The sequence below is a fragment of the Haliotis rubra genome, unplaced genomic scaffold (genome assembly GCF_003918875.1).
Source record: "Haliotis rubra isolate DU_JTF1 unplaced genomic scaffold, ASM391887v1 Scf132, whole genome shotgun sequence".
NCBI classification, from domain to species: Eukaryota; Metazoa; Mollusca; class Gastropoda; order Lepetellida; family Haliotidae; genus Haliotis; species Haliotis rubra.
The window spans coordinates 1579365-1686018 of record NW_025765248.1 but is presented as its reverse complement, the minus strand read 5'-3'; the positions used below and the strand labels follow the sequence as shown (position 1 = coordinate 1686018).

Here is a 106654-nt window from a genome sequence, read left to right as displayed (position 1 = left end):
GTACCGTCTGGATCCTATTACTAGGTACAGTCAGTCTGATCCTATTATTAAGTACAGTCTGGATCATATCTGCTGATCATGTGTTCCTCTCTGAGTATGTTTCTTAGCTCGTGGATGTCACTTGCTGCAACCATCACTATGTGCGTAACGACCATAAGCGTAGACGCTTTGTGATATAACTGGAATACACTTTAAAGCTGTCTTGCATCAAAGCACTAGTCCACCAAAACATGTACATCATTTAAACCTTCGTGAAGATAAGAAATAGAATTCATTTTCAGCGATCTATGTTTGTCGTAAGAGGCAACGAAAGGGATCGGTGGTCAGACTGGCTGACTTGGTTGACACATGTCATCATGACATCAATCAATCGGGGCTGCCTGACCTCGAGTCTAATAATTACAGACCCCGTTGTACAGCTGGAATAGTATTGGATGTGACGTTAAACAACACACAAACACACTTCCAGTACGCAAAGGTCTTACAATGCATACGTATAAAAGTCTGGAACTCAGCACCGAACTGCATGAAGCTAACATCTTCATCTCTGATAGAACTTCATTGCTGATTTCTTAAAACGCCACGTTCACCATAGTCATTTGCACTGTCTGAACCAACACACCACACAAAAACCTACGTCATAAAATTGGGTGGATCAAAAACCATGATAAAACTGGGTCAGAGTTACCTATTTTGTATTTACATATATGAGCTTTGTTGTATCTAGGTCAGGGTGTCCTCCTTAGTTCAACGGTCTTTCCACGTCCCTTCATCCCAATCTCTTGTTATTAGTCGTGAATGTGGAAGGGGAAATAGTACATCTCATTAACCGGCACATTACAATGACTTGAGACGTTAATGTGTAATTTACTCTGAAAGACATGTCAACACATTCCCACCATCTGATGTGAATCACCAGCCTGACCGAATTATACTTGGTGATCTCACCCCTTGAAACAAGCGGCATATAATTGTACTACTCGCCTAACTACAGCTTCCATCTTCAAATATAAAAATACTTGATAGATACACATGATAAAATATTAAAACGAATGTGAAACAGCAGCCATTTCGCCACCTTCTCCTAGTTGAAATTCATCACTGGGACTTGATAGCATATTCTAATAAATAAGTATGTTATTAATAACTATTATTCTACTAACCGTTTAAGTAAAAAAAATGAAATTGAAAACTCCATCATTAAACAAGGACAGTTGGATTTATTTCGCTTATTTAATATGAAAAAAAATCTTACCTTTTACTATCAAGCGTTTTATATCTGTATTTGCTACTAGTCTTATCTTGGTCCATATTTGAAGAATTGTTTTATTCATTGAAATGACTTTAATACTAAGCATGACAGTGTTCCTCTGATCTTCCATGCAGCTTGTAGAATAGCTGTAAATAATAATGTTCATAAATAAATCCCCAGTTTGTTTACAAATCAATAATCTATTATCTATCGATGCATCAACCACGAAGTGGGAGGGGAAAGGCGGGGCTTATTTCGACTCCTCCCTTCTCTGACCGACTGAGGCTATGGATGTACAAATCTGTATGATTGCCATTGTAGAACTATATGACAGCTGGTACTATGTATGGATAATGTATGCAAATAGCACGTCGTCGTGCGTAATGTCATGTGATTGATGACGGCAATACTGTCGGTATAAATATCGAGTATGGGCTAAAAAATATAAAACCTGTAACAGCATCACTCCTTGTAAAAATCACAAGACCATGATGGAATCCGTGTTTCTTCGCGCCTGGTCAACCCATGTCGATGATGGTTTTGTGTCGTTGTTCGTCACGTGTATTCTGTTTGTCATGACTGTTTGCCTCCTGGTATATTGGCACCGAGAGTCTCTGGCGTGCCTCTCCCCACGGGATGGCAAATCTCTACCCCCGGGGAATAATGGCCTGCCGTTTCTTGGCGAGACCCATCTGCTTGCTTCACAGAAGGTTCGTCTGAATATTGACGTTTTTAACAGGTTTTGATAAATATAAATGTAAATATTATATGGAATATTATATGGAATATATTGAATATTTAATTTATTTTTTTTCATCTTAAATTAATTGAATAAGTTAAATTTATGATGAGTTTACCGTTAAATGGAACTTACATGGATTGACAAAAATCCCAAACTGGTTACATCTTTAAGGCACTTCTAAACCTATTGAGGCGTTCAAAGTTGATTCTATCTTTTCTTACGAAACGTACGAACTGGTACAATTTTAAACAGAATCCTATCAAATCGACAGGCTTCGGACTTGATATGGCGATGATCAATAATGTATACAGTTCTACTGGTAGCCTTGTGGAAAAGTGTTCGGTCACCCAGTCCAAAAGCGGGTTCGACTTTCCACATGGATATAATAGGGCCCGTAAGTAGGTCACGGCACTTCGCGAGACCTTAGTACTCCCGTACACAGCGTACACTTGGTCCGGTCTAGTAAAGTCATATTTGGAACCAGAACTGGTTCTTGAATATACGCTTTTAACCGGAAATATGGTATCGGAATTAAACTGAGCCCAGTCTCGCATATCGCAAGTTTGCGCGCAAAGGGAGCCGGGAACCAGCTTAGTACCGGAAGTCCCTATATGTTAAACCAGCTCTCTCTTTTTCTGGTCGGGAAGATAACAATAATTTCAATAGATACTTTCAATCACGTTCACTCAATAATGTTCAACTGCAAAGACTTGATTCTCTAGAATTTTGTGTAGTCGGATTTATTCTATCTTTACAGGATGATTTCTTCCGTATACGTCGCACGCAGTTTGGCGCCATTTTCCGCACGCACCTGTTCGGGTGTCCGGCTGTGCGGGTGACTGGTGAGGCAAACATTAAACAGCTGATACAGATGGAGGGTCGTCAGGTGAGGTCCTTCTACCCCGTGTCGGTCCGACGTCTCCTCGGTGATAGCGCCATTGCAACCACGTCTGGACCACATCATCGTGAACGGAAGCGCCACCTCACTCAATATCTGTCCCGCGACTTCTTCCAAAACCACGTACCACTATTCTCAAAGGTTGTCAACGAGCACCTTATGAAATGGGACAAACAGGAAGTGATAGATATGTACCCAGCATGCAAAGCTCTCTCGGCGGAAGTTGCGTCACGGTTCCTGCTCGACATGGACTTATCGCCGGCTCAGCTTGACGAGATCAGAAGTCTGTTGTCGGAGTTTACAGACAATTTGTTCTGTTTTCCTGTGTATTTCCCAGGCACAAGCTATTATAAGGTAATCCACGGTCATTCTGCAATGTTTGAGGGCATGGGTCTTCTGATTATCGACCTTGTTCGTCAGTTGTTTTTAGTTCTTGTTTGTTGTTTTACGCCGCGCTCAGCAATATTCCAGCTATATAACGGCGGTCTGTAAATAATCGAGTCTGGACCACACAATCCAGTGATCAACAGCATGAGCATCGATCAATTTGGATACGATGACATGTGTCAACCAAGTCAGCGAGCCTGACCTGCCAATCCCACTAGTCGCCTCGGGTTGCTGAAGACCAATTCTAACCCGCACCATCATGAGGCTTTATTGCACACAAAAGTGTCAAACGTCCATGTCACTGCGTATCAACTTAATGTTAGAGGCAAAAACCGAAATGATACAGGTCTCCAGATGTCACGCACAATCATAGTTTTACGGTTCTCAACCCAGTACAGCGAATAACGGTGCATTCGGGTAACAAGTGCCCCAGCTCTGTTATTGAAGTATATACGGTCTCATCAACAAATCGTTATATGTATTTCAAATATTGGATGTTTTCTAGTCACTAAGTAGCAGCAATGTATTTGAGTTATTGCCTTTCTATTTTAGGCCTACAACGCGAAGAAAAGACTGTTGACAATTATGGAAGAGATCTCCAAAACTGAGAGCACATGCAACAAACAGACATCTGTGCTTGCAGAGACGTTGCAGCCCACCTCAGACCTGCACGGATCCCAGACCCCACTGCAGATGCTGGAAACACTCTTTGAACTGCTGTTTGTCGGAGCCGACAACAATGGCTCGGGGATGTTCGCCATCATCAACCTTCTTGCCAGGCACCCTGAGGTTGTCAACAAGATACACGTGGAACTTGAGGAGGCGGGGCTGGTGGGTGGAACTGGTGGAGACCACGCCCCTGAAGATATCACTTTGGAGCAGGTGCGCGGTCTGCCCTACATTCGGGCAGTGCTGAAGGAGTCTATGAGATTAATGCCCCCTGTTGGCGGTTTCTACAGAACTGTCACGGAAGCCTTCACAATCAATGTGAGTGTTCCACTATATTACAGTGTTTCAAAAGCCCGAAATACCATAATAAAATTATCATTGCATGGAAAGTTTAAGTAACTAACACATATTTAAATAATATGCACGGTGTTCCAGATAACTTGATCAATGAAAAAGGGTCTTTTCCCCCATAAATGTGTAACAGGGTTCTTATAAAGCGGAGGCGGTTGGGTAATCTAATAGTTAAAGCGTCCGCTCGTCCCAATGAAGACCCGGGTTCGATTCCCCACGTAGGTACAATGTGTCATGCCAATTTCTTATGTCACCCGCCGTGATACTGCTGGAACATTGCTAAAAGCGGCGTAAAACCATACTGCCATATTAAAATCCTTTTAGTGTTAAAACAACGATGGTAGTGTTCAAGTCCCGGATATTTGTAGTGGTATCTATATTCGTTTCTTCTTTTTCAAGTTTACTGATGACCAAGAGCTTTGTGGCCAAGGGCTTTCCTCCCACGTCAAACTGGCACTCACTCACTCACTCACTCACTCACTCACTCACTCACCCACTCACTCACTCACTTACCCTCCCATCCACCCACTCACTCACTCGGTTGTCTGATGTGTTCCAACCACAACGTGATATACGATAGCCCCTTACATACATTCGTGTTAAATATAGCTTTAAGGCAGTCACCCCCTTTCATTCGGTCACCGTCACAAGTGACCCGAGGAGTGTCGACTCAACCCGGTGTACTCCAATCTGACCCGAGGTGTTCCGACATGACCCGATATGACCTAGTGTGACCCGCTCCGACCTGACATTGCCTCATATCACCTGTCACCTCAACCTTTGTGCTCCTGGGTGGTCCCGGCCAGAGCATCCGCTACTTCAAATGGTTATAGATCAGCATTTCTACTCTGACATGCTCCTCAGCGTAGCCTGACACCATAACCTAGAGAGGGACGCGGGTTTGGAAAATACAGCACCCAGTATACAGAGTCCCGTGTACTTTGCTGTAGCAGTAAAGTTGATTGACCAGTTTAGGAAGGTGCTTGTTGGTACAGTGCACTCTGGTTATACTGCCCCTGGTTATAATGCCACCCTGGATATAATGCCATGTTTTCTCCTGGACAAACGGTGGCATTATAACCAGAGTATACTGTATATAAGTCCACAGACCACTGTGAAGATTTTGAACACGAACACATCTCAACTGGATAATTCTCTAGCCATGTTGGAAAAGGAAGTCATTTTGCGATTTTGAATTTCGCATTTATTAATCGTGCAGTTTTGTTGAAACTCTGAATGAATTAACCACTGGGTTTGTTCTTATGTGTCAGTCCCATAACCATATCTATTTCTCTTTGGGCGGGTATTTTCTGCATCACTTGTAGTAGACAAAAAAAAAGAAAGTAAGCTCTTGTGACTTAAATAGAACTTGCCTAGGCTGGTATTTTGCCCAAACTTGATCCCACTTACAACACACGTAAGTGGATTGACGTTTGTTGTGATGCGCAAGTCTTCGTTTCTTCTGTATTACATATTTTCATGAAATCCTTTTCCTATTCGGCTATAACTATGATGTTATGAACAGGTTGGCAGATCAGGCAGTTGGCCATACACCTAGAGATTGAGTGAATGAATATTATTTTACGCCGCAATATTCCAGCTAGATCAGGCATCCTGTAAATAATCGAAGTTCTGCAAGGCAAACTAGTATCAACATAATGAGCGAAGATTCACGCTGTTAACGGTTCTTTGACACACCCTGACCTGTAAAATAAATGTTGGTGACGCTACGACTGTGTAGGTCTTTGAATTACGATTGCTTTACATTACCAGCATAGCCATCCGATCTCCGATTGTTCGGGTATCCAAGTGGCTAAAGCGTTCGCTTGTCACGCCGAAGAACAGGGTTCGATTCTGCATATGGTAGAATGTGTGGTCCCCAAATCCCCCCTAACGCCCGTGATATTGTTTTTCACCATACTCACTCAGTCACTCACTCACTCCACTTTAGTCCCAACATAGGTACGAAGAATCCTGGATAGCATCTGTAACTTTGACGTATATATTATACATATGTATATGAAATCGTTCTCTTCCTTGTTTCAGAACTTCTACATCCCAAAAGGCTGGCGAGTCATAGCTGGGATCAGAGAAACCCATGAGAACGACCCTGCTATCACTGACCCTCTGAGCTTCGACCCCGACCGTTGGCTCAATAGAGATACCAAGCCTGCATTCCTGGCCTTCGGGGGTGGCTCCCCGGGTCTGTCCGGGAAAAGAATACGCCGACATCTTGCTACGGGTGTTCATCATTAATCTGATGAGGACGTGGAATGTTGACATTGTAAAGGACTCTAGCATCACCATGTTTCCTAGTGTCAAACCCAAGGATAAAATGATTGTGAGCGTGACACGTAGGTAGCTGTTCCATGGAGTTAACACTGGCCAGAATACCGTAATGCAATCTTAGGAGCATCGTAAACTTACGCAAAACATAATGCTACGACTATTGCAAGGCCTCCTAATAGCTAGTATTTAGAAAACTATAGAAAAGCTTATCTTAGCTCTGTCCAACTCACAAAGTTAAGTCAACCATTGTGTTCAGACCTTTACATTACTCTACGCTTAGTGTTTCAGCTTACGTAAAGCAATTTTTGTGCCACGTATGTCGTAAAGAAACGCCAATGTCAACGTTACGATGTTTTCATTGTTGTAAAGTTACGCAAATCTTTACCCAGCGACAATCGTAAATTTACGACATAGTGCTACTACGACTGTCCTAAACGGCTGCACAAGTGCATGTATTTCTACCGCTGCACATATATTTGTTCGAGCATGAGACCGATCCACAAAGCGTTCGTAAGGTTACGACCTATCGCAGCTATTTACTTTACCATTGGCTTACGAATGGCATAGAGCTACGAACGTTTTGTGGATAGGGCCCCAGAGCTCTGAACATTGCGAGCCCGATCCAGTGATCCACAAGGGCAATATTAGTAGTAGTTCATTGTAGATACCATAACGCTAGGTCCATTAGTTAGAGCTTTAGGGTGAAACTCTGCATGGTCAGTTATGGCCATGGAAAACTGGACCCACTGCCCCAATGTGATACTTCATTTAAGACCCACATGCTATAGATGTCTTCAGTTAGATCAACTCACGGACTTTTATATCATCTGTGTGATGTAATTTCTGTTTTTCTGTGATATCCGCTCAGCGGAAATGTGCCATATTTTTACCTTTTGTCTGATAATTGTTATTTAAGCCGTTGAAAACGTTATTGTATTGTCCATGTGTTTGTAAACGTGACAAACATCATTCGTTATTTCAATAAAACACTTCTAATTAAGAGTTTTAAGTTGAGTATTTTGAGAGTGAATGAGTGTTATTTTAAGCCGCAGACAGATAATACCAAATCTATCTCTGCGATATGTTATGAGATGTAAAGCAAAATACAAAGATTGAGCCAGACAACCCAGAAATTGATGGCATTAGCGATGGTCGGAAGCGCCGAGGCGAAGTCACGCGATCCAGCTAAGTGCTTAGCCTTATTACAGGATCGGGGTGGGGGTGGTAGCCTAATGGTTAAAGCGTTGGCTCGTCACGCCGAAGACCCGGGTTCGAATCCCCACATGGGTACAATGTGTGAAGCCCATTTCTGGTGTCCCCCGCCGTGATGTTGCTGGAATATTGCTAAAAGCGGCGTAAAACCAAACTCAGCCAGTCAGTCAGTCAGTAATTACAGAAGCTATCAAAACGTTACTGGTCTCAATCCAGTCAAAGGAAAGGTCTAAAACACAAATATGATACTGTATCAACTGCGTCACCATTAAGAAAGGTATGATACTTCTTGGATAACAACTTCTTCATTATAAACTCTGTCAAAAAAGAAACGCAACCCCTGTATTTTAGAGATTTTGATCTGAAGTTTTAGGACGACACGGCATTTTTATTATTTAAGACAGAAGTCTGAAATTTGGCAGAATAATAACCCAGATGGGCATGTTTAAAATTGTTATTTCAAAAGTCATCTCACAGACACCAGTTTGTCACCAGGGGGGCGTCTTTCTCAGTATCTCGTATGAGCACCACTCCTCCTGCAGTGCAACGGCGAGCTGTTGCAGCGTCTGTGGCGGCGGCTGACGTTGACGTACGCGTCGATCCAGAGTATCCCACAGGTGTTCAATAGGGTTGAGGTCTGGTGATTTAGAGGGCCATGGCAAGACATTGACGTTGGAATTCTGCAGAAAGTTCATTGTTGCACGTGCTGTATGAGGCCGGGCGTTGTCCCGTTGAAAAATCTGTGTCTGTTGGTCAATAATCGGGAGAAGGTGAAGCTTTAACACGTGGTTGGTGTAACGTTGGGCTGTCAGGTTCCCTGGAACGATCACCAAGTCTGATTTCTGGTTGTATTCGGTCGTGACGTTGCAAAAGAAAACGTGATTCATCAGAAAACCAGATGCGCCTCCAGCTTTGTAAAGTCCGTATCCTTACGTTGTTGCACCACCTGAGTCGTCGGCGTCGATGTAGGGGGCGTAGTACAGGTCCAACAACTGGTCTACAGGCACGTAAACCCGCTTCTTTCAGACGGTTCCTAATCGTTTGAGCTGACACTCTCCTCAAACCTGGTATTTGTGTGGCAGTCACGGTTGGTAGGGCATGCCGATTACGCAGGTGATGGACCCGGATGTACCGATCTTGAAGGGGGGTCGTGATTCTTGGCCTTCCACTTCTCGGGCGATCGTTGGTCAAATTGAAGTTGTTGTAGCGGCTCCAAAGTCGGGATATCGTTGTTTTGTGAACATTTAGGTGCCGTGCAACAGTTCCAAAACTTTCTCCGGCTTTGAACACGACCAATGGCGATATTTCGGTCGGCAGCACTCAATCGTGGCATTTTTAACACAGCTTTTCGGCGACAAATGAATGAATATAATACGAAAGCACATGGGCTTTATACACCTCTACATTAACTGCCATTTCATGATTTGTATGTGGTTTTTGTGCGAAGTCACCATGAGGGTTATTTCATGCGTTGTGACGGAATAAGCAATAAAATACACTTATGCGTACAAATGCAGTTGTTTGGATGGTAATCTTCATTAATTACGTGTATAATTTCAATACATTCGAATAAAATTTAGTTTGGAAGCAATAACTTCATTCAAACGAATTTTCATATCTGGAGGACAGGGGTTGCGTTTCTTTTGACAGAGTTTATTATGATGCGACGTTCCGGTAAAGACACTCTTGCTTGTTGTTTCATTTTAAGGTACTATTCAGCATGTGAGTTCGATTTTTGCGGGGCATTTTAATTTCATAGGACATGACTTTTTAAAACCCAATGAAAGAATGTTTTTGGACATACACCAGGTTGCTCCCATGCGAATATACGTCAATCCATATCATTCTTGCACGCTGCAAATTAGAACATAATGCTCATCTCTTTTAACAATTTCAGAGCACTTGTTACATTGGACCGTATTTCTCAACATCAACTCCGATTGTGATCTTTATATATTTTGTTCAAATCAGGAATATATATTTAAAATCCAGCGTTTGGTATTTCAGAAATAAAATAGTTTTAATCTTCGGGAAAACACACCGTAATATTGAGATGCTTGTTGTGCATAGAAGGTCGTGGAATCGTGTGTAAAATCCCTCCCTTATATGTTTCCAAGCACCAAGCATCACGCCTTTAAAATGGAAGGCCGGCGATTCCTATTCTAGGAATTGGACATGATTAACCTTTTTCAGCATTGCAAGAGGGCAAAGACCCATTAAATATAGGGCCCAGCGTTTCACAGATTATTTTTGGGCAATTTCCATTGTGTAACCTATAGCAAAGTGAGCGTGTGAGTTAATTAGCTTTACGCCGCTTTTAGCAATATTCCAGCAATATCACGGCGGGAAACACCAGAAATGGGCTTCACACATTGTACTAATGTAGGGAATCGAACATGTGTCTTCAGCGTGACGAGCGAACGCTTTAACCGCTAGGCTACCCCATCCCCCCCTATGTGAGTGAGTGAGTGAGTGAGCGTTTTTTATACCGCAACTATACCAGTCTGACTGACTGACTGAGTTTGGTTTTACGCCGCTTTTAGCAATATTCCAGCAATATCACGGCGGGGGACACCAGAAATGGGCTTCACACATTGTACCATGTATGGATTCGAACCCGGGTCTTCGGCGTGACGAGCCAACGCTTTAACCACTAGACTACCCCACTGCCCCAACTATACTAGGAATATAACGGGGTGGGATACTACAAGTGATCTCCACAGACAAAGCCAGTACGGGTCGAATCCGGCTCTTCCTCATGGCGAGCGAACGCTTTAACCACTAGGGTAAACCACCGTCCCGCTATGGGAACGGGGTGGGATGTTAGGCAAGCGTATATATCACGAAATGAAGATTCATGAAGGGAATCGAACCTGGCGAAGGTGATCACCTTTACCGCCGGGCCAACTACCTCATTAGAAAACATTTTCCAAATCACATAATGAGTCACATAGAGCGTCCGCCCGGAGAGCGGAAGGTCGCGGGTTCGATCCCCGACCGCGTCATACCAAAAGACGTTAAAATATGGTACTTGTTTGTCCCTGCCTGGCGCTCGGTATTAATGGGTACAACAAGGACTGGTCGGCTCGGAGTCAGTATAATGTGTCTGAGTGGGGTATTCTTGCTTAACTGTGGCATGGTATCTCAGTGGGCTAGCACTATAAAACCAGCTTAAGTCTGGGCTAGTACAAGCAGCCGCACATACACATACACACGCATGCACGTCGTCATATGAGCGAAATATTCTCAAGCACGACGTTAAACCCAATTTCACCTCACCTCACATAATGAGTCACCAGCACAGGACAATGACCCAATCCACTGATGACCCTCTCTTGCACCAACCGGTACAGACACAGCCATGTTTCCCTGTAAATTACAGTGTTGGGCGTTGTCGTGGACAGTGTGTGTGTTTGAAGAGGTAAATATTTTGGTGGTCTACATATTACAGAGGGTTGAACATAAATCCTTGACAGGTAACGGATCTAAACTGTTAAGGTGTTTATCGCGTGATCAAGAGTGTTACGTCATCGCCTGCACGTGCTGCTGGGTTAGACTGTATGCAGTGCGGTGCACACTGCAGATGTCGCAGGGCAATATTCGCATATACAGCCCGTGTCGCTCGACCGTCACTGAACTGACACGTGTTTTGGGTAAGTGTCAGTGCCATCGGTGGTGCAGTCGGTTGAGGTGCCTGTAAATAATAGTTGGAAACATGCAAATCAGTTATTGAGAGTATGAGCGATGATCCTTGTATTCCGGATCCAGTGGGGTCCATACTATCCCGGCAGCCATAACGCTTATTGGCATGACAGGAAGGGGATCAAACTACCGACCTTCCATTCTAGTGGCGACGCACTGTCCACTAGACCAAGGAATCGGCCACCATGGACACCACACCAACATCATGGTAGACTGAGTGTTGATGGTGTCATGGCATTCTAATGGAATCCGTCCCTGCGTTGTCTCTGGGCTGGGCTGGGCTCTGTCCACTAGACAACGGAAGCGGACACATCACAATGGAAACCATCATGAAAGACAGAGATATCATGTTGTGGCGATATTCTACAGGAATCCATCGCTTCTTCTTCTCCAGTTTGAGAATTCCCTACATTAATGCAATTATTTATTTCTGATGGCCCAGCTTTGTTGTTACTGGGATGTTACTAAAACCGGCGTAATCCACTAGTTCAAGTCTTATGTATGTATCGCGGTCTGTCAGTTTGTAAATTTTAGCAAAGTTCTTCTTTGTTATAAAATGATGGTTTGTTGTTCGAAGGTTGTTGTTAACATTATCGAGCCTGGACCAGACAGTCCAGTGACTGACAATATATGATATGATATGCATCAACCACACAATGACGTCTCGATAAGCATGGGATGCAGAAGACCAGTTTTAGCACGGTTGCTCACTTTGTTTAGCAAAGAGGTGAAAGATAGTTACCAGTGTATATGGTGTAACCCTGCTTTTAGCAATACTCGGCAATATCACGGGGACACCAGAAATGGGCTTCACACACATTATAGTATCCACGTGGGGAATCGAACCCGGGTCTTGACGTGCAGTGGTGAAAGAGAAGGAACAACGTAATTTCCTTGTTCACTCATCAAACTGGTAGGCCGTTAAATGTCCAGAGGGGCGTATGATACTCTTCAGTGATTTCCCGCAAGTAATCGCCACCATCACAGATAAAATTACAACAGACAGAACATCCGGGCTGTAAGCCAGAAGCCACACACAATAATTGCCTCAAGCATCCAGTTGTGCGGCGAATTGATGAGCTTTGATAACTGTTTAAAAACAAACACTTCCGATATCGCTGGCAGAATCACAAAGGAACTCACAGACGTCCAAATATACATCATACAACTCAGATTAAATGTCTAGACATGGGCCTCTCGAGTAACGCATGCGCAGTTTCAAAAATAATGACAGGTTTTGGCAGACATGTCTCTTTTGCCGTTAAACTTTCAAACCTGTAATCGTATTTCTTCGGCTGTTCTGTTTTAACATGGCCTACGTCTTCTGTGCATGTAATGTCAAGGTCACGTCAAAGGGTCAAGGTTGTGTGGCTGACGTTTTAACCTTATCCATGCTGTATTCGTGATGAAGGATGGAATACATGATCTTTAACAGGTGCGTGAAAACATCCCGTAAGGTGCTGCTGCTATCATACGACAATTCAAAGTTCGCGGGAAATGAAGGACGCAGTCGTTTCCGCCCTAGAGCATCGTAATCAGGGCATTTAAACAACGCATCGGTCACATGATAATTCGGTCCATTTGTCCAATCTTTGTTTTAAGAATTTGATATACTACTGCGGGTTATCCAGTACAATGCGCAGCAAAACTGCTGCAATTTTTCAGTTCTTCCTGTCCGGCCTTGTCTGTCTCACAGTACCAGAACCGCATTTTTCTCCTAGCCCTTTCTGCGATGCATAAGACCTAAATGAAGGAAGCGTAGATTTCCTCAGGTCTGTATCTCCCTTCTCGCTGGGGCTCCTTTTCAATTTAAAAGGAAATGTTGTGCCCCATCAAAAGAGACTAAACGATAGTCTACATCCACTGCTAAAGGTTTACTTTTGGGTAATTACTAAAAGAATGAATGAATGAATAAAATAATGAATATTGCTTTTAGCAATATTCCAGCAATATCACGACAGGGGACACCAGAAATGGGCTTCACACATTGTACCCATGTGGGGATTCGAACTCGGGTCTTCGGCGTGATGAGCAAACGCTTTAACCACTGGGCTACCCCACCGCCCCTAATTAATAAAATAACTCAAAGCGGTTAGACAAAGCCCTGAAGAACCGGGTTAGAATTAATCTTCAGAAACCCATCCTTGTTGCAAGATGCGACTAACGGTATCGGGTGGTCAGACTTTTTGATATAAGTCATCGCATCCAAATTGGGTAGATCAGTAATAGTTAAACACACAACTGTTTGTTAAATACCAGTTTTATCCTATGAGCAAATAGATTTACATTTTTAAAGACAACATCCGACAAGCAATATATTGAGAAAGGTTACAAATATCAAGGTCACAGGCCGCCGTGTATAGTTAGTGGGGGTATGGAAATCATGGCCGTTGTGAACGATCTCTATTTAAACTCAAATTATATATTTTTGTTGAAAATGAAAAATATACTGTTATTTATACATTCGTTAGTTAAGACATGAATACTGTATACAATACTTAAATACTGTAAACAATCAATGAAAAAAGGAAAGAGGAATTGAAGAGTGAATGAGTTACGTTTTACGCCGCTTTTAGCAATATTCCAGCAATATCACGACAGGGGACACCAGAAATGGGCTTCACACATTGTACCCATGTGGGGAATCGAACTTCAAACCTGTAATCGTATTTCTTCGGCGTGATGAGCAGACGCTTTAACCACTGGGCTACCCCACCGCCCCTAATTAATAAAATAACCCAAAGCGGTTAGACAAAGCCCTGAAGAACCGGGTTAGAATTAATCTTCAGAAACCCATCCTTGTTGCAAGATGCGACTAACGGGATCGGGTGGTCAGACTTTTTGATATAAGTCATCGCATCCAAATTGCGTAGATCAGTAATAGTTAAACACACAACTGTTTGAAATACCAGTTTTATCCTATGAGCAAATAGATTTACATTTTTAAAGACAACATCCGACAAGCAATATATTGAGAAAGGTTACAAATATCAAGGTCACAGGCCGCCCTGTATAGTTAGTGGGGACATGGAAATCATGGCCGTTGTGAACGATCTCTATTTAAACTCAAATTATATATTTTTGTTGAAAATGAAAAATATACTGTTATTTATACATTCGTTAGTTTAGACATGAATACTGTATACAATACTTAAATACTGTAAACAATCAATGAAAAAAGGAAAGAGGAATTGAAGAGTGAATGAGTTACGTTTTACGCCGCTTTTAGCAATATTCCAGCAATATCACGACGGGGGGACACCAGAAATGGGCTTCACACATATAACCCATGTGTGGAATCGAACCTGGGCATTCGGCGTGACGCTTTAACAACCAGACTACCCCACTGCCCCTAGAGGAATGGAAGAAAATGCACCAGCGCGTATTCCAGTTCTATGTTCACTTAATTAGGGGGAGGCGGGGTATAGCCTGGTGTTCGGTCAACACTTCGAAGATCGGTTTTCGATCCCCACATTGGCTCCAGCGTATAAAGACAATTTCTGGTCAGCGCGAGATACCGTTGAATAGTGCTTAAGCGGCGTGACACTCAGTTCCCTCACTCACTCACCTAACTAGATTAGTTGTTTTCATCCTAAACATAAAGACACAGCAAGAAAAAAATGGAACCTGGAATCCGAATAGTGAAGCTCCTGTTGGTGAAAAAATAAAGATGAAAAAAAAGAAAAGTGAAGTGAAGGTATTAACAATTCGGGGGCTGAACCAAGAATCAATAATCAGGGCGAAACTATGATTTGAACCTCCATCATTGGATCCTGTCAGGAGAGGGGCCACAACTCTGCAATCCAATGCGAACTTGAGCTTCCGAGTAGAAGCCATTATCCTGGACGATGACCGCCATCTAACGCTTCGTACACGTATGTGGGGCGGTGGGGGTAGCCAAGTGGTTAAAGCGTTAGCTCGTCACACCGAAGACTCGGGTTCGATGCCCCGCAATGTATAATGTTTGAAGCCCATCTCTGGCGTCCCACTCCGTAATACTGCTGGAATATTGCATATGCCGGCGTAAAACCCAACTCGTATGTAAGTGTGACGTCGTTTTTAGACATATTGTAGCATTATCAAAATGTAGACAATACGAATACCGGTTTAAAACTGCGCACATGTGGAACGGAACTTGGGTCTTTGGTGGGACGAGTAAACGCCTTAACCGCGGGGCTACCCTATATCGCCCTTCTACGCACCTATGGCTGAAGCGTTATTGTATCAACTCGCTGAATCTCGTGAGATCTCGCAAGAACACACAGAGGTCGTTCACTTGTTTTCCAATCCAAGTCGTGATGTGTTTGCAATAACAGCACAGATAAAGGTCACTCAAGCACGCACGTTGAATAACATTACAGATTTGTTTTTGATAGCGCCGCTGATTGGTTACAGATGATCACGTGGTTTGTATTACGCTGTTGCACTATGGGCAATTCTTGGATGATCTGGGTACACGTGAAGCATTGGAATAAACTAAAACGAACCATTAAATAGTAGTACATAAAACAGACCCCAGGAGCACATATCGTAAATCATAGGTATAGATATCCTGTTATAGAACTAGTGTCCAACGAGGTTTTTGTACATTGTTCTAGTCTGCTGCATTGTTCTGGCAGCGGCCTGTTAATAATCGAGTCTCGACCAGACAATCCAGTGATCAACAACATAAGCATCGATCTACACAATTGGGATACGATTACGTGTGTCAACCAAGTCAGCGAGCCTGACCACCCACAGGCAAACTGTAGCGCAAACAGGGTTGCGCAACACTCGCATATACGAAGACTGGTCATTTTCTCTTTGTTGCGCAACCCTGTTTGCGCTACAGTTTGCCTGTGGACCACCCAATCCCGTTAGTCTCCTCTAACGACAATCATGGGTTGTTGAAGATCAGTTCCAACCTGGATCTTTGCTAAAAGAGGCCAAACAGGCTGGTATTTGCGTTGTAAACGCGTTTTCTTGCATAAATGTGATAATATGCGTTATTATGATAGTGCTTTTCAACTTTTACTAGACATTTTTGCAATCTAATTCGGAGGGCGTTGGGTAGCAAAGTGGTTAAAGCGTTCGCTGGTCACGCCGAAAACCCGGGTTCGATTCCCACCATGGGTAAAATGTGTGGTATCCCCCCGCCGTGATGAACTCACTTATTTACCAAGATATTGCTGGAATGGCGCTAATCAATCCCATTCGTAACTTGTACGATATATAGTGTGGATGGTGTGTATTGGCCTTGTCGAGCCTGGACCAGAGAAACCGCTGGTTGATAGAATGATCGTTCAATGCATTCGAGTAACCTTCACACGCCGAACAATCCATCTCTCCATTAATCATGGCTCACATGATATACCATCATCACCAGTGTAACAGCATCTCAGTTACACGCACAATACACCATTATGATTTCATTCGACCAAACATTCCCTTTGGCATTTGTTCTCACTTTAAAACAAGCAAAAGTACGCATCCGCCAAGCCCTCACACTCACACACACACACACACACACACACACACACACACACACACACACACACACACACACACACACACACACACACACACACACATGACGCACGCACGCACGCACGCACACACCATCAACAACACCAACAAATACGGACACCAACACCAGCACCACCAACAGCAACACTTCCAACATCAAGCAACAGCACCAACCCAGATCCCGGCTCGCTTGCCCTTGAACCCTGGAACTCGTTATCTGTCTTGCCTAGGTACACTTGAGGTTAACCCCAGGTGCACAGCCATATGCCATTACATGCACTACCGATGAAAAACTTACACCCCTCGTGTTACGACGAACGGAAAAAAGCAAAGTAGCTCTTGACATTTAGAACCTGTTTTTCATTCAGTAAAACCGTCATGCAATATCCTATATGGTGAATATGATCTTTAATGCCACTCCACTGCTCACGTCGGGTGGAGTAATTAGAGCATAAATGTCAGTCACATGATCCTCACACGAGACTGTACGTGACGTCATGTTACACGCGAGACATTTCACAACGAGGCTGCAAGTAGCCTGCTAATGCAAGTTATATTACAGAACATTTCATTCCTCTTGGTCACTTTCGGTAATAGTTCCGGTTGCTCTATCAAAGGTTACCGTTCTTGTGTCGTCTTTGACGTGGGTATATTATCAAGTGATATACTAACACGCTTTTTGTAACACAAAAGGAAAGATGACGTACGCCATATACACAATGCACCGAATTAGCATCCGTGAAATAGGACAGGAATTGAACTGTTATTGCGTCTACAAAATTAATCTTTGTTGATGACGCACGCATTGGTTAATTAGTACACACCAGAAAACACAGGAGAATGTATCTACGTGCCAAATGCATGTAGATGTGATTGCTACTTTCAAAAATACACGACGCGACTGCATGTGAAAAACATGTTCTCCTGTCTGGGATTAAAATTGAACTCACGTTCGTGCTAAACACATAAATTTAAGTCTTCATTCTCTAATGTGGCCACCGAATCAAACAATGGCTCCTAACCAAACCTTCCGAGTGGGCGTGTAACTAACAGTTATTTAGACACATTTTATCAATATTGAAACATCTTAAAATGTTGTTTCAAATAATACGAAAACTTCGCACTAGGTGGCGCTGTGGTGAGTGAGACCAGGTGAGAGAATGGCGGGCCGGTAAGGCAATGTTTGTTCATGCAGCAACCTTTATTGGACTGTAACACATTAGGCAATTGAAAATAAACTTGTTACATCGTGGGGTAATTCCCTGTCTGGGTCTATGTGCCATTAATCAGCACATGGGTTGGTGGCGGCACCGAGGTCTGAACTATCATCAACAGGGGTCGTATGTCAACAAATACAGTGGTTCAGTTCTAGGCGCAAGGAAAGCCAGCTGCTGGGAAGATCTGTCCATGCTTGTATTCTCCGTTTTTATTTATGCGAATAGTTTTTAGGTGAAAATCTTGAAATAAGCCATTGTTTGCAGTTTTGTACTCAACCAAGTGTGGTCATGTAATGGGAATGCTCTACTTCAACTGGACTACTGAAAGAGACACATAACAGGGTTGCGGGCATCGAACCCGGCGTTACGAGACGACGATTTATCTACTGAACTTCCCCATCACACTGCAGTTCAGATACTACTTTCACAATGGCTGAATTGAATTATTTCTCCTCTCAGAATAAAAAAAAAGTAGTGACTGTTTGGTTTGTTGGTTTGTTGATCAACGGCGAACTCAGTAATATTCCAGCTATATGGCGGCGGTGCAGCGACTAGGGTGTCCTCCTAAAAATGAAATTATTGTCTTCAGAATGGTTTCGACTTTGGAACCATCCGCCAGTGATATTGCTGTTGGACACAACTGGTCATGTCACTCGACAATTTAATTGTTACATCAGTTAGAGGAAATGGGTTGCATCTTCGGCAAGTAGACGCACTGTCAGTCTGTTGGGCTGTCCGTTTTTGTTTTGTTTTGTTTTTTGTTTTGTTTGTTTGTTTTTTTTTTGTTTTGTTTTTTGTTGTTGTTGTTTTTTGTGGGGGCTTTTTTATCTTTTCAAACTCAGACCCTCCCTCAATTTTCATTCCGATGTGAAATAAAAATAAGTTTCCGTATCTCAGTTTCCTGGACGCTGTGCAAATTTATGCCCCAATAAGACAACAGACGACAATTGCACATAAAGAGACAACTTTACCATTCTTCACCTGTGTTTATTAAGAAATTGTTCTGAAGTAATGTACCTCGAAGTTAAGACTGGTCTCAGTTTGTTAAGCGAAGGCTTGCGCACGCTTTCGACGGCGTTATTAGTCTACCTGAGAGCTCCTCGGACTGACCTACAAAATGTAAAACAACAACACCTTGAAACATGGCTGTCACAACCCAGTTCGTAATAAACTAGCGGACAAAAAACGTTATCACCGACTTCACTTGACCAAAAAATACAAACAAAGACGTTTGTGAGATTGGTCTCTGTCCACAAATGCCGCGCCATACCATGACGCTTCCTCCATCGAACGGATGCACATCTTGAACGCAGTTTGGCGCAAGTCGCTTTCCTCTACGTCGAACTCTGCCATCTTTTCTGAACCGACTAAACCAACTTTCATCTGTAAAGAACACTCTCTCCCAGTCACGTCGCTTCCACCGATGTACAGTTTGTGACCATTCCAGCCTGCGTTGACGGTGTAGACGGGTCACAGCCATTCCACTGAAGGGACGGTATTCTCGTATACCAGCCATACCAAGTCGTGGAAGGACTGTTCGTCTGCTGAAGGCGTGTCCTAGTGCTGTCGCCGTCACGAATCTGTTCCAGAGGTGGATCTGCCGGATGTAGCGGTCTTGGCCGGTGTCGTGACTCGTGGTCTTCCTGATCTTGGGCAATCTTGGGTCTGGCCTGATTGCTGGTAGCGGTTTATCAGTTTGCTGATAGTGGCCTGGTTGCTGTTGAAGGTTCATGCCAGGGGACGTTGTGAAGCCTCCATATTGGCCACATCGATCGTGCTGTCTCGTTGCGCTTGCGTAAGTCTTGGCATATTCAAAGTGAGTTGGTATTTTGGGTTGTTTTTATTTGCTTTTTGGGGTTTTTTTTGTTTTGTTTTTGCTTACTGTTTGCCTGCTGTGTCCAACATCGGTATTTATACCACTATCATGCACGTGAGTTTGAATCAACGTTTTTCACGTTTTGAAAAATGCAAGATTCGAAGGAAGTTTTCGGACAGCTAAGTTGTTGTCGTGTTATCGGGACCGTGTTGCGTTTTGGCGAATGTTTTCTGCATGGGTTGATTGGGTTCACACCCGTACCAGCGTTTTTATATTAAACAATTACTTTAAAGTAATAAATTTCTTTTGCCCGGTAGTTTATATGATAGCTGTTCTGGAACTATGGATGGCCATACGACAACGATTGTGCTGAGAAAACCTACTGTAATTTCTATTTGAATGTTCCTGAGGTGTCCAAGTAGAGCAATATGTTTATGGTATTGTCTCATAAATCCTCAGCCGTGGGTGCCATAACTTACAACGGTGCTTTTATAGGCACGTTGTCTACATGCGACGATATTCAAACGCCCATGGTTCCTTTACATACAGGCGGCTGTGTAGCCTAGTGGTTAAAGCATTCGCTCATCCCGCTTTAGACCTGGGTTCGATTCCCCACATGAGTACAATGTTTGAAGCCCGTGTCTGGAGTGATATTGTTGGCATATTGCTAAAAGTGGCGAACATAAAACTCACTTACTCCACACAGTTATCTAGGCGCTACAATAGTCGTATTTCTATGTTAGGGTACAAGTGTGACCACGGCCAATACAGCCGACTTCGTAATGTTAATTCCGTGTAAATGAATAATATCGGATGATTACGTTCTGTGCGACCCGGCAATCTTGGTAAGTGAGTGAGTTTAGTTTTACGCCGCTTTTAGCAATATCACAGCAATATCACAGCGGGGCATACCGGAAATGGGCTTCACACATTGTACCCATGTGGAGAATCGAACCCAGGACTTCGGCGTGACGAGCAAACGCTTTAACCACTAGGCTGGTGCTAGGACAGTCGTCTTGCTATGTGAAAGGTGTTACATCCATTTTGGCGTTAAGATCGCTTTGTGGAACCGGACCGTGGTCACACATTGTTACCATCTGATCCTCATTGGAGTCGGCTGTTACGGGGTACCGTTTTATTCTTCAAGTGTTGCTCCAGGGGCAAGACGCTGAATACAGACAGGTATTCAGTCTCAACATTTCGCACAAGCATCTGGAAACGTGCAAAGAACATGGTTCTTTTTTCAATCAACAAAAACAAATCTAAAAAGTAAGTGGTATTATTCTCCGTGTAATATATATTTACTTTCTTTCAGAGGAAGCCATTTCTCGCTGACGTCACCAACTCCACCTCAAAGACCCTTTCAAGAGACCAGGTAGGAAAATAGACAAGTTACAACACATCCAGTGCGAAACCTTTCACTTGTTATCGAGAACTAAGAGGCAGATTTCAGGAAAAGGTTCCGTGATTGGCAAACACCATTGTCTACGTCGACTTGTTCTGTTTTTAGCGTTGTGTTTGTATACATAACGTCTTGGTTTATTGTGTTAGACTGAAGGGACACGACAGGGCCCTGTGTATGTCTGTTTTGGGAACATAGGTCTGGACCTATCCGCAAATGCTGAGCGACCGGGCGGTTATTTCCGGGTTTGTGTGGACGTAATGGGTGTAGCGGAGCACCACTTCCCTATCGAATCAAGCTCATTTCCGGTGGAACTATTCTAGAGCGCATGCCCCTGACCATATCAACATTTCCTCACGACTACTTCACACAGACAATAGCGATCGGTGTCACACACTCACCTGATCGGTCATCTTGGGTTATATGTATGTTACAGAAAGAGAAAGAATACTGAATACAATCAAATTTGAACACCTGTGGGTCGCTCGATTATTTCCCTTGCTGAAGGAAGGTCAGGGACAACAGGGGCATGTCATCACCTGATCGTGTCCAGTAGAACCGCTTTAGAATTGATCTTTTTTGAACAGCAACTCATGCTTGTCGTAATAGGCGACTGATGGGATCTGTGGTATATGTCAGTGTGTTGGTTGTCATCGCACTCGAATTGTGTAGATCTCTGCTTTTGATATCAATCACTAGATTGTCTGGTCCAGACCAGATTATTATTTTTTATTAATGACGGCCGCCATATCACTGGAATATTGTTGAGTGCGGCGGTTAAACAACAAACACACCTGGCAGTGTTTATTATGTTCCGTCTCGTGATCGCCAGACGTACACAGGTGTCTGACACTATTAGAAACAGTTGTCGTCCAAGTAACATGTGCACCAGGAGCATGTTATGTTCATTATGAGCATGTCTCATCGTCAGAAAGTGCACAAAGAAAATATACAGTGAAAACGTGTTTCTTGACAATTTAACATGAGTCATGGAAATCTGGTGTGAATTTGTCAACTTTGGAATACCCACTTGCAGTCAATGATGTTCTTCACAGGCGTCTGTTTTTGAACTTTGCCTGCATTGTGAATATGTGTCATTGGTACTACCATTTTCTCGGACAGCACGAAACCCCGACTGTATTAAAGCAGGATCCGTTTGTACAAAGACTCTTCCATGCAGGGAAGCTTGGTTACTCCCGATTCGTTGGACCCGTGAAGATCCGGGTTAGAATTGATCTTCAGTAACCCATGCTTGTAAGAGGCGGCTAACGGGGTCACTGACTCGACAAGAGTCCCCCTTTAAGAAGACAATCACAGGTATGACAAACAACTTAAAGGAAACAGGTGGATCTTGGAAGTTCACAATACCGTACAAGCATACGTCCATCCTTTCGCCGGGAACTAGGAATTTGATAGCACTGCAAAAATATTGTTGAACATTGGCCAGAACATAGACAAGTTTTACCTGTGTTTCGCAAATGTATTGCCAACCAACATTCTTTTGTGACCATACTTTTGTATTCGCTTGGCAGCCATACAAGAAAATATTGATGTAAGGGAACAGTGGTTTATAAGGGGAGGGGCGGAGATTTTTCTACCATGAGTGTGCAAAAGTAGTGACCCTCCCACACTATTATTTTTTCACGATCTTTCGCGAAATAGTGAAGGGCAGTATTTAACATAACATTTTCTCTCTTGTAAGCAAATATATTGTATTGTCTGTATATTTAGACAATTTGATTAAATTATGTTGCATGAATAGTGATAGGAACTGCTGCATTGAAAACAAAATGTTTTGTATTCTACTCATTGTTGTTGAGGTAAACAACATTTGCGTGACCTTTTTTTTATTGTTTTGCATGTAAAGAACCGGCACAAGAAACGTCACCAACTGAACAAGGGAAACCACAAATGCACAATTAACTCTCTTGGTTTATTGTTGAGAGCGAACGTTTTACCTTTAAGAAAAAATATCGTATATTTCTTTAAGGTTTCAGGTTTGGAAGCTGGACCTTATTTTACACCAACGTTAGATTTGTGTCCACATTGTTAGCAAGCGTGTAGCGACGGTTGGGGTAGAGTTAATTTGTTCAATGTAAGCATTACGATTGTTAGCCGTATATATTCGCCGCGCATGTCTATGGATGCGACTAATTCCAACCGCAGTAAAGCAATGAGCTCTCCGCGCGTGGATGTTTTCTATGAACCACACTTATCGTCATGAAACGAGCAAATATCGCGGCTTGTGCGGCCCTCAGAAGGGTACACTTATGCTTGTAGTGACACTGGCGGTCTAGTGTTTTGTGTACAGAGCACGTCTAACGCTGTCGCAGTCTTTTGATGGGAGGCACCATGGATGTGACAATTCCCCCAGGGGACACTGATGTTTGTACAAACTAATGTGTTGGGGGGTCAGGACGTGGGGGTGATATTTATCCGGGTATGCTGTTAATCGGGTACACTCGCAAAATTTCAAGACGTGCTATTTCGTTCAATGTTCTACAAAAACAACCCGATTTGCATTACAAGTACACGTGTTTTTGAAAACAGCTATCTAGGAACATGAGGTTTGAGTAAATAATGGAATGATTGGTGAGTTGAAGACCAAGATCAATCCCACAAGTTTTTCTAATAATTGTTGTGGTTAAAGTGTAATTTGCAATAATTAAACCGTTCTTCGTGATAAAAAGTCCGTTATTGCCTTACACCTACAGAGTGAGTGAGTGAGTATGGTTTTACGCCGCTTTTAGCAATATTCCAGCAATATCACGGCGGGGGACACCGGAAATGGGCTTCACACATTGTGCCCATGTGGGAAATCGAACCCGGGTCATCGGCGTGACGAGCGAACGCTTTAATCACTAGGCTACCCCACCGCCCCTTACACCTACAGAGAGATTCAGGTCTAAACCGGGGTAAGAAATGGTCGTCAGTAACGTTTACTGGTCATTTAAGTGAGTGAGTGAGTGAGTGAAGACCTATTCTATCCCGGCATCTTCAAGGGTCGGTCATTTAAGAGGTGAGTTAGTGAGTGGGTATAGTGAGTAATATTCCAGCAATATCATGGCGTGAGACACCAGAAATTGGCTTCACAGATTGTACCCATATGGGAAATCGAACCTGGGTCTTCGGCGCGATGAGCTAACACTTCAACCACAAGGTTACCCATACCGCCAGTGGGCGACTTAACGAATCGTGTGTTAATGGTACTTGGTGGAAGTTGTGTCAACGTACATTACGGCATGAATCGTTTCTCATAATATCAATCACGGGGTTGTCCGGATTATCTATAGCCCACATACATATATACTCTCCCAAAAAAGAAACGCATATAGGAATTTCAACTGTATTTTTATGTTTATTTTGAAACATCTTGTAGGCTTTATGAGTCAAAAATGAAATATAGCGAAATTGCACACTGGGAATGCAGACTGATCTGTCTTTGGCACCAACTCGAGGAAAGTCAGTTTGAGTGTCACATGGAGACGTGTGGTGGCGCTGAAGTCAATACCTCGTGTGACCACCGTGGGCATCCAGAACTGCACGGCATCGCCTCGGCATCGAACGAATAAGTCTCAGAATCTCGTGTTGCCCAATCGCAGCCCACTCTGCCTGTAGTGCCTGTGCGAGTTGCTGAAGTGTCTGGGGCTGAGGGTTACGGCGTCGCACCCGTCTGTCCAGGGCATCCCACAGATGTTCGATCGGGTTTAAGTCCGGTGATCTTGAGGGCCAGGGGAGCACATTGATGTTGTGGTTCTGGAGGAAGTCTCTAGTGTGACGTGCTGTGTGGGGCCTGGCATTGAAACAACTCCCTCTCGCGATCAATGATTGGAAGGAGGTGTGGGCGTAGGATTTCGTCACAGTACCGTTGAGCTGTCAGGTTGCCCTGGATCATCACCAAATCACTTCTCCTACGGCAGGTGATCGCTCCCCACATCATAACACCGCCCCGGCCGAATCTGTCCACCTGGGGAACGCAAGCGTCGGAGAAACGTTCACGTCGACGTCTGTACACCCGCATTCTTCCATCGCGTCGTTCCAATAGAAATCGTGATTCATCACTGAACCAGATTCTACGCCAATTCGGTAGGTTCCAGGCCTGAACGTTGGTGCACCATTGAACTCGATGTCGACGATGTTGTTGTCGAAGCACAGGGCCAAAATAAGGTCTTCTGGCACGTAAACCAGCCTCTCTCAACCTGTTCCTGACGGTCTGTGCAGAAAGCCTCCTCAATCCGGGTATTTGTCCAGCGGTACTGGTCGCCGTAGCTGTTCGATGACGCAGGTGATGTACCCGGATGTAGCGATCCTGCGCCGCAGTGGTCCTCGAGGTCGCCCACTACGAGGGGCATCTGCTACCGCATTCTGCCGGCGATATCTCTCCCAGAGCCGTGAAATGGTGCTTTGGTGAACATTCATGCGTCGGGCAACTGCACGTTGAGACTGGCCAGCTTCAAGCAAACCAATGGCGATATGACGGTTGGCTTCACTTAGACGTGGCATTTTGCGTTCGTCAACAATATTCCAAATACAGTGAATAATCGACAGACAGCGATCAACCTTTTATACCCATCATTGAGACTATCTGATCCCCAATTTTCACGTGCATTGCATGTGAATTGTGTATTCTGTGACACTACACGCCGAAATTGAAAATCATGCTGTTAAATACGGGTATTTTACGGATGGTGCGTTTTGTTGTGATGTTTCAAAACATAAACACCATAGGACTCATAAACAGAGCAAAACCTTTTGTAAAATGAATCACGTTTTAATTCATTGCTACATGAAATTGCTATTTTCATGATGCGTTTCTTTTTTGGGAGAGTATATCAATCACGGGGTTGTCCGGATTATCCCACATATATATGGAATATTGATGTGAGCGGCAATAATTATTATTATAGGGTATTTATATAGCGCACATATCCAGGCAACTAGTGCATGCTCAAGGCGCTGGTATTTTTTCCCTCGCTCATTGGATGTCAATCTCAACGGCACATGGTATTATCAATCTCATCTCCCTGGGGAGTATACAACTCTTGCAGCCACTAGGCGCACCAAGTTATTGTGGCTTTCTCGTCCTAACGGTCACCCGGTCACAGGTGGGCTCCATCCCGACACCTCAACCTCGCTGGATCACTAGCCTGGCGCCTTAGCCAGCTCGCCCACCGCGCCCCTCAAATAAACAATAAACGCAATCCCACAAATTTCGATAATAATATTTTAACTATTTCAATATATTGTTTGTCTTTAGTGTGGACTTTACTCCCAAATTACATACCTGCCAACCCTCACGCCTTTGGCTTGAGACTCACGCTTTGATTACTAATGTCACGCTCTCACGACAAAACTGATAAATCTCACTCTGGTCCCGTCCGGGGCCTGCCGCCCTTGGAGCCCGACATCTTTTTGGTCTCTTGGAGTTGGGGTGTGTATTTAATTTTATGTCGCTTTTAGCAATATTCCAGCAATATCCCGGCGGGGACAACAGAAATGGGCTTCACACATTGTACCCTTGTGGGGAATAGAACCTGGGACTTCGGCGTAACGGGCGAACGCTTTAACCACTAGGTTACCCCGCCGCCCCTTTGGTGTTTGAATCTCTGAGAATATAACTCAAATACTGTCCAATGCGTCCTAAAACACCGTTCGCTGACTCACTTCAGATATTGACTTTGGTCGCCCTGTGTTCCAGGACGCTAGATGTTGCAGGAGATGGAGTGGAGGCAGGTGTAGACGATGTAGTTACCACCATCAGCGGTCCACTGTATATGATCATCAGGGTGCCTGTGCCCCCGCATCAGAAGACATCGAGATGCCCAGGCTGAGACAAGACTCTCGTCTGCGCTTGAGCTCGGCAAGGTCAGGCTGACCACGTGATCAAAACACTCGGCACGAGATCACCTCTGCTTCCCGCGCTCGCTGGTCGTATCTACCTCATCACGTGACAATGATGTACCGTTTGTGAAAAATCAAACGCACACCTCCCGTGCAGCGAGTAAAAAAACACGAAACCAGAACAGACCAATAGAATGGAGCCCGGCCTTTAAGTCCGCTCTATATAAACCACACGCCTGCAATTGTAGTCACACTGTACAGTGACCCAAGTGACGTAGTGTTACCTTATGGAGAAACCTGGAGAAAGTCACTGACGATGAAGTGTTCACTCGGTTTGGATTACCTGAAGACTCTAGTATGTGTGTACGTGGTGTTGTCGGTGGTAGACTGTCGTCGAGGACGGCGGGCGAAGCGTGGCAATGGCAAGTGCGGTGGGGACTCCCTAGCCGAGTACAACCTCTCCTTCTTCGGAGACTGGGCAAAAGAAGCGTTTCCCAGAATGTACCCCAAGTACAGACCCCACGCGCAGTGGTCCAAACTGTATGGTAAGTCCCGTTAGTTTGATGTATAACGATATCCTTGCAACTAGGTGAGGTGAGGTGAAATTGGGTTTTACGTCGTGCTTGAGAATATTTCGCTCATATGACGACGTGCATGCGTGTGTATGTGTATGTGCGGCTGCTTGTACTAGCCCAGACTGAAGCTGGTTTTATAGTGCTAGCCCACTGAGATAACATGCCGCAGTGAAGCATGAATACCCGCTCAGACACATTATACTGACTCCGAGCCGACCAGTCCTTGTTGTACCCATTAATGCCGAGCGCCAGGCAGGGACCAACAAGTACCATATTTTAACGTCTTTTGGTATGACGCGGTCGGGGATCGAACACGCGACCTTCCGCTCTCCGGGCGGACGCTCTAACCACTACACCACGGAGGCGGTCTGTCCTTGCAACTAGGGCTGACTATCGATACAGATCATAGAGATTGGCAATCGTTAACTAAATATCGATCGATTATCGGTTCCGAACACCAGGCTATCACGTTGTGCTGATTTGACTGGTAATTAGTGTTTTTGCTTTTAATAAAAAGCTGAATCAAAGCTTGCACTGACGTGTGATGCAAACCATGCGATATGCACATAGGGCTCAGGGTGGTATACTCCCCAGGAAGCTGGGAATGCCGATCGGGCGGGTACTGATCCGGTGACTTGGGAATAATGTAGCTCTTATGATTCTGCTTTAACGCGTGGATTTGTTGCTGAAAATATGCAAACTAACAGGAGTAGAAGTAGTAGTAGTAGTAGTAGTAGTAGTAGTAGTAGTAGTAGTAGTAGTAGATATATTGAGTGGATACATTGCATCTCAAACTCTTCAAGATGCAGATGAAGAAGGGTTGAATTAATTTCGATTCATTTTGCAGAAGAAGGCAAACTAAGGATATTACAGAATCAGTGAAATTCTTGTTGAGGTTGTCTGAACGCTGTGACTGATGTTCAGCTGAGACGCTTTGTCTGTGTAATAAGGAGAATCGTCAACTGGCATATTTCCTTCACTAATTCATTAAATAGTGTAATCGAAATTCAAATGATGGTGCCCACAACATGCTTAAGTTGATAATCACTAAATGGAACTTAAGGGGCGCATAAAATAAAACTGATAAAGTGACACTGTTGCTAAATGCCATTCAAAACCTCACTCACTGAAAGAGTCGGCAGTGTTAAAGGGGCACAGGGATCCGGTTATTTGGCTTTGTCAAAAGGAGCTCATGTGCCAGGATAACAGGGCTCTTGTCAGTTGGCAGTGTTAAAGAGCCAGAACTCCAGTCAGTCAGCAGTGTCAAAAGGAGGATGGGGATGGGGTGGCAGTGTTAAAAGAGGAATACGGTTCCGAGTCAGTCGACGGTGTTAAAGAGGAATACGGTTCCGAGTCAGTCGACGGTGTTAAAGGGGAATACGGTTCCGAGTCAGTCGATGGTGTTAAAGGGGAATACCGTTCCGAGTCAGTCGGCGGTGTTAAAGAGGAATACGGACCCTAATCATTCGACGGTGTTATATGTGAATACGGTTCCTAGTCAGTCGGCGGTGTTAAAGGGGAATACGGTTCCGAGTCAGTCGATGGTGTTAAAGGGGAATACCGTTCCGAGTCAGTCGACGGTGTTAAAGAGGAATACGGACCCTAATCATTCGACGGTGTTATATGTGAATACGGTTCCTAGTCAGTCGGCGGTGTTAAAGGGGAATACGGTTCCTAGTCATTCGGTGGTGGTAAAGGGGAATACGGACCCTAGTCAGTCGACGGTGTTATATGTGAATACGGTTCCTAGTCATTCGGCGATGTTAAAGGGGAATACGGACCCTACCTAGTCAGTCGGCGGTGTTAGAGGGGCCGGAGTTCCGATGTTAGGGAATACAGCTTCAAGTCGGCGGTGTTACAGGCCTAGATCGGCTGTGTTAAACGGGCCGGAGTTCCAGTCACAAGTGATTTCAAAGGAGAGGGCTCCAGGCAGTTGCCAGTGATAAAGGGAGAGGGCTCCAATCACTCAGCAGTGTTAATGGGGGTCATATGGGGTGGGTATATCCAAGCACTTTGCGGTACCAAGACACCAGACCATGGCCTCCAGCGTCGTGTAATCATGCACTGCATAACACATGCGAGGGTCGCTCAACACCATCTCCCGACAGACAGCTTCGGATCACAACGTTCACCTTCAGACATGTCGGCGGCAGATCTCCGCGCACCTGTGATAATCGCTGTAAAGAGTATAGACAAGAGGCGCAACTCGGTACAGAACCCAGTTGCACCAAACAGCGTTATTTCACACTTGGATCTCATTTGTCTGGGGCTGGTGACTGAGATGGGCAAAACTGCAGTGTTGTCTGAGGGCGACATGTCTCCTGGCGCAACCTGCATCATGTGATGCACCCACCACCAAACGTGAAATAACGCGTTTACGTTAAACAGCAACGCGTTATAAATTCAAAATGCACAGACTGAGTCTGCAAAGGACATTCTGCTAATGCTTAAGAGGCCCTGGGTGCCATGCATAATGAATTTATTTGTGAAAAAAATAAAATAAATAAGCTTTCGTCCTCTTTTTTTTTATTTTAGCTATCATAAGAGAAGACCGTGTGTATAAGTATTCAGTATTGATAAAATGCAGATTTTAAATACTTTTTTCCAGTCGGTAGTGTTCCATCAAAACTGGCTGCACGTGACTCCGCTACACGTGATTCACAAACTGACGGTAGTCTGACGATCAAGTGCGAACTCGGCACAGCATCATAGCTATTTTGAACAACACACAGTTGTACGCCCACTTACCTGGAAATCACAGAAAAAATGTTTAAATTTCAAGAATTCCATTTTTTCATCGGATCCAGCCGCTTTTAGCGCTGTTTCAATTTCAATGTTTTGTTGAAGTGAAGGTGCACCGAAAACCTCACGTATGTTGATGCTGGTTTAGCAAATCAGCATACGAGTCAGACAATGAGAGGCTGTATAAGGCCCGTCTATGCACTCCATGTGAAGGGCAATGAACGCTCTAAGTGTTTGCAAACAGTCCTTTTTTCATCATCTGTGTGTGCATGTTACCTGCATGCAGTTGACCCATTGCACCCCAAACATTTATGGCCGCCTCTCCTTGTCCCCTCAACCGAAGGTCGTTCCATCTTGCCGCGAAATTTGGTGTCGCTGATATTATTGTCGTATTCACGTAGGGTTCAGTACGCCCGTTTGCCTGCAATTTATCACGCGCAATGTCACAATTATTCCACACGGATTTAGGTGTTTGTGACACCGGCCTTAAAATGCACTGTCGACATATTGACATCCCTTAAAAATGTACTGTCGCCAGTATGCCACCGGGGCGGTGTGATAGCCAAGTGGGTAAAGGCGTTGGCTTGTCACGCCGAAGGCTCGCGTTCGATTCCCGACATGGGTACAATGTGTGAAGCCCATTTCTGGTGTCTCCCGCCGTGATATTGCTGGAATATTGCTAAAAAGAGGTATAAAACCACATTCACTCACTCACTCATTATGACACCTCTTTTGAAAGTGCAAGGTGGCATAATGACACCTGCCTGAAAAGTCCACTGTCGACATAATGCCGCCTCTCTTGCCAGTTCACTGGTTACATGACACCTACCTACAAGTGCTCAGTCGACAAAGTGATACTTCTCATGAAGTGCACCGTCATAGTGATGCCTGTTTTAAGAGCACTCTTGAAGGCAACGTCTGTTTTGCACCGTCAGCGGAATGATACCCTCAGTAGATACATACCGTCGATATCATCATCCCCAAAATAGTAATTCCTTGAAACGCAGGCTGTCGATTCGAGTTACAGACACACATCCGCCAGAATTCCCAATTTGCAATTTGTCCCCATCGTCGTATCAGCCAATCAAGTGTTGGTTGGTTGGTTGGTTTTGTCGTTTAACGCCGCACTCAGCAATATTCCAGCTATATGGCGGCGGTCTGTAAATAATCGAATCTGGACCAGACAATCCAGTGATCAACAGCATGAACATCGATCTACACGAATCAAATGTTCGGGCTGGGCGACTTTGTTGAATGCGTATATTTGTACCTTTGTGATGCTCATGGCATCAGTCACTTGTTTTTGTGACGTGACTCGATTGTTTGGTCGCCGTATCACAATATTGCTGAATCCGACGTTAAACAGGGACGAAAGTTTAAAGGCACACTGTCGATCACAGCTTAACAAACTTACCGTCGCATTCTTATTGGAATGACTGCATCATGACTGCGGTGTTTAGGACGCTTTGGACATTTCTTGTGTTATAATCGAGCTTCCAACCCCAAGGGGGAGATGGGGTAGCCTAGTGGTTAAAGCGTTCGCTCGTCACGCAGAAGGACCGGCTTCGATCCCAACATGGGTACAATGTGTGAAGCCCATGTCTGGTGTCCCCCGCCGTGATATTGCTGGAATATTGCTAAAAGCGGTGTAAAACTAAACTCACTCGAATCACAATTAGCCTCAAATATGTTTCTTGGTTTGTCAGCACTATGAATTTCACCAACGTCTGAGAACAACAACATTACTTCGGGCTTTCCTCCCACATTAAACAGTCACGCCGGATATAATTGGAATATTTAAAAGCTGCGTTAAAACACAACTCACTCATCCACTGTCGACTAAAAGCATGAAACATTAAAGGTATTCTCCTAGTGCATTATGACAAATAAAGGGCATTGATACGTCAGTGTGTTCGCATACTAACACGTGTCCATGCCTTCAGTCGAAACCTAACCAGGTACCTGATAGGGTGACGATTCGTCACATCACTCCAATCAGTGTTTAAATACACTATTTACAGAGCCCATGAAAACGGAGTTTACGGTATATAGAAAGCCTAGCATAGTATGCGCAAACTCAATTTTTAAAAGAAGTCAGTTTAACAATGTCTGAGTCGGCTAAAAATGTCCGTACACCTGTAAATCACTTTTAGCGCATGTGCGAGATACGTGCCGTCGAGGACGCTAGGGGGATTATCCGGTGCCTCTTCCCGCCCTGCCAACGTCAGTGTCAACATTACTCGCCAGAGACCCACTGGCAACATAAGTATTATAATAAGTGTTTAGGGGAATGTCATTCATAGGTGCACCGCCTCGTGTTAATACCAAGGCAGCCAATGAAACTGCGCGATGCGGGATTACCTGGGCGTGAGGTCCACGGTGCACCTGTACATATGATGCATAAAATAATAATAATAATAATAATAACAACGTCAAAAATGATCATGCAAGGGTTCATATGATTCTTTAAGGAAGTCATCATCGGATAATAATCAACAACAAACGCGATAATAATTATAGACGTTTTCGAATTAATGTGCAGTGACTGATAAAGTCTTGTGGCTATACCATGGTTTAAGCAAACACATTATCCATTAAGTCTTCCCATCGCTACCATTAACCAATTAATGACATATTGTATTTCTAGTATGGTATACTATTCAACAGAAGTGAAAGAACGCCCGATCCTTCATACCGCTATAGTTAATCTGTTATGCCATATAAAAGCGTGTGTTCTGTAACATTATTTGAGTAGTATATATCCTTGCGATTAGCTGATTCGGCGACAAGCGGATTCGGGTGGTCAGGCTCGCAGACTTGGTTAACACATGTCATCGTATCCCAACTGCTATCGATGCCCACGCTGTTGATCACTGGATTGTCTGGTCCAGACTCGATTATTTACAGACCGCCGCAATGTAGCTGGAATATTGCTGAGTGCGGCGTTAAGCAACAAACACACCAATGTATACCCGTAGCACACATTCCTTGGTAACTGGTATATTTTCAAATATGTCTGTACTTAATTCATAATCATATATGTCCTTCTTAAAATACGTTTAGCTTCATGTCCAGCAGGCAATGTTTTCCACGCCAGGACTCGGTGACCGTGAGCCCATGATCCTCCCCGTAAAGTCCACCCAGTGAGTGTCCGAACGGTAAACACGTTCACAGCCTGCAAATAGCAGCCTTACATTTTTCTGTCTGTTTTTAGACTGACTTGAGTCTATTTCTGTTAAAGGTTGTAAAGGTATTAATCCGCGTGTAATCCGCATCGCGCCGAAGTACCTGCATGTAATCTTCCGCGTGGTAGTGTTACCCGCCTGGTCTGTTTGTCGCTCTCGTGTACGCGGGAGGTAGACACTGTCGCCCACTCAAATAAACCATAAGGTCCTCTTTCATAATTCCTTTCATTTCGACAATGTTTGAACGTTTTTGTGAATAGCCATGATGTCGCCTAGCAACACTGGTTTAGACAGTGAGTCATGAGACATCAGATTCAAGTTTATTGTATCTTTCCTACATTGTCATGTCATTCTTGTTTGGTTAATGAATCACACAGATCTCTTATTCAAGATAGACAACTTTATGGTTTATCAAGACTGTTTGATCTCATTGTTAGCTGTCCACAGAGGGTACGGTGAATGAGTTGGGGTTACGCGTTGTACCTTCTGGGAAAGAAACCCGGACCTTAGGTATGACAGGCGAACGATTTACCACGGAGCCACCTTATTGCTGATGACGTCAAAAACATAGACAGTATAGTATTAAACGTCCAATGGCCTCTTTCACAAAGCGATTTTAGCGTAACGACTGTCGTAACTCCTGGACTTGTCGTTACGATGGTCGAATTCCAGAGCTTGGTCCATTTTCACAGCAAGTCCCTTTGGTTTAATCAAATTGGTGCTGCACCGGCCGGCCGGTCCAAGGCGTCAACATTCCCTTTGTATTATTATCCCCCTTTGTCGCACCAGGAACCGCTGATCGTGGGTTAATTTCATATTATTATTGCATATTGCCTTTAGTTTGTCCGCACCGTGTTCACTGAATTAACTACGTGGCACGCGTCACTAAGGCCTTTCCTCCGACTTTTATTCAAAACGTTTGATACCGTTTAGACGTTTTTTCTTCAAAACGACGTAAAATCAAACTCACAAACGCATCAAGGGGGCAACGCTAACAGCCTTCCCTGTGATTTCCAGCCTCATTTTATTGTATCCCAGTGATGTAAATGAAATATATTGTCAAAATGGCGTTAATCAAGACACCTTCGCCATCGCAACATCAAAGGTAAAATAAGTGGACTTGTGTCGTGTCGATCCTCTACCGCACAAGGGGCGGTGGGGTAGCTTAGTGGTTAAAGCTTCCGTTCGTCACGCCGAAGACCAGGCTACGATTCCCAACTTGGGTACAAAGTGTGAAGCCCATTACTGGTGTCCCCCGCCGTGATATTGCTGGAATATTGCTACAAGCGGCGTAAAACCCAACTCACTCACTCTTCAACACAAACCTGTAAAACAAGCGTAAAACACAATGTCTCACAGCTAATGTTCCACTTCCCGACCACAGAGATTTCAGCTGTCAAAATTCGCGCAAGTATGCTACCTGAGACACCTAAAACTGTGCTTTGGCCAAGTAAAAATAAAACGATGATAGTCCTCTTTGACAAGCAGACTTGAAGGCCTCAGTTCTGAACCAGTTCCCAGTGTTTACAAGTGGATATATATAAGACCTGTATAAAACTGACTAAGACTGTTACCATGGTAAACATGTCTGATTTGTTCATCAGGACTAGCCACAAACTAGTTAAATAAACCTTCTCCTAGTCCACATGACTAGTCTTGATTAAAAGTGTTTCTAAGGCCGAAAAACTCACAACAACACCCGGGTCGGCGGGGTAGCCTTGTGGTTAAAGCGTTGGCTCGTCACGCCGAAGACCCGGGTTCGATTCCCCACATGGGCACAATGTGTGAAGCCCATTTCTGGTGTCCCCCGTCGTGATATTGCTGGAATATTGCTAAAAGCGGCGTAAAACTAAACTCAGTCAGTCAGTCACAACAACACCCGATACACTCATGAGCACGCTGATCTGGGAATTCTCTATACACAAAATGGCTTACGTTATGGTGAAAATGTGTTTGTCATTGACGTCAATCCAACGAATTATAATTTCTGATGAAGTGATAGAATAATACACACATCAAATAAGTTCATTTACCTCTATCGAAGCCAGATAAGCAAACATTCATGATTCGTGTATTTTCGTATTTGCTCAATCAGCGAAACCCAATTCCTCGTTGGTGGATGAGAGTACTGGAGGACACTTCAAGGTCACAGCCACACGTGTCGTCGTTTAAACCTGCTGAGGTCTGCATTAGGCCACATCAACGTCATTATCTCCACCAGGGTCATGAGCCACATTATTAAGAGCTTTTTAGAACTGTTGTAGAAACTATAAAAAGCAGAGGCCATGTCCGGTGTGGGGGAGATTAGTATTGTAATCCCAGTGCCATTCGTCAAGATCTGACTGGTTGCGCTGTTTTTGTAGTTTTGCAGTTTTCTCGAAACTCATAACGCCCTTTTAAAAACAAACATTTGGGCTCAGGATGGTGAAAATGATAGGTGCATATCAGCTGATTTGTCCTGATCTGGCCTATTTCCTTTTCATACATTATGACAGTTTATATTGTAATCACAGAAGCTTGTACAACAATACAACGCGACGGATGTCATCTGCGGTTGGGGCTATTTTAAGACTGTTCTTTCCTGTCCGGAAACAAATCAAAACAGAAATATTGTTCTTCCACGTGCAGCTCGTTTTTGTGTTTGTGTCTGAACTAAGTATATGACCTTATTTGACCTCTAAGGTCAAACGGAGTCCTTTGTAACACGAGATGTAGGGTTATGTTGCGCAGCGCCTTCTAACAATGAAACCAGTTTGCATCCTTGATGAATCACTAGGGACTGAATGGTCGGATATTCTCGACAGCCGCTCCGCTGCCCGCGGTTTTTACACTCACGTGATTGTGGTTAAGAAAACGTGAGTGTGTAATCATTTCTTACCGGTGTGAGCGTTCTGTTCGCGATTTGCTTATCTGTACTAACAACACGCGACCAGGTGCCGGGGTACATTTGTGTGCAGGACATTATATAACAAAAATGGTTATATGAACAATATGGTACATTTACCGTAAATTGTTCACGTTAAACCTTAGTGGCTTAAAGGCACAATGTCACACCACATTTCTCTAAAAATAAATAATGCATTTCTCTTAATATTACTAACTATCAGCCCTCAGGGAAGCTACCATATAATTTATTAAAAAACAATTTACGTATTTAGATTACAATATTAAATTAAAAAGTTCGAATGAATTAATGCAACGTTGCGTTAAATCGACTCTCGCGCCATCGACCGGTCGAACATTATTTCAAGGTAGGTAGATAAGGTTTTAGGGCGACAACGTTATTTATCTTTTTTTTAATTATTATTTCAAGCGAATCCCATTGAGTTATGTCCCTTGGGGCGCTCTTTACGAATATCCTATGCATAACTTGTGATTGAAACCAGTTCGGCAAACACCGACAACACCGCGTGCGACAGTTTTCAATGTACGGAGCAACCGTTTACATTCCATATATGGCAAGTTTTCTCTGTTTTGAAGCTGTTCGCCTCGTAGTTTCAATTATCGATTTCAGGCAAGTCGTAAGGGATAACAAGTCCTTTATTGCATCAGTAGGAAGCTAAAGTAAGTGTATATGCCCCAATATATATAATATAGGCCAAAATTGTCGAAAATGTGTGACATTGTGCCTTTAACCGTTATCCTGGCATAATGATGTATTTGATACTTGTCTTAAACTGTGTCATGTATGAGTGTTTACGGTATAGTATGTGTGACAATAGTGTTTTATGTTTGGAAGCAATATTAGTATCAATGCAATGGTGGTTTGTTTATTGTCTAACGCCTTTCTTAGCAATATTCCTGAAAAAGTACACTGGTCCGTAAACCAAATCTGGACCAGACAATCTAGTGACTGAAATCGCGATTATATAAATGAATTAAGTCACCGAGTCTGACTATTCAATCCCGTTACAAGTCAAAACATTGATTACATAACATTCTCGTTTCCTGCTGACTGGGTTCCGTTCAGCCTATTGCGCAACTTAGTACAATAACCTGTCCATAATTTTGGTTTGGACTGGGTTTTTTTCGTGAAGTTGTTTTGTTTAAAAACAACAACAAGAAATCAAATTATTTCAAACACGCACCTTCTAATCCTTGCAAACACGTCGTGCAGCGTGCTCTGACAAACGGCGTGGTAATCTCAAAACGAGGCTCGGCCGCAAGAAAAGTTTGGCGGTCTTGTACGACCTTGATATTATATCAGATCACATTGTACGTTACAAAAATACTCTTAATAAGCGCAAAGAACACATAACAGGTGTAACTAGTCAGCAAGATGAATTGTGAATCACTGTAAGACCTCTTCAAACAGAGGCAGTCTGTGACGTCTTAGTTAACATCATGCTGCCTAAACCTCGTCATAAAATATAGAAGTACGATTTTTTTAAAAGTTTAATGTTAAGTTCATTTGTAAATACCATTTTCTCATGAAACAAGGAATTGGAATTTCGTGTAACCATAGTTGCTAGTAGTGTCTCTTTTCACTTTCACACGAGAAACTTCGCATCGGCTGAAAAGTAGTCTTTGTCTGAATTGGTTCATGAGACTCATGTTTCGGTTTGTAGCGATGTAATCCATACGATGTAATCACTATATTGTCCCCGCCGTGATATTGCCGGAATATTGCTAAAAACGGCGTAAAACCATACTCAGTCAGTCAGTCAGTCAGTCACTATATTGTGGTGCCTTGATGCGTCAGGCAAAAGGTCAAGGTCACCAGATATAAAAAAAAACATAAGAAAACGTAGCAGCATCTATTTGTATTCAAGGCTAAGTTTGGCTTAATTGGTGCCATCTATAGAGTGTATTATGTGGACCCAGATGCTACAACCTACTTGACCCCGCGAAAGAACATCGTTCATTTAGTTACGTTTCACATTGCCTCACAACCCGTGAAGGTCCGGGGTAGAATATTGATCTTCAGTAACCCATGCTTGTCGTAAGAGGCGACTAACGGGATCGGGTGGCCAGGCTCGCTGACTCGGTTGACACATGTCATCGGTTCCCAATTGCGCAGATCGATGATCATGCTGTTGATCACTGGGGTGTCTGGTCCAGACTCGATTATTTACAGACCGCCGCGATATAGCTGGAATATTGCTGAGTGCGGCGTAAAACTAAACTCACTCACTCACTCACATTGCCTCAAAGATCTCACTAGGGTACCAGAATAGACGATAGCTCAGTAGATAACACTATGGTGACACTACGGTGGCAATATAGACAATGCTGTCGTGACACTACAGATATTGTGGCAGTTTAGTCAACACTGATGGTGTCACGACACACAACACTTCGGTGATACTAAACAAACACTTCGGTAGCTCTTAAGATAACACTATTATGACACTACAGATAACACTATGGTGGCAGCGTAGTCAACACTTATAGTATAACGCCGGCACTACACATGACACTACGGTGGCACTGTAGATAACAATAGGGTGACGCTATATACCGTGGCACTATTGTAGCAATACACATTGCGGTGGCACTAGAGACAACACTACGGAGGTAGCGTAAACACAACTATAGCTAAATGCCACCCAAAGAAGACAACTACAGCTACAACTACAACTACGGTAACATACTATACAGCGTGAGTGCAGCGGAACTGTAAAACTTTTATTAATCAATTGACCGCCTCCGTGGTGTAGTTGTTAGAGCGTCCGCCCGGAGCGGAAGGTCCCGGGTTTGATCCCCGACCGCGTCATACCAAAAGACGTTAAAATATGGTACTTGTTGGTCCCTGCCTGCGCTCGGCATTAATGGGTACAACAAAGACTGGTCGGCTCAGAGTCAGTATAATGTGTCTGAGTGGGGTATTCATGCTTCACTGCGGCATGGTATCTCAGTGGGCTAGCACTATTAAACCAGCTTCAATCTGGGCTAGTACAAGCAGCCACACATACACATACACACGCATGCACGTCGTCATATGAGCGAAATATTCTCAAGCACGACGTTAAACCCAATTTCACCTCACCTCTATTAATCAATTAAATGTTCTTACTATTTACATAAGGGGCGGTGCGGTAGCCTTGTGGTTAAGGTGTTCGCTCGTTACGCCGAAGACCCGGGTTCGATTCCCCAATTGGGCACAATGTGTGAAGGCCATTTCTGGTGTCCCCCGCCGTGATATTGCTGGAATATTGCTAAAAGCGGCGTAAAACTACACTGACTCACTCACTCTCACAACATAAAACAATGTCCCACTCCAACAACAAATCTGATAACCGGAAACCTACGCATGTGTTCACAAACGACATGGGTTTCTTCGATGCTGGAGAGATGTGTTATGCTGTGATGTGACATGCGACCTCAGTCAGTGGGACTGTTGCCACTACTCGATTGTCGATGGTAATAAGATATTCGATTTCTCACTGTATTTATCGGCAGTCCCATCAATCAGGCAACACTGACAGTTCCTATAATAGATGCTACTATTTGATGTTCTCACCTTGGGCTGACCCCACTTTGTTGACGACAAACTGTCCTTTAGCCGCTTCTTGTTGGCTTGTCCACTCAGCTGGTCAAGCAAAACGATCGCCGATCATCTGTGCGAAACTGAGTTTCTGACAAAGGAGGAAACTTATATTCATGAAAACATATTTTTTTAAGTTTCGAAAACACAAAATCTAAACAACTTGTCCATTGGGCGTGAATATTTTTTTTACTCAAAACTCTTGTTTTTTAGTTTGCAATTCAATGAAATTGTGTCTACATGTATCCTGACATAAGTCAACCTATGTAACGTAATTCAGCGAAGATATAGCGTTATTGGGATACCTCGACTATGGCTAACGAATTTCCTTTGTTCAAAACATGGGACGCGTGTCTACAAGTATCACGACGCACAATTGAACTTATTTTAACTTAATTCGGGTAATTCATAGCGTTATTAAAATATCTCTCCCATGGGAAAAACATTTAGCAGAACGCTCCTGATTCTGTTGATATGAAGAACGAACAGAAACCGTTATTTCAGTTACACGATTTCTTTCCACCATAGTAAGGGGTGCATGATCACATTGGGTATGTGGGTCAGAGTGTGCGTGTATGTGTTGCCTATGTGGACATTAGGGCTTCATCAACTCCCTGAACTGAAAATATGTACAGAAAAAGACAATTATTGAATTATCTTCATAACATTTGTAAAAAAGGAACATATATTCTCTACATTTACCAAAACTATAGTAATTTAGTCAGGCTAATCATAATAGTGAGAGGTGAGTTCTAGTTTTAGCAATATTCCAGCAATATCAAGGCTGGTGACAAAAGAAAATGACCATGAGTAGAATCGAAACCGGGTCTTCGGCATGACGAGCAAACGCTTTTATCACTGCGCTACCCAACCGCCCCTATAGTATTGCATGAGTTGCATGTATTTATATGACAGACTGGGCTTCTGGGTGTAAGCTGGTGGTAGGAAATGGTCAGATTTCTGCTTTAATTAATGAACTTGAGAGAACTCCCATCTGCTTCAGACATGTCTGTCTCTCTGGCCAAGTGGTCCTATGCTCACACAGTGCACAGGCAACCAGTAGCGCAAATAGGGTTGCGCAACAAAGAGAAAATGACCGGTCTTCCTATGTGTTCGCGCGCATAGAGGAAGACTTGTCCTTTTCTCTTTGTTGCGCAACCCTATTTGCGCCACAGTTTGCCTGTGCTCAGTGACATCGGCCGGCTAGTCCACGACCCTTCCACATACTGCAGTCTGGCGTGATTTTACGGAGATACGATACCCTAGTTCTTTGATATCTATTCATTACGGAGAGCAGTTGGTTACCACCACCGATGATTCTGAGATGAATTACGGTTCCCCCCGTGCCCGTGGTACTCTTTGAACACATATATGGAAGATCTAGCGGTAACTCTGAACTAACAATCCAACAATGCAGACCCACTAAGCTCGGTATCGGTGTTAAGTATGATATAAGACGCTTCAAATCGCACCTGCTTTGATGTCTGCAGCCACGTGCATCCAACAATGGCGGAGCATGACAGCTGCCGAGATACCAAAGCAAGGACGAGCAGTTAATGTCGCAAGTCAAACCCAGAGTAAACACACCCGGTTATGGGAAAAGTTCAGCGTTTGCAATGTCTTTGAATGCAAACGAGAACTGGATAGTTTTCTAAACAGTAAATAACGCTGGCTGACCCGGGTGCAGGGAGACATGTAGTCTGGATGATTTGGCATGCATGACAAGGGGTAGTTTTGAAGAGTCCTTTGTGAGGAAGTCGTGTGAGGTTTATTGCCACCTTATAACAGTATTTCAGAAACTCCCAGGTTGCATTTTTATGTTGGAAAAATGAGAAGCCTTAGATGGTGCAAGCTTTGTAAACCCCCGAGACCGAGTATTTACTCCAGAGCCAAAGTTCAGAGTCTAGCTGAATCTGACATTAGTTTCCAGCACCTGAAGGTAAGGCGGGGGTCCGTTTGCCTCCGATAACAAGAAAGGCACAATCACCGTTGTCTCGATCTGCCTTATGACGTGTATGTAAAGTTCAAAATATATGTTAGTCTGACTTTTTTTTACAAAAAACGGTTAACCAAACGCACCCGAAACATTAATATGGACTGGACATAAGCACCAGGACCAGCTTAGATATTCTCTGTTACTTTGTAGTACTTAACAAACCATAGTGCTAATTCCACGTATACAAGATGGTATTCGAAAAGAACATATTTCAGAGTTGTCAGCATTAGGTCAAAGGTCCTACAATGTTTTGTCGCCATTTTATAAAGTCACAATCTGTACTCATGAGAGGAGTCGAACCCTTGTCTCTTGCACTTACGAGTGGAGGCATCACCCACTAGACTAACAATAACCAATACTGTGTTAACATCCAAGCAATCTGGTTGAGCTTGTCTCCTCTACATGGCCTCCATATGTAGAATCAAGAAAGTTCAGTTCTTCTCGATGTGAGTGAATCATACCCCAATGTCAAGGCCAAGCTTACGAAATTGAGCCAATGCGTGATCGTGTCAGGGAAAGTAGGTACATCAAAAACAGACAGGTGGCGCAAACCCAGAAACTGATAATGTTTCCCCCACAACTGGTGCTCTGACATTTCCGAAAGATCGACTAGCGGACGCGAATGTTGCACAACACTTGTCCTAGACACCGTTTGCTCTCTGCTCCATATACCTGCATCCTGACCCTGTGTTTTCCAACAAACGTACATATGCTAGAACGCGCTCAATCTGCCTGATACATATCGTCTACAGACACCACCTGGGACCAGTTGTTGGGGAAATATCGCAGGAAGATTGATCTTTTACCAACGTCTGCTTGAAAGAGGTCATATCAACATGGCTACCCCAGGTGCATGGCGGGACGTCTGGGTCGGCGTGTTCGTTAGGATAAACCGGTATAGCATTGTGCTGTTGAACTGTCATCGCAGTACACTATACATTGTTACATCTGGTCGAGAGACTGGGAATCGAGATAATGGGAAAACATCCCCCAATTAACAATATTTGTGAAGATATTCAACACGTGCGCAGCCTCGTTCCTGTGTATGTAACACAACGCATAACAGATTTACACCCAATCAGCTGCATTTCAGACCTGCCCAAACAACATCTGATCGTCATCTTACAACAGTTGATGGTATTTTTCTTCTCTCTATAACACGCCCACCGAGATCTTCCCTTAGGTTGGAATACTGACCAAGTGAGGATGGAAAGGAAACGGCAACACCACGACCACAGTATTACAACAACACAGCAATATCTCATCACTGTAGCTGACAACACAGCAATATTTCATCACTGTAGCTGACAACACAGCAATATCTCATCACTGTAGCTGACAACACGGCAATATCACATCACTGTAGCTGACAACACAGCAATATCTCATCACTGTAGCTGACAACACAGCAATATCTCATCACTGTAGCTGACAACACATCAATATCTCATCACTGTAGCTGACAACACGGCAATATCTCATCACTGTAGCTGACAACACAGCAATATCTCATCACTGTAGCTGACAACACAGCAATATCTCATCACTGTAGCTGACAACACAGCAATATCTCATCACTGTAGCTGACAACACAGCAATATCTCATCACTGTAGCTGACAACACAGCAATATCTCATCACTGTAGCTGACAACACAGCAATATCTCATCACTGTAGCTGACAACACAGCAATATCTCATCACTGTAGCTGACAACACAGCAATATCAGTAGCTGACAACACAGCAATATCTCATCACTGTAGCTGACAACACAGCAATATCTCATCACTGTAGCTGACAACACAGCAATATCTCATCACTGTAGCTGACAACACAGCAATATCTCATCACTGTAGCTGACAACACAGCAATATCTCATCACTGTAGCTGACAACACAGCAATATCTCATCACTGTAGCTGACAACACAGCAATATCTCATCACTGTAGCTGACAACACAGCAATATCTCATCACTGTAGCTGACAACACATCAATGTCTCATCACTGTGGCTGACACAGTAGCTGACAACACAGCAATATCTCATCACTGTAGCTGACAACACAGCAATATCTCATCACTGTAGCTGACAACACAGCAATATCTCATCACTGTAGCTGACAACACAGCAATATCTCATCACTGTAGCTGACAACACAGCAATATCTCATCACTGTAGCTGACAACACAGCAATATCTCATCACTGTAGCTGACAACACAGCAATATCTCATCACTGTAGCTGACAACACAGCAATATCTCATCACTGTAGCTGACAACACAGCAATATCTCATCACTGTAGCTGACAACACAGCAATATCTCATCACTGTAGCTGACAACACAGCAATATCTCATCACTGTAGCTGACAACACAGCAATATCTCATCACTGTAGCTGACAACATGACAATATCATCATCACTGTAGCTGATCAACACAGCAATATCTCATCACTGTAGCTGACAACACAGCAATATCTCATCACTGTAGCTGACAAAACAGCAATATCTCATCACTGTAGCTGACAACACAGCAATATCTCATCACTGTAGCCGACAAACAGCAATATCTCATCACTGTAGCTGACAACACAGCAATATCTCATCACAGTAGCTGACAACACAGCAATATCTCATCACTGTAGCTGACAACACAGCAATATCTCATCACTTTAGCTGACAACATAGCAATATCTCATCACTTTAGCTGACAACACAGCAATATCTCATCACTGTAGCTGACAACACAGGAGTATAGGAGTACACATCAACCACGAAAAAACAACACAATATCAAATCACGTTAGCAACCCCACGACAATTACAACAGCAATATCTCATCCATGTTGTTTACAACACAGGACTATCACATCAAACGAGGCAACATCATGAAATAACAACACAGAAATATCACATCACATGAACAACACATCGACAATAACAACACAGAAATATCACATCACTTGAACAACACATCAACGATAACAACACAGAAATATCACATCACTTGAAAAACATATCGACAATAACAACACAGAAATATCACATCACTTGAACAACACATCGACAATAACAACACTGACATATCACATCACTTGAACAACACATCGACAATAACAACACAGCAATATCACATCACTTAAACAACACATCGACAATAACAACACAGAAATATCACATCACTTAAACAACACATCGACAATAACAACACAGAAATATCTCATCACTTGAACAACACATCGACAATAACAACACAGAAATATCACATCACATGAACAACACATCGACAATAACAACACAGAAATATCACATCACTTGAACAACACATCGACAATAACAACACAGAAATATCACATCACTTGAACAACACATCGACAATAACAACACAGAAATATCACATCACTTGAACAACACATCGACAATAACAACACAGAAATATCACATCACTTGAACAACACATCGACAATAACAACACAGAAATATCACATCACTTAAACAACACATCGACAATAACAACACAGAAATATCACATCACTTGAACAACACATCGACAATAACAACACAGAAATATCACATCACTTGAACAACACATCGACAATAACAACACAGAAATATCACATCACTTGAACAACACATCGACAATAACAACACAGAAATATCACATCACTTGAACAACACATCGACAATAACAACACAGCAATATCACATCACTTGAACAACACATCGACAATAACAACACAGAAATATCACATATCTTTAGCTAAAAACATGGCAATAACACATCAACCATTGATCGGTGTTATTTAATAGCAATAAAGAAAGGCAATAAAGAAAGAGAGGCATCATGACTGGGATCTATAGAATAATCGTCCAAGACAATGTAGCAATTGGCATCATTTGTGCAAGATTTGCAATTTTACTGTAAAAACAGGGATATAGCTGCTGCTTCACGGGGTGTCTGGCCTTGAGTACAGACATGGGGTAGCGTATATTCTGGTATTGGGGATATTAACTAGTCTTGAAATATTTAATCAACGACACAAAAGCCTGTGGTAGAGACTTGTTGATTTCACTCTAAGCACTTTTCAAAAATACACTTCTCGCAGAAGTAGTATCATGGCCCGTCTCTGGAAAACTAGGAGGTCATTGTTATATGCAGTCTAAACACTCAAACCTGGAACTAATCTCACGAGAGACATTTAGATGTGTACATTTCTCAATGTGTAAACAGGCGTTTACTGAGCATGACAACGCTGACGTGAGGTCCGCTGTTAATCATATTCTGTACTTTCTGCTAAATAAGGGGGAATATATAGGACAACATATGACAGGCAGACATACACGTAGAACGGATGCTGTTCTGATACCGCGGGCGGTGGGTTGGTTTTGTGGTTGAAGCGGTGGCTTGTCACGCCCAGGGCGCAGGTTCGAGTCCTCCAATGCAACATAAAAGCCCATTCCCGTGCAATAAACGAAAAAGCTACTAGAAAGTCTCGCTTGCTGGAAAGAAATTTTTGTTTACGTATTATACTAATTCTTAGAACTATTTTTTCAGGTTTGACTCATGGGCGGACGTATAAGATGTGGTCTGCGGGTGAGCTGGCTTCCCATGCAGTTAAGAAATTTGTTGAAGAAAGAAGCACGTTGTTACTGGACAGGCAGGTGCAAGGATACAATGACACGTTCGATATATTCACCGCTGCGCCACTCCGAGGTGGGGTGGGGCGGACATCGTCAAGAATCTTCGCTGATGGTAAACATTCAAAGGTATAACATCACTATGAACCATGCAATCTTCTGTACAGAGCGACAGTAACACTACACAATCTTAACTCCCATACTGTAACATAGACACATAACAGCCTTCGAAATTCACGTTAGGCAGTTAGCATGACTACTTTTTGTGTGGCCTAAGTGTTGACTTAAATCCTGTTATCAAGCCTCATGTAAGAATGTCGAGTTTTGATTGGTTCACGTGACTCTGATAAAATACCTTGTTGGTTCATGCAGGAAGCTGGAGTACTGTAAGTTCCCCATGATCCTCATTGAGGTGGCCCAGCCTTAGTTGCTGGTGCTACATAACTCGTGTTTTAATAGTATTAAATTTTCTATAATAATTGACGTATGTGTTGAGTAATATAGTTTGATAACTGAAATTGTTCGTTTCACCTAAACGGTGATTCTTAATTACTTTTTCACTGTCCTTTGATGCCAGACATATAGTCTTTTTACCCTGTTCTCATTGCGATGTGGCTGCAATATTGCCGATGCGATGTGAAATTTTAACTCACTCATTCACTAATTCTTGCTAAGGACAAGTGAAAAATCCGATGATGGTACTCTTTGACGAGAGATTTTGAGTGCTATATTTGATGCAATTTTGATGTATTTTAAGACACCGGGTCCCAGTCCACAAAGCGTTCGTAGCGTTACGACCTGTCGTAACTCTGTAGTTTATCGTAGGCTTACGAATGTCGTAGCGCAACGAACATTTTGTGGATTGGGACCCAGTGAACTAAGTCTATAACGAACGAACTTATAACGAACTAACGGATAAAACGAATTGTTGGTCCCAGCTATTTGCTGTGTATTTTGGTCGAAACGGTTATAACGCACTGCGGATATAGCGAACTAAACTCGGTACCTTTGAGTTCGTGATAACCGTAGTTTAGTGCTGTGAACAATTTTGTGTTGTTTAAGCAGGATTAGCTACAAACTCTAAGGACTGGTGAAACATTGTTTACAGTTATCCTCTGGATAGCTCCAAAGGCTGTATGGCATCCGTGTGGATGCACAATCCAGCTAATGCTCTTCCGGAGCGTGAAGATCCGGGTTAGAATTGATCATCAGCAACCCATGCTTGTCGTAAGAGGCGACTAACGGGATCGGGTGGTCAGGCTCGCTGGCTTGGTTGACACATGCCATCGGTTCCCAATTACGTAGATCGATGCTCATGCTATTGAACACTGGATTGTCTGGTCCAGACTCGATTATTTACAGACCACTGCCATATAGCCGGAATATTGCTGAGTGCGGCGTAAAACTAAACACACTCACTCACTAATGCTCTTCCGTTGTAATAATAACCATCGTTGTCGCTACAAGATTATTGCATACCTATAGCCACGAGCGAGCGTTAGTGCCAGCCTACTGAGATACCATCCCTGAGGTTTAACGTAATAGACGTAGTATCAGACATAGTATACTTTCCTTGAGCCAGTCCTTGAGTGCCAGCCAGGGTAACAACAAGTACAGCCTTTTAACCACTGTAATATGAGGTACACACCTCCTTCATCTGCTGCATGAAAGCTAGCAAGCAGAAAGTAGTATGTCTCACAGTCCCTGAACCACATTATTTCCCCGACTGCTTAGACCTTTCTGCAATGCAAAAGCCCTAAATGAAGCAAGTCTAGATTCCCAGCTGACTGGGCCTCCTTTTCAATTTAAAATAAAAATACTGTATATTCAGAGACTATGCGTTAGTCTAAACAGTATATTCTTACTCCTTCATCAGCTGCATAAAGGTTAGGATGCAGAGAGATATAGAAGTACATTTGGAAAAAAGGTTGAAAGACAAAGTGACGAAGGTGGACACTTCTCGTGGGATGACAGTAGCTAATTGGCGCTTTTAAACATTTTCCCATTTATGTGTATCACTTCTAAACGCCATCCAAAGATGTTTGAGTAGCACCGTTTGACTCGTGCTCTATGCATATTACAGATATCCTTCCTGGTGAAGATCATCCCGAGTCCTGACTGGTTTGTCGGCGTGGATGGACTCGATCTGTGCCGCAATGGCCGCTGGAGGAGGAAGGTGTACGCCCATCTCCGCCCAATGGACGCCGGAACTGACAAAGGTCTCACCTACACGTCCCCAAACTGGCCCTCACACCCGCCACAGAGGATATTCGAGATTACACCCAGCTACCCCGACCACCCAGCTAGTTCCTTCTTCTACCCTGACAGGAATAGGCTACCCCGGATAGCTCATGCGATTCTGGAGAAGGTCACGGAATACCAGCAACAAGGCCGGGCCACGGATGTTAAGTACAACTCCATGCCTAGTATGGTTGTTGAGAGGCAGCCACATGAACTGTCCCACAAATCCTGGGCGCCGAAAGAGGCGGGCGCAGAGGAGATCGCCATCAACACCAAGATCGATCAGGCTCTGAAGGAGAAGTTAGAGAAAGATATCCAGAACAGGCTGAAGACATCACCAAGGCGTACCTTCTTCCTTCAGAGGATGGTGAGAAAGGGAGGACATGTCCTGGCTGATCAGAGCTCGGAAGAAGTTGATGAAGAGGTTGATGAACAGGGGCCTCACGTTGGAACAAGGCATGGAGATACTGAGGTGAAGGCTGAGGAGTCTTATCTCACAAGGAGAGATCCATATGTCGATGTCTCAACGACGTCGGAAACTCCACCAACACCAGCTGAAACAACTACGCAGACGTACCGTCTAGTTGGTAATGTTAATTCACTGACAAGGGAGCATGGGCTTGAGACGGTAAGAAACACAATGGAAGAGGAAGAGGACAACGACTCTGAAGAAGCTGCTAAGTCTGAACTGATGCTGCAGCCGACGTATCTGATGTCGAAAGGGTCAGACGAAGGAGGAGATGATGTCAGCGTTGAACAAGACAGTCAGAAAATGGGCAGTGTAATAGGTGAAGAATCTGAAGAACCTAATAGTGACACACAAGACGCCAGTGCCCAGATCCATGAGAAAAGACATCAGTATTATACCGGAAGTCCGATAGAGCAAAATTCAGATCGGGGTCACTCTTACAATATTGATCAAGATGTTGATGAAAGGTCGACAGCGAGACCTATTGTTTATGATCATACCATCGATACGCAGGTTGAAGAAGACGTTGATAAAGACGAGGACGTTGTCCCGGACTACGCCGCAGCATACTCGGCCGGAAGGGTTAAGGCGGGCGCCACACAGGGTTACCGGGACGACAAACACATCGAAGACGTGGACGTCATCCAGAGCAGTCAAACTGAAAAACCCTACAGGCAACAACGTCCATACACTCGGACACCACTAGTTAACAGGCAGGTGGACAGCGACGTTGACAACAACTCTCCTACCTATGTCCGTGGCGGCGCCAATGACGTCGAGAAAGATACGTGGGGTGAAAGTCGTGGTGACAACGTCGAGAAAGAGACGGACCAGAGCAAGGCTTTAGAAACACTGGGCATCTTCCGGCCAAACTCTCCATTGAGGGGCAGGAAAACAGATGGTGAGTCTATCTCATCCAATGTATTTGTCAAATATTTTGTCATATTCAATATAACTCTGCCTTACAATGTCATGTATGTCGGTATAGCTTGGGATAATATCAATGTAATCAAAAGTAGATGTTTTACTTCGATACAAATGAATGCACCCGTGAAGGTCCGGGTTAGAACTGGTCCTCAGTAACCCATGCTTGTCGTAAGAGGCGACTAACGGGATCAGGTAGTCAGGCTCGCTCACTTGGTTGACACATGTATCCAAATTGCGTAGATCGATGTTCATGCTGTTGATCACCGGATTGTATGGTCCAGATTCGATTATTTACAGATCGCCAACATATAACAGTAATATTGTTGAGTGCGGCGTTAAAGAACCAACAAAATCGAAAAAAATAAACAGAAAAATCGATTCAGTGCCTCTCTGCCTGAAGATCTATGGACATGTCGCGTAACCATGGTAATTCAACCAAAAACACAACTGCCTTCATATTCGTATCTCTGTCACAAGGACAGTTCCAAAATGAAAATAAATAAAACAACATAAAAGCAATAAATTAATACAAATGAAACTTATGTTATCCAGGTTTTTATGTTAAAGGTCCTCAGTATGACTAAAGCCAGTTATATAACGATAGACTTAGCTATTTGCAAACTGAACACGCTAAACGCACTAATCACTACACCAACATTGAGTGAGGTGTATCATACCATATTGACAGGGAATTGTGATGTCCTCATGATATTCCTCAGAGGGGAGGTAGCAGCTTCAAGGTACAAGTGTACAGATCTGAGTTCGATTCCAAATACACGTATTGGTACAGTGAAGTCGATCCTCTGTATGACTTGAATATGGAGTTAAACCTTACTGAATGAATGTTATAATCATGTGTTTTTATCTTTCAGAACAATTAGACTGTTTGGTCACTGAATGGTCACCTTGGAGCTCGTGCAGTTTAACCTGTGGGTTTGGCGTTAGTACAAGGACGCGTCAGGTGACACAGCACGCTCGCAATGGCGGCTTGAACTGTCCAAGGCTTAGCGTTGAAAAAATATGTGGCAGCATGAGAACGTGTAAATGGAACTATTTCAACAGCTTGTTCAACAAGAACCGAGGCCTACGTCGACGGCGGAGAAGAAGGAGACACCATCGTGGCTGAAGACACGTAAGCAAGATCTGAACGAGAGCTGGTTATGATTACCATGGAAACCGTAGTTTCCATCTTTGGTATGCGCGACGTCGTGTTCAGCGTTGTTGACGTAACAAACGTGTCAAAGTTCACAGGAACACTGAGACATCTGAAGGAGCGAGGAAGCTGATGCGGTGCCGGAGCGACATCCGCATGTAGAATAGAAGCATTCTGTTTCACATCACAAGACAAGCCATCTTCATTTTCACCGGAAGACGAGGAAGTTCACTTCCGGTTGTTGTACTTCCGGTTGCTTCTTGGAAACACGTGTCATCCCCACTGAGGCGATTAAGATATTTGAAGCACAAATGAAAGTCAGAAAAACATACCCAGATTTCTTTGAACGATATTTGAACTCTATAGACTGATGTACAGCCAAAAGGCAACGTAAAGGCATAAAGTATATGTACTTTCTAAATAGACATGAAGCTCTTCGTCAAGAAAGGTCATGTGATACACCAAACGCCACATTATCGTTGATATCCTTAAGGAATATTAGATCACGTTGTACATAGTTCCAACTATACATGCTACCGATAATACGTGTATTTTAATCTAGACCGATTCGGTGGTTCAGACGATGTTGATAAATTCAGAAACACTGAAGTTCACAAGCTTGGCAAAACACTGATTATCTGGTTTCATTGAGGTTACGCCATAGATTGTTTTTATAGTTTTGTAGAAAAAAATACAATGAAAAGCACCGTAAATGCCAAATATGACATGAGGCGAAGGTCCGTCCAACGTTACCCTCTGTGAGGGATTAATCGTGCATCGGTCGGTTGCTACAGGAATGTACTGTGCGAGGCATCTAGAAGCGTTTAACGCTATACCTATCCATCACACCATGGACCTAGAGGTAGACGTGTGAGCCACCGAGCGACAGTGGTAGATTATATAGTATGTATATATGGCATAGAACATAGAGAAAAAGCACTTTGTTTTGTACATATTGGGTGAATCAATCTTTTGCATAATTTTTGTACAATTTTCATACTTGAATAAAAGACTTCTTGTTACCGCTTACACGACTGGTGTGTTTTACTGGAATGGTGTTAAATGGGTTCAACGCCCCCTTAATTGGGATTTCAGGGATTTCAGTGGGAGGCAAACATTTTTTGAGGCAGGTAGATGACGACTATGACTAAAGTTGGCATGCCAAGGATCAATATCAGTGTGAATCTTGGGTTCGAACGTACGATGAGTGGTTCAGGACAAATGTTGATAGTGTGTTGTGAAAATGACCGATATGTACCAGTGTCTGTTTAAACATGGTGCAGGGAAAGTTTTGGCACATGGTTTAGAGGCAGTTGTTGGACATGGTACATGATCTGTTGGAGGACATGGAACATGGTCTGTTGTAAGACATGGTACATGGTCTGCTGTTGGACATGGTACACGGTCTGTTTGAGGACATGCCACAGGGCCTGTTGGAGGACATGGTGCAGGGTCTATTGTAGGACATAGTACATGGTCTGTTGGAGGACATGGCCCAGGGCCTGTTGGAGAACATGGTACAGGGTCTGTTGTAGGACATGGAACAGGGTCTGTTGTAGGACATGGTACATGGTCTGCTGTTGGACATGGTAGATGGTCTGCTGTTGGACATGGTACATGATCTGTTGTAGGACATGGTACATGGTCTGCTGTTGGACATGGTACATGGTCTGTTTGAGGACAGGACACAGGGCCTGTTGGAGAACATGGTACAGGGTCTGTTGTAGGACATAGTACATGATCTGTTGGAGGACATGGCTCAGGGACTATTGGAGAACATGGTACATGGTCTGTTGGAGGACATGGTACATGGTCTGTTGTAGGACATGGTACATGGTCTGTTGTAGGACATGGTACATGGTCTGTTGTAGGACATGGTACATGGTCTGTTGTAGGACATGGAACATGGTCTGTTGTAGGACATGGTACATGGTCTGTTGTAGGACATGGTACATGGTCTGTTGGAGGACATGGTACATGGTCTGTTGGAGGACACATGATGGTCTGTTGTCTGTTGGACATGGTACATGGTCTGTTGGAGGACATGGTACATGGTCTGTTGTAGGACATGGCACATGATCTGTTGGAGGACATGGAACATGGTCTGTTGTAGGGCATGGTACATGGTCTGTTGGAGGACATGGAACATGGTCTGTTGTAGGACATGGTACATGATCTGTTGGAGGACATGGAACATGGTCTGTTGTAGGACATGGTACATGGTCTGTTGGAGGACATGGTACATGGTCTGTTGTAGGGACATGGTACATGGTCTGTTGGAGGACATGGAACATGGTCTGTTGTAGGACATGGTACATGGTCTGTTGTAGGACATGGTACATGGTCTGTTGGAGGACATGGTACATGGTCTGTTGTAGGACATGGTACATGATCTGTTGGAGGACATGGAACATGGTCTGTTGGAGGACATGGCACATGGTCTGTTGTAGGGCATGGTACATGATCTGTTGGAGGACATGGAACATGGTCTGTTGTAGGAAATGGTACGTGGTCTGTTGTAGGGCATGGTACATGATCTGTTGGAGGACATGGAACATGGTCTGTTGTAGGACATGGTACATAAACTGTTGTAGGGCATGGTACATGGTACATGGTCTGTTGGAAGACATGGTACATGGTCTGTTGTAGGACATGGTACATGATCTGTTGGAGGACATGGAACATGGTCTGTTGTAGGAAATGGTACGTGGTCTGTTGTAGGGCATGGTACATCATCTGTTGGAGGACATGGAACATGGTCTGTTGTAGGACCAAGTACAGAGTCTTTTGTTTTATTTGTTTGTTGTTTAAAGCAGCAGTCAGCAATATTCCAGCTATAAATCCAGCTGCAAATCGAGGTTAAGACAAGCATAATCAACAGCATGAGCAACGAACTACGCAATGGGATACGATGACATGTGTCAACCAAGTCAGCGAGCCTGACCAACCGATCCCGTTAGTCGCCTCTTGAGACAAGCTTTGGTTGTTGAAGACAATTCTAACACGGATCTTCCGGGTGTAAGACATGGTGCAGAATCGTTTGTATAATATTGAACAGTGTCCTTTGTGGTACATGGTACAAGGTCTGTTGTAGGACATGGTACAGGGCCTGCTGTAGAACATGGAACAGTGCGCCTTATGGCTTGAAGGTGTAGGGTCTGCTTTACGGCATAGTAAATGGTAAGACATGGGGCAGTGTTTCTTATAAGATATGATACAGTGTATGTTGTAGAATATGGTGCATGACTGTTCCAGGACAGGATACAGAAACACTCAAAGCAAATGGTACAAGAACTGTTGCAAGATATGACTCAGAAATCATCAGAGGCTGCCAAATTACATGATACATGCCGCCGTGTAATATGATACGTATTTGTACAATGTCTGCTGTAGTGTTATTGGTCACGGTTGTTTGACGTTTAAAGCCTCGCTCGGCAAAAGTTCAGCTGTATGACCGCTGTCTGAAAATATCGAGTTGGACCAGACAATCCAGTGACTGACATCACGAGCATCGATTTTGCGCAATTGGGACACAATGGCATGCATCGGTTTGCATTATGACATACTGCAAGACGTCTTTGCTTTGTGGTGTGTTATTATTTAATGTTTTAATCCAATTATGCTGAAGATAATGCCGCATGACCAATACCGGCATAATCCAAATATTCTCAGACGATATCCAGACTCGTTGCCGTTTTCACACCATTCTTCCTGAAGGAGGAAGCAATGTCATGCTGCCATCAGGCTAAATCTACCATCACACTGGATGTATAAAATCTGCTAACTGATTACAACCAAACCCAGAACACAGTTTGGAACATTCTCGCATGACACGAATTGTTCACAGGTCATTCACAATGCACCCAGAATAGAAACTTTACAAATCCACTTAGAGTATGTAAATATTACAGGTAGGAAATAGTATTTTAAAAGCTTTTCAGCTGTTACAAGGTTGAGTACTTGTCACTGGTTGGTATAACCGAAATGTTAACTATTTCCCGACCCAACGGACCTGCCGTTGTGGGTGTCGTCGCTGTTTGTGTAGACAACGTGTTGTTGTGGAGGAAGCCGCACATGTAACATTTCACAGACGCCATGGGCGTTTAGTGTAAAACTGTTTTCCACATAGCTACTTCACAACAAAACGAGTCCGCTACCCTCCAACCTCCTGTGCCTAGTTGTGCGCAGTCACTGGAAGATGGCTCGAGATTTGTTTGTGGATCTCACTACAGAAAGGGCAGAAAGTGACCTTTCGAAACAGCGTATAGGGTCCCCCTTTAATCTCCGGCTTGAAAACACGACTTGAAAGTGGCGACCACGTGTACAGTGGCGACATACTGGTATGAACAGGATGCGTAATATAACCTGTTGCCAGGTTCAGACAATGAAGCAATTATTTCTATACGTGTAATTACTTATTTCACCCTCAGAGAAAAAGGTCCGTGTTGAAGCTCCTTGATGTCGGAGCATTTGGTGAATAATTCATGTGTTGTCTCTGCGATACGGTTTGTTGTCTGATGTATCTTAAACTGCGGTGCGTAGTTGCAGATGTTTGGAGTAATCAGCGTGAGTTTTACGCCGCTTTAAGCAATATTCTAGCAATATCACAGTGGGGGACACCAGAAATGGGCTTCACACATTGTACACATTTGACGAAATGAACCCGGGTTTTCGGCGTGACGAGCGAACGATTAAACCACAAGGCTACCCTCATCCCCAAAACTCCCCCATAGGTTTCTGATGTGTTCATGGGAGACGTAGAGATGTGAAGTAGGAAATATTAGGGCAGTGGCAGTATAGTTTTTTGTTGAAAAGATTTGTTTACTTTGAACGTAGAACATCTTCTAGAGTGCTATGTTCCGTAAGACATGAACTTTATTGGTGTTGTTAATTCCTACCTTGAAGAAATGCACCTATTCCAAGAGTTGTTGAGTAATTAAAAGATCCGTATATCACTATCACAAAATCATTGCTAATCAGCGCACGGGTTTGAGGCTGCTAAACAAAGGATCATTACCGGGGTGACTGTGGATTCGAACCGGCAATGAGCAAGTTCTTGTACGGCCAAGGGACACTACTCTGCATGGCGCGGTTTGCAGCGCCACAGATAACGCTCCCTACTGTAAGATAGCACAGGATGTTCCTGTGTTGTTTGTTGGTTTGTTGTTTTACGTCGCACTCAGCAATGTTCCAGCTATATGGCGGCGGTCTGTAAATAATCGAGTCTGGACCAGACACTCCAGTTATCAACAACATGAGCATCGATCTACGCAACTGGGATACGATGACATGTGTCACCCCTACGATCCCGTTAGTACAAGCATTGGTTGCTGAAGACCAATTCTAACCTGGATCTTCACAGGCACCTTCGTGTATAAAATGTACAGTCTCTACACGTACAATAAGGAGTTAATGATGGCTTTAATGTGAGTTAGTGAGGCGGCTTTTATAAGCACTTCGGTATATCAGAGCATGTCAGTCAAGAAACAAGAGAGACCTATGTGGCACAGGTGGAAAGGGTTAATCACTTCAGAAGAACAGGCCAAAAATAATCGCGAATCCAGGACCCTTTCCTAACTCTCACCAAACGAAATATCCTAACGGTGACATATTATCATATCGCAGCAGGAAAACCAGAGTGTTCTATGTCCACTTTTGGTGAACATTGAGTTAGGAAGTTCAGGGTATGTTTACAGCCTATTCTATCTCCAGGCAAAATTTCACCGTGACATATAGCATAGAAAGTGGTTTTACATTCATTAATATGTTTTATCTCCATAAAATAGCACAAATTGCTAGTTCCAGAGTATTCTAAGTGGTTCTCGAACCAATCAGCAAATCCAGTTTGATCACGTGACATGGAGATTATTATCATTATCGACAATATACAAATGGAACATCTGAACATTGCCTATATCTATAATTTATTTAATGTAATTCGTACGCTGTGAAACTAAAACAAGTTAAAACAACAAAAATACAACCTGATTACGGGAGAAATAAGCATATAACAATCGTGCAATAACGATTCAGCTGCATTTCTGATACAACACTTCGGTACTCAAAAAAAGTACAAATATATTTGGCCGAGTGTTCTATCTCCAAGCGTTTTTCTTTAATTTCTTAGCTTTAACACACTTTTGGTTATTTCTAAGTCTTTTTGATAAAACACGTGTGTGCACACTTCCAAAGAATTTGATTGAATAGTTTTGAAAATATTGTTGTTGTAAACTTCAAGATCGATTTTCTCGAAAATAAGTTTTTAGGACACAGAACTCTCTGTTTTTCAGAACATATCCCTCCGTACGAAGACTTCAGGACATATCAGAACTTGCTTCATGTGGTGAGGTGTGCAGAGACTTGCTTCACTCTGTGGTGAGGTGTGCAGAGACTTGCTAGACAGAGACTTGCTTCATATCCCTCCATGTGGTGAGGTGTGCAGAATATGTGGTGAGGTGTGCAGAGACTTGCTCTGTGGTGAGGTGTGCAGAGACTTGCTTCATGTGGTGAGACTTGTGTGGTGAGGTGTGCAGAGACTTGCTTCATGTTGCTTCATGTGTGAGGTGTGCAGAGTGCTTCATGTGGTGAGGTGTGCAGAGACTTGCTTCATGTGGTGAGGTGTGCAGAGCTTCATGTGGTGAGGTGTGCAGAGACTTGCTTCATGTGGTGAGGTGTGCAGAGACTTGCTTCATGTGGTGAGGTGTGCAGAGACTTGCTTCATGCCGGACGTTGTGCTGACGTTTTAATCTGCTGGAGAAAACGTTACATTTATAACTTGGAAAGAGAATGAAAAGACTGACATTTTCCAACAGTTCCAAGGATGGAAATACTGATTGTTCCAATTGAAATCTACCCGTGAAGATCCGGGTCTTCAGTAACCCATGCTTGTTTTAAGAGGCGACTAACGGGATCGGGTCGTCAGGCTCGCTGACTTGGTTGACACGTCATTGTATCCCAATTGCGTAGATTGATGCTCATGATGATCACTGGATTGTCTGGTCCAGGCCCTATTATTTACAGACCACCGCCATATATAGGTTGGCATATTGGAGTGCAGCGTAAAGCAAAATCCAATTGGATTGACGTTTATATTGTTCAGGCTTTAAAAGTGTTTCGGGGACTTTATGCAGTAAGATATCACTTGGCATTTTAACATAGAGGTCTTTTCGGATCCTCCCATGTCAATACCCGTAAGAATCGGTCCTCAGCAACACAAGCCTGTCGTAGGAGGAGACTAACGGATTGGGTGGTCATGCTCGTTGACTTTCATGTGCATGTCATCTTATCCCACCTGTATAGATCGATACCCATGGTGCTGATTACTGGATTGTCTGCTCTGCAACATTCGTCACCACTCGCCCCTTTCCGTAACCAGCTATTCGGCTTGTCCCGGAATAACACGAGTTGGTCACAAATGGCTCTGCAAGTATCCTCGAAGATCCGGGTTAGAATTGGTCTTATACAATACTTGTCATATGAGGCGACTAAAGTTGACACATCATATCTAGGGCTGCCCAATATAACCGGTTTACCGGTATATACCGGTTCAGACATGAAAACGATACGTATTGCGATACGTTGATCGAAAACCGGTATTTTGACATGCATTCGGAAAACTTAGTAATACTCGAAAATCTTCGAATATTTCCGTTTTTTACACCGGAAGCCATGCGTGTGTTGTAAAATGGTGACCCCCAACAACGAACAATTTATTGTGGTGCCAAATACTAGGGCAAAGGCATCGGTAAGGCCGCATTTTGGGTTGAAAACGTTCACGGTAGATGGAACTATTGGTAAGAGGAACGCGGTACGTAAAATATGCAATGGTAAAGTAGTTTTTATTAAAGCTTAATCAGGCATAGTGATTTTGCTTTATAAATCAAGCATTAACGTCCTGCAATATATTGCAATACATATCGCAATACATGCTTTCGCATCGCAATATGAAAATTCTTTGCAATACACACACACCCCACCCCACCCCTTAATCATATCCCAACTCTGTAGATCGATATTCATGTTGTTTATCACTGGATTGTCTTGTCCAGACTCGATTATTTACTGACCACCCTCATAGAGATTGGATGTTGCCGAGTGCAGTGTTAAACAAACCAACAATACAGTCAGATGTTTGTTTTATTGGATGTGATATCATCAGTTTGTGCACAAAGCATCATACATAGATATTACATATGTAATATACAAAATAATATACAGCATTTATTTACAGAATTCCTAATATAGCAGGTGCATATTAACAATGTTCACCACAACATGCCCATTGTGCATGTGCTTGCTTCATCAGCTGGTGTTAAACAGCTGTTCATCTGCTATAAACACTGTATTCAAACAGTGACCATCCACTTCATCAACTGGTGTAATACCACAACATGCCTGACCCTTGTGACAAAAGGTAGCAAGATTATTGTTTGAACATGTAAACTAATATCTGTAGCAGCAATGTCTAGTTCTCACCTGCACATCACAGCAAAAGATAGACCATGACTTATTTATTGCAATCTTAATCAGAGCAGCTCTTGAGGATTTATTACCAGACGAAATGGTTGCAAGCAGTGGTATATAAAGCTCTGGTCACTAGACCACTTAAAGCACAATAAGTCACAATAAGTGATACTTAAAGAACTTATGTCACAGCCAGTACTACAAAGTGCTTGTCACATTCAGTGCCACTTAAGCACTTATCACCTGTGTTACTTCAGCAGATCACAATCAGTGGCACTTAATCAATCATCGCATTGGGAGCTACCTGAACTGCTCAGTACACACAGAGCTTGAGTGCTAGTCGCTATCATTGCTACTCTGAGCACCACTCATCTGCGTACTGATCACAAGAGCGAGTGAGTGAGTATGGTTTTGTGCTGCTTTTAGTAATACCGATCATAAGAACTGTGCTTCCCAACTTGACCTTACATTTTCTACAAAAGAAATAGTTTGACTAGACAGAAAATATGTATTACTCCATTATTAATACAATTGCGAAATAATGAAACGAAATGCTTCACAAATATTGCACTTTTCCCTCACACACTGTGTACACACACTATTGGTAGGAATTCTAGCATGGATGATCAACAGGTCTCCTGTTGACATTGTAGCACAAAATTCTCATCATATTTTTCATTTTTGAAAGGCTTGGGTGAAAACTGTATTTGCGTTGTACAGCATTCTGATTGTTTGTGTTCTTAACATTGTAACAAATCTTAACATTGTTCTTAACATTGTACATCAACTTGCTTCTTTCTGTGAAAAACAGACCCGTGAAGATCCGGGTAGAATAGGTCTTCAGCAACCCATGTGCTTGCCATAAAAGGCGACTATCCTGTCGTAAGAGGCGACTAACGGGATCGGGGGGGTCAGTTTCGCTGACTTGGTTGACACATGTCATTGGTTCCCAATTGTGCAGATCGATGCTCATGCTGTTCATCATTGGATTGTCTGGTCCAGACTCAATTATTTACAGACCGCAGCCATATAACTGGGATATTGCTGAGTGCGGCGTAAAACTAAACTGACTCACTCACTGTGCAAAACAGCTGCAACACTGTACAACAACCTGATTGTTCTTCTGCTATAAACACTATACCATTGTGCATGTGCTTGCTTCATCAGCTGTTGTTAAACAGCTGTTCATCTGCTATAAACACTGTATTTAAACAGTGACCATCCACTTCATCTGTAATACAGCTGCAACATTGTACATAACTTGTATGGTGATTGTTGACTATACACTGTTGATATTTGCAACACTTTACAACAGCTGCTTGTTTCAGTTACCTTAACATGTAAAGATGTGCAACATAGTACAAGCAGTATATCAGGTAACAGTGCCTGTTGAGAAACACTGATGTGACCCTGTGTAACATTGTCCATGAACTGTCTGTTCAGGTGCTGATGGTCTCATTCTGTCCCTTCTCAATGATCTGCAGCAATCTCTGCATGTGGCCGTCTTGCACCGCCACCTTGATGCCGGGGGTGACTGCGGTGGTACAGCTGGATCAACTGGGTGTACTCCGTACCGGTGAACTGCGGTCCTTTCTCCGCTATTGAGTTCAAGATGTCCTGGGAACAGAAAAAGAACCTTATCACCATGGGTATATTTGTGAACCTCGGAGACTCAAATGTAAGGGACGGCCTGTAAGAGAAGCAACTCTGCCTAGCAACAGTAGTTTGGGTGTTTTTCTACTTACATCGGGGGTAAGGTATAGCAGCTCGTAGAACAGCCTGGCCCTGTCCATGTCCGACTCCCGGGTTAATGTGATGTTGGTCAGGTTCTGTTGGATGGCCAGGATGTTTCGGGCACCTGAAGCCAGAATAACAAAGCTAGTTATTTCATTCTCACATGCAGAACTTGCAAAGTAGTTATTAATCACTGGTCATTACTTCAGGATAATTCTTATCTGTGTTTATTGACTTAAAAAGAAGTGAACGAGTTAAGTTTAATGACTCGGTCAGCAATAGTACAGCTGTTTCACACCATCACTCACATTTTCTTGATGCCATTCTCGTTGATCTTCTTCAGGAAATGGACACTGTTGATGAGGATGGAAGACACCAGGTATCCCAGACTCTCAAAGATGTACCTGTCAAGAGTGGTCAGTCAGTTATCTCCCCCAAGCACTTAATAATTCGTGGCTTATACGCATTTGGACGGCAGTGTTTACTCTCCTTTGAATATCATAAATACTTATGCTTGAGTGGAAGATAAAGTTGTCTTTAATAAGTCTGTGAAATGTTATACAACTGTTCATAAGATAATCAAGAAAGCAATGGATGTTCTTAAGCATCAGTGAAGCCCATTTCTGGTGTCCCCCGCCGTGATGTTGCTGGAATATTGCTAAAAGCGGCGTAAAACCAAACTCAGTCAGTCAGTCAGTCTTAAACATCAGAAAACCCATAACACAAGGACTTATGCAAACAGTGGGGGAATATACAAAGAGTTATCTCCCCTTTCAATAGAACAACTAACATCAAGTGAGTGAATTTGGTTATACACCGCTTTTAGCAATATTGCAGCAATATCACGGCGGGTGACGCCAGAAATGAGCTTCACACATTGTACCCATACCATCAAGTGTTATTATGTGTTCAGTGTACTAACGTAGACATTATACAGTGTTTGGTGTACTGGCTTGACCTCTGGGGTGTCATACAGTGATTGGCCTACTCGCTTGACCTCTAGGGTGTCATACAGTGTTTGGTGTACTGGCTTGACCTCTAGGGTGTCATACAGAGATTGGTGTACTGGCTTGACCTCTAGGGTGTCATACAATGTTTGGCCTACTCGCTTGACCTCTAGGGTGTCATACAGCGTTTGGTGTACTGGCTTGACCTCTAGGGTGTCATACAGTGTTTGGCCTACTCGCTTGACCTTTAGGGTGTCATACAGTGTTTGATCTACTCACTTGAACTTTTTGGGCTGCAGGCTGTGTGCCAGGACCTCCTCCATGCTGGTCAGATCCTTGTTCAGCTTCAAGACATTAGAGTCAGGGTCAAGGTCATCTATTGGCCCTGCATAGTTGGACTGTAAGACGAAGTAATACACATGCATTTATCTGATTATGAATGTGCATTTCATGCACATAAACATTTATAATATGCCTTAAATTAAAGTGATCCTGAATTATTCACGCTTGTGCTGCATTACTAATTGGTTGATAACATTTTGTAATACAAGACGTCACTTCACGAGTCATAACACGATACACCTCTTTCCAGGAACTCATAACACTTGTGTTCTACCTCAACAATTAAACAGCCAAGTATCTACCTGTTTAGCTACCGGCAACAGGTAGTAGAAGCAGTGAACTCGGACCTCCAGGTGTAACAGCAACATACATATCTCTGCCAGGTCGCGGAAATCCTGGACAAGTGTGTTCATGCCTCTATAAAACAAAATTGCACAGACAGATCAGAAGACCCACTAACTACATGCCATGCAGCATAAACACATTAGGGACCGTTCATATTTATGGCTAGGGGGTGATGATGGTTTTAAAGGGGTGGGTACGGGGTACCCATTTTGTTCGGGGCATGGGTGATCCATCAATCTTGTACACATCTAGCAAAGGGGGATCAGCGAGAGAGGTTTCAAGGTTTCATAAAGGTCACTATGGCAGCTGATCACAGCAATTAACATGTTGGCTCAAAACAAGAATCGCTCTGGATCAGTGGCCCTTTAAGTCCCTTAACCTACAAGCATATAAGCGGTATTGAGGGTACTTCTCATTCTTAGTCTCCATGGTGGATTCTGGGTTATAATTTGTCTCCTGTAACCTATATACAACTGAGGCAACTAATTTGCTCTAGTGGTCAGGCTAGGTGACTTTGTTCACAGTGTGCCATCATACCTCGGTGACATGATCATGGCTAATATTATTTTCAGGCTAGATTCAAGAATCGGCTACTGTGGATAAATAAATGGCATCTTTATTATAGTGTTCAAAGTAATCCCTTTGAATTTGCTTTAAGTGAAGTTCACTGTATATTATTTCATGACTGCAGTACTCACGCTAAAGTTTTCTCTGATACCGGTGGAATGTCCTGATAAAGAAAAAGAGACACTATAGTGAATGGATGTACTTTGCAGAATTTGATGAGTGAAAACAAATTTTTTTTTAGAAAATAATGAGCAGATACTTCATCAGAAAAACAAATGTCACCACACTGTAGAAATACATAACAAACAAATGTGTCTATATTTAAAAAATACTTGTAATAGTGTGCGCATTTGCTAAAGTTATCATGTGTTTACACAAACTAGAAGTAGTGCTGGATCACGTTTTAATCAATATACTGGTATTCACATTTAGATATTGATCAACAAACAAACAATATATTGATTAGTGTCCACATGATAACGTGCAATAGTGTTACTTACAGCTGGGCTAGTGGATGGTGGGCCAAGGTTGCTTGTGGACCGACCAGACAAACTATCTGTGAACTGCTGAAGACGACCAGCAAACCATTCCTGATAAACAAAGTTCACTGATAACACAGAGGGCCACAGGTGAATTTTGTCTATGATACAATAATAATACATCTGATCCTAACTTATAAAGTAAAATATATAGTTTAAAGTTTCCTTAGAGAGCAATGATTAATGAGTGGCATCCCAGTTACATATTAATTAGTCTCCTTTAGTCTCCTACTAGGGAATACACTCACATATAGCCTCCCAGACCTCAACTCACCAGACTCTCATGTACAGTGATGACCTCCTGCTGAGGAATACACTCACATATCACCTCCCAGACCTCAACTCACCAGACTCTCATGTACAGTGATGACCTCCTGCTGATGTATACACTCACATATAGCCTCCCAGACCTCGACTCACCAGACTCTCATGTACAGTGATGACCTCCTACTAGGGAATACACTCACATATAGCCTCCCAGACCTCAACTCACCAGACTCTCATGTACAGTGATGACCTCCTACTAGGGAATACACTCACATATAGCCTCCCAGACCTCAACTCACCAGACTCTCATGTACAGTGATGACCTCCTGCTGATAGGGAATACACTCACATATCACCTCCCAGACCTCAACTCACCAGACTCTCATGTACAGTGATGACCTCCTACTAGGGAATACACTCACATATAGCCTCCCAGACCTCGACTCACCAGACTCTCATGTACAGTGATGACCTCCTACTAGGAATACACTCACATATCACCTCCCAGACCTCAACTCACCAGACTCTCATGTACAGTGATGACCTCCTACTAGGGAATACACTCACATATCACCTCCCAGACCTCAACTCACCAGACTCTCATGTACAGTGATGACCTCCTGCTGATGAATACACTCACATATCACCCTCCCAGACCTCAACTCACCAGACTCTCATGTACAGTGATGACCTCCTACTAGGGAATACACTCACATATCACCTCCCAGACCTCAACTCACCAGACTCTCATGTACAGTGATGACCTCCTACTAGGGAATACACTCACATATCACCTCCCAGACCTCAACTCACCAGACTCTCATGTACAGTGATGACCTCCTACTAGGGAATACACTCACATATATAGCCTCCCAGACCTCAACTCACCAGACTCTCATGTACAGTGATGACCTCCCTTGCTAGGAATACACTCACATATCACCTCCCAGACCTCAACTCACCAGACTCTCATGTACAGTGATGACCTCCTGCTGATGTATACACTCACATATCACCTCCCAGACCTCAACTCACCAGACTCTCATGTACAGTGATGACCTCCTGCTGATGTATACGCTCACATATCACCTCCCAGACCTTAACTCACCAGACTCTCATGTACAGTGATGACCTCCTGCTGATGGAATACACTCACATATAGCCTCCCAGACCTCAACTCACCAGACTCTCATGTACAGTGATGACTCTCCTGCTGGGGAATACACTCACATATCACCTCCCAGACCTCAACTCACCAGACTCTCATGTACAGTGATGACCTCCTGCTGATGTATATACACTCACATATCACCTCCCAGACCTTAACTCACCAGACTCTCATGTACAGTGATGACCTCCTACTAGGGAATACACTCACATATATACCTCCCCAGACCTCGACTCACCAGACTCTCATGTACAGTGATGACCTCCTACTAGGAATACACTCACATATCACCTCCCAGACCTCAACTCACCAGACTCTCATGTACAGTGATGACCTCCTGCTGATGTATACACTCACATATCACCTCCCAGACCTCAACTCACCAGACTCTCATGTACAGTGATGACCTCCTACTAGGGAATACACTCACATATAGCCTCCCAGACCTCGACTCACCAGACTCTCATGTACAGTGATGACCTCCTACTAGGGAATACACTCACATATAGCCTCCCAGACCTCAACTCACCAGACTCTCATGTACAGTGATGACCTCCTACTAGGGAATACACTCACATATAGCCTCCCAGACCTCGACTCACCAGACTCTCATGTACAGTGATGACCTCCTACTAGGGAATACACTCACATATAGCCTCCCAGACCTCGACTCACCAGACTCTCATGTACAGTGATGACTTCCTACTAGGGAATACACTCACATATAGCCTCCCAGACCTCGACTCACCAGACTCTCATGTACAGTGATGACCTCCTACTAGGAATACACTCACATATAGCCTCCCAGACCTCAGACTCACCAGACTCTCATGTACAGTGATGACCTCCTACTAGGAATACACTCACATATCAGCCTCCCAGACCTCACTCACCAGACTCTCATGTACAGTGATGACCTCCTACTAGGGAATACACTCACATATATACCTCCCAGACCTCGACTCACCAGACTCTCATGTACAGTGATGACCTCCTACTAGGAATACACTCACATATAGCCTCCCAGACTCAACTCACTCACCAGACTCTCATGTACAGTGATGACCTCCTACTAGGGAATACACTCACATATAGCCTCCCAGACCTCTGACTCACCAGACTCTCATGTACAGTGATGACCTCCTACTAGGGAATACACTCACATATAGCCTCCCAGACCTCGACTCTCCCAGACTCTCATGTACAGTGATGACCTCCTACTAGGGAATACACTCACATATAGCCTCCCAGACCTCGACTCACCAGACTCTCATGTACAGTGATGACCTCCTACTAGGGAATACACTCACATATAGCCTCCCAGACCTCGACTCACCAGACTCTCATGTACAGTGATGACCTCCTACTAGGGAATACACTCACATATAGCCTCCCAGACCTCGACTCACCAGACTCTCATGTACAGTGATGACTTCCTACTAGGGAATACACTCACATATCACCTCCCAGACCTCAACTCACCAGACTCTCATGTACAGTGATGACCTCCTGCTGATGTATACGCTCACGTATCACCTCCCAGACCTTAACTCACCAGACTCTCATGTACAGTGATGACCTCCTACTAGGGAATACACTCACATATAGCCTCCCAGACCTCGACTCACCAGACTCTCATGTACAGTGATGACTTCCTACTAGGGAATACACTCACATATCACCTCCCAGACCTCAACTCACCAGACTCTCATGTACAGTGATGACCTCCTGCTGATGTATACGCTCACGTATCACCTCCCAGACCTTAACTCACCAGACTCTCATGTACAGTGATGACCTCCTACTAGGGAATACACTCACATATAGCCTCCCAGACCTCGACTCACCAGACTCTCATGTACAGTGATGACCTCCTACTAGGGAATACACTCACATATCACCTCCCAGACCTCGACTCACCAGACTCTCATGTACAGTGATGACCTCCTGCTGATGTATACGCTCACATATCACCTCCCAGACCTTAACTCACCAGACTCTCATGTACAGTGATGACCTCCTACTAGGAATACACTCACATATAGCCTCCCAGACCTCGACTCACCAGACTCTCATGTACAGTGATGACCTCCTACTAGGGAATACACTCACATATAGCCTCCCAGACCTCGACTCACCAGACTCTCATGTACAGTGATGACCTCCTACTAGGGAATACACTCACATATCACCTCCCAGACCTCAACTCACCAGACTCTCATGTACAGTGATGACTTCCTACTAGGGAATACACTCACATATAGCCTCCCAGACCTCGACTCACCAGACTCTCATGTACAGTGATGACCTTCTACTAGGGAATACACTCACATATCACCTCCCAGACCTCGACTCACCAGACTCTCATGTACAGTGATGACCTCCTGCTGATGTATACGCTCACATATAACCTCCCAGACCTCAACTCACCAGACTCTCATGTACAGTGATGACCTCCTGCTGATGTATACGCTCACGTATCACCTCCCAGACCTTAACTCACCAGACTGTCATGTACAGTGATGACCTCCTACTAGGGAATACACTCACATATAGCCTCCCAGACCTCCGACTCACCAGACTCTCATGTACAGTGATGACCTCCTACAAGGGAATACACTCTCACATATAGCCTCCCAGACCTCTGACTCACCAGACTCTCATGTACAGTGATGACTTCCTACTAGGGAATACACTCACATATCACCTCCCAGACCTCCTCGACTCACCAGACTGCATGTGTACAGTGATGACCTCCTACTAGGGAATACACTCATATCATCTCCCAGACCTCAACTCACCAGGACTCTCATGTACAGTGATGACCTCCCTACTAGGGAATACACTCACATATAGCCTCCAGACCTCGGACTCACCAGACTCTCATGTACAATGATGACCTCCTACTAGGGAATACACTCACATATAGCCTCCCAGACCTCGACTCACCAGACTCTCATGTACAGTGATGACCTCCTACTAGGGAATACACTCATATCACCTCCCAGACCTCAACTCACCAGACTCTCATGTACAGTGATGACCTCCTACTAGGGAATACACTCACATATAGCCTCCCAGACCTCGACTCACCAGACTCTCATGTACAGTGATGACTTCCTACTAGGGAATACACTCACATATAGCCTCCCAGACCTCGACTCACCAGACTCTCATGTACAGTGATGACCTTCTACTAGGGAATACACTCACATATCACCTCCCAGACCTCGACTCACCAGACTCTCATGTACAGTGATGACCTCCTGCTGATGTATACGCTCACATATCACCTCCCAGACCTCAATTAACCAGGCTCTCGTGTACAGTGATGACCTCCTGCTGACGTATACGCTCACATATCGCCTTCCAGACCTTAACTCACCAGACTCTCATGTACAGTGATGACCTCCTGCTGATGTATACACCTCACACATATCACCTACCAGACCTTAACTCACCAGACTCTCATGTACAGTGATGACCTCCTGCTGATGAATACACTGACATATCGCCTACCAGACCTCAACTCACCAGACTCTCATGTACAGTGATGACCTCCTGCTGATGTTTACGCTCACATATCACCTCCCAGACCTCAACTCACCAGACTCTCATGTACAGTGATGACCTCCTGCTGATGTATACGCTCACATATCGCCTACCAGACCTCAACTCACCATACTCTCATGTACAGTGATGACCTCCTCCTAAAGTATACGCTCACATATCACCTACCAGACCTCAACTCACCAGACTCTCTTGTACAGTGATGACATCCTGCTGACGATGTATACACTCACATATCACCTACCAGACCTCAACTCACCAGACTCTCATGTACAGTGATGACCTCCTGCTGATGAATACACTCACATATCACCTACCAGACCTCAACTCACCAGACTCTCATGTACAGTGATGACCTCCTGCTGATGAATACACTCACATATCACCTACCAGACCTCAACTCACCAGACTCTCATGTACAGTGATGACCTCCTGCTGATGAATACACTGACATATCGCCTACCAGACCTCAACTCACCAGACTCTCATGTACAGTGATGACCTCCTGCTGATGAATACACTGACATATCACCTCCCAGACCTCAATTAACCAGGCTCTCGTGTACAGTGATGACCTCCTGCTGACGTATACGCTCACATATCGCCTACCAGACCTCAACTCACCAGACTCTCATGTACAGTGATGACCTCCTCCTAAAGTATACGCTCACATATCACCTTCCAGACCTCAACTCGCCAGACTCTCTTGTACAGTGATGACATCCTGCTGACGTATACACTCACATATCGCCTACCAGACCTCAACTCACCAGGCTCTCATGTACAGTGATGACCTCCTGCTGATGAATACACTCACATATCACCTACCAGACCTCAACTCACCAGACTCTCATGTACAGTGATGACCTCCTGCTGATGAATACACTCACATATCACCTACCAGACCTCAACTCACCAGACTCTCATGTACAGTGATGACCTCCTGCTGATGAATACACTGACATATCGCCTACCAGACCTCAACTCACCAGACTCTCATGTACAGTGATGACCTCCTGCTGATGAATACACTCACATATCACCTCCCAGACCTCAATTAACCAGGCTCTCGTGTACAGTGATGACCTCCTGCTGACGTATACGCTCACATATCGCCTCCCAGACCTCGACTCACCAGACTCTCATGTACAGTGATGACCTTCTACTAGGGAATACACTCACATATCACCTCCCAGATCTCGACTCACCAGACTCTCATGTACAGTGATGACCTCCTGCTGATGTATACACTCACACATCACCTTCCAGACCTTAACTCACCAGACTCTCATGTACAGTGATGACCTCCTGCTGATGTATACGCTCACATATCGCCTACCAGACCTTAACTCACCAGACTCTCATGTACAGTGATGACCTCCTGCTGATGTATACACTCACATATCACCTACCAGACCTCGACTCACCAGACTCTCTTGTACAGTGATGACCTCCTGCTGATGTATACACTCACATATCAGCTCCCAGACCGTAGCTCACCAGACTCTCATGTACAGTGATGACCTCCTGCTGATGTATACACTCACATATCACCTCCCAGACCTCAACTCACCAGACTCTCATGTACAGTGATGACCTCCTGCTGATGTATACACTCACATATCACCTACCAGACCTCAACTCACCAGACTCTCATGTACAGTGATGACCTCCTGCTGATGTATCACACATATATCCTCCCAGACCTCACTTAACCAGGTTCTCAAGTGTACAGTGATGACCTCCTGCTGGCGTATCGGCTCACATATCACCTCCCAGACCTTAACTCACCAGACTCTCATGTACAGTGATGACCTCCTGCTGATGAATACACTCACATATCACCTACCAGACCTCAACTCACCAGACTCTCATGTACAGTGATGACCTCCTGCTGATGTTTACGCTCACATATCACCTCCCAGACCTCAACTCACCAGACTCTCATGTACAGTGATGACCTCCTGCTGATGTATACGCTCACATATCACCTACCAGACCTCAACTCACCAGACTCTCATGTACAGTGATGACCTCCTGCTAAGTATATCACATATCACCTACCAGACCTCAACTCACCAGACTCTCATGTACAGTGATGACCTCCTGCTGATGTATGCACGTCACATATCATTCTACCAGACCTCAACTCACCAGACTCTCATGTACAGTGATGACCTCCTGCTAAAGTATACGCTCACATATCACCTACCAGACCTCAACTCACCAGACTCTCTTGTACAGTGATGACCTCCTGCTGACGTATACATTCACATATCGCCTACCAGACCTCAACTCACCAGACTCTCATGTACAGTGATGACCTCCTGCTGATGAATACACTCACATATCACCTACCAGACCTCAACTCACCAGACTCTCATGTACAGTGATGACCTCCTGCTGATGAATACACTCACATATCGCCTACCAGACCTCAACTCACCAGACTCTCATGTACAGTGATGACCTCCTGCTGATGAATACACTGACATATCGCCTACCAGACCTCAACTCACCAGACTCTCATGTACATTGGCCACAGTCCTCATCTGAGTGACATCAGTTATGATCTCCTGCTGAGGAATCAAGGTCTCGTCTGAGGATAAGTTCCGTATCAAGATGACCGCTTCCTTTGAGTTGAGAGCACGCATCTCCTCCTCCGAGCACATCGTACGGTCCAGCTCCTGTCCCTCCCCGGGCTGAAGAGTCCTCCAGCTTGGCAGAGACCTGGTGTGGAGGAAATCAGTCTTAGATTAATTGCAGCAGCATGTCTGTGTATTAGCAACAATCTACAACAATCATAACTCCCTTACTTAACATAAACATGATCAGACAGTCATAACACTAAGATGACTTTGTGAAAGTGGACCATGGCCCTGAATAGTTACAAAACACTCATGGAAAATGGCAGCATTACTGAGTCGAGAGATACAGTAAAGTCTCACCTGAGGAACCTGCTGATGTCTTCATCCTTTGCCCACTGGGCACTGATCACTCGTTTCTCATCAGATCCATGCTGAACAATATCTGCAGTAATACAGTACCATCAGTACAATATAATAGAATACAATATAATCACTTATACCATAACACCAGTTATACCACACAATCAGTTATAACTAGGGTTGGGTATCGCCAAAATTTTCGAATTGCGATATATTGTGATATGTGTTGGCATATTGAACTTATATCCATTGAACTTATTCATCGGCAAATTATGTAACAATTTGGTAAATAACAATTGTAAAAGAAAATGAACAACATCAAAGATTCAGGGTGTCACATTTTATCATCAGATTCCTGAGCTCGCATTAATTTCGTGACGCATTTTAGACTAGACCCTCGCACTCGCATTAAATTCGTGATGCATTAATTTCATGATTTACAGTAATTGCTATCGGAGACTCAACAATTGCAATCCATCGATAGTTCAATGCATCGTTACAGCCCTAATTGTTATGGCAGAGCTGTGAACCAGTACAGGACTGAATCTAACATTGACACTAACACTGTTGTTGTTAAGAAGGCATCATTCAAGTTTACCTCTGTAGGCAGAGTGGCACTTATCGCGGTAGTCACAGAGAACGTTGCAGATCATGTTGAGGAACTGGTCTGCATAGTCTGGCAGATCATGCATCAGCTCCTGCAGATCTTGAATGTTACGGTCGACTGTCACGGTGCTCTGGAGTAGAGAAGAACATTCACATGAAATACTTTGACAACTGTTTGTTAGCTGGCCAGCCGGTATGGACGTTTTATAAGGCATCATCTGTCACATCAGAACTGACCCTGTTCACGTCTTGAGGAACTAAAACCACTGGCAGTTGAAAGACTTGTGTGATACTTTAACAAGACTGATTGACTGACTAACATCTTGCAATCAACAGACATCATAATTCAGTAACACCTGCCTGTCTGTCCAAAGTGAAGAGCTCAGGGCGGGGACACCAGAAATGGGCTGCAGTTGAACTTTTCTGGAATGCTAAGTTTGAACATTATTCAGTAACTTTGTCCAAAGTGAAGAGCTAGTGCAGTTGTTTTTTCGGAATGCAAGTTGGTAAATGACAAATTCAAATGTAATTATTCTGTCTGATTGAAACATATTTTCTGTCCATATATCTAACTGTGTATACAAATGCATATCATACGACAGAGTAACAGACATTCAAATTTGGTAGGTAAGTCTTTTCCTCTAGTTCTAATATCGTTATGGTTACAGATTAACATGATCATTCGACAACCACATCCTCATTACAAAATCAACACAGAGTCAGTGAGTGAATTTAGTTTTACCCGCGGTTTGAGAAATATTCCAGCTATGAGAGTGTATATGTACATGCGGGCTAACAAGCCCAGACTGGCTGCTTCACAGCCCATTGTACCCGTGTGGAATCGAACCCCCACTCAGGTCTTCAGCCAGTCCTTGACGCCGAAAGCCAGGCTACCAACAAGCTTTAAATGTCACTATGCTACCCCCACTACACCCACGGAGGCCGTAAATCATCACAGAAGTAGCAGTAACTACAAACAGTAAAATTACCTGTAAAAGTGGGCGTGGCACACCAAGTTCCCGTCGGACCTTATCATCAATGACATTCCGCAGAGCATCAAAACCTGGAAGTAAAAAATCCATTCTCCATGTTTGACCACCTTTCAGTATCATGTAATGCAGGTGGGAACTTAACATCAAGCATCCTTTAGTAGCCATCTTGTTTCTGTTATTTGAACACATCAGCATGCATGGATGCATGGAACCTGTACCAGTGAGACCTATTCCAAGATAGTTACTGACTGACTGCCTGAGTATAGTCCCATTAGTACTGAGTGAGAAATGGGCTTCACACATTGACCTGTGGGGATTCCACAAAGTGATCCACTAGGCATGAAGGTGACCATAGCTCTCATACTGGCATAAAGCTTATAATCATCGTAGCTTTGAGATTGTTTTGTGGAACAGGACATATTACCTTAAACAACTAACACCAGTTACTATGTTTTGCTATTTGTTTAATAATTGGCTCTGGAGCAGACAAACAATCATCACTAGTAAAAACGTGCATACTGAACAGATTGTCGATTATATCAAAGGGTGGCAGTGTTATGTGGGAAGAAAACCTCCAGGTCTTATAACACTTTGGTGACCCACAAGGATGGGCATATGGTGTTAACAAACCCAGATAGAAGCAGGACAAACCTGGATTGAAACCACTAATTACAAGTTTCTACTGTGTCTATCCTGCCAAGGGGACATAACTCTGCAGAGCAAATTGTAGTGCATCCTGGAAGACATTTACCCTGATGTTTTTCCTTCAAGATCAACATGCCCATACTGACAATTACAATTTACAATATATACAACAATTAATTAAATTTGTTTGGATGTATAATAACAAATCCAGAGCCAGAGCCATTTAAACAAATTCATGTTACAATGGTTACTTTAGTCTGTTCGTTGATTGGTTGTTTAATGCCGCACTCAGCAATATTCCAGCTACATGACAGCAGCCTGTAAATATTCGAGTCTAGACCAGACAATCCAGTGACTGATGCTGCAGACAGCATTCTACAGAGTCTGGGTACGATGTCTCACTATCAAGCAAGACACAAAGTCTGACCACCAGATCCAACAGTCGCTTCTAACAACAATTATGCTGAGGGTCAATTCTAATGCTGACTCTTGGACTCTTGGACTCCCCGGATGGGGTACTGAAGAACATGTTCCACACTACTGAAACTCTGTGCACAAAACATGGCCACGAACAAGAATGTGTCAAAGTGTAATATTGTGCAAGCAATCGATAGGTTAAACTGTGTAAAGAATTGGAATAAAACATTGCATTCATCTCATGGAGTTGGCAAGCTTCTGAAAGATATAGCATGATCAACAGTTAGCTGAGAGTTAAGAGTTAAGCCAGGCATTGAAGAATGATCAGCCCTAAGTATTGGACAATATGTTCAAACATGAAAATACAATGCCATTTAGAAAGTGGTCAGATGGAACAGGTGTAATATCTGGGATTACACTTTCACAGATTACTGATTCTATTACTCTTTTGGGTGGTTGAGTCACATCTTGGACTCTCAGAGTCAGGTACATAGTTGACACCACACAGTCTGCGATCTAACCTATTCAGCCACTGGGGCTGACAACTAGTAGTCTAGACCATCTACTTTGAGTACCCTTCATTAGGCCACTTTCTAAGGTGGGATTCAAACACACAATACCCAACCACCCCACCCTACCACCCATCTCAAAATACTAGAATCTGTACTTCACTGAGGAAGTGCAATCCCAAATACAGGGCTCGACTTAAGGAAATGAAACCTACTTGAAACCTACTTGCACCCAGTGCAACGTAAGGCAATAATCTTGTTGCACCAAACAAAAACAGGTTCACCTGCTGCGCAATATAAAATCTCATATAAGGCTTGAGTTTTGGTAAAGACATTTTAGAACATTATTATAACAAAAGAAATCTGGGTCTGATAAGATTACTTATCTTACTTCCTAGACTTTCATGAACAGTAAAGTACGCCCTTCAGTCAATGTTCATGAAGTAATCAGAGTCACTGCTCCAAGCCAGTTCCTCATCATTCTGTTTTCGAGCTGAAGTGTTCTTTGAACACAAAATATTAACATGCACTGGGTACAAGTTGATATACATAAGAGGTTGCATTTAGCAGTTTCAGGTTGCATCAGTGCAAGTTCTAAATGCTTAAATCTAGCCCTGTGAGTTTAGTTTTATGCGCTTTTAGTAATATTCCAGCAATATCATGACAGGGGACACCAGAAATGGGCTTCACACATTGTACCCATGTGGGGAATCGAAACCTTTGTCGTCGGCATGATGAGCTAACACTTTAACCACTAGGCTACCCCACCGCACCAGACTGGATGAGACAAACCAATGATTGATATTGTGAGCAGTATCAGTATATAACAACATTTCATCAAACTCACAGCAATGTGTGTGACTTCACATTTTGGGTTTAACATTTCAACAAATATTACTTCTTAATTTGGAATCAAACTCACGTGAAGTAAACACATTCCATGCTGTGCACCTCAAATTTCCAGGTGTCATGTTTAAATATGTGAGTGAACATTCATTGTAATGAAATATTCAAGCGATATCCCTGCATCTAAAAATTTCAATATCTAATTAAAAAACACAAGTAGTCGAAAGTATGATCCAAGTTTAAGATAACACACAATCAGCCTGGTACAAATGTATTACCTAACCTGTACTTAATCGCTATCACAGACATCTAATATGCCATGCATAGGAAATGGAGTTCCTATTCTGACCCAGAAAAAACAACATATAACAAAACAAATATTTAGAAACTTGTGCATAAGCAAAGGCAAAAACACAAAGGAGATATAACATGTAAAATTCATAAACAGTAACCATGACAACAGCAACCTAAAAACATCCAGCAAATCTTTCAGGCTCCTGAAACATGGATGTCGTCATAAACAAAGAACTGAACAACATATCACATCCATTGCAAGGGAACTGACGGAAAATGAGATATGACAAAGTCTAGAAATGAAGATACATCAAGGGCAAGCTAAGGACATCACATTACAGGCCGTTGATACATGACATGATACAAACAGGGCTGGTGGTAAAGGTGATGAGCCAGTTACTGGTGGTCTGGTTTCCATGACAACCACACTTACACTTGTGACCATCCTCCTCCTCAATGACTGAGTGTAATGAGAAAGTCGGCAACACGATCAGACCTTGGATGATGATGATGATGCTGATAGCTTAGTCATGATATGGTGCATACATGTATTCCTAATAAACACAAGATTTCTCGCGGGTTTCCGTTCATCACAGTGATTTCAGTGCTCAGAATATCGAAAAGCTAATACATTAATACTTTTTCGTTTGTTGCTTCACACCATACTAAGCAATATTCCAGCCATAAGATGGTGGTCTGTAAACAAGAAAATCTGGACAAGACAATCCAGTGTCAGCTATTGATTGAGCATTGATTTACAAAGTTGGTATACAATGACATACATCAACGAAGTCAGCGAGCCTCATCACCGATCCCGTTAGTCGCCTCTTACGACAAGCATGGGTTGCTAAAGATCAATTCTAACCCGGATCTTCACGGGTCGCAAGATACACTGATAAACAAAAGATGTTTCAACATTAGTTCCTGGAATACTTTGTACAACAGGGCCTAGGCATTTAGCTCCAGTCTTTCTTACACACCTATAGTCTGTTTGCAGTGAAAACGCACCGATGAATTTTACCTTGCCAATTGATGAATTTCACTTTAAAAACTTATAAAGTAATGAAAGTTTAAGATGAAGTTAAATGTCAACAAAAACATGATCAGTCAACCTCTCTTGATATCTTGCTCTTAAGTTGTTCAAACACGCACGTTTTCAAGACTGACTTTGACCTTGACATGAATGTCATAGTGTATGAAATATGCACAAATAGTACTAAAGAAATTGCTTATTGAAAAACAATCAAGGGAAGTCTTGAAAGTCTATGAAGAAAATCCAGTGAACCGTTGTTGAAATATCTTGCTGACAATTCAGGTTAACAAGCTGAAATCTTCAAAGTGTCGTCGTGACCCTGAAAATTATGTGAAGGTCACCAAAATTGACTGGGCCCCGGGCCTTCCCTAGATGAAGCTTGGTGTCAAATATGAAAAAAAGCCAGTGAATATTTTTTGCGATATCTTGCTGACTATCTTAACAATTTAACATGCCTTTAAGGCCCTGCACCTTCCCTAGATAAAGCTTGGTATTGAATATGAAGAAAATCCAGTGAACGGTTCTTGAGATAGCTTATCATGCAGGTAAAACGTTAAAGTCCCCCTTGAAATGAAGGTCAAGGTCACCAAACCTGACTTGGACCTTTCTTATACTGTGATGAACCTAGGTACCAAATATGAAAACAATCTAGTGAATGGTTCTTAAGATATTCCAATTCGTACGTATGGCCGTACGGCCGTACGGATGGATGGACGGACAGAGCCTAATACAACAGGTATATTCCCCGCTAAAAGCGCGGCGGGGAATAATAATCCTGACACTCTAGTCAGTGAAATGTCCAAGACCACGTTCCCCCAGCCACAAACCTAATTAAACTCCCTACACTGTCAGTGTCCCTTCAGACAACCAAATTTAAACTCCCTACACTGTCAGTGTCCCCTCAGATGGTGACAACCAAAACCTCGAGGAAATTTCCCGATTATTTCCAGACCCTCTTTCACAATGTGTTTCACTACAGAAGCAGCTGTTCAGGATATATTGGGGATATCTCTGGTAGTTTGTTTTACACTATAGACATACCTCGTGTGGCAGCGTCGATGCTCTGGGACACCTTCTGATGAACCTGGCCAAGGAATGCATTTTGTACGAAGTCAGTCACAAACTCCTGGAGACTGCAACATAACATTTACAAACTCACGTATTGAATGCAATTCTAAGATGCCTAGCGGTTAGAACAATTGAAAAAAACAAACATTATGGGACAATAAAGGTATAGTTTTTTGATGACGTAACAACTGAATGACGTTATCCCGTCACTGTGCCATTCTAGTGTGCCCCCTTGTAATCGAACCATTTTACATTACGTCACAATGAAAGCGACGTCACGATGCATGTCAGTTGTCATCGCCTCGTACGGCCTCCTACAGTAAACTACTCCGTTGCATCCCGCTTCTTGGTTTGCAGTTGCTTCACGCAGCTAACATCACTGGTGGAAACATTACGTTTATGTTTTACGACGGTTAAAATGTGTCAATTCGACTCACAAGTTTTCAGCGGCACGGTTAGCGTTAGCAATGTTTACATTCCCACAATGCAATCGGTGGAATGTCGGCTTGACTACTCAGCTTCATCTGGATGTACTGATCTAAGCGTCGTTGGTAGTAGAAATGTCGGCGTTCATATTGCCCCGTATGGTTTACGTTAATGACAGATGTAATTAAAATAATTCAGAGAAGATATTTAATCGAGCGTAAACCGTCATCGAACTGTTATCATTTGTTTTTTCTGGTAACATTAGTCTTAGCGCATTGGGGTCAGGCACATCAATAGAACAGCACGCCTGTTAGCCCCTGTCGCGAGGATTCTTAATTTAGGTCACCGACACCGTCGCGTTCATTTCTGCCTTATATTAATGCGTAATTATCCTTAAATAGTATTAAATTTGGCATCTTAGAAAGAAATACAGTTAAGCTCTACCACCATGTATAGTGTAATAAAGCACACTTTAAGCCCTGAACTATTATAGCGTTAAAGCACTTTCGGACGCAGGTGTCCTCGTACTTCAACTATAATAGTTCAGGCGGAAAACAATGAAGGGGGTTGCATAGAGTCTCAGTCAAGATGTTTGCACTCTCATTCAAGATGTTTGCATGCACTTCCATCCGTCCCATCACTGTTTGAGACAAATGCCTGTTTTACAGTGCTTGTAAAAAAGATATCATGCCAGTGTTTGAAACACTTTAATTTGTCAGTTGGCCATCAAGGCCTGCTGTCGCCTGCAGGCATCAAAATCTACAGGCCCTGAATGAAATCTGCAGGCCCAATTTGTTGAAGCCAAACCAAAATAGACTACACTGTACACAGTTTCACACTATTTCTACAAAATCAATTAGCAAAGCTTATGGCGCATAGAGAAGTTTTTATTTGTTGAAGACTGGTGCTGACATTCCCATGCACAAAGCGCTGAAATACCAGGAAGTGAAACTGTAAATTACCGTGAAGGATCGTGGATGATTCCCAAACATTAATAAAGAAAAAAATTATGGGAAAGAATACAGTTGAAAAAAACAAACAGATAATTTACTAAATGGCCACAAGGGCCTGCAAATATTTGAAACTGCTGGCCCAATACAATAGCAACCGGTATATTTGATTATTTCGAATGCTGTATCATGCCATTGTTTAACATGGATTCTTCACTTACCACCAGTCCTACTGGTATCCCTTACCCTGTCCTGAAAGAGGTCAATGGTTTCAATGTTTCATCCCAATCAACACAGTATTCCCCTAGTCTGATATGTGATTTTTCAGCAAACTTTGATGGCATCTCATCATAATATGCTGACATTTCTCACACTATCAGTCACTGGTTTGTCTCCTCCAGGCTGATGTGGTGGGGTAGCCCAGTGATGATGAGAGATCCGGGTTTGATTCCCCACATGGGTACAATGTGTGAAGCCCATTTCTGGTGTTCCCTGCAGTGATATTGCTGGAATATTGCTAAAAGCGGTGTAAAACTATACTCACTCACTCACTCACCCGAAACCTTGTAGGGGCGGTGGGGTAGCCTAGTGGTTAAAGCGTTGTCTCGTCACGCCGAAGACCAGGGTTTGAATCCCCACATGGGTACAATGTGTGTAGCCCATTTCTGGTGTTCCCTGCCGTGATATTGCTTGAATATTGCTAAAAGCGGTGTAAAACTATACTCACTCACTCGAAACCTTGTTATCAAAGAATCGACATGCATAAAGTGAAACCTGAAGGTGTTGTCTAGTGTATGGATTGGGATTCGAGAGACAACAGGTTGCCATGGCTACGTACCTCGACGGGCTCTCCATCTCCATTGCCTTCTCGATCTCCTGGATGAAGCTGCGGAGTGGCTTGTATATGGCTGGAACAGAGGATTGTGGGATCAGCATACAACAGGCTGTGAAACCCACAATTAGTATGGAACTGACAAACCATGAATCATCATTTGGGATTCAAACCCATGACCATAGGATTTTAGACACCCACCGAAGCCCCCATATTTTACGTCATCAAAACGACATAATGCTTAAATCTTTGTGAGGATGTATGAGATGTTTCTTGGCTGCCTTTCTTGAGCACAGACAATACATTTCTAAGAGGATCATGATCTAATAACTGACCCTCGATACAAACTCCTCCATCAGTACCAACAGAGTGGCCTCCCTTGTATATCATGGTGGTATGCTGCACAACTCACCCGTCACATTATTGGCTGCAGGTTTACACACCAGCTGATGCTTGCTCAGTCCTGCTAGCAGACCCTGGTCACCTAGGTAACCAGCCTGGATAAAGGGAGATAACCACAAGTCAAAATCACATGAAACTACTGTTACAGAACAAAATGTCTCGAACTAGCATTAAAAATAGCAAGACAAAAAGATTACTAACCATAAATTTTCTGTCTCATTTATATGTTACTGGTATATGTGGAACAGAAACATGATATGAAAACATATTCTACCAATAATCTCTCTGTTCTTTATCAGTGAGTGAGTGAGTGAGGTTTATGACGCTTTTAGCAATATTCCACTTTCCAGCAATATCACAGCAGGAAAAACCAAAAATGGGCATCACCCAAATGGGAATCGAACCCGGGTCTCCAGCACAATGAGTGAACACTGTAACCGCTAGGCTACCCCATTGCCCCTCTTCATCAATTATCAGGTGATACTCACAGCATCAAACTGTCGACTGTCCTCGATGTAACTGTTAGTACTGAGGGCGTGAAGTGACGCATCAAACCGGAACAAGCTTATCTGAAACAGTCATATTTTCCCAGTTCACAGCCAGTAAGGACAACACTCAAAATATGACTTAAAAAGTAAACAATTCCTATCAGCCAGACATAAGGAATGTCTGTAAAACTTAAACACTTTCAAATGTATATAAAACTTCAGCCAACAAAATAAGACAAGAAAACCAACAAGAATCTTGAAAAACCTGTCACGGGAACTGTTTCATAGAACAATCTTAGCACTAAGGTGATCCTAACTCCCATATTTTGACACTGTATTACGATCGTCATCGCACTAAGATCGTTTTGTGGATTGTGGCCAGGAGACAAAACTAACTTTCTTTGGCTTTGCCTGTCTCTTCTTGCTGAAGTACTGGCTGATATCCATGCTGGGTTCATCGAAGCCGCTCGGCACCTGCTGTCTGTTTGACAGGGAGTTCCGCACGTCCAGATACTGGCTCAGAAGCACTTGCAGCTGAAAAACACAGCTGTCATATACACCAATCCATTCTGGAGAATTACATAACAATATAAATATTTAATTTATTACTCATTATCATTTAGAAAAACGTAAAGTTGAATGTTAATGCCCCAAAAGCGGAGGGATCTTCTAAAGTGTCTCCCCTGTTACTAACTTGCACCACTTATAGGGTGAAAGCGGATATACATATTGCGGTATTAGTAGAACCGCAGTATTTTGCCTTCGGTTCGGTATACCATAATGCAATCCAAAAATTCGATATTTTCGGTTTTCGTACCATCATTTATTAACCTTCTAAAACCTTTTCTAAAATGTCTAGAAATCGAATATTTTGCTAGGCGGCTGCTATTTTCCCGGAAGTAAGTACTCATACACCGAAACGAAACGGACTGAACCGAAGGCCTTGTACCGTAATACGTACCGTACCGTGGTAAGAGCGTACCATTTCACCCCTAGTTACTTATGGACACCTACCACAGCTTGTATTTCTGACCAGACATCCTTCATGTCGTACATCAGGTCAGATCTCATCGGCATGCCCGACGCCTGGAACAGACAGCACTCACAGTCTTCATATTGGTCAACATTCACAAACAGCTAAAATCTCATTCCAACCGTTGTTTCAGAGAATGTAAGAAGAATCTCCAGTCTTTATCACTCATGAAAATGTTCCAGAAACTATTTTCATAACCACTGATATTACATTTATTTGCTTCTTCCAATAGTTACAAGTTCTATCAGTAAAACACTTGACAAATGTTCCACATCATTAGGAATGAATATCCGTGTTCAAAACCATGATTGCATACAATATAAGTAATTTATTAATTAATCACAGAATTGGCATTCCAAGATCAGTCTCTATAATACAACAGTGATTAGTATTAGGCAAAAATAATGATGTGGTTCCGATGATCCAACTACCCAAAACAAAGGTGCCAACCCAAAATTTCTTTCAGTGATTCTCACTTTTCCTGGCAAGAAAGAACAAGCATGAAAATATACACCACCATAAAACAACTGCTGACTTTACATCATTTTTCAAAGAAACAAGACAGATAGAAGAAAGGAAAAGAAATATCCTCCAATGAAATTAACCAGAACCACAGCACTATTTTGGGGGCCCAATTTATCAATGAATCAATAGAATATTAAAGAAACAAACACATCTGCATGACATGCACACACTTTGAAGTTTTCAGTATGGATAAAATAATATCTTGGATCTCCAGCAGGGAGTTAACAGGCTAGGTTTGGCATACATCCTGGTAAATGTTGGTAATATGTCATTAAGGAAGAAACTGGCATGAATGTTCATTTACTTAGGGTCAGGGCCAATGTGTGACCACTCACTGCCCAATGTTTGTCTCAGTTTGAGGATTCCAGGGTGGAACAGGTACTCACTGCCCAATGTTTGTCTCAGTTTGGGGATTCCAGGGTGGAACAGGTACTCACTACCCAATGTTTGTCTCAGATTGGGGATTCCAGGGTGGAACAGGTCTTCACTACCCAATGTTTGTCTCAGTTTGGGGACTCCAGGGTGGAACAGGTACCCACTACCCAATGTTTGTCTCAGTTTGGGGACTCCAGGGTGGAACAGGTACCCACTACCCAATGTTTGTCTCAGATTGGGGATTCCAGGGAGGAACAGGTCTTCACTACCCAATGTTTGTCTCAGTTTGGGGATTCCAGGGTGGAACAGGTACCCACTACCCAATGTTTGTCTCAGTTTGGGGACTCCAGGGTGGAACAGGTACTCACTGCCCAATGTTTGTCTCAGTTTGGGGATTCCAGGGTGGAACAGGTACTCACTACCCAAAGTTTGTCTCAGTTTGGGGATTCCAGGGAGGAACAGGTCTTCACTACCCAATGTTTGTCTCAGATTGGGGATTCCAGGGTGGAACAGGTACTCACTACCCAAAGTTTGTCTCAGTTTGGGGATTCCAGGGAGGAACAGGTCTTCACTGCCCAATGTTTGTCTCAGTTTGGGGATTCCAGGGTGGAACAGGTACTCACTACCCAAAGTTTGTCTCAGTTTGGGGATTCCAGGGTGGAACAGGTACTCACTACCCAATGTTTGTCTCAGTTTGGGGATTCCAGGGAGGAACAGGTCTTCACTGCCCAATGTTTGTCTCAGTTTGGGGATTCCAGGGTGGAACAGGTACTCACTACCCAAAGTTTGTCTCAGTTTGGGGATTCCAGGGAGGAACAGGTCTTCACTACCCAATGTTTGTCTCAGCTTGGGGATTCCAGGGAGGAACAGGTACTCACTGCTCAATGTTTGTCTCAGCTTGGGGATTCCAGGGAGGAACAGGTACTCACTGCCCAATGTTTGTCTCAGTTTGGGGATTCCAGGGTGGAACAGGTACCCACTACCCAATGTTTGTCTCAGTTTGGGGATTCCAGGGTGGAACAGGTACTCACTACCCAATGTTTGTCTCAGTTTGGGGATTCCAGGGTGGAACAGGTACCCACTACCCAATGTTTGTCTCAGTTTGGGGATTCCAGGGTGGAACAGGTACTCACTACCCAATGTTTGTCTCAGTTTGGGGATTCCAAGGTGGAACAGGTACTCACTACCCAATGTTTGTCTCAGTTTGGGGATTCCAGTGTGGAACAGGTCCTCACTACCAAATGTTTGTCTTAGTTTGGGGATTCCAAGGTGGAACAGGTACTCACTACCCTAATACCTAAAGGTCCCACTAATGTAGCAGTGATACTGAAGATGAAACAACATTCACATATAACCATAAAATGTACACCTTAACAACATCCCAGGTATCTTAGAGGTAGAAACTCCAGAATCTCACTGAGAGTAGGTATTCCCAAACTGATGATGTGTTCATCTTATACTAGTACAAAATGAACGCTACTAACACTACTCACCCTGTTTTTAGTAAAATATATCATATACTACACAACAGAAGTCAAGGACCACCTGATTCTTCAATATGACTATAGTTAATCTACCATGCCATTATTCTTTCACAATGCTATTGTGAACTTGGCTTGACAGAATGTTACTAATATGTAAGAATCAAGTGGTCCTTATCTTCCATTGAGTAGCATTTATAAACACGAGTTGATAAAAGATTCAAAACTATGAGCCTCGCCCTAGAGATATTACAAATGGAAAACAGTGATGATAATATAGAGTGTCTCATGCTATACCAGGCCCCACAAAGTATCTTACTTATAATAAAGTAAACAATAGGAGTAAAACAACACGACCACACCTTCATCATAAAACAGAAACAGGTCCCTCAATAAACATGCTGTCTTGTTTAGACGACAACATAAACATCACATATCGGCTGTGGGCTACCGATTGAAGCGTTTCGATTCCAAACATGGGTACAATGTATGAAGTACATTTCTAGTGCCCCTGATGTGATATTGATGGAATATTGTAAAACCCTACTCACTCACAGATCAGAATAGTCAGTATGGTTCTATGCCGCTCAGCAATATTTCAGCAATATCACGGCGGGGGAAACCAGGAATGGGTTTCACACATTGTGCCCATGTTGGGAAATCTAACCTAGATCTTCAGCGTGACGAGAAACGCTTTAACCACTAGGTTACCATACTGCCCCAGATCAAAATAGGCCCTCAGTACCCAATTACTATCATCAGAGTTGAATAATACAGATCTGGTGGGTTACTTTGAGTGCCCCGGTTGATTGTGTGTTATCTTCAACAGCATTGCTAAGTGTGTTCATGCTGTCAACCACTGGTTTCTTGAGTTCAGATTCAAACCAGGCATCATTGGCACAGCTGGAATATTCAGACTGTGCCGTAACACCGCATTCAAACACTCATAAGGAGAGATGACCTGTGAAGATCCGGGGTAGAATAGGTCTTCAGCAACCGATGCTTGCCACAAAAGGCGACTATGCTTGTCGTAAGTCGCGACTAACGGGATCGGGTGGTCAGGCTTGCTGACTTGGTTGACACATGTCATCAGTTCCCAATTGTGCAGTATGATGCTCATGCTGCTGATCACTGGATTGTCTGGTCCAGACTTGATTATTTACAGACCGCCGCCATACAGCTGGAATATTACGCGGCGTAAATCTAAACTCACTCACTCACTCACTCACTCACTAAGGAGAGATCCTATATATTTTCTAATTATTTTCATCTATGCCGATCTCGGTTAGAATTAGTCTTGAGCAAACAAAGCATGTTGTGAGTAGCCACACTTCGAGTGATCGCTCTCTGTAAATTGATTAATGGTACGTCATCGCACATAAACAACATGGATCAAGTTCATGATGTCGATAACTGGATTGCATGGCCCAACTCAGTCATTTACAGACTGACATTACATAGCACGAATATTGCTGAATGTAGGATCATCGAAACAGAAACAAAACAAATATTAGGGATCACATGGACTGACTGAGTTTTGGCTTTACGCCGCTTTTAGCAATATTCCAGCAACATCACGGCGGGTGACACCAGAAATGGGCTTCACACGTTGTACCCATGTGGGGATTCGAACCGGGTCTTTGGCATGAAACCAACGCTTTAAACACTAGACTACCCCACCGCCCCCACATGGACGTAATATAAGGACATCAAGAGAAACAAGACCAGTTGCTTGAACTAAATAGGTGGTATGGACCCTACATCAACACTGCTCCAGTACTACTTTAAGCAGCATGAAAACTAAACTTATGAGCTTACTAGCACTAAATGCTATTCATACAACATGATAACAATGTGGCATTTCTACTGGCGTATCAACATAACAGTATTAACACATTCACCATGCAGAAACAACAGTTACCATGACTACAAAACAAATATATACATCAGAAAAGAATATAAACAGAACCAAGAAAGAACATAATCCAGTAAAACAAAGAAGTCAAACCATGCAGGGTGGAAACATGGCAGACAGACACAACAGAAGGCCATCGTCAGTACTTCACAGCTTTGAGTACACACATCTCGATCACGTGTGAATACATACAGCCACTAGGCCCTACCATATCGACCCGTGAACATCTGGGTTAGAATTGGTGTTCAGTAACCTTGTCGTAAAAGTGACTAACAGGATTACGTGGTCAAGCTCACCGACTTGGTTGTCACATGTCAATTGCGTAGATATATGCTCGTGTTGTTGATCACTGGATTGTCTGGTCCAGAGTCGATTATTTACAAACCGCCGCCACATAGCTGGAATACTGCTGAGTGCTGTGTTGAACAACTACAAACCAACCCTACTATATCAATGAAAGCCCTTCTCACCACATAGTGGACTTATATATTCTTGGTGATAGATGAATGTGTTAGCTGTTAGTGGCGATGTTAACGCCATATAAATCAATGGCCTATCGTGCAGTGTTTTTGTGATGTATCTATTTCAAGTAAGCTAACACGATAGGTGGTTTATATTTCAGAGATATTCAAAAGAACCCTAATCTGTGTATGAACTATGTAGCAACTGTTGCCATTTAAGCAATGTGTAATGCAGGTAACTTGTGCTTCTATCAACAAGCGAGAAACATGGAATTTGTTCAACACAAGCATTTGTCTGATCAATCTATTGCTACTCTTTTCCTAGAGTGAGTGAGTCAGGTGTTACACAGCTTTTAGCAATATTCCAGCAATTTTAACAGTGAACACCAGAAATGGACTTCACACATTGTACCGATGTAGGGAATCAAACTCAGGCCTGCAGCATGATAAGTGAATGCTTTAACCACAAGGCTACCCCACCATTCCCTTTTACTGGAACTGGGGTTCTCAAAATACAACAATACTTGCAGCGTGACTACACTTCAATCGTGACCACACTTCAATCGTGACTACACTTCAGTTGTGACTACACTTCAATCATGACTACACTTCAATCATGACCACACTTTAATCCTGACTACTCTTCAATCGTGACCACACTTCAATCATGACCACTCTTCAATCGTGGCCACACTTCAATCGTGACCACACTTCAATCGTGACTACACTTCAATCGTGACCACACTTCAATGACTACACTTCAATCGTGACTACACTTCAATCGTGACTACACTTCAGTCGTGACCACACTTCAGTTGTGACCACACTTCAATCCTGACTACTCTTCAATCGTGACTACACTTCAATCATGACCACACTTCAATCATGACTACACTTCAATCGTGACCACACTTCAATCGTGACCACACTTCAGTTGTGACTACACTTCAATCATGACTACATTTCAATCGTGACCACACTTCATTCGTGACCACACTTCAGTTGTGACTACACTTCAATCGTGACTACACTTCAATCGTGACCACACTTCAGTTGTGACTACACTTCAATCATGACTACACTTCAATCGTGACCACACTTCATTCGTGACCACACTTCAGTTGTGACCACACTTCAATCGTGACCACACTTCAATCGTGACTACACTGTATTCAGACCCTATGTATTCACTGATGATACAGGCTGTACACAAAGCCGCGAAGGGATGACGATGACAGAAGACAGGCATCAAGACAACTATGTCCATGTGAACTACACATAAAACTACCGGATGCTCATAATACCTCGGACTGAGATTCTCCAGATTGCTTGAAATGAAAGTTGACATTCCCCACATTTAATCAACGTTCACTCCATCATTTGGCTTCTGCTACTTGGCTTACAGACATGACAACCAAATCAAACTTACCTATATACTACTCAAAACAAGTTAAGGATCAACCAATTCTTTCCTTCTACTGAAGATAATCACATATTAACAATAGAACCAGGAAAGACTAGGGTGACCCTTAACTTCTTTTGAGTCATATGTATATGTATCAATTCATAAGAAAAAAGTACTTAATCTTCACACAGAGCATTTTAAGTCTGTTAACAAACGTGAAATCATACATGACATTTGAAAAAGGACTTGTTATCTAAAGAAGACTTTTCATAAATTACAATTTTTACATCCTAAACATGTTTAAGAGATCCTAAAATAAAAAATATACTTCTCTAAGGGACCGTTCATAATGTATGGCAAGGGGTGGTGGTGGTGATTTTAATAGGGAGTGATGATTTTAAGGGGTAGTCAGCCATTTGTACACATGGATTAGGGAGGTATATGCTAAAAATTATGGGTGGGGTGGGGTGGGTAGGTGGGTGGTCACTTACTTCATACTTTGCTCATAAACTTTAGTGTGTGTGTGTGTGTGTGTGTGTGTGTGTGTGTGTGTGTGAGCTGTGTGTGTGTGTGTGTGTGTGTGTGTGTGTGTGTGTGTGTGTGTGTGTGTGTGTGTGTGTGTGTGTGTGTTTATGTCATTCACATTGTACATGCTTCTCCATAAAAATCATCATCACCACCCCTAGCCATAAATTATGAATCGTCCCTGAAGCAGTTAATGAGCACATGATTTTTCCATGCTACTATCATTTATCCGTCATATCATGACTAATTAACTTTAATAATATGCAAGAATTAGGCTCTCTTTAACGTCTTTAGAGAAGTATATTGAAGTTATTTAACTTTCAATTTTACCACTTGATACTATATTCATGAAACCAAATCTGCAAACCAAGCCTCAGTACATTCAAAACCAAATATGTTTTTGTTTTTCAATAAGTTCTGTCAACATTGCAAGTGAATTCCTAGGAAGCATATCATGTGACATATTGATGAAAATGAATCAAACGAGATCTACCAACAAACTATTAAAATATGTGATAATGTGAATGTGAAAAACATGCAGCAATTTTTCATGTGTTTCCATGGTAACCTGTGTCTCAAAACATCAAGTCAGCATACCTTGACAGTGGTACCTACAAAAACTGGCAATGCTTTTAAAGTGGAATAAAACAATCATTCTGTTTTTTATTCCATGCTGTGCAAACCCACAGCATTCACTTCAAAACAAACTTGTTGTTAAGGATATAAAAACCCGACAGGCCAAAATAACACACAGGCTGACGACATGGTAAGCAAAACAATTGGGGTAAATCATAGAATAGGTGATATTAACATGGATGGAAGGAATTTTTTTGTAAAATAACATCAAATACAGGAATATGTGGGGTTTTCAAATCATACATGAAGTATGTGATACGTATAAATTAATATTTACTTTCAAATGATTATCATTATACATGAACAGACATGAATGACGAGCTCACAGTGACATCTTGCCATTCCATGTATTCTTACAGAGAATTATAGTTCTGTTCTCAATGAAATATGACCTATGCAATAGAGATAATAGTCTGTTGCGTTGGTTGGAATGTCTTTTTTTCTTTGCCAGATTCTTTAGCATGTTAAGTTGGACTGACTTCACTCCAGGTATTGTGTCTAAATTCATAAGAATTAGGACGCTACCGTCATTTGAAAAATGTAGTCATCTCACTGACAGATGTGGTACCTCTCATTTTGGGGGGAACTGACCACTCCAGCAGTTTTAATGGAGCAATGAGAATTCTCTCAATGTCTTCATATGTAGTTTTTATTGCGAAAAGTTCAGTTTGGAGGAATCAAAAAGACATTTGAAGCCTCATTGTAATCCTTCAAAATCAAGCATTGTTGAATGTCAAAGTAGTGACAAGGAGGCTATTAGCATGGGTACAGGGTCTTACTTAAACAGAATATTGCCAGAAAAGAGTCAACTGAATACAACACTAAGAAAAAGCATGTGTCATATTAACCACATAATTTCAACATTAGTCTCTATATTTGCCAACAAGAGTGTGTGACTGAGCTGTGACATCAGCAAGGTGAAGGTATGAAAGGGGAGATAACTCACCATACTCCGGTGGACATTTTTGAGGACAAGTTCATGCATCTGTGCCACCCCTCGGAACTGCTGGAAGATGGTCTCCAACAGATCCAGGAGGTACCGTGGCTGATTCTGGCTTGCCAGGCTGTCTCCTCCACTGAACATACAAGGACTCAGTTCTTAATTACTTGGATTAGAGATATTCTTGGAAAAAAGGTTTGGTCTGTAGGAACTACAAACTATTCTTAATTCTGCTTAATTTGATTTGCAAGAAAACATAATGGATCATAGAAAACATAATTCATCATTCGGGTAATCTATGGATTTACTGTCTCTTGCAATATAATGGATGCTTTTCCAGCAGGTTCATGATGTAAAATGGCCTGTACGCAGACCATAAAGAAGAAACACATTTGTACTAGAAATATCATTGTCTCAAATACATCACATTTGAGGTGAGGTGAGGTGAAATTGGGTTTAACGTCGTACTTGAGAATATTTCGCTCATATGACGACGTGCATGCGTGTGCATGTGTACGTCCGTGCGGCTGCTTGTACTAGCCCAGACTGAAGCTGGTTTTATAGTGCTAGCCCACTGAGAAACCATGCCCCAGTGAAGCATGAATACCCCACTCAGACACAGTATACTGACTCCGAGCCAACCAGTCCTTGTTGTACCCATTAATGCCGAGCGCCAGGCAGGGACCAACAAGTACCATATTTTTACATCTTTGGTATGACGCGGTCGGGGATCGAACCCGCGACCTTTTGCTCTCCGGGCGGACGCTCTAACCACTACACCACGGAGGCGGTCCCCACATCACATTTGAATTCCAAGAGGTAGGGATGTCCTGGACGTTGCACTCACCTCTCCAGCACCTGTTGTGAGGCCCTCGCCACCAGGGTCAGCAGTCCTGGCTGAATCCTCATCTTGATGCCCTGAAAACATGGAAACACAATCTCCTCACTCTTTGCCAGCATGAAAGTATTTAAAGAAACTATCAAGTGTTTCTTTCCCAGTGAGTGAGTGAGTATGGTTTTACGTCACTTTTAGAAATATTCCAGCAATATCACAGTGGGGGGACACCAGGAAGGGGCTTCACACATTGTTTCCATGTGGGCAATCGAAGGCGGTCCTTCGGCGTGACGAGCCAACGCCTTAAGCACTAGGCTACCCCACCGCCCTTCTTTCCCAGTAATTACAAAGCTCTCTTACTGTACAAGCTGCAAAGCAACTCATGCTGTCACAATAGTTTTGGAAATGGCAATCATCACTATCAATAATATTGGATTCGAACCAACAGCAACTGGAACTTGGCATCAAAGGGACACAACTCTAGACATAGCACCCACTCCCCCTGCTGAGACAGAGGAGTCATCTTTCACAAGGTTACACTTTTGTTATACAATTTGTTTGTGACATATGCTGTTTGAAAATGCACTCAGCAGCAATGTTCCAACTATATGTTAATGGTATGACCAGACAATCCAGTGATTTAACATCACACATGTCCATCTGCACACTTGGGATAACATGACATCCATCACATAAGTCAGTGATCCTGGCCACGCAATATAGTTAGTGGCCTTTTACGACAACCATTGGTAGCTTGTGAGCAATTCTGACCCAAATCAAAAATATTTTACTCAGTAGTGAGTGAGTATGATCTTTAAGCAATATTCCAGCAATATCACGGCAGGGGTCACCAGAAATGGGCTTTACACATGGTACCCATGTGGGGAACTGAACCCGGGTCTTCGGTGTGACGAACGAACCCTTTAACCACAAGACTGCACCACCACCCCATTTATTTACTCAGCAGGAGATGCTCATGATTTGTCTTTTGTTCAGAAGACACTGGCATGATCTGTCTGCAATAACAAAAGTGACAAAACAAAAATCATTTAAGAAACTATCTGAAAGTGAGCAAGGCAAGCAAACACCACAGATTGGACTCTTGTAAAAAAGGGAGATAATTCAGTGTATGTCCTTACCTCAACAGCTTCTGGGAGTTTCTTGAGAACTGCCAGAGACTCTATGAGGATGGAGATGAACCTCGGCAGGTTCTCCTCAGGGCTGGAACTCAGATCTTCCTTCACTTCACTCAGGAGACGGCCATCTTCAGATTCCCCATCTCCTACACATCAGGTCATTAGATGTATTGAAAACTTTCAGATTTAGCCTATCACACACAGTTTAACAACAATTTTGTAGTGTCATTGATGCATGCCGTTTCCAGCTGGATGAAGGAAGAATCTTGACTAGTTGTTTTAAATAGAGCATAATAAATTTAGCATAAGATGTAAAATTGTTTAACAAATTCAAAATTTTCAAAGTCCAACAGTTTTATTGTAACATTTTGTAAAAATCGCATAGTCCATTATCAATGTACCACAGTTTTAAACAGAAAGAGAAACAGAGTTGCGAGACTATTTCCTACTAATTCTGTTGTGTGTATAGTTGTGAGGTTTGTAACTCTGTCAAATTATTAACCATCATTATCATTAATTTACTGGTACCAACAAATTCTTATGACCACAGATCACTATATTTAGCACAGATCATTTACTGAAAGCTACACTGACTGACTGAGTTTGGTTTTACGCCGCTTTTAGCAATATTCCAGCAATATCACGGCGGGGGACACCAGAAATGGGCTTCACTCATTGTACCCATGTGGGGATTCGAACCCGGGTCTTCGGCGTGACGAGCCAACGCTTTAACCACTGAAAGCTACAACATACTTGAAAACACGGAGGACTTGAGAAACAGTAAATCTTTCTGTCCCCGCCTCCAAGAACCACGTCGTCCCAGACTTCTAGAAACAGCGGACTTCTCGTATATCTGTCTGTTCAGCTCCTCTATCAACACCTCATGTAGACGCTGAATAAAACACATGCCATGAAAATACAGTGGATCCTGGTACTGCCAAGGTGCGTAACTCTTTACTGCCCATTGCTTTGACTCAAATCTATTGTGCTACCCATGTCTGACTGGTGGAAAAGAAGGGAGACAACTACCCTCAGACATTATACCTCAATGCTCCAGCTTCTCCAGTAATAGTGGCTAGTAGTGATGGGTATTGACTTGACTTTTGTACTGCAGTGTATTGGAACGGTTCATGCACTGAGATATATTCCACAATAAATAGCATGCATTCTTTCATGTGTAATTTGATTTTCTGATGATGTTTTCAAAAACAGACCCCTTCTTTCTCCTCACAATGATTTTAAACTCCATAGTACATGTAGTCAACCATCTTGTTGGATGTTCGTGCAGTTACAAAACAACTGTAATACACACATTATATACAAATGTACAGGAAACTGGTCACCAATAATTTTACATTTTTATCACAGGAATCAATTGATTATATCTGAATTCTTTTGCTTGTCTCCTTCCTCTTGCGAACACAGTGGAACACTTGTATCTCCCCTAATTGAAGCCCCTTCAATGTAAAATCACTAATTAGTACACCACGAGTTACCTCCCTTCCAACAAGCCCAGCGGGGGCAGAGCCACCCTCTACCCATGTGCCTCACTCTCTCCTCATATACTGAGCCCAACATTTTGAATTTACAGGGAAATCCAAAGTGTTATTTGGGGGAGGATGGGAGGCTGACCTCATGAGTCAGGATAAGTATAAAATATCAATTTTACTCAAAAAATTACATATTTTTTCCTTATCCTGACTCATCTGCTCTTGCTTGTAGAATCCAACAGAGCGGAGGTGGGAATATATAATACTTTGGATTTTAATAATTAGTGATTTGAACTGTGATGATTGTAATAACCCTATGAGAACTTCATAAAGGCATTGAACTGATGAATTCCTGCTGCCAGCTTATCAGCTGCCATATAGAGGTTATTACAATGTACTTATTATGATAAAGTATATATAATATTAATACAATGCTTAAGACTAATAGACTTAAGCTTGTTAATATGCTAGTATAAACTCCTTAGAGTTTGTTAGCTAAAAATACTTTAAGATATAAACATAGCACTAAGCTTAAAATATGATTAATTTTAAGCTAATTATATAATAACAAACCTCTTTAGGGTTTGTTAGTTAAAATATTTATATGATATAGACAGTGCTGAGCTTAAGATATGAATAAGCTTAGCTATATATATAACAACAAACTTTGTAGAGTTTGTTAGCTAATATTTTTTACAATATGAGTATAGTATTGTGCTTAAGATATAATTATCTTAAGCTACATATATAATAGCCAAACTTAGTAGAGTTTGTTAGCTAATATATTTTTTACAATATGAGTATAATACTGTGCTTAAGATATAATTAACTTAAGCTACATATATAATAGCCAAACTTAGTATAGTTTGTTAGCTAATATATTTTTACAATATGAGTATAGTACTGTGCTTAAGATATAATTAACTTAAGCTACATATATAATAGCCAAACTTAGTAAAGTTGTTGGCTAATATATTTTTTTACAATATGAGTATAGTACTGTGCTTAAGATATAATTAACTTAAGCTACATATATATAATAGCCAAACTTAGTAAAGTTTGTTAGCTAATATATTTTACAATATGAGTATAGTACTGTGCTTAAGATATAATTAACTTAAGCTACATATACAATAGCCAAAAACTCTGTAGAGCTTATTAGCTAATAGATTTATAATGTAACCATAGTACTAAGCTTAAGATATGATTAGACTTAAGCTAAATGTATATAGCAAAAAACTCCTTAGAGTTTATTAACTAATATACTTTTATGTTATAAACATAGTACTGAGCTTAAGATATGATTAAACTTAAGCTATATATATATAATAGTAAAACTCAGTAGAGTTTGATAGCTAATACATTTTATTATGTTGATTTAGACCTAGTATTGAGCTTAAGATATGAAGTAAACCTTAAGCTAAATATATAATAGCAAAAAACCTTTTAGAGTTTTAATAGCTAATATACTTATATGGTATCAACATAGTATTGAGCTTAAGATATGAAGAAACCTTAAGCTACATATGTATAGCAAAACCCTCCGTAGAGTTTGTTAGCTAATACATGATATAATGTAACCATAAAAGCTTAAAATATGATGAAAACTTAAGCCCAATATATAATAGCAAAAAACTCTTTTAGAGTTTTGATAGCTAATATACCTATATGCTATAAACATAGTACTGGCGCTTAAGATATGAATAAGCTTAAGTTACATATATAATAGCAAAAACTCCATAGAGTTTGTTAGCTAATACATGTTATAATGTAACCATATTGCTTAAGATATGATGAAACTTAAGCCAAATAGCAAAAGCTCTTTAGAGTTTGTTAGCTAATATAGTTATATGATATAAACATAGTACTGAGCTTAAGATATGAATGAGCTTAAGCTACCTATATAATAGCAAAACTCCGTTAGAGTTTGTTAGCTAATGTATTTTTACAATATGAGTATAGTACTATGCTTAAAATATATACTTGACTTAAGCTCATTATATAATAGCCAAAAACTCTGTAGAGTTTGTTAGCTAATGCATTTATCATGTAACCACTGTGATGATAAAAACGAGCTTAAGCAAATTATATATAGCATGAAGCTATTTAGTACTGTTATAAGATAAGTAAAATCTGTAAGATTGACTTATCTTCTCCGAGGAACTGTCAACTGTTGTGCAAGGACCATGGGATCAATTGGTGGATACCTGAGATGTCCTCGGTGGTGATATCTCTCAGATAATGGTTGGCAACCACCATATCGGATCTACAGTAATAAACCCTCCATTATTTCAAATAACATTTGTGTAGATGAAATTGTAGAAGTTAGGGCTCTAATATCAAGAGTATTAAAAGCTCATGGAGGGTCGGATTAGGTCCATCTGTCTTGTATGCAACGTAGTATGACAGTTCTGATCCAAACGGAGATATAGTGCGATGAGACTACACTCTGCGTAAGTTGATGATAGAGGAAAAAAAATCTGTTGTATTTTTTCTTCCTGTTTGGTTTGGTGGAGATAAATTTACAGTGCTCTTGCTGGCCAGCGTGATAGCATCATCGTATCATGGAGTCCAAGTATGTCATCCAGGCATGTTCATAAACCTCACTTGTGAGGTGTTGTAGCACTATATTCATATCCCCAAGTTGGTAATGAAACTTCCGTTTATTCTCCAAACAGAAACTTAGTAGGTTTACTAACCATCTAGTTGTGTTAGTAGCTTGATGATGAAATTCAGGTGTAGTCTGAAACGCTGTGGATTTCGATCCACTTGTATCACGTCGTCGTCTAGGTAAATGCGTTGCGATGTCCTTGGCGATGTATGTGCACAACCGGGAGTTTGTGTCCTCGATGAACTTTATGTAAAATCGCCTGACTGCTGTGCCCTTGTCTAAACTTGACAGGGGAGGTCTCTAACCTGAAGAAAGCAGCCTAATCATGAAGGTTCAGGTTAACTGGGCTGTAAGGAGGCTTGCTCGTTCATTGATATAAAAGTTGTCACTTGCAACCTATGTCTTGAACTGTGAACTATGCTCGACCTCTGTGTAGGGCGTTGTTCATCGGGGTCCAATCAGAATAAGGCATTTTGATTCTGTAGAGTACCCGCGCTGTGATGTCACCGGTGTAGCAGGAAAAGGAACCTTGTATAATATAATGTCTAGATTCTGTGCTACCGCAGCAATCGGGTCGATCGGAGGTAAGGTGATAGCATCTGCGTCGTCTTCCTTCATCAGGTATGTCTGCGTCGTACTGCCACTCTAGGAAGGTGATGTAGACTTGTGTGCAGACTTGTGTGGTAACCTGTGAGGCGATCGATGTGGTGATGTACGAGGAGATCGGAGACTATTGACAGCTTCGCGAAGCTCTTGAGTAGTCCCTTGACTCTGTTAAATGACGATCTATATTCGTGTCCTTCCCGAGTGCCTTCGCGAATGCCTTCAAAGCAGCCTTCACTTAAACGCCAACGAACGCCTTTCTCACAAGCTTCCTCTGCGTTCGGTGGGGAACGGCGATTTGAGCTTCGGCTTCCGTGAGGTCTGGTGGCTGAGTCTGCATCTAAGGATGAAGCCGAGGAATGTGATGATCTATCCCGCCGCCGAAGGCCTTCGCGAAGCTGTACATCTGGGTCCTTCGTCAAGGTGGTCTGCGACTTCCTTCGCTGAAGGCTGCATCGTCTTGGCTGCTACGTTGACTGGAGGTGCCTCTAGAGTGTTGTCTAAGTTGGAGCCTTCGCGAAGGCTGCATACTCTGGGCTGGCTGCTTCTCCAGTCTGTAGTGACCCTCCATCACGACCATGATTTGCCGTAGTAGCTTCGTCTGGGATGGTCTGCGGCGTAAGTAGTCGGTGCCATCTCTGCTGTTAGTGGTGGGGCCCTCAGGTAAGTCGCCTGACATCAGTGTAGAGACATCAGGCTGCATGACGATCTCTGCTGATGTCATTGTAGCTGTCACCGGTCGCTACTTGTCTCATACGTCGAGGATGATGATCGGCTGATCATCGTAGAGGCCAAGTTCAGCGGCTGGAACAATCTCGGTTGAGAAAGTCCTAGTAGACTTACGTTGAATTCCCCTCAGAGGTCGGCGCTGCCCTGGGGAGTGCGAAGTCTGCGTTGAGTGTTGGTAGCGACGGGACCCTCAGGAAGATCATCGAATGTTGATCTGCGCTGACATCACTGTTGCCCGACATCAGTCATTCTTTGATGTACATCAGGAATGATGATCGGCTGATCATCATACAGGCCCAAATCTGCGATGAGAACAATCTCGGCTGAGAAAGTTCTAGTAGACTTCCGTTGAATACCCTCAGTGCGCGCGAAGGGATGTCTGGGAAGCAGGGCGCTTCTTGGAGGCGGCGGACTACGTCCACGCCTCTCCACCATTCTAGCGGAAACCCAGACGGGGAGGGGGTCGACCCAACAGCAGTAGACTGGCGAGGGGTTCAGGTGTATCAGTCATGCTAGACTCTGCATACGTGACCTATCTGCTGCTGCGTCTCAAACGCAGTAATTATTTATTAAAGGTAGAATTGGATAAATTAGTATCGCGAACTGCAACGTGAATCACATGAAACATGGCAGTACAGCTAGGGCATATTAAATGCGGATCAGTAGCAGAATAAAAACGTAATGTGCAACAGTACAGAATTTTTATCAACGTAATCCACTGCAACAGCACGTCCCCGTGCATAAACAGTAGAAACACGACTAAATATCAATATATAATTGTTGAAAGATACTAGCTAAACCTCTATAGATCTCTATACGAGGTAACTAACTAAATATAATCAAAGGATATAGTGTGTCGGGAGACACAAGAAGCTCTCACGATCCAGCTCACTGGGCGAAGAAGGAGAGTGAGGCACATGGGTTCATCACTTCTTTTTGAATTGTCACTTATGAAAACCTTTTTGAAAAGATTTTTGTATAAATAATTCTCCTTAAAATGCTGTTTTAGGTGACTCTTAATTTGTATGTTGTCATGCATGTGCTGTCACAAGGGTGTAACATGTTGCATACATTCATCATACACGACTTATTAATTGTGATATCCATTTTTTGTGCATTATTCACTGCAGTAGAAATCATGAATGTGTAATCAGTGTAAATAAAGATCTGTAAAGACATCCATTAGGGCTGGGTATTGCAGAGAATTTTCATATTGCAATATATTGCGATGCGAAAGCATATATTGCGATATGTATTGCAATATATTGCAAGAAGTTCTTTTTTAACATAAAACTACTTATAATCGAGTTAATGCTTGATTTATAAAGCAAAAACACAACAAAATCACCATGCTTGATTAAGCTTTAATAAAAACTTTTAATCATGACAAAATAAAAATGTAAATAATATTTGGCACAAATAAAAGGAAAGGAACAATTTATAAAACGGAAATATCCGAAGATTTCCGAGTGTTACGAAGTCTTTTCGAATGCATGTCAAAATACCGGTTTTCAATCAGCGTATCGCAATACGTATCGTTTTCATGTCTGAACCGGTATATACCGGAAAACCGGTTATATTGCGCAGCCCTAACATACATGTATGCAAGTTGAAAAGCATACATTGGGTAATTTGTGCTGTTATGTCCCATCCATACTTGTACCTAATAATCCAAAACATATTGGTAACGGTGACATATTTTATGTTTACATATAGTATCAGGAACTCTACAATGTCTCACCTCCTTCCTGGCTGTCAGTTCTGATCTCAAGTCCCGTAACGCCTCAACCGTTGACAGGCTGGTCTCCAACTTGGCCACTGATAAATACAGCAATACAACAGCAGTGAATATGTCCAAACTGGGCATTTTTTATTACTTAATTCTTTTTCAGACTATTTACTTACAGATTTAATACTCCCATACTCTGCACAACAAATTGCTGTACCTTAGTAGACTGCGTCATCCAAAGTGAAACCAAAGGGCCCAGGTATTGCTCAGCATATTCTGGGGCCTTAGCCACTTGTTTGTTTTTAAGTTCAACTACTATCAAAGACATATGTTTCTACCTGACTGAACAATGAGGTCTGTGGCATGCAGGTAGTGTTTTCCTGACAGGTAGTTGTCCATCTTGTCTGGAACCTCCTTCATCTGCTCACTGTCAAAACGGTCAACAACATTAATTGCTTTTTTAAAGCTGGAAACAGATGAAACAGTTACAGATCAAAAGAAGAACGAGAAATGGACAGTGTGAGGACAAGTTCTAAAAATTTCCAGTTCAATGGTTTCTTATTATTAGATTACCATTTCATGTCAAGTTTATAGTCAAATGTTTATGCATCAAAAGATCTGACAGTATTAAGCAAAAGATCTAATTTTAATGAGACTGGTTGAAGAGAGGGCCATCATCTCCTTCAATTCGTACATGTCAACAATCACCACCATTGAAGTTTTCATTGTCCTCAGAACAATTTAATAGCCTCGGGCAGCTGACTAGCATGGATTCGACTATTAAGCCACCAGTCATACCTTGAATATGCTTTTTCACAAAGAGTTTGGTTACCATAGTTAACATGAATGCTTACATTTGGTCCAGCATGGCCAGAACAGCTTTGTGTTCGACGCCATCTCGCCACAGTTTCCGTAGCTCATCTCGCTTGAAGTGGAGCAGAGTTTTGCAAGAGTTGAGGTCATCTTTAATCTTATGGATCTTCTCTCGAGACTCTGGAAGTTGAATTAGGTGTCATATCACTGTAGTTGGTGTATCACAAAGTAATTCTTAGTATGAACTTTTCCGCTATCATCATTATGTTAAGATTCATTTATGCAAGAATAATCCTCCTTTTAGTCAGCTCTTAAGTTTTGTTTGTTTTTAAATTCTGGACTGAGCAATATTCCAGCTATATGATGGAGTACTGTAAATAATCAAGTCTGGACCAGTCAATCCACTGATTGACATCATGAGCATTTATCTACACAATCATATATGTGTCAACATTATATATGTGTCAACCAAGTCAGCGAACCTGACCACCCAATCCAGTTAGTCGCCACTTATGACAAGCATGGATCACTGAAGATCAATTCTAACCCGGATCTTCACGGATAGTAATCAAGTAAGACAAGGATTGAGTGAGTGAGCGAGTAAGTATAGTTTTATGCTGCACTCAGCAATATTACAGCTATATGGCGGCATTCTGTAAATAATCGAGTCTGGACCAAACAATCAACTGATTATCCAGTGATCAACAGCATGATCATCGATCTACACAATTGATATATGATGACATGTGTCACTGTCAACCAAGTCAGCGAGTCTGACCACCCAATCTCATTAGTCGCCTTTTACAACAAGCATGGGTTACTGAAGATCAGTTCTAACCCGCATCTTCAGACAAGGATTGGAAGCTAGATCACTGTTCTACCCCTTAATCCCCCTGGATGTGTGTACATGGACATACCATTAGTCCGATTAATTGAAACAATCGAAGATTGGTCGCAGTGCTCTAAACGACCAAGCAATCGATTGTGTTTTCTCGTAATCGAACACAACCAATTTTGGAACACTTGTTTGCATCAACAATATTTTACACAAGGTTGGTTTTGTCTGTGTCATTAAATTTACATTTCATAAGCACTACAAGCTCATTCCAAGTCATGATTGAATTTATCTTAAGTAATCCAGGAAATATGTGTTCCTAACATACTAATCATCCTTTAAATATGCGAAATTTGCCAATGGATTTTGTGCAATTTGCAAAAAAAACAAATTACTACATGTTTTTTCTTTATTTTGTGTGTGTGCATTAACAAAGATAACAGGAACATTTGATAAATGATGCTAACCAATTATTTTCGATGATTGATCGGTTGTAATGAACCAAACATCAATTATGAGATTTTAACCAATTCCCAACACTACATACCATTAATACTTTTGGTCATAGCACTGAAAGCAGTCATGACCTTGATGATGTCATCGTAATGATCTGAAAACAAAACATGCAATATACCCAATCATATTTTTAACATTATCTAACACAGTCAAACAAAAATTATTGATATGAAGAGTTGAACATACAGATGCCTAAGGTTGATATGTACATCATATAACACGAACATTGAAGTGGGTGTCAAGTATTTACTGAAATATAACACATCCTTTTGGTATAGGGCATGCAGAAACTGTGATCATTGGTTTGTATTTCGCATCATCCTGATTATGACTGACTGACTGACTGACTTTGGTTTTACACCGCTTTTAGCAATATTCCAGCAACATCACGGTGGGGGACACCAGAAATGGGCTTCACACATTGTGCCCATGTGGGGATTCAAACCCGGTCTTCGGCGTGACGAGCCAACACTTTAACCATTAGGCTACCCCACCATCCCTCCTGATTATGAGTCTTTGTTTGTCAGCACCGACATGTACTGGTTGGTTTCATCTTTTCACCCACATTAAGCTCAATTTAACTGGTATATACTGTTTGAAAGGGCAATAAACCACACTCATTCATTCACTCCTTTTGGAATGGATTCTTATACCTTCACTATATTAAATAATACCACTTAATCACTTGTTTTCTGTAGGGGTATAATCTGGGCAAGGGGGGTATACTATGGCCTAGTTCAGAATATACCCCGGGGTATAAATTAGGCTAGCCCAGATTATACCTGGGGTATAGTCTGGGCTAGCCCAGTTTAACCCCGGGTATAGTCTGGGACAGGGGTATACTCTGGCCTGTTACACCGGTAACCATCATATTACCAACATGAGCGTTATTCTGTAGAGAAATGGATCTTTTGTTAACAGGGTAAAAATACAAGCAAAGATATTGTGTAATTATGAATGATTTTTTTAAATACAACCATACGATGACATCTGATAAACATGACTAACTAAAGCATGGCATTATGATTGGGAGCTCAAGCAAGATTATCTGTTCTATTTTTTAAATCTTACTTGTGACATGTTCAGAGAGCCTCTTGTCACTTTCTCGATAGGCTTTCTCTATCCGAGTTTTCTCCTTTTCTCGTTGCTCAAAGTCTGCACTGTAACCATAGATATGTACATAATTTATGAACTGTTTCTTCTCAACATCTAGTCAAATCGTGAAGGATTAACTTCAAAATCAGGTGTACCTTCAGAGGCTGTTTTCTGTGTGAAGCACAATGAAATGAGTGGCATTTTGCTGTGGGGCAGTTTTCATATGCACCCATCACTTGCTGTTACTTGTAAAAACATATTAATAAAAAATTATCATTCACTGCTTAATTAATATTCTTCATGTTACATGTATAAATCAAATCATCTGTGACATTATGCCATATATATGCATTTTGTTTCCCAAATAAATATTTCCATTCAACAAGCATTTTAAGTGAACAGTGGCCATCCAGTATCAAATACTAGTTAGAGGAATTGTTTGCCATTGGAAAATACATATTTACAACTGCGTTAGGGTTGTGTCAAGGTTCGGGTAGGTTACCCACAACCCTGTCCTTACACATTGGATCCTCTAGTGGTTTACTGTGCACGTAACACTCGCTAGATTAGAATTTATATAGTTGTCCACAATAGCTCAATAAATGATAAATCTCGTTGACAATTGTAATGTACATACCTTGATGATAAAGTCCTGACAATGGACATCAAAAAGCCAGACTGAAAGAAAATATTCATTCGATCAACATCCACAGTTCCCAATATCATTACACATTTTGTGAAATAAATGTAATTATGCATTCGTAATTTTATGGGAAGGAAGAAATCATGTTTTGCATCTAACAGGTGCGTGTTACTTCGTGATACTGATAGTCAGAAATTGAATGTTTGCACATGCTTTACAATATGCAATACACATACAATTACTCATAATAGCAATTTCTAGTGAAAGCATCAAACTCGACATAGTATCGTTTCTTAATGTAATGCAAAACACAAATACGAGATAGGCTGTCCAACCTTATTAGAAGGAGGCGTCCTGTCATCCGCCATCTTGCTTCCGTGTAATATTTCCCTAACGACTAATAAAGACTGGCAGCTAAGTACTACTTGCCACCACAAAACATTATTGTACAACTAATAATATCATTCACAACCACACGGATGCAGTGGACTTCAAACATCATTCTTGAACGTCTGATAGTTCTAATTCAGTATTCACTTCACTAAACAAATTCTTTTCATGTCAATGAATGTATTATTAGAAGCTAACCTATGGATACACGTGTATTGTACCTCAAAAGCGTTTGATCACACAAGCTTCAAGTTGTAAGATATATCAGTGTATGAAATAAGGCCCGTCCGACCGCCCAAGACGGGCTAGATTTCTGACGGACGGTCTAAATTTACAGCTAGCCAGCCCGATGGTCTGGTAATTTTTTAGATGTTCCATACATCTAAGCAGAGACCATATAATAGATGATCTCTGATCTAAGTAAATTCACCATATTTGGTCTGGTTAAATCCAGTTTGGGCTTGTAACATTTTGAAGTTACCAGCCCTGATGTCTGCCTGGATTTTTGGCTTATTTGACACACTGGATATATTACCATCGAACCTTGAATAAACGTAATCAGGAAATAGCATTAAGTAATACAAGTGTTGTACTGTGTAAGACATCTCGATTACCTCGTTAGGATGAGAAAGCCACAATAACTCGGTGCGCCTAGTGGCTGCAAGAGTTGTATACTCCCCAGGGAGTTGAGATTGATAATGCCATGTGCCGTTGAGATTGACATCCAGTGATCGAGGGAAAAAATACCAGCGCCTTGAGCATGCACTAGTAGCTTGGATATGTGCGCTATATAAATATCCTATAATAAAATAATAATAATAATAATAATAATAATAAATAATAAAAATTACACTAAAATAAATCTTTTATAAGTCTTTTCACCTAACTTTGATTATCGCATCTCTGATACCACCCCAAAACCACCACCGCCAAGCACTGCCAATTTTGATCGTTTGCAAAAGTTTGCGTTTGTGAGAAAAAAACACGTTATACATTGTAAAGACGAAAGGAACTGAGTCAGTTACGTGTGTATTTTCACAGGTTAAAATTATTAGTGTACTTCAAAAGGGGCTTTCCCCTGTGCCTAGAAGATCCATGGGTTGGCCTATTCACAGGACAGGTGATCATGAATAATTCTTTGCACGAAGTGCCAGTACGATAACCTTATAAGCTTAATCCGTTCAATTGATCTTGTTTTCACTGATATATCTTGTGAGCAGTATGAGTGGTCATGTTACTCATATCATATCGTATACGTGCCGTTTGAATTCCAAATGCACCTTCACAACTGGTACTGATGACAATTAGTTATACCGATACTAATTATTCTACAACACTGACTACGACAAAATATTACCACAACAACGAAAACATCTACAACATGGCAAGCGCAGTAACTACTACTCCTATTACTGCTGCTGCTGCTACTACTACTAAGTACTACGTCTTCTACTGCTGCTGCTGCATATAAAGTGTCATGCAATAACTTCAGTACACGTATGGTTTTACGCAATATCATGCACAACACGAAAAATGACAGCCAGTATCATGTTTTGGGTTTTTTTTCGACATTGATTCAGTGACTTCTTTGAGTGGCATTTTAGAAGTTGGGAAGTACAATATAGAACAAACTTTATGGATAACAACTTCTTTTTATTCGTGAGTGCGACGTTTCGATACAGATTCTTGTACCGTTGTCAAGCATAATGAGACATGAAGAAGGGGGAAGTATCCATGTGTTGGCCTATTCACAGGACAGGACTTCCCCCTTCTTCATGTCTCATTATGCTTGACAACGGTACAAGAATCTGTATCGAAACGTCGCACTCAAGAATACAAAGA

General features: G+C 42.5%; 3 protein-coding genes and 1 long non-coding RNA gene across 4 annotated transcripts; 2 read left to right on the top strand and 2 right to left on the bottom strand.

The window, feature by feature from the left end:
* The first annotated feature begins 1743 nt into the window (after positions 1-1743).
* Positions 1744-6555, top strand: LOC124267589 (cytochrome P450 26B1-like). Its single transcript, XM_046702545.1, has 4 exons — positions 1744-1962; positions 2752-3246; positions 3832-4266; positions 6346-6555. Exons 1-4 carry the CDS (start codon positions 1744-1746, stop codon positions 6553-6555), a joined length of 1359 nt encoding a protein of 452 aa, XP_046558501.1.
* A 20967-nt stretch (positions 6556-27522) lies between these two features.
* LOC124267565 lies at positions 27523-52720 on the top strand. The gene is made up of 4 exons (XM_046702513.1): positions 27523-27828; positions 46821-47032; positions 48987-50514; positions 51413-52720. Exons 1-4 carry the CDS (start codon positions 27600-27602, stop codon positions 51664-51666), a joined length of 2223 nt encoding a protein of 740 aa, XP_046558469.1. The 5' UTR covers positions 27523-27599; the 3' UTR covers positions 51667-52720.
* Positions 44258-60966, bottom strand: LOC124267566. The gene is made up of 3 exons (XR_006896063.1): positions 60078-60966; positions 51887-51893; positions 44258-44272 (listed from the first exon to the last, which is right to left on the bottom strand). It is a non-coding gene; the product is annotated as an uncharacterized LOC124267566 (long non-coding RNA).
* Positions 60967-61168: 202 nt separating this feature from the next.
* LOC124267564 (exocyst complex component 4-like) lies at positions 61169-104804 on the bottom strand. The gene is given in 31 exon segments (XM_046702511.1): positions 61169-61662; positions 61664-61773; positions 61902-62010; positions 62196-62294; positions 63117-63235; positions 63482-63596; positions 64223-64254; positions 64592-64681; positions 72155-72365; positions 72584-72665; positions 73182-73320; positions 74179-74252; positions 77326-77388; positions 78967-79058; positions 81208-81277; positions 81614-81698; positions 82092-82172; positions 82488-82625; positions 83106-83177; positions 89186-89209; positions 91394-91523; positions 92235-92305; positions 93362-93504; positions 94112-94250; positions 100533-100609; positions 100859-100947; positions 101375-101513; positions 102716-102778; positions 103756-103844; positions 104417-104457; positions 104758-104804. Coding segments are annotated over 31 exon segments (2886 nt in total). The 5' UTR covers positions 104791-104804; the 3' UTR covers positions 61169-61595.
* Positions 104805-106654: the final 1850 nt, after the last annotated feature.

Bases quoted from the DNA above. Each gene is read 5' to 3' on its own strand.
- LOC124267589 (XM_046702545.1), top strand. From the start codon at position 1,744: ATGGAATCCGTGTTTCTTCGCGCCTGGTCAACCCATGTCGATGATGGT. The intron at 1,963-2,751 runs GTTCGTCTGAAT...CTATCTTTACAG, and splicing joins ATCTGCTTGCTTCACAGAAG to GATGATTTCTTCCGTATACG. The intron at 4,267-6,345 runs GTGAGTGTTCCA...TCCTTGTTTCAG, and splicing joins CGGAAGCCTTCACAATCAAT to AACTTCTACATCCCAAAAGG.
- LOC124267565 (XM_046702513.1), top strand. From the start codon at position 27,600: ATGAAGTGTTCACTCGGTTTGGATTACCTGAAGACTCTAGTATGTGTG. The intron at 27,829-46,820 runs GTAAGTCCCGTT...CTATTTTTTCAG, and splicing joins GCAGTGGTCCAAACTGTATG to GTTTGACTCATGGGCGGACG. The intron at 50,515-51,412 runs GTGAGTCTATCT...TTTATCTTTCAG, and splicing joins GAGGGGCAGGAAAACAGATG to AACAATTAGACTGTTTGGTC.